Genomic DNA, 138,296 nt, shown 5'->3' on the forward strand with positions numbered 1-138,296 from the left:
TGGTTCTAGCCTCAAGAAGGAACCAGAAATCGGGCGGGGATCCAGGAGGCCTGCAGCATGATTAACTGGAACACCCTTCACCCATATCTTTGCTCCCCAGGGCCTCACAGGTGTAACCCCCTCTCTGCTTCTCTGGCTGGTGTTGTATTAAGATGTGCCCTTTGTCTTTCACAAGATGGGGTAGGTAGGAGCTTGCCGCAGTTCTCAAGGGGCTGCCTTAGAGACCCTGAGTCCCACAGTCTTCCTCCACTGTTACACTCATAAACGTGTGGTAGACCTTTGCCCACTCGGCACTGCCATTCCTGCTTCTCTGATCCTTCTTGTGTTTTATTTTTGTGCCCAAACAGCTTCAATCATGTCCTAGAGTTGGTAGAATGTATACAGGTGGTGGCTTTCAGGCTGAACCATAGGGGAAACATCATTGTTTTTTTTCCTTTAGTGCCATGGTTCTCAACCTTCCTAATGCTGCGACCCTGTAATACAGTTCCTCATGCTGTGGTGACCCCCCAACCAAAAAATTATTTCATTGCTACCTCATAGCTGTAATTTTGCTACTGTTATGAATCATAATGTAAATATCTGATATGAGACCCCCAAGGGGTCATGACCCACAGATTGAGAACCCCTGCTTTAGGGAAAGAGGATAGTGAGTAAGGAGTGAGCCTGTCAGGGCGGCCCGAGAGAGAGAGAGAGAGAGAGAGAGAGAGAGAGAGAGAGAGAGAGAGAGAGAGAGAGAGAGAGAGAGAGAGAGAGAGAGAAGCTGCCATTTCACTTCCCGGGGGGTCGGAGGGCTCCTTTTAGGAGAAGGGATTGTCACTGTTAAGACTGCAGTCTTGCCCATCCCACTGGGACCTCATTCTTATCTATCTTGTGGGTTCTGTTTCTCCAGCCTGTCAGCCTGCTCTGGTTTGCTTTCCTTTCCCCTCACCCCCAAGGCCTTCCATGTAGCTTCCCTGCGGATCCCAACCTGTCCCATTTACGCCACTCTCCTAATCTCCTAAATTCACTGGGAGCCTCAGGAAGCTGAGGCAGGAAAATAGAGAATCCCAGGCTAGCCTGAGCTAGAAAGTAAGCTCCTGCCTTTAAAGGGTAGTGGGGCAGCACTGGGAAGATCAAGTGCTTGCCACTCAAACAGGACTTGATTCATAGCACCAGTAGAAAAGATTGGTATTGTTACCCTACACACACACACACACACACACACACACACACACACACACACACACACCTTTATAAAAGAAACAAAATAAAACCCTAACCCTGAATGATGAAGAACACCACTGTGCGTGGTCTCCAGTGGGTGGAGTCATCATCTGTGCCCAGGAAGCCTGCCCAGTGCCTGCCATCCGTGTTACCAGACTCTTAGCATTTCCTAAAACCTCTAATCTTACCGCCACTCATGCTCATCGACTGCCTCATGTTCTGCTGAAGGGAAAACAGTTCCCTTCATGGAACTCCTTCCATTCCATCCCAACCTACTGACAGACTTCATTTCAGCCTGTGAGGTGTTTTTCTTAGCCAAAAGCCAATGTGTGTGTGTGTGTGTGTGTGTGTGTGTGTGTGTGTGTGTGTGTGTGTGTGTGTGTTCCTGGTAGGCCCTATTGTCTCTTTCCATATAAACAAATAAAAAACCTATAAACAAATTCCAGCCCTTTCCTTTTAAAAACAACCATTAGTACCAGTTTAGAAGCGAGAGGCAGGCACTGATTCCGAAAGCTCACCCAGGTGATTCCTTTGTGCAGTCGGGGCCAAAAATTATAAACAGAGGCTGGGTATGGCTGCCCATGCCTGTAATCCTAGCACTGAGGAGGCTGAGACAGAAGGACCTGGTGTTTGAGAGCCTAGGCTGCATAGTGAGATTGTCTCAAAATGTGTGTGTGTGTGTGTGTGTGTGTGTGTGTGTGTGTGTGTGTGCGCGCGCACGCGCGCGGGGGGGGGGGGGGGGTCAGGGAGGCTTGGATGGCTCTCTGAGCTGGAGCAATACCAAACTACTTAAGGGTTTCCAGTACCTGCCACATGTTTTGCTTCTAGGCCATTACGTGCTTCTCTGTGTCTCAAAGGCTCTCACTGACTGCTAGAAAGTGTTCCCTAGTGCTCAACTCAGGTGTCATTCCTGAGAGGCCTTTAAGGACTCACCCCCACCTTTGATTAAGTCCCCCACTCCCCAGAACTTTCACACACCGCTGGGTCTCTCTCTGGGGGAGATTCACATGCTACTATGTGTTGTTCATTTATATGTATGTCTGCTCTCCTAGGCTAGAGGCTTTGCAGGAATCCATTGGCCAAGGAGATGCCATTTGGTAGACTTGGGCTATATCAGATATTGGAAGATGCTTTCTGTCAGGACCAGGTTAAGAACTGAGTCATTTGTTCATCCATGTAGTCAGCCGGCATTTATCGAGACCTTGCCATAGTCATTTATCAATGTGGCCCAAATGAATAGAGGCATATTTAAAGTTTCCTGCTCGTTTGACTTTGGAAGAGTGTTGTCATCTTTCCAGTGTGCTTTCATAAGGGCTGTGCTGTCCCAAATGTTTTAGTAGAACTTTCAGGAAGTTTATGTATTTGCACATTGTTTAGGAAAGATGTGTTAAAGGAGTTAATTCCTATGCAGACATGTACTTTGTTGCTGTGTTGGACTGCTTCTTACCTTGTCTGTTAATGGTGAGACAGAGAATGCTAAGCACTCTACATGGATGATCTCCTTCAGCCTTCACAGTGTTCTATCAGCTAGGCACTATTTGTTCTCATTTTTAGGAGGTTCTACAATATATACACGATCACACACATATAAACTAAGACATTTAAACTCAGAACTTCAGAGTTAGATGTGGCCTCAGAGCTGTTCGAGTACACACGAAAGACATTAGGACTTCAGTAAGTATTGGTTAGCTCAATAAATACTGCTCTCAAAGGAAATATAAAGATGTGAATTCTTACTGTTCTCCCATTTGACTCTGGATTGCTTGATTCTCCCTCTTTCCTTCCATTGTCCTATTCATTCTCCCATTTCATCAACAAGTTTTGTATAGGGGCAACTATATGACAGGCAATGGGCCCAATTATGGAGAGAGAGATATGACTAAAATATGAGCTTCCCCTGCTGAAAGGAGCTTGGAGTTGGGAGAGGTGCAGAAAATTGCATGATAGTAAGCCAGAGGCAGGAGTGATTTGCTGCCTGGAGAGCTGACTGTATCTTGTGCTGAGCCAAGCGGAGGCTTGAGAGTTGGAGGCAGTCCCATAATCAATATATGTTTGTTTGTATGTGAATTTGTGAACATTCATTTAACACGTCTTTCCTAAACATCCATGCAAAGCATCATTCTGAATGCTCTACTGGGAGGTTTTGGGTAAGTACCCATCATGGATGTTCATTGGGAAGATGCAGACATTATTTGATGGTTGAAGTGCAGGCTGTGGCTTGAGAATGAGAAGGCCGGGGAGATTAGGGGTTAGGGTACAGTGCTAAGGGGCCTGGATTTGGAAGTAAATTCTTTGCTGTTTCTTGTCAAGAGTGGGGACTAGCAGGTAATCTAAGGTATACTCAAAACTGTACCCTGGCTTTCGCCTCTTACCAACCCTGCCTAGGTAGCTACATCCACCAGTTATCATTGTATTATCCCTCTCAGCCACTGCTTCTTCTGAATTCCCCAACTCGCTACATATATGCAGCATCCAGTTGTCCAGGCTGTATTGGATCATTGTAGGCAAAAGAGATAGAGATTTCATGTCACCGAAACCTGGTCTAATAGTTTGGACTACCTGGTGTGTATGTGTGTGTGTGGGGGGGGGCGGGGGCAGGTAGTGTTGAATTGACAGCTAACTAGAAATCCCCTTGTCTGTCTTTCCCAGTCCCATCAGTTTCCTCTTCAGGTCCAAGTTTTCTCTCACCTGATCTCTCTCTGGTACCTTGTACCTGGACTGTAAAATTATGTAAGTGCCAGAACCGGAGCTTAATGTGGTTTTGCACACTGTAGATGGCCAGTAAATGTCTGATGAATGAGATGAGCAGCCTCAAAAATCTTGTTTTCTTCTGCTTTTAGAATAAAAGTCAGCCTCATTTCGCCTCGGAGATCTACTACATTGAACCACAGCCAATTTCCCTTGCTTTCCCCCCCACCTCCACCCCCATCCACTACCTTGAAGGCTAGTTTAGACAGTGATTCACAGTTTTTGCCTGGGGCCACTTGTATTCTCCCATCTCCATTCCAGGAAATCCTTTTAGTGGCTCCTTAAGCTAGGACTCATCTGAGTTTATAGGCTCTGAGAGGCATGGTGGTGGCAAGCTGCTGCTTTCCGCTAAGTCCTCCCGCCACCCCAATCAGCCCTTAGCAGGCACAGCTGGCCCTCCTCTGCCCCTGCTGGATAAGTCTGGAGGGAATGGTTGAACCCTAGAATTTCCCCGAAGTCTTAAGCCGCGCCTGTCGCAGACAGCAGATGAGTGGGTCCTCACGCTGGACTGGACAGAGGACCGCGAATGAGACCATGCAGGCTGGACGTCAAGAAGGAGCTGGGTGCAAGCCAAGCCACAGTCATCAGCGGGGCAGGCTGAGAGATGCGAAGGAAGGGGTGGAGAGCTGGGCCTGGGTGTGCTTCCTGCCCGGGATCTAGCGACCCGCCCCTACTCCCGCCCTGGCGGCCAGGCGGGTGCTGGACGGCCCCTCCTGCCTCGGCCAGCCGCCCAATCAGCAGGCGCCCCCCGCCCGGCCCGCCCCCTCCCCCTCTGGTGACAGAAAGTCGGCCTAGCAGATGAGGAAGTGGCCGGCAGGCGGCCCTGGGGACCTCTCTCCGGCCCTGATCCCTCCGAACCCTCTACTGCTGCCCGCCTGGCTCCCACTGGTGAGTGTGGACCTTCCATGGCCCCCCACGTGCCAGCGCCCCCTGCCTCGCTGGCTGGGCTAGCCCTGCCCTGCCCTGCCCGCCCTGCCCTGCCCAGGCTGTGGGCGAGGCTGTTCTTAGGGCGAGTGGGTGGGAGGTCCCAGCTACTGGGGCTGGGCCAGCCCAGCATGCTCCCTCCCCCCGACACCTTGGCCCCTGACCCCCATTCGCTCTCACCTAGTTCTTTTCCAGCACCTCCTGGCCTTGCCCACTCGGCCCCCTCCTCTCCCTTGCCCTCCTTCCCTTTGCGGTGCCCTTTTTCATTCCCATCCATCTTAAAGGAACTGCCCCTGCCCGTGTCCCACTGCGGGGAACACACCCGGGGTTCCCTCCAGCTTAGGGAGAGATCCTTCCCAGAAGTCTGACTCCCTCCTGCCCTGGAGGGTTCCTGTGTGCTACGGTGTATGTGGTGATGAGGGGGGAGTGAATTGGAGGAGGTGGGTGAGGAAGATAAGGCAAAGCTGGCAAGCTCACGTGTGTCAGAGAGGAACTGTGTGTGAGAGCACATGCCTAAGTGCTAGGCCGTACTCCAACATAAGCCACCAACAAGTGTGACTATGTGTGAAGAAATGATCAGTGTCGCTCACCAGGAGCTCTGTGTGAAGGAGAGACTGTGAGTGAGGCAATGTTCCCTCCATGTTCCTCTCCATGTGTCCATGCCTGGGGAAGTGTGAGTGCCACTGTGGATTAATTCAGTCCCTGCCAGGTGTGAGATTTAGGAGCCTGGCATGTCATAGTCCAGTGGGGAGACCTGTTTTGGTGGTGTGGTCAGCAAGAGACACATGGGCTCCGTATGGAGGTGTGCCAGCCAGCCCTCGGTGTAGTGTCTGTGTCTCGGGGTGGTGGAGAACGGTGTGAGGCAAGTGTGTAGAAGTGTGAGGGTGCAGATGTGAATAGGAGAGTTGGAGCCCTGAGAAAGGCGTGATGGAGGGCACCTGGAGCACTTAGGTGGTTGGGCAATTGCCTGATGCCTCTGGGACAGAGCCCTAGGCTTTCCTGCGTCTAGGCTAAGTTTTTGTATCACTCTAAGCCTTCCTCTGACATTCCTGCCAGCTTTGAGGAGGAAGGGGCCTAGCCCAGGAGGATCCCTCCCAGAGGAGGGAAAGATTCCTGAGACCTCCCCCACTCTCCCACCTCCTCACATACCACTGGTGTCCTTACCCCTCCCTGGAAGGGAAGGGTGATGCCCATTCTGAAGTAGGACAAACTGAGAATTCATAGCTGGTTTGGGAGAGAATGCTGGGTGTGGGTTTTTAGTAATTCCTCTGGCCAAAGTCCTGGCTAGAAGTTTCTGGAGTACCTACATTAGCTTATCTGGCTGGTCTAAGGTGGCCAGTCTGGGTCCTTACTTGGCTTTCTCAATTCCAGTGGGTCCAGCTCCTCTAGGCATTGACCTGTGGCCTGGACCCACCCTCCACCCCATGCCCAATGTAGCGGGGGCGGGCAGAGGGCGGGGCTGCTGCAAGATCTAGTCAGACAGGTGGAGCCGCCAGGGCAGGAGTCTCCAAGAGCCAGGCTCCCGGAGTGGAGAGAGAGGAGAGCTTGCCGCTGAGAAGAGGGGAGGAGAGAGACGAGGTGAGAGCCCGGAAGGCAGAGGGACGCTGGGGAGACTTGCGCTTAGCAGGGTAGAAGTGGAACCCCAGGTCTGTTCAGGTACTGGGACAGAAAAGAAAAGCCCATGGAGGTGGGAGTCCTGGCAGGGGACAGAGGGGAGATGGGAGTCTTGGAAGGAACCAGAAGGAGTTTACTTGGGAGAAGCGGGGAGGAAGAGAGGAGAGGCTGAGGGAGAATTGCTGGAGAGAAGAGTGACCTCTCATGGGGAGATGAGACTGCTTCCCAGGAAGGGTGAAGAGGTTCACTGGGAAGATGAGCTGTGCTGTGAGGATAAAGGATCCAGAAGGAGACCCACCCGGAATTCAGAGTTCTCCCAGAGAGGAAGGGAGGGAGGCCAGGAAGGCGCATTCAGGAGCAGAGAGGAGGAAGGGTGGGACAGCTCTCTCCAGGCAGCAGGATGCTCCGTCCAGACTGCCTTCTTTACTCCCGGGATGTCCCCACCGGCCTCGTGCATGCTAGGAAAGGGCTCTGCCACAGAGCTCCATTGGCAGTCCTACCCTGGCAGCAGTGGGCATCAGCTGTTTGATTCTGTGTCTTGTCTCTGTGGGCCAAGTGTGGGATGCGGACATGCAGCGATCCCTATCTGATGCCCACTCTCCATCCCTTCTCAGAGTCCTTAGCCAGGATGGAGGCTGTCGTGAACTTGTATCAGGAATTGATGAAGCATGCAGGTAAGCTGCTGTCCATAGCCATGCCTGCCCACCTTCCCCGGGACCCCAGGATCTAGGGCTATGTCTTAATGAAGTCCTTATGAACTACTTCACCCTTTTGTGACCTGATCTCATGACTGGACCTAGAAAGGCATATTGAACCCTGTGACCCTAACCCCTTTGACCTCCTATTTACAGATCCCCGGATGCAGAACTACCCTCTGATGGGGTCCCCCTTGCTAATAACATCCATCCTTTTGACCTATGTGTACTTCGTCCTCTCACTTGGGCCTCGAATCATGGCTAATCGGAAGCCCTTCCAACTTCGTGGCTTCATGATTGTCTACAATTTTGCACTGGTGATACTCTCCCTCTACATTGTCTATGAGGTAGGCTGGAATGCCTAGGCTGTAGTTTGTCTGCAGGGTAAGGGGTAGGGCATGGGCCAGTGCATGGCGTGTCTACTTTCTAGAGGTTCATTAAGGAAACGGGAGGGGTTGCTGGGGGAGGGGAACTTTGGTCTAATCCATACTCTTTCTTAGTTCCTAATGTCTGGTTGGCTCAGTACCTACACCTGGCGCTGTGACCCTGTAGACTTTTCCAATAGCCCCGAGGCACTTCGGGTAAGTAGAGCCTTAGGTAAATCCTAAGCAACCTAGATAAGGCAGCATTCAGAGACCTGTGTGTGGGTATTAAGAGCGCCCTAACTTCTTACAGATGGTTCGAGTGGCCTGGCTCTTCATGTTTTCCAAGGTTATTGAGCTGATGGATACAGTGAGTACTTCGAGACACGAGAACTTGGGGGTAGAAAGGCAGGCACTGGCCCTCAACCTTCCCTCCTCTCTTCTCTCAGGTGATATTTATTCTCCGCAAGAAAGATGGGCAGGTGACCTTCCTACATGTCTTCCATCACTCCGTGCTTCCCTGGAGCTGGTGGTGGGGGATAAAGATTGCTCCAGGTGAACAGTCAAGGCCACGAGAGGCGGGTAGCCACTGGGAGTGGAGGCCCATCTCCTGACCCCGTTTTCTTTCCATCTTAGGAGGAATGGGCTCTTTCCATGCCATGATAAATTCCTCTGTACATGTTGTCATGTACCTGTACTACGGATTGTCTGCCCTTGGCCCCGTGGCTCAGCCCTACCTTTGGTGGAAAAAACACATGACAGCCATTCAGCTGGTGAGGGGCCTGGTGGGCGGCCTGGTGGTCCTAGGACCAAACCCCCAATATTCCTCCGTTCAATTCTTTATCCAACCATCCTCACACCATCCTTCCTGAAAGCTTATCTGTGTCTCTTCTCCCTCCCACCCTTTCTGACCCTTGTCTTTCTCTATCCAGATCCAGTTTGTCCTCGTCTCACTGCACATCAGCCAGTACTACTTCATGCCCAGCTGCAACTACCAGTACCCTCTCATTATCCACCTCATCTGGATGTATGGCACCATCTTCTTCGTGCTCTTCTCCAATTTCTGGTATCACTCTTACACTAAGGGAAAGCGGCTGCCCCGTACAGTTCAGCAAAATGGAACTCCAGCTATCACCAAGGTCAAGGCCAACTGAGAAGCATGGCCTAGATATTGCCCACCTAAGTGCCTCAGGACTGCACCTTGGGCAGCATCCAGTGTCCTCTCCACCTACACCTATGACCAGGGCTCATGTGGTCAGGACTGAGGAGGAGGACTGGTTCTCCCCTCCCCACAGCTGGTCTACAGGGACCACTGTTCCCATCCCTTCTCCCAGCCAGCTCCAGGGATGTGGCCTCACTGCTGTCTGCCACCAGAACTGGAGGCTGAAAGGGCTGGACACTTACTTCCCCCCTCCCTGCCTTAAACTTGGGAGAGGAACACTCAGGGCTGGCCCCCACCAGGGTCTTGTGGCCTTTCTCCTCACACTGAAGAGGTCAGCAATAATCTGTCACAATGGACTCAGGCTCCCTTTCTCACTCCACATTGAAGCATGAGCTTCTGGGCCAAAGGTCAGGATGGGCAGCAGGCCTGGCAATACAGGCTGTGTACTCGTTTGTGTCTTAATTAAAGTGACAGAGGAAACCACTGAGATTGTGTGTATGTGTAAATGGAGGAGGGGCACACAGCTTACAGGAGGGAGGGTTCAGGCACTAATTCTAGCTACTGAGGAAGGCTGCTGAAACAGGAACCTCACAAGTTCAATGTTAGCCTAGACCTGGTCTCAAAATAAAATGCTCAGTGGTAAGGCTCTGGGATCAATCTCCAGTTCCACAAGAAAATGTGGCCAAAAGTTCCCACAAGACTTCTTAGCTCTAACTAGAGTATGGGCAGACCCTAGGAAGGACGCTTGGGACACAAGAAAGGAAGATACAACTTTATTAGAAAAATAAAAAAACAACAAAAAAACCAAAAGGGGTCTGTTTTCAACGGATGCCCTGGTGGATAAGGCTACTTTTAGCTATACTGGCTTTCTCCCTCTCCCGCCGCAGGGCAGGGTCCAACTCAAAGCAGCGCCACAGCCGCAGAGTCTCATCGGCTGCTGCTGATGCCACTGTAGCCCCATCTGGACTCATGGTAAGACTCAGGACCCGGGCTGTGTGACCTAGGGTAAGAGCAGTGCATTTGAGTATCGGCACATAGCCCTCTAATTTTGTTAGTCACCTTGAGATAAAATTTGAATACCATAAACTCACCTTCTTCACTAATTCAGTGTTTTACTGTATTTACAAGGCTGTGCATTGCTATAACTAGTACCACAGCACTCTAAGTCATACTTCCCATCCTCTCCAAAGTCACTAGCAAACCATTAATTCTTTACTCTCTCCACATTTATCTATTCTCAACGTTTCACATAAATGAAATGGTACACTGCAGTCTGGCTTCCCTTTCCACCTACCTTTGAGCTCAGCCACCTTGGCCATTGTTGGGTACTTCCAAATAACCAGCTGGTTCTGGGCAAAGCCATGGCCCGAGATAAGCTCCTTATAGTTGGGAGACCAGAGGATGGAACACACCTGTGGAAAAGAGTTGCCATGGGCATGACATACAGCCTGGGCTACTCAGAATCCAGTCCATTCTAGTATTAGCAACCCTATCAGGTGCTATAGATTCAAACAATGGTCACAGTCCTTATGAAGCCCCTTGAGACAAATATCTATTTATGGGAGATATTTGTTCCACCAGTAGGAAGTCCACAAGTTGCCCCAAAGTAACTCCAACTATCTGACATCAGAGCCCATACCCGCAGTGTAGGCTGAGTGTTTGGAAAATGGAGAGGGGAAGCTGGAGTGTTTACAGCAAGGCACAAACCAAGCGAGACCTCAAATGTTCTAATGTATTTGGATCATATGTTTCAGGTTGTGGGAATCACCACAGGTTTAGGGACAGTAAGTACCACTCAGACTGTGAAATAAGACTGGAAGAGAGAATGCTTGGGAGCCTGGGCATGGTGGTGTACACTCAGAATCTCAGAACTTGGGATGCTGAAGCAGGAGGATTGCAAGTCTGAGGCCAGCCAGGGCAAAATTCTGTCTCAAAAAAAAAAAAAAAAGATGATGAGACCCAGTGATGAGGGGACAGATGTGAAGATACTCCAAGATAAAACAATTCTCTTAAGGAACATGAAAGATTCTAGGGGGCTTTCAGATTTCTAAGCCATTCTGAAGCAGTCCAAGAGGAACAACAATCATTTCAGGAAGGCAAGGTGAAGCGACAAGCTTCATTTGGGACACACGGAGGAGGTGATGATACTTTCGAGGACCTATGGTGGAGAGAAGCCAAACTTGGAAGTGGAAACTCAAGAATGAGGGCTGAGTTAGAAGTCAGAAATGATCGGGTATTGAGTTGGAGTGGAATTGGTTTTCAGTAAGCTCACACAGAAGAACACATCTGGAAACAGAATATATTAAAACATGAATTGCCACTAACAATCACAACAAAAACTACCTGGGAATGGGCGTCCACAGCACTCAGACAGGCCCCAGAGCAGACGTTCCAAATTCGGATGTGTCGGTCACTGGTGCCACCTCCTGTTGCCAGAATATTGGACTGCCAGGGACACCATGCAACAGCCTAGGTGGGATGGACAAAGGCTGGGTCAGGTCAGTGGACAGACAGTCGAGCTAGTCAAGAAGCTCTAAGTGTCACAGTTAAACACGGTCTAATGCCACCGTGTCACCTCCCTTCAACAGTCCCCAGTTTATAGCTGAGGGTCTGCAGACCTCAGCCCGAGTGCTTTCTCACCTTGACAGCACCCTGATGTTGAGTGAATGTCTGCAAGGGAGCCCAGCCACTTTCTCCAGGACTACTAGGCCACACGTTGACCACGTTATCGTTGCCACCGCTTGCCAGATGACGTCCATCTGGGGCCCAGCGCAGCCCACATACTTCCTGGCTATGGCCACTCAGTGTGGCCACATGGTGTTCTGCTACCCGTACATCATGGTGGTGGATGTGGCCAGAGCGTGAACCACTGAGAGAAGAAAAGAGATTTAGTTCTGAGGCAGCACAAAATCAAGTCAGAGCCACTTCAGTTCTGGATGTGCCCTCAATGGCAAGAGGCAGGCAGAAACCAAACTGCTACAGCCTAGCAAAGACCACTGACCTGGACAGAATATAGCTGTTCCAACTTAGGGAGCTTACTCGAGCGTTGTGACTGGTCATGTTCCGAAGCCGTTTCTGCTGCTGCACATCCCAGAGCTGAAGAGGCGAGACCAGAGGATCAGAGTGTGGAGCTGGGCATCTACACCTTTCCAGCTGGGCTGGCTCCTCCCTGGGGCTGAGGACAACAGGGCCACCCGTCTGACCTGCACTTCAGCGTTACTGGTGCCCACAGCCAGGTAGTTGCCCTCCTTGATCCAGGCCACGGAGGATATGTAGTCCCCAGGCTGCTCCATTTGCAACAGCTGCAGGATGTCACCAGAACCAGCATTCCATAAGTACACACTGTTGTCCAGTGCCACAGCCAGTACATTTCCAGAGCTCCAATCCACAAGGTTCAGGTCTGCCGGAGGCAGAAAAAAAGGAACACGAGGTCCTTTGTTAGACTGGTCCATCCATGCCCAGGCTATCTTTCTCCATCCGAAAAGACAATGATGCACTTACAGTAGTCATTTCGGATCTCGGGGGCATCAAGTATCCTGTCTGGCAGGGAAGGGATGTATCGGCAAGTCTTCCGGCTGGAGCCAGGCGTGGCTTTCTGGCTGTAGAGTACTTTCAGTCTGTTCTGGTAGCCTGTGGCAACAGGGTGGGTCAAGGCCTTGAAAGTGATACCACCCTTGCCCTCGACTTTGCGTGGGGAAAGCAGGCACATGTCTCCCTTAGGAGGGACTGACACCAACCTTCTGGGGCATTCTGAGGTTTTCCACTGAGCCTGAGGATCTTGGCTTCCTCCACATCAAAACCGTTCAGGTTCAGAGCCCAGGCTTTCTGATGCTCCTGGCACAGAGAGGTGGCCGTGAGGCATAAGTGGTATCATCCAAGGGACACCTAAGGTCTCAGGCATCGTGACCCCCGTGGAATCATACCTTCTTGGTGGGCGTCTCCCCGTCTTCCGGCTGGTTCTCCTTGCTCAAGAGGAAGCTAGCCACCTCCATTTGGGAAGCACTGCGGTGCGGGATATAGCGGTCACCTCCAGGTTTGCTAGGGGTGGTCTGACCCTTGGAATTAGACTTGCCTGGAGCAGGGAGAGAGAAGACAGTCTGTCGAGGCTCCTGGAGGGGGCTCGAAGGCCGACTCTGGGAGATTCTATTTCCCTCCCCGGACCCCCAACTCACCAGGAGTTCGGCCCGGGGTCCGGCCGGCGCTGTGAGATCTGTTGGCAGCCCGCATGGGCGAGGGGGCCGGGCCCGTGGCTTCCTTTGCTTTGCGCTGCCAGCGCGCAATGGGTGCATTGGGGATGGGCGTGTCCAGTTGAAGCAGAGCGTGCAAGTCGCTCTCGAACACGAACTGCGCCATGGCAGTGTCTGCAGGGGCGAGAGGCGACCAAGTTCGGGACCGTGCCGGGCTCCTGGGCTCCTCCGGCCACAGCTCCCACCAGCCCGGCAGCTCCCCCGTACGCGGCCTTCCCAGGCACAGACCCCCGGCTCCTCACAGTTCGTCCGTGCGTCCGCCGAACGCGTTCCTGCCCGGACCAGCTAAAGGCACGCCGGGCTGTTGTTCTTAAAATCTCCGCTGCGAGCACTCATTGGCTCCTTCAAAACCCAACCGTCTTAACCGTCGCCCTCGCCCATTGGTCGCCACACTGGAAAGGGGCGAGTCTTCCGGGAGCAAGTCTCAGATCTCACGAGAGTGTGGCGGCCCCGGCGTTTCGAGTGGAATTCCGAGCCCACCTCCGGGAGCCCTCCCGAGTCCCAGCCCGAATCGGAGCGCGGGGCGGAGTCTGCACCGCCGGTCAGTCCGCCCAGAGCATCCGCTCCCTGGGTGACGCCCCTCCGGGTGGGATGGAGCGGTTGGGGGAATGTGAGAGCCTGAGAAAGGTCACACGGAAGCCTGTGTGTGCGTGGTGCTTAGGTTAGACACACAAGGGTAAACTCGAACCCGGGGACCCGGTGACTTTGGGCAGGTAGCAGCCTGAGTGAGGAGAGCGGGAGCTTACTGGCGTGCAGTCCGTTAGCCAGAAATCCTGCTAGGAAGGAAGTATGCGTGTGTGTGGTGCTTAACTGAGGTTGATGGAGGGAAGGGAAGTGGGGGGTCAAAAAAAAGGATCAGGATTCCTGCTTTCTGTCCTTGAAGATGTTAGGCTGCCTTTGGCGACAGCCTATGATTGACTCTCCTGGGGCTTTAGATTCTTGAGAATCCTAGAGATTCTGTCTTACCTGAGTTACATGCAACCTGCCAGTGAGCAGCAACCATTTTGCTTGTTTGAGACGAGGGTCTCACCATGCAATCCGGGTCTGGAACTCAAGTCTGCTGGGATTTAAGGCGTGTGCCGCCACACCCGGCCCAGAACCAGGTTATGTTGATGTAAAAACTAAAGCCCAATGCAAGGAATTTGCCCAAGGTCGTAAAAAGAAGTTGGTAAGAATCCAGGTCTGGGACCTGGAGAGATGATTTAGGGGTTGAGAGCTGCTTGCTGCTCTTCTTCCATAGGACCAGAATTTGGTTTGTCAGTCAGACACACAACTACCTGTAACTCCAGCTCCAGAGCGGAGCATCCGATTCACTCCACTGGAACCCAGCAGAACAGGTGGCATACACTCAGGCAGACACAGATATTCAGACAGACAGACAGACACACACACAAATAAAATCTTTTAAGGAGAGGGGGGAGGCCCTCGCTGACCCTATGGGATGCTGGAGGTCAGTCTGCTGGGCCTTATTCCTCACTGTGGAAAAAAATGTGCCTATGGTGCCCTGCCCCCACCTCTGCTGCTGACCCATGGCTTGGGTTGGTTCCCCTGTGGCTGCACCCTGACTCACAAGCCCCTTTTCTCCTGTTCTCATTCAGCCTTGGGATTATTTCCCTGTCACTCTTCTTTGCCTTCTCAGGAGAAAGCTTAAGAAATAATTATTTCTATATAAGTCATTCAGGATTATAATCTAGCTGTACTCAAAGATCAGAACTACAGCTACAGGGCCTTAAAAATGGTAATAGAGTCAGATATCACTGCTAACAGCTTAAAAAGTGTCTCTCCTTACTCAAGGTCTATTCGGGTTTAAGAATGTGAACCAAGCCAGGCAGTGGTGGCGCACGCCTTTAATCCCAGCACTCGGATCTCTGTGAGTTCCAGGCCAGCCTGGTCTACAGAGGGAGATCCAGGACATGCACCAAAACTACAGTGAAACTCTGTCTCAAAAGAAACACAAAACAAAACAAAACAAAGCCGGGCAGTGGTGGCACACACGCCTTTAATCCCAGCACTTGGGAGGCAGAGGCAGGTGGATCTCTGTGAGTTCGAGGCCAACCTGGGCTACAGAGTGAGTTCCAGGAAAGGCGCAAAAAAGCTACACAGAGAAACCCTGTCTCGAAAAACCAAAAATAAATAAATAAATAAATAAATAAAAGAATGTGAACCTCCCTGTCCTTGCTAACTTCATTAAGCTGTAACTAACTAGGAAACCTGTATATTCAGATTTAAGTCATATATATACTCTCAAAGTTATAAATACATCTAACAGATTTTGTTCACCCAGTCCTCAAACACCTGTAGATCTGAGAATATGACATTTAATATAAAAGCTTTTTTATGATAGAGAGACATGCCAGCTCCTGGCAGCATCCTGTATCTCCTCAAGAAGACAGATGGCCGCAGAAGAACCTCCACCCAGAAGCTCATGGCAAGGCTGGCCACGCAGTGAAAAGCTGAGATCCTGTCCAGACTGTGAACAAGTGGAACAATGGAGGACCGATTGCCCCACACTGCAAAGTCAAGGTGGGTCAGTCTCTCCAAATTTCTACTCCACAGAAAAAAAATCTGTCAGATCTCCTGGGCTTATGGGGTGAACAGGTGCTGCCTTTGGGGCTTCTGTCCCCCAACGACCACGGAGAGACTTGGGATTGCTGCCTAGGTAGCTGGAAAGCTGTCTCACTTCTTCTTAAATTTATTCTTTTCAGATCTGACGATGTTTGATGACTTGGGTGTATCAGTTTAACAGCCCCAATCCCAAGATTATATATATACTCTCCAATTACAGATAGGTATACCTCATTCACAGACTTCATGGTACAGGATAGACTGGTTTCAGATATAAATCCAGAAGCTCAAAGTTTTAATACTGATAAATACAGCTTTGAAGAGTTCTTAAATGGATTTTTAACCCTTTTGCTATGATGTAAATGCATTCCAGCTGTCTGACAGATTCCTACAGGCTCCTGGGAAAAGTTTTGCTACTGCATCAAGAAATCTGGTCTAAGCCGGGCGGTGGTGGTGCACGCCTTTAATCCCAGCACTCAGGAGGCAGAGGCAGGCGATCTCTGTGAGTTCGAGGTCAGCCTGGACTACCAAGTGAGTCCCAGGAAAGGCGCAAAGCTACACAGAGAAACTCTGTCTCGAAAAAACCAAAAAGAAAGAAAAAAAAAAAAAAAGAAAAATGCTGTGGGATGGTCTGTATGTCAAATTGTTCTGATTGGTCAATAAATAAAACACTGATTGGCCAGTGGCCAGGCAGGAAGTAGGTGGGACAAGGAGAGAGGAGAATTCTGGGAAGCGGAAGGCTGAGGCAGAGAGACACTGCCAGCTGCCGCCAAGACCAGCAGCATGTGAAGACGCCTGTAAGCCACCAGCCACGTGGCAAGGTATAGATTTATGGAAATGGATTAATTTAAGCTATAAGAACAGTTAGCAAGAAATCTGCCACGGCCATACAGTTTGTAAGCAATATCAGTCTCTGTGTTTACTTGGTTGGGTCTGAGCGGCTGTGGGACTGGCGGGTGACAAAGATTTGTCCTGACTGTGGGCAAGGCAGGAAAACTCTAGCTACAGAAAAAGAAATCTGGTCTGATGAAAACTAGCAATCTCCAGAGCCCATTTCTGACCCTACACGTTATTCGAACATACTTTGCAGATTCACTCTTCCCACCTGACCTCCAGAGAAATAGCAGATACCATGGCTTCTCTACTCAGGATTTGGAGTGTCGCTTCCCCCCAAGCTCCTGGAACACCACTGCTGCAGCCTGCCTCCTCAGCTCCCTCAAGGAACGTACCTGAGATCTTCTCCTATGTGTGACTCCTGGTTCCCCACTCCCTACTTCACCCCTTGTCAGCTTGAAGTAGTCTCGAGAATTCAGGGCCATTGTTCCCCTACTTGCTTCCCTAATTCACCTCTTTTTATACTAACTAAAACGGAGGAATGTTAATATTCTGATCTGCCCCTCGAAATCCCACCCCTTGGTGCTGCCCTGAGTCCTGATGTAAAAGCCTCATTCTAAGGAAAAACTCCTCTTCTTCCTCTCGCTCTCTTCCACTACTCCTCCCACGAGGTGCACACCCTCAACTCTCTCTCTCTCTCTCTCTCTCTCTCTCTCTCTCTCTTTCTCTCTCTCTCTCCTTTTCTCTCCTATCTTTCTCTTCATCTCTCTATTATACTGCTCTCCATGTGGATGCAGCATCTGGGTTGTGAATTACTGCCACTGCTGCTGCCATGCCTGCATGGCGTGCATCTGCCCAGCATGTTCCCCTGCATGCGTGGGATACTGTCAGGGGTCCATCCCTCCATCTCCCAGCAATAATTCATAACACAGTTTATGAACTTTTTTTGGAAGCATGTTCTCATGTAGCCCAGGCTGGTCTTGAACTCCATGAAGCTAAGGATGAACTTGAACACGCTCCCCATACCCCCCCCCCCCACACACACACACAAGGTTTCTGTGTAGCCCTGGCTGTCCTGGAACTCACTCTGTAAACCAGGCTGCCCTTGAAATCAGATGTCTCTGCCTCTGGAGTACTGGGAAAGAGGCATGTGCCCCCCACCTCCCACATCTGGTAAATTCACTGAGCTCTTAAGGTAGATAAATCAACTGTCTTCATTTTACATAAAAAGGAAATTAGGTCAGTGAACCAGGCATGGTGGCACACACCTTTTACACGTTAATCCCAACACTTGGAAGAAGAGGTGGGTGGTTCTCTGTGAGTTCCAGGTCAGGTAGAGACCCTGTTTCCAAAAATCAAAGAAATTAGGTGGGGAATGAGGTCAGAGACATCAACAAAGGCACCCCTTTGCAATCCTAACAACATGCTGCCTAAGGAAGGCATCAGAAAAGACCAGAGTTTGGTCCTTAGCCTAACTAAGGTCATCCCAATGATGGCAGAAGAATCTTCAGCTGTTCGTCTAAACTCCTTGCTGTCTCCAACTCTGAAGTACTCATTTTTCTGTTTCTAATTACCATGGAAAACTAGACATTTGGTGCCCTAGAGTTCCTGAACCTCAAAAAATGTAGAAAAAGGTAGCCTAGTGTCAGGCCTACATGTTAAGCTAAGGCGTTTGGCTTTTGTCTGCCAGGAACTTTGGGAACAGTGGAAGTTCCTATGCAGAAAGACTCAGAACACTGAAGCATGATAAGCAGTTTGCTTTGTACGTGTTGGGTTAGGTCACTATTGTAGAGCGGAGAGACAGGAGCACAGTTGCAGTGAGATGCGTGCCTGAAGCCCCGGCACCCTGAGGCAGAGATGTTTAGTGACTGGCTGGGCGGTGGTGGCGCACACCTTCAATCCCAGCTCTCGCGAGGCAGAGCCAGGTGGGTCTCTGTGAGTTCGCAGCCGGCCTGGTCTACAGCGTGAGATCCAGGACAGGCACCAAAACTACATGGAGAAACCCTGTCGTGAAAAACCAAAACCAACCAAACAAATCACATTTGAGGTACTTGGGTTTCAGACCTCAACATCTGGATTTTGGAAACAGAGGACACAATTTACCAATATCCTCCCATAGAAACGAAACAGAAGCTAAAGCTCTAGGAAATCCTCTGATATCCACCCTGTGAATCAACTCTGGATCGACGAAGAGAAGGATAAAGTTGTGGCAAACAATGGAATACAGTATATCCATAATTCATCCCCTGCCATTTGTCTATTCCAAGAGACTCTAAACTGGGCACTTGAACCCTTTATTCCTCGGCTCCCTCCTCCTGAAGGCAGGCCTGTCTGTAGGTGTTCCCTCTAGGTCTCCTGTCTCCCATACTGCTTGATGCCTAAGGTTGGTACCAGCTTTGTTATTAGCCCCATGGTACAAGGGACTAGTCCTTGGTGGTTTTCTAAAAATCTTACCCTCCCCTTTGTAAAAGTGCCTTATAGTAAGCTTGTCAAATTGACTGGGAGCAGTGGCACACGCCTTTAATCCCAGCACTCAGGAGACAGAGGCAGGTGGATCTCTATGAGTTCAAGTCTAGCCTGGTCTACAAAGTGAGTTCCAGTACAGCCAGGGTTGTTACACAGAGAAACCCTGTCTTGAAAAAACAAAATAAAACAAACAAACAAACAAAAAATTAGATTAGCTTGTCAGATTACCCAGTTTGTTCATCTATCCCTGCCAAGACCTTGACTAACAAACTGGGTATATTTGGAACCAGCAAAGACCCAAACATGATAACATTTGATTGAGAAATTCAATGGCTTAGAGGAATCTGTAGCTTGAGTGGTTTAAGTTTATTTACCATTGCATAAGAGTGGCTTGAAATATGAAGGAAGTTGGCATGGAATTAAGGAAACATCATTTAGAAAGATTTTCATTAATTTAGACAGTATTTATTGAAGGTCTATTACCTATCATGCCCCAAATAGTATTCAAGGTGTTGGGGGAAAAGGACAAATCCTCACCCTCATGACTCACTATCCAATAGCAAGAAACACACATGTAAAAAGTCACACAGAGCATCATGGGCACTTTACTAGAAGTCTGGGCTGGAGACAGAAACTTTAAAAAAAATTTTTTTGAGACAGGGTTTCTCTGTAGCTTTGGCGCCTTTCCTGGAACTCACTCTGTAGCCCAGGCTGGCCTCGAACTCACAGAGATCTGCCTACTTCTGCCTCCCGAGTGCTGGGATTAAAGGCGTGCACCACCACTGCCTGTCGAGACAGGAACTTTTTAATGATCATCACATAATAAAGGCCAGAATAGGAGATGGAGAAGAAATAATTAGGACACTAGTTGGGGTACATTAAGTGGTTAACATGTCTTTGCCAATGTGCTCTCAATTGTTTTCGCAGGTCTGTGGGGTTCTAGTTTTGTCGTGCTTTGTAGATGAGAGGGAAAGGCTGGAAGGCTTTCAGCTATTTGCCTAAGTTTGCGCAGCTAGCAGGTGTGAAAGACAGCACGGAACCTGGCTTAGCTCCTGAGCTGGTTCTACCGCTGGTGTGCTCAGTGAGGCAGGAGCAGAACCAGGGTGGAGGAAAATGCTGAGAGATCAAATAAATGGATGACCAACAAGACCCTATTGGATCCCATAACTAAAAGGCTTGACATGAACTTGGCCTGCAGTTTCATTAGCAGTGTGGTAGTAGGGGAACTCACTCTAAAGGGTCAATGGGAGGTGGGGAAATAGAGACTTTGTTCCCCCAAGAGTTTGTTAAGAAGTTACGGGCATGGAACCTTTAGTTACAGCAGGCAGATCTCTGAGTTTCAGGCCAGCCTTCTCGATATAGCTAGTGATAGGTCATCAGGGCTATATAATGAAACCCTGCCTCAAAAAAAAAAAAAAAAAGCCCGAGGAGCCTAATATAGTAGTGGCTGTGGAGAGAGGGCTCTGGATTTGTCAGCAGCAGTATGGAGAGACCAGTGTTATAAAACCCAAGGTGATGGGTAAACAGAATGGATGGTGTTAAGGGTGGAGAAGTTAGTATGTATCTACGGTAGCGAGGGAACCGCTTTCAGGGTTGCTGCCAATAGCTTAGTGGTAGGTAGGAGTGGTTGGCGATGTGGGTAGTGCAGCAGGAGCCCGACTCAGCCATGGGTGGACACACAGACAGGGGCATGGTCCTCAGGCTAGGTTGCAGTCCCCGGTAGTCCATCTGAGGCTGGGAGGAACACAAGGGCAAAGGAGTTCTCTCTGAGGACTTCGGCAGGATTTCCAGGAGGCTGGGCTCCACTTCTTCACAGGTATCGGTAACTGTGGCCTTAGGCTGAGAGAGATGAGCAAAAGGAGCTAGATTAGGCAGGCATGGTGCACACCTTTAATCCCAGTACTTGGGAGGCAGAGGCAGGAGGATCTCTGTGAGTTTGAGGCCAGCCTGGTCTACAGGGCGAGATCCAGGACAGCCAGGACTGTTATATAAAGAAACTTTGTCTTGGGGGGAAAAAAAAAAGCAAAACAAGAGCTGAGCTGAGTTAGAGCTGATCTTAGGGTTTGGGGTGGGCTGGATTATATAATAATAATTAGGCTAGGGAGTAACACCTACGGATAGCACATGTCTAAGCAAAGACCATGAACAAGTTGCATTGTGGGAACAAGAGTCATTGGTGGTGGGGTGACTGGAGGAGGGAGAGTTGGGGCGTACTCACAGGACTTAGGGCTGCAGTGTCTCTAAGGTACTGGCCTAGGACCCGGTGTAGGTCTGGAAGGGAGGGCCACACAGCATGCCTCAGTCTTCTACCAGAGAAGGAAGAGAGAGAAATGTGACTCGGGACTGAGCTGGGAGTGATGAGGAGGTACCAAAGTGGGAAGTAGGGGAGACAGTGAGGCAGAGAGCGAAGTTTGGAGAGACGGGCCATCATCACAGCATGCTGGCCTTCCCCAACACTGCCCACACCAGCACATCTTCCTTCCCCATCACCCTCTCTCTGGCTCATAGTCTGTTGTTTTCTTTTTCTTTTTCTTTCTTTCTTTTTCTTTCTTTCTTTCTTTCTTTCTTCCTTTCTTCCTTTCTTCCTTCCTTCCTTCCTTCCTTCCTTTCTTTCTTTCTTTCTTTCTTTCTTTCTTTCTTTCTTTCTTTCTCTCTCTTTCCTTTCTCTCTCTCTCTCTTTCTTTTTTCTTTCTTTCTTTCTTCCTTTCTTTTTTGGTTGTTTTTTCGAGACAGGGTTTCTCTGTGTAGTTTTGGTGCCTGTCCTGGATCTCGCTCTGTAGACCAGGCTGGCCCTGAACTCACAGAGATCCACCTGGCTCTGCCTCCTGAGTGCTGGGATTAAAGGCGTGCGCCACCATGGCCCGGCCTGTTTTTCTTAACTTACTATATATTGATCGTATTGTTATGGTAGTTTGTTCTTATCTTACTCCTCCAGAACACACGCTCCGTGAGAGCTTGAAGATTGTCTATTTTTCCCCATCTCTACCCCTTGCCTTGAGTCCACAGTAGGTGCCTGAGAAATTGCAAGAGTGAAGGAAGAAAGAGGGGAGCTTCTTGCCATGTTGCCGCAGAAGGTTGTCTGGGAAGAGTACAAATTAAGGAATATTGGGGAAGTTTCCAACTCCTTGCCCAGATTTTCATGTTAAAGGGCTTCCGCCAAAGGTATCTATCCAGCCTCTTCCATGACCTCCACCACCTCTTCCCTTTCTCTGCCCACATTTTTTTTCCCCAGATATGGCTACCTTGAAAAGAGGCTCCATTCTCCTTTGCTCTTACTCAAAGGCAGACTGAAGTTCAAAGAAAGTCAGGCATGATGGCTCATGCCTATAATCCTAGGACTCAGGGTAGGGCAGGGTGGGGTGGGGGTGGGGAGCTGAGGTATAAGGATTGCAATGAGCTTGATGTTATGCTGGACCATACAGTGAGTTCCAGGCCAGCCTGGGATACAAGTAAGATCCTGTTTAAAACAAACAAACAAACAAAAAAACTTCAAACTGAGGTGTGGAGTCCAGGAGAGGGGCACCTAGTCTAGCCTATAACCAAAACACACTCTCCACTTTGACTTCTGAGCTAGGTGTTCAAGAATCAACAGACAGTGCCAACGGAATGATTGAGGCTGTGTGAATTTTTTTTTTAGGTTTATAATTTCTCCTCAGTCCTCACATAAATGAGTCATTCATTATGACATTTATTCAAGGGCCTTCTACTTGGCAGGCACTATACTGAGGATTTAAAAATGACCAAGTAAGGTATGATGGGGAAGACATGTACAGGAATAAATGCTGGGCTGTGAAGTGTAGGACAGTGGCAAAGCACGTGCTTAGCATGCGTGAACCCTGGGTTCAACACGGCTCGCACCAAATAAATCAATTAATGCAGGAAAACACTATGGGAGCACAAAGGAGCAGCCAGTGAGGAGGTCAGGAAAGGTTACGCGTTAGTGAAGAAAGTTGTTTAAAGATGAATGGGTAGTCAGCCAAAGAGGATATTCCAGGCAGCAGGACACTGTGTACAAAGGCACTGAGCAGTAAAACAGCCTACTGTGGATAAAACAGGACTTTGGCAAGGCTGATTATACAGGGTAAAAGAGATTTCTGTAGAGCCTTGTTGGGTTCTATCCTGGGGATCTTCTGAAGGAGTTAGGCAGGTCACCATAGGTTTGTGTGCATTTAGTTTGTGAGGAAGGGGAGTGAGGAGGCACTATTTCAACGAGTCAGGTAGTGTGCGGGGCCAGAGAAAGAAAGCATTGTTTGATCCATTTCCTGAGGTGGAAAGACCAGACCTCAAGGCCAACTAGGTGGGTGGGGATGGGAAGACGCCCGCAAGAACGCTTATTTGGGCCAAGGTTGGACAGTAGCCCTGTCACTAAGTGAGCATCCAGGAGGTGGGGCTGTTGGAGGTATCCACAGAGTGACCAGGCTAGAGTGTAAGAAGGTGCCACTCCCAGAGGCATGCGTGAAGCGGTAGGTGTGGATGTTCCGAGGTCCCGAGAGCGGTGTCATCAAGTGACTCCAGAATACTTGTTCAGAGGCCACTGGCCTTGCAGAGACCACACCCCATCACCCTCTTGGCAAGGGCGGTACCTGTAGTGCGCAGGAAACTGCCACTTCAGCAGCAGCAGACCCAGGAGGACACTGAGGCACAGCACCAGGAGCAGAGCGGTCACCAAGGAGATCCAAGCTAGGCGACAAAAAGCTTCTGACCTCGGCTGATCCTCGGCCCCGCCTGGGGGCGTGCCAGCCCCTGCCTTGGCTCCACCCTCAGCCTCCCCAGCACCCAACACCGCACTGAGACCCAGGGAACTCCGAGCCGGCCCATCGTCCCGCCCATAGTCTAACCACGCCCCCCACGCGGCTTAGACCAGCTTCGGCCCCGCCCATTCTCACCAGTCTCTGATCCGGTGTCCACCCAAGCTGGAGGAGACCAGGCGCTCCAGGGGCCTTGGTAGGTGGGACCGTTGAGCCTGGCGCGCAGCTGTAAGCTATAGCGAGCTCGGGGGCGCAGCTCCAGGGTCCCTCCCCGGGCTCCGAGAGACGGCTCCAGCACCTGAGGGAAGAAGCGTGGAGGGGTCGGGGATCCGCACAAAGAGCCTCATCCACAGAGGCGTGCAGGATCGAAAGCCCTGCCTGAGATCACGCCTGGGAATTCACAGAGCTGTGCATCCTGCCACAAGATGTGGGGACCGGCTACAGGCGCTCACTACCCTCACTGATCAGGCCTTGGACCCTCTTAGAGACATGATCGGACTCTCAGAGCCACACAGACCGTGCCACAAGTTCTATAGCGCAGAGGACACCAGATTTGTGTTAAGTGCTAGGGCCACAAACACTATTTTGTGCAAGCAGGGATACTATTATATACTTAGCAAACATTTGAGTTGCTTAGCGTATGCCAGACATTGAGCTAGGCGCTAGAGACAAAGTTAAGTGAAATACATTTTCATCTGAAGAGGTAGGCAGATCACAGTTAATTAGTGCAAGGCACCATGGGAGCACAATGAAACACTTAATACTAACTAGTGTAGCCGGGCAGTGGTGGCGCACGCCTTTAATCCCAGCACTCGGGAGGCAGAGCCAGGCGGATCTCTGTGAGTTTGAGACCAGCCTGGTCTACAGAGCGAGATCCAGGACAGGCACCAAAACTACACAGAGAAACCCTGTCACGAAAAACAAACAAACAAACAAACAAACAACTAACTAGTTTAGTGTGCCAAGAGTGCAGACGGTCAAAGCGAAAACTAGGAGGAGTGTTTGATACATTATTCAAATTACTGGTTGATAAATAGGAGAGGGGAAGGAGAAAGGAAGAATCAAAGATGCTTCTAGGCTTGGGTAAGAGGTGGCTCCACTGTCAGTGCTGAGAGGAGTAAGTTTAAAAATAAAAATAGCATACAGGTCTACATTATAAAGTTTACAGTCAGAGGAGTTATGCCGAGATAGTGGCCAGCTTTGTTACTGTGCAGGGCAAGTGTAGGAGGCATAAGAATCTAATGAAGTTTTGTATATGTTATATTCTGTAGATCTGGGTAACTGACAAATTGGCTACATGTATGGCATAGACATGAAAAATTAATGCTATATTTAAGGTTTGTATATATTATTGTATATGAGCTATGTCTGGTAAAAACTGGTATTTTGAGATAGTATAGTATCAAACTAGTATAGTATGAGCTATAACTAGTAAAATGTAGTACAACTGCAGAGGACAATGCATTTAGCTTTGGATATATTGCATCTGATCTGTTGGGGATGAAGTACTAGGATTGTCTGGTACAGATACATGTTAACTGAGAATAAAAACAATGTTTGTGTATTGAGTACCTTTCTATATGCCAGGAATTTAGATATTAAGAGTTTTTATATTTACTTTATGTGTATGAATGTTTATGTGTATAGTGTCTGCATATACATATGTGCATAACTATGTATCTGGGGCCCTCAGACTCCCTGAGGAGAAACTGGAGTTATGGGTAAACTACCATGTGGGTGCTGGGAACTGACCCTGGGTTCTCTGCAGAAACAAGTACTGCTAACTGCTGAGCCATCTCTCCAGCCCTTATATTTCATTTTTATCCAACTCCAAGGCAGGTAGCTTTCTCCCCATTTCACTAATGAGGAGACTTCAAAAATTTAGGTAATTTTTATGTGGTGCTTAAATCTCTTTCCACATGGGGTCTAGAATGATAAAATTGGGGTTGTTAAAGTGTAGTTAATGCATAGTCATTAAAACCACAGGGCTGAACCACTCACCTAGGCAGAGGAGACGTATTTATCTAGGAGAGAGCATTTTGGATGGGGTGCTAGAAAGAACAACATTTCCTGAAAGAGTAGACAAGGAGGAGCCAGGGAAGAAGAGATAAAACTCAGTCTGAGAGGTAGGAAGGCGATGGGGGAGGCTGCCATCCCACAGGCAAAGAACTTTTTATTTAATGGTTCTGGGGTGGAACCTGGGGCCTTTGGCATGCTAGGTGAGTGCTCTGCCACTGAGAAACACCTCCAGCACAGGGAGAGAACAGTTCACACGAGGTAGCCCATGGCGCCACATGCCCCAGAGGGATTTAGATACCATTGAATCAGATAAACAGAGATGTACAAGCCCAGATACTGAGACTGAGACGGCGTTGGCATGGGGAATGCCGTGTGCGGTGTTCCACCGGCATCTGTTGCTGCATGGTACCTTCCAGTCCTCATGGCCTTCGCCCGTGTATCGGAGCTGGTAGCAGGTCTCTTGAGCTGCCCAGGATGACTGGTGCTGCCACTCCAATTCCAGCCTCCCGCTTGAGACCTCTCTCCAGCGCAGACTCGGGGTGGGGAGGAGCACTGTAGGGTTCCAAAAGGGACGGCACTAAGCCCTTTTGTTGCATTAGGCATCGTGCCACCAGGGCCATGGGTCAGAAATGTCAGAGCTGGTATAATAATAATAACGATAATAATAGTAATACATGAGCGAAGATGAAAGAATGTAGCTTTAGAGTTCAAGTCTCAGGCCTTCTAGTTGTTTGATGAAGGCGGGAATTATGTGGGGATACGAGAAGGAAGGTTCTTACCAGCCTGGTGGATCCAGAAAGGTGAGCCCAGGTAGCTGTGAATGTCACCTTGGGCTGTGGTCACCTCTACAAGGATGTGAATAACACTGTCATTTTGTGACTTGAAATGGCAGCGGGAGAACAGAGCAGGCTGTGATCCTGGCTCTGTTTCCTCTTCCTCTTCACATTTCTCCCAGGTAGGATCCCTAAGAATCAAGCCGAGAGAGTCGTTGAATCAGACTTGCCCCAGAGACCACTCCCCATCCTCCCTAACACACAGGCCCTGTGTCCTGCATGGATCATAATTGAAGTCCTCTCTATGCGCCTTGGACCTCTAGGGCTCTCTCTGCCATTATGCCGTGAGGTCTAGCCTCTTTCTCTGAGGAAAAGGCAGGCATGATATGTGAAAATAACGTGGTTATATGATGAAATCTGTGACTTTGTGTACTAACCTAATAATAACACCAATAATAACAATAATAATAAGACATGAACAAAGCTAAAAGAACATAGTCTATAGAGTTCAGACCTCAGCCTACTAGTGCATACCTTGGGCCAATTATGGTGTGATTTATCTCTGCTCCAGTTCCCCTCCTTTGAGGCCATATTTTGGTACCTACTTTGCAGGCTGTTTCCGAGATGAAAGAGACTTTATCATTCTAGAAGCAAATATCTTTGTATTTTTAATTTTGTTCTTGTTCCTCTGACATTGCTTCCAGAATTTGCTTCCCAAAACTGCTGATCTGCTAATACCCAGAATGTATCACAATCTATTTTGACATTTGCCATGGCCACATGAAGTAAAGCCACCATTATTGCTTGCCTGGGTTAAAGTAAATTCTGAGGTTGGGGATTTAGCTCAGTGGTAGAGCGTTTGCCTAGCAAGTGCAAGGCCCTGGGTTCAGTCCTCAGCTCCAGAAAAAAAAAGAAAAAAGAAAAAAAAAAGTAAGTTTTAATTGGGGGGCATGTTGCTGCTCTCTCTCTCTCTCTCTCTCTCTCTCTCTCTCTCTCTCTCTCCCTCTCTCTCTTTTTTTCTTTCTTTAAAGACTGGGTCTCCTTATGTAGTTCTGACTGGCCTGGAACTTGCTATGTAGACCAGGCTGGCCTTGAATTTGAGATGCACTTGCCTCTGATTGCTGGGACTAAAGGTGTGCACTTTTGGAGGCAGGGTCTCTCTCACACATAGCTCAGGCCGGTCTCAAATGCCTCCTCTTGATTGTAATCCCTTGGTGACTTACCATTCCTAAAACGGTCATTCTTGTATGACCCTTTTGTATTAACGTCCACCCACTTAATCAACAAACAGTTGATACTCCTGTGCCAAGCAGTGTGCCAGGCCTGGACAGCATATAGATGAAAAATAATCTTGAGGGAGTCCTCATGTCAATGGACAAGTCACAAAAACAAGCAGCCATGTGTTTTTGTGTGGAACACTGGCCGAGGACGGGAGAGATCACAGCAGAACATCTAACTGGGAGGGAGGGTCAAGGAACGCTTCCTGGCTGAGCTAGTGTTTACACCGAGGCTCAGACTATAAATAGGTGAGGTAGGGGGACAATTCCAGGCACATGCTGTGCAGACATAAAGGGAGTATTGTGCTGTGGGGAAAATTCTCTCTCTCTCTCTCTCTCTCTCTCTCTCTCTCTCTCTCTCTCTCTCTCTCTCTCTCTCTCTCTCTCCCCCTCTCTCTGGTTTGATTTTTCAAGACAGGGTTTCACTGTGCAACAGCCTTGAGTGTCCTGGAACTCGTTCTGTAGATCTAGGCTGGCCTAGAACTCACAGAGATCTGCCCGCCTCTGCCTCCTGACTGTGATGGGGGTGGTGTGGTTGGGGTGGGGGATTCTAAATGGTTCAGAATGAGGAATGGTTTTAGGTCCGAGGGCCTGCTAGTAAGTGGTAAACTCGACTGCAGACCCTGCCATGGACTGCCTCTTTAAGGAGCTTGAACTTTTTGAGGGGCGGGGAGGGGTAAGAGAGTCTCACACTACCTAGCTCTGGCGTGCCTGGAGCTAGAGGTGATTCTCCTGCCTCAGCCCCCAAAGTATGGGGATTATTGCAGGAGCCTGAACTTAATCTCATAGTTAGGAAAACTCTCAAATATCTTAAACAGGGAAGGGTCATAATTACACTGTATTTTAGAAGACCCCTCTAATTGCTGTGTGTAGAGAGGATTTGGGAGGAGAGAGGAGAAGCAGAGAAATCCATTAGGGCATTGTTGGGATTTTCATGTGCAAAGTAATAAAGGTGAGAACATGGTGGAGACTGAATGAAAGAAATGATGCAAGAACTTTTTGTTTTAACACGGCTATTTCTGATTAGGCCTGGAGGGTATAGGAAGGAGAAAAGTCCAGGGCAACTTAGGTGTGAAAATTGAGTTCATGATAAAATAGAGCAAGAGAAAATTTGGGTAAAAGAACTGATTGATTTTATTTGTTTTTTTTTTTTTTTTTTTTTTTTTTTTTTGGTTTTTCGAGACAGGGTTTCTCTGTGTAGCTTTGCGCCTTTCCTGGAACTCGCTTTGGAGACCAGGCTGGCCTCGAACTCACAGAGATCCGCCTGCCTCTGCCTCCCGAGTGCTGGGATTAAAGGCGTGCGCCACCACCGCCCGGCTTGTTTTGTTTTTTGAGACAGGGTTTCTCTGTGTAGCCTTGACTGTCCTGGAACTCGCTCTGTAGACCAGGCTAGCCTAGAACTGCAGTTGATTGGCCTATCTCCCCAGTGCTGGGATTAAAGGCTATTCCCGGCTCCAATTTGATTTTGTCGCCTTAAATCCACACATGGATTAGACCTCCACACTATGAAAATCTGTGCAGCCATTTAAAAGAATGAGCCGCTTCTTTTGGACTGAGTTCCAAAAAACATGTAAGTGAAAAGGTAAGCTACCGAACCTTTTAAGGTTGTCAGGGAATAGCGCAGTAGTACAGTATTCACTCAGCCTGTGATCCTGTCCTCAGCATCACAGAAACAAAAATGAGAACAAAGCTGGGCAGAGTTAATCCCACCCCTCCAGAGGCAGAGGCAGATGCAGGTGGGTTTCTGAGAGTTTGAAGCCAGCCTGGTCTACAGAGCAAGTTCCAGGCCAGCCTGAGTTACATAGTGAGATCCTGTCTCAAAATCAATAGTAAGTAAATAAATAAAACAAATTATATGCATGCACACATATATAGTATGATATAATTTATATTTAAAGATTAAACATTGCTTTTTGTTTTGTTCTGTTTTTCAGGACAGGGTTTCTCTGTGTAGCCTTGGCTGTTCTGGAATTCTGTAGACCAGGCTGGCCTTGAGCTCACAGAGATCTTCCTGCCTCTGCCTCCCAAATGCTAGGATTTAAGCTGTGCACTAACACTGTCCACTACCCGGCACAGCAAAGCTCTTAAGAATGACTTTTTCATTATTTATTTATTGAGGGTTTTTTTTTTGCATATGTGTTCTTGTGTATGTGTGTACATGTATGTATGCACATTTGTATGAGTGTGAGTGCACACACGGAGGTCAAAGGACATTGTCATGTGTTGGTCTTCAACGTCCACCTTGTTTGAGACAGGATCTCCTGGCTTTTTTCTCTGCTATGTACAGCAGGCTAGCCCTTGAATGTCCAAGGATCCTTCAGTCTCTCCATCACTGGGATCACAGATGTGTTCGACTGTGCCCAGCTTTGCATGGCTCCTAAAGGTCTGATCCTCAAGCTTGCTCGGCAATGGCTTTATCTGGTCATTCCTCCACCTCCCCCCACTATGGTAGGCAAGAATATACAGGTGAGTAAAAAGGGATGCTGATTTTTGTCATGTCCACATATAGTCAAGGACAGTGTTTTTCAACTGGAGAGCTGAGGGAGAATTTTCTGTGTTACTTTGTTTTGAGACTCAGTCTCACATAGCCCAGGCTGTCCTTAAACTTAGTATGTAGCTAGGGTTGACCTCTGTTCCTCCTGCCTCTACCTCCCTAGTCCTGGGATTATAGGTATGTACCACCATGCTCAGGGTTTTTGATTAAATAATCACATGAAGGGTAAACGTTCAACTGTATCCAAGAGTAGTGTTTAAAAAGGAGAGACTGGGTGGTGGTGTCTCACGCCTTTAATCCCAGTCCTTAGCAGGCAAAGGCAGGCAGACCTCTATGAGTTCAAGACTAGCCTGGTCTACAAATCAAGTCTCGAAACCTGTCTTGAAAAACCAAAACAAAAAACAACAGAAAAAGCAGAGTTATGTAGTACAACAAGCATGTATAAACATGCCAGCAAGATGGCTCAGCGGGTAAGGACACTTGCTGCCAAGTCTGACAACCCAGGTTCAATCCCCAGAACCCACATGGTGGAAGAATAAAACCGATTGATTCCCTCAGGTTGTCTTCTAACCTCCACACTCATGCCATACCACACATGTGCCCTTGACCCCTGTGGCAAAGTAAATAAAAATTTTAATGCATAAATACGCTATTGGATGTAATAGAGAAGGACAGATGAGGTTCCTGAGCTCGGAAGGGTAAGTGAAAGTCAAGAGGAGAGAGACAGATGAGCGGTACATCAAAGGCCAGCAGAACAGAAAAAAGAGGTGAATATGGGGCACAGAACCAGTGCTGGAAGGGAGAGCTCAACTGAGTGTAGCATAGATGAAGCCAAAGTCACATGGAACAGTCAGATAGTCCAAAACATACGGCACTACAGCAGACTTTGTTAAGATCAACAGGAACTTATCAAGGGTTTTAAAGCAGGGGGTGTTCTGTTCGTTTCGGAGCTTCTAAATCTCTCCAGTTCCTATGTGAAGGACTCTTTGTAGTGAACAAGTGGGAAGATAATAATCCCCCACCCCCCAGTACTGGGGATTGAACCCAGGGCCTTATTCAAGTGCTTTACCAATCATCTATCTCCCCAGCCTGATGGACTGTGATAGGGCCATGGCGGTGACAAAACCGTGATCAGATTCTGGGCACACTTAGTTTGCAAAACCAACAACATGGTAACAGATTGATTTTAGCAAGGATGAAGGATCAGGGAGGTTTGGTAGACGTCCTTGAAGGTGAGGTTACTAGATCCCAGATCCCAGATCCCAGGACACTGCAGTACATACTAGAGTAGCAGAGGTGACCAGCAAGTTTCACAAAGATTTGCAGTGTGGCAGGTTAGCATCATGGGGAACAAGCCGAAGGTGGATAGAATTGCCAAGGACGTCTGACTTTTGATATGGTGGGACCACCTTGTTATATATAAAGTTCAAACTTAAGCCCCACCCAGTTGGGTTACAAAAAACCTGCGTGTTTTAAGTAAGTTGACGATTTTGTGTTGGGCCACGGTCATAGTTGTCCTTTGGGCCCTGTGTTGGACTTGCCTGATAGGCTGTCTCAAGAGTCTAGATGAGGTATTTAAGTCTGATGAAACCAAGCCATTCCCAGCGGAAACAAAGAGAGGATGAGACAATAAAAACACTCATTGGAGTATGAGAGAACAGAGAACAGCGCCTGGAGGGGACAAGGTAAGCAAGTGAAGAGGACTCATGTTGACGATGTTGACCTGCAGGTTCAAACTCAGCCGACAGTTCTGGTCTTACCTGTCTGTGGGGCAGCACCGTGTTCTGCTGTGGTGGAAGAAGGCTTGGGAGCGAGTGTGGTCTTGATGCTGCCACTGACAGATAACCTTCTTTAGGTCCAAGGTAAAACACTGAAGTCCAATCGCCGCTGTGGTCAAAGAAGAGGGCCTCGTGTTCTTACTCAGAGTCCCTAAATTGTCTCTACACACATAGCAGAACATTCTTACCTATTCTTTCTTCTCTTACTGAACATAGTTGTCCTGTGCAATGACAGGTTTGAGGTCATCCGGAATGACCGTGGTTCCCAGTCTAAGCCTCCGTGGAGAACTTTCTTAACCCCTTCCCCAGCTCCTCATTCCTTTACTGACCCACCTGCATCTCCTGGAAGGTCCACAGTCACAGGAAAGGACCAGGGGCCCCAGGAGCCACGAAGGGAGACCCCATCCGGTTGACTGCGTAGCTGGAGCCAGTAGGAGCTGCCAGGCTGGAGCCCTGAGATGAGACAGCTTCCACCCTTCACTGTCAGAGACGGAGCCTGGGGAGGAAAATCCCAGGCTTGCTTCTCAGCTGAGATAGCCCACAGACCTAGGACTTGAACCACAGTGCAAAACGGGGCTCCTTGTTGCAAAGATATGCACACAGGGCAGGGGCTGGGATGACAAAATTTGAGTTGTGTTTAGGGATTTTTATGAAGTCTCAATTTGGAGGTCTGAAAGCCTCCAATTATGGTAGTGTGAATGATCCAAAGTGGGAGAGCCCTAGACAGGGTTCCTGAAAGCTAGTCAGAGTCTACACTGGCTCCTCAAAGACCAACCCAGTCCAGGATCCCCTAACTGTGACCTTTCTTTTCCAGGGGACACATTGGGGTAGGAAATAGGAGGAGGAGGAGAAAGTTAAACTACTTCTCCAGTTGGGGAGGTCCTCATCGGTCCATGCTGCTGGGGCACTGTAGGCTGAACGCATGGAGGCTGGCCATGAACAGGAACCGGATTCAGCATCCACAGAGCGGGGCAGCAGGTTTCTGTGGAGAGCAGCTGCATAACTGAGGGGCCAGTGGAGTTGCTGGGGTCCGTGGGGCCATAGCGGAGTTCATGCCTCAAGAAATCACTGATTTCAGGAGCAGGGGCCTTCCAATGGATCTGAAGTTCCCCTGGTTGGCTCCCGCCCCTAGCCTTGATGATACTGGGAGGAGCTGGCAGGCCTGAGGGCAAGACAAGGCACATCGAATCACTGAGTGCCAGTCTATGGTTCAACCCATGGACTGCAGAGAGGGGTCTGAAGGCTGAATAGAACTACTCTGAATTTAAAAAGACACCGGTTCTCATTTCCATGGAGGGGAGGAAGGAGCGGGGAGCTGCCTGTCCTGTTCTCCATTCTCTTGAGAATAATGAGTTCGATATGGTGTAAAGGTTTGTTAGATTTGGGCTTCTTAAAGCAGGGACCTCCTTTCATCCCTGTCTCCTTGTCGGCTGGCACACATCAGCGATCTGGCGGTTGAATAGGTAAGTAAATGTATATGTTAACGAGAGGAGCAAGGTATCTTTGCTGTGAAGTGCTTTATGGGAGAAGTCTAATTCTGGGTGCCAAGGCTGGGAGGAATAATAAGGGGGGAGTCCTGAGATACCTCTGGGAATCTGATAGAGAAGGGTACCCACATTGTCCTGGCAGACTACAGGCAAGTCTGATTCTGGGAGCTTTAGCAGGCAGAAAATGGAGGGGCAGCGTGGCAGAGATGCTCTTACCTACACTATCCACAAAGAGCACCCGCTGGGTCAGAGTCTGGTTGAGGAACACATTCTTCAGCCAGAGGTGCAGAGGAAAGAAGAGGCGCACTTCATCCTGGGCTGGAAACCGGCACACGTATCGGGTCCCCAAGGTGGGCACACTCTGGGAATGCAGGGGACACGCACGGGGCTTCTCTCTGTCGGCACAGGAGAGGTTCCACCTACACAGTCATCACGCTCATCCCCGAGGACTCAGGTCGAACCCATGCCCAATTCCCGTCTCCAGTATTGCCGTTTTCTTCTTGCTGCTTGCAGTAAGTGTGATTCGGGGCTCTGTGGGGGCTTGAGCTGGGCCATTTGTAGAGTGGTTATGTATTGGGCATGCATTTGGTGTAATCCTCTGATAGGGCCAGAGACAGGGACGCCAAGAGTGTGACTCAGCTAAATACAGGGACAGATAAATGGGCACTGGGGGGGGGGACAGTCCAGAACCTACCCTGGGTAGGCATACAGCAGCTGGTATGTCCCACTGGGTGCTGCCTCTTCCTCATCCCAGAAGCAAGTGAGGTCCTCAAATGTTTGGGAGAAGCAGTTCAGGGGCTCTGTGCCCAAGGCCAGCAAGAAGACATCTGAGAAACAGTTGGGGGGTTGGGCTCTGGATTTTTCCCGTCATGTTTGTGGGTAAGAGTGGGGGACCAGTGGGAGTCTCTTGCTCTATGTCCCCTCCCAGGGCTCTTCATCCCCTCCCAGGGCTCCTTTTGCCTGAGCATGGATGATCTCCACCCTCTATACACCTCACCTTGGCTGGTGACTTGTGCCTGGTTTGGAGGGGCCAAGAGGAGGCAGGAGGTGACCATGAAGAGGGCCCAAGAGGGCATCTTCTCCGGCACTGTGTGCCTGCCTTAGCCCATCCTCCCTTCAGGAAGCTGGGCCCCAATCCCCTCCCGGGCCAGCCCCTCAGGTTCCTGTCAGATACAGCCCCACGTCCTGCCCCTGTCTCTGCCCCTCTGGGGCCCATCCAGACCACACGCCAGGGGCCAGGGGCCAGGGGAGGGGGAGTGGGCAGGAGGGTAAGAGGAATTCGAAAGAGAAGACAGGAGCCTTCTTTTGGTAGGGACATGGTGGTATATAATTGCCTGTGTGGGTGCGTGAACTACTGTGGAAGAGCATACAGCCGTCAAAACAGTGTTAACCATGCTGTATGTGTCGACTCAACGTCCATACAGTACTTTTATTTCCATCAGGAAGACGAGAGAGCTGGGACATAGTGAGGTTAAAAGGTTACTCAAGGTCACGTACCCAGCAAGATGGAAGATGCAGGAGATGACACTTCAGAACCTGCGTGCCCAACCGTCATGCCGTGCTCCTGGAACAATCTGCCATGAAGTGCCTGTTTCCCTCACAGACGTGCCTGGTGGTGGCTGTTTCCAGCTTAACAGGTTCTGGGGCTCTGTGTATGAACAAGCCATGCTCCTGGATGGAAATGGCCTGTCCATCATAGGTGGTATCCTCAGCAACCTTAGTGTGTGCTCTACAGAGAGCAGTGACAGAGGTACTGGGAATGTGTCAGGAATGCAGAATCCCAGGCCCTCCCCAGACCTGCTCACACAAACCCTCCATTTACCAAAATTCCCAGATGATTCAGTACACAGTAACGTGTATGTATGAAAACATGCATGAAAGCATGGCCTTCCGTATTTCTGTCTGGCTTGCTCAGAATGAGGAATACTTGGGCTCAGTTCTTTGGCTGTGCCTGCCTCGTGTCATAGTGTGTGTGTGTGTGTGTGTGTGTGTGTGTGTGTGTGTGTGTGTGTGTGTTGGGGATATATGATCTCTTCATGGGGGCCGGGTCTTCTCCTGGCTGTGCTGGACCAGTGGGTGGTTCCTGTACTGGCTCTGAAAGCTCTGACTCCTGGCTGAGCGGTCAGATGGCCTGGAGGGAAGGAGCATACGGGACCCTGTTGACACCCATGTTCATCTCTTCAGCATCACTGGGACTCCCAGTGGTGCCTCTGCAAACCAAGTGTTCTCCAAAGCGTCCCCTCCTTTCCTCCTCCTTGTGAATGAATTTCACCGAACGGTTTTAGGAGCTGGGCAGGGGAAGGATGGGAGTCTTTTAGAGTTCCTCTACAGACTTCATTTTTTTTTTCTGGCACTATTTCCTCGTCAGTTGTACTGAGTCTGGCCCTTAGTCCGATTAGCTCCCAGATTACAAAGGTCAGAGGTCGTCACGCTTTAAATGCCCTCCATCCTCTTCCCAAACATAGAGCTACCCAAGCTCAGTCAAGTCACATGAGAGGGGACACACACAATTTCCGTGTTCACTTTTGGTGACTTTTGGTATGAGGTGGATGCTGATGTTAGCTGTGACTTCATTCCTGGGCTCCAGAGTTGGGTAGCTACCTGCTGAGCTGGCTTCTCCTCTACTTGTGTGTCTACCATATTTAATATGTCCAAGCTGCACCGCATGCCCATCAGCCCAGCTCACAGAGGGTGGAATTAGGAGGACTGTGAGTCAGAGGCCAGCCTAGACTGCATAAGCAATTCCAGATCAGTCTTGGCTGCATGGCGAGACCCTGTCTTTAAAAGCCAAACACAGAAACAAATGGCCAGGCTCCGTGTGCTTGCTTGCCCAAAACCCCAGCTACTCGGGAGGCCGAAGAGGGAGGATCACTTGAGTCCATGAGTTTAAGACTAGCCTTGGCAACGCAGTGAAAGAACCCTTATCGAGGGTATGTGTGTGTGTGTGTGTGTGTGTGTGTGTGTGTGTTGTGGGGGTTGTGGGGGTTGGAGGGGGAAGCCTGGTATAGTAGAGCATGCCTTTAATCCCAGAACTTGGGAGAGAGAGGCAGGTGGATATTTGTGAGTTCAAGACCAGCCTGTTCTACAAGTATGTTTCTGGCCAGTCAGGGCTACATAGAGAGACTCTGTCTTGAAAGGAAGGAAGGGAGGGAGGGAGGGAGGGAGGCAGGCAGGCAGAAAGGCAGGCCTGGATTCTGGCTCCTATCCCTAAACCTGTACCTTTTATTTGTTTGTTTATTTTTTAATTACACTCATGCTATTCATTAATTACATTCATGATATTAATTACATTTGTGGTATTCACTGATTACATTTGTAGTATTTATTCAATAATCATATTTATGATAAACCTGTACCTTTGTTTCCCTATCTTGCCATCTTTGTGAGTGACGTTTCCACCTATGCAGTGTTCAAGCCTTAAATATTAGTACTTGATTCTTTCCCACATCCAGTTGATGAGCACATGTTGTGGCCTGAGTCTGCACACTTTTAGCCCTCTCCAACCCTCCTCCTCTATCCTGTGTTTGGCTCACTGCACCCGCTCCCACTAACTTCCCTCTACTACCCTCTGAGCTGGAGATCCTGCACAACGGGCAGATGCTGCCCTAAAAATCACCCCTGGGTGATTAAAAAAAGGAATTTTTACTTGTTTTATTTATTATTAGCATGAGTGTGAAATGTGTGTGTCATAGCACGTGTGTGGAGGTCAGAGGACACCTTTTGAGAGTTGGTTCTCTCCTTCTACCATGGATCTGGCGTTTGAAGTCAGGTCATCGAGTTTCCAAGGCAGGTGCTCTTACCTGCTGGACCATCTCACTGGCCCCAGTTTGGTATGTTTAACGTGCCTATCCTGTGTTCTCACTCGAGTAGTAAATTCCCCGGACAAGTTCCCATAGCATTGAGAACACACCTCAAGTGCCCCCTGATGGCCCACGAGGTCCTGACGGCATGGGCACATGCAGACTTGAACTTCACCTCCCTCCATTTCCTTCTTCAATCCCACCAGCTGTCAGGACCTTGTGGTGGCTCTCCCCTCGACCCCATTCTGTCTCAAGCTGTTCGCAGCACTCGGCATCCCTCCTTCTGCTCTACAGCATGGACTTCTCTTGGTTTCCTCCCGCCTCCCGTAGCATTCTCTCTGCATTCTCCTGGATCTTCTTCCTCCTGGGAGTTGCTGTTCCCTTGTATCCTTGCTTAGCTCTTTGTGTTGTCTGAGTGGGCATACCGCTTCAACTCTTTCTATAAACCAGTAACTCCTTAGACCTCATCGATTGTAGTTGCTATTAAACATCTCTGTTTGCTCTTCCTTGGAACTTCAAACCCATCAGGTCCCAAGCAGAACTATTGCCCTCATATGCCCTGTGGATCCTCATTTCTTACGTTCTACATCTCACATGGGCTACCTAGGCATCTAAGCCTGAAACCCAAGGGTGAGTCTCAAATCTTCCTTCTCCCTCGACCGCATCTAAGTCCTTACCAGGTTCTATAACTTCTAGGGGAGGCAGTACAATTGTGTCACAGGGACGCTATGACTGTCAGAGGGCTGACATATGGGGGCCTCTGCTCCCGCATGGGAGGAGGTTCAACTACCTGTCCGTGTCATTCTCCTATTTTCTCTGCGTTTGTGAAACTAGGAAGAGCCACTGTCCCCAGTCCTTCATTTCTGTAGAAAATCAAGCAGGAACTGGCATGGGCCTAGGACACAGGAAGCTATGTAGTTCTGCTTTCTTTGGTTAAAAAGTCCTGCAGGCTCCAAGGTCCAGGACAGAGCAGCAGACTTGGCTTATAGCAGCCGGTCTTTGGGTTAGGGAGATAGTTCAGGAAGTAAAGCTTACCACGCGAGCATGAACACCTGAGCTTGTTCATTAGACTCCCTGTGAGAAGAGCTGGGTGAGCCAGGTATAGTGGAACACACCTTTAATCCCAGCACTCGGAAGGCAGAGGCAGGAAGATCTCTGTGAGTTCAAGGCTAGCCTGGTCTACAGAGCGAGTTTCAGGACATCCAGGGCTACATAGAGAGAGCCTTGAAAGAGTCGGGTGAGATGGTGTATGTGCATGCTTGTAAATCCAGTACCAGAGATGTATTGAGGGCAGATCCCTGGGCTGATAGTCTAATTTACTTGGCAAGTTCCAGGACAGTGATAGACCAGGTCTCAACAAAAAAGCTGAGAGCATGTGAGGAGGGACACTCAGTTTTGTCCCCTGGCCTCCAAGTGCACACACAGCTGGTATTGGATGTCTGGGTAGCTATTGCTTGGGGGAATCCTGCAGTTGCTGGTTGTGGATTGACCGAGGTAGCAGCGTGCTTTTAAACCAGACATGAGAGAGGAGGGAGTCCTGTTCGGACCACTTGCTACTTTTTTTGTGGCACAAATCCTTCCGCCACAGACAGTGTGAGGTTCCGAAATAAGAAGCCGCTGAGCAGAAGGTGGGGAAGAGAGCTGGCACTTGCGACCCTGAACCTGTGCTCTTTATCTCCCTATTGGTTCAGATCTCCCAACCTCTGCCAGTTTTATCAAATCAGAAAGTCTGACTTCAGGTAGCTCTAGGCTCTGGGATTCTCTATCTCTCTCCCAACATTGTCCAGCATCCTTCTGAAATGATTCCATTCATATTAGCATATCAGAGCACTTTGTTTTCCCTCTCCTTGGTCAATGTCATTTTATTTACTTAAAATTGTTGTTTCCCAGGTGTGTGTGCCTTGCGTGCATATGTGTATACATGTTTCTATATGTATGGTTACGTATGTGTGTGTGTGTGTGTGTGTGTAGAGAGGCTCAAACTTGATGTTGGGTGTGTCTGCCTTGCTCACCCTCCATTTTATTTATTGAGGCAGGATCTCTAGATGAACCCAGCATGCCAATTCCAGCTAGTCCAGCATGCCAGCTTTCTCCAGGGATCCTTGTTTCTGTTTCTTAAGTGCTCTGGGACTACAATAGCCACACTTGCCCAGGCTCTTATTTGGGTTCTGGAGATCCGAACTCCGGTCCTCGGCAAGGGTTTTATCCACTGAGCCATCTCCCTGACCCCGTCAACGTCATTTTAAGTTTGCTCTTCTGACAATCTACAAATGGTATCTCCTTACACCGTGTCTTTTCTGAGGTTCAAATATCCTTAGATTCTCTGTTTCCTTAAAATCTTTTCAGAGCTCCCCGTGGTCTTTCGGCTTGTCCTTCCCTGCTGGAACCAGGGGCCCTTCCCACCTTTGCCTCTCCCATAATTGGACTCTCTTCCTCCTAATGTGCTGTTTTCTAGCCCCTAAACCCAGTCCAGACTGAGGACTCCCTGCATTGTCCTGGCTCTCCCAGGCACAGAACCTCCCCAACGTCTTTGTGTTTCTAGACCTGTTCTCAAGTCCTACCTCTTGGTGTCTTTTCTTATCTTCCACCAACTAGTAATAAGGGAACAGCCTAACTAAAAAAGAGGAAGAGTCAGAGTTAAAGGCACTCGTCACAAGCCTGGGGACCTGAATTAGATCCCTAGGCCTCACATGGTGGAAAGAGAGAACCGGACTCTCACAGATTGTCTCTGACGTCTACATGCCTGCTGTGACTCACAAAAGCGCACACACACACAAATGTTTTTTTTTTCTTTTTTTAAAAGGATGTGTGTTTGTAGAGGTGGCCCAACAGTTAAGAGCACTTGTTGCTCTTGCAGAGGACTAGAGTTCGGATTCTACCACCCACATGGTAGGTAACAACCATGGGATTGTTCCAGGGGATCTGGTATTCTCTTTTGGCCTGAGAACAACCCTCCTACATACAAATAATAAAAAAGAATCTTTAAAAAACAGAAATGCAAGCTCACACTCCTTTCAGAGACACCCCTCCCCCCCCTTTTCTGTGTGGTCTGAGCAATGTGATGGGTCTTGTTTTAAAAGGAGGAGGGCATGGTTTTGATAGGAGGCAATAAGAGAGATAAATTTACCAAACCGGGGAACAGAGGGGAGGGAGAGCCCGGCTGAGGAGGAAGACCAGCATTGAGACATTCCAGGGCAAGCTCCACCCTTCAGAACAGTGGTGTCCACTCCTCAGATTTTAGTTCACTCTCTATTCTGTGAATGCTAGCTTCCCTACAGCATGTCCAGCGAGAGTATCTCATGCCCAAAATCTTATATCCTCAGCAGCTTGGGAATAACAGAAAAGACAGCATGGCACCTGTGGAGCTGAGAGGAGATGGCAGCCATAGCAACTTGAGGAAGAGAGTGAGTTCAGATTGAGGATGTGAACCCGGGGTGGGGTGGGGGGGGCTCTGGTAAAAGGGAGGGAGGGGCAGGGAGTGCTTCCTCACACAGGCCATCCCAAGTGCTCAGGAGAGCCAAGCAGGAACATTTTGAGTTTGGAGGCCAGTCTGAATTACATAGTGTTGTTTTTAAAAATGATAAGTGGTGCTGTTACCAAGTGAAAAGGTCATGAGACATGACAAAACCCAGTATCAGTGCTTTATTAGGAAGGTGTGTGTGTGGGACAAAAGAACCAGGCCTGGGAAAGAAACGTGCAGAGAGAGAGAGAGAGAGAGAGAGAGAGACAGAGAGAGAGACAGAGAGAGAGAGAGAGAGAGAGAGAGAGAGAGAGAGAGAGAGAGAGAGAGAGAGAGAAGAGAGCGGAGAAGAGAGAGGAGGAGTCTGTGTCTGGCTTTTTAAGGATTCCTGTGGACATGCGCAAGTAGGCTTATGGAGCTACACCATGCATGCCCTGATCACTCAGTGCACTGATGATACAAGACGTAAGACCCAAGGCTTAGCTGCTGAACTGCGCATGTATGGTCATGCAGCTGGAGTGGCAGAATCCTAACACATAGCATGTTTGAGGTAGCCTGTTTATATAATGAGATTTAAAATAATTTCTACAAGTTTTATTTGTGTGTGTGTGTGTGTGTGTGTGTGTGTGTGTGTGTGTATCTGCCCATGAAGTCCAGAAGAGCAATGTCAGAGCCCATGGAACTAGAGTTATAGGCAGTTGAAAGCCATCTGATGTGGGAGCTGGAAACCAAACTTGGGTCCTCTATAAGAGCAGCAAGTGCTCTTAACCACTGAGCCATCGCTACAGCCCTGGATATAATTTTGGAGGTGATCTGAAAGAACTGCAAACTTTGAGAACACATCTTTCCCTTTTCTGTCCCCCTTGAACTTTGTGCCTTTGTGGGGAAGGGGAGCGTGTGCTCCGTGCCGCTCCATTCTGATTTCAGTCCTTTGTTGTAGCAACTAATTCTAATGGGTCTTGATAATAAAAACCCAGGGATAAATGCTGAAAGATCAGAGAAGCAAAGGAGCCAGCTGCTAGAGAGTCTTCTTACCTCGCCAGCTCCTCAGACCGAAGGAGAAGAAGGCTTGAGCTCCTGTCTCTGCCCAGTCATATCACTTCCTGTTTCCTCCTCCCCAGTGCTGCGATTAAAGGTGTGTGCCACCACTGCCTGGCCTCTATGCTTAACTAGTAGCTAGCTCCGCCCTCTGATCTCCAGGCAAGCTTTATTTATTAGAGCACAAACAAAGTATTATCACAATTTGCCATTAAGATTTGGTGTTCCCTGACTTCCAACCCATTGGATCTTTGCCTGTTGGGATGTTTTTATATGTGGGTAGCCATACTGTCACTACCCTAGCTAGGGGATGTCCCGAGAAGGGACTCTCCCAGGGTTGGAGTGGGTGGGAGTGTGCCCTTCCTGGTGACTCCCTCTTTTATCCTTATCTTTCAGCTTCCAGAAACAAACGCTTGCTCCCTGACAGCACTATACCATAGCTCTACTGTGGCACCCTTGTCCTTCTCTTTCCAGAAGAGAAGCCAGCCTCAGAAGGAGTAAAGGAGTCATCTAGCGTCCCTGTGAAAGCGGAGGACTGAGACTTGAATTGAGACCTGTTTGTCTCTAAAGGCTATTTTTTTAAACAAGCATTATTTTTAATTACATGTAGATGTGTGTGTGTGTGCATGTAGATATATACATGTGGATGTAGGTGCCCACAGAGGCCGGAGGCATGGAATCCCCTTGAACTGGAATTGCCAGCTGCCTGACAGGGATGCTGGGAACAGAATTCTGGTCCTCTGGAAGTGCAGCAAGTGCTCTTAACCGCTGAGCTCTCTTTCCAGCCCCCAGAGGCTATTTTTAAAACTCCTACACAGGACTGGAGAGATGGCTCAGCAGCTAAGAGCACTGGCAGCTCTTCCAGAAGTCCTGAGTTCAGTTCCCAGCACCCACATGGTGGCTCACAACCATCTATAATGGGAGCTGATGGCCTCTTCTGGCATGCAGGTGCAGTGCAGATAGAACACTGTATACATAAAATAAATAAATCTTAAAAAACAAACAAATGAACGAACTCCTACACAGATACCTTGGCCAAAGACCACCTTGGAGGGCTTCCCTTCGCTCTACTTACTATCTAGAATTGCAAGCTGGGCACGGGGGCTTCTTGAAGTTGGAGGTTGAGTCTAAGACCCACCTCAGAAGGGGTGTGACGCTAGTAAGTGGAAAAAGGACCAGCAGTCTCCCAGAAGTATCTCCAAGGGAGATGGCTGAAGGGCTGCAACCGGAACAGTGCCCTGTGCGCTGTCTCCTGTCCTCCACAAGACACCCTGGCTCCTGAGCTGCCCTACTTATCTGTCACCTCTGAATCGAAGGCCCAAATCCAAAGAAAGAGGAGACTGTCCCATTACAGCAGCTTCGGGTTGCCAATGGAAGAAGGCCGGGCTGAGATAAGAGATACACAGCCCTGCGGAAGGAGCCTGTGCTGCCCAGAAGGCCTTGCAGGAAATCACCCCCTTCCTTGAGGGCTAGAGGGAGGGAATGACTCAGGGCAAAGTGGTGTGACTTCTGTATTTTACAGCCAGGCCTGTGGTGAGACCCCTCGACCAGGAGCCCCTGCTTCGCCTTCCCCAGGGGTCTGTCTAATAAGACTTTTCTTCTGGCTTTTTCCACTGGGTCTCTGGACTCAAGTCAGCATGACTGGCCTGGTCTCTTGTTCCAACTCCTGCCCAGGCCATGACCTGTGAGAACAGGGCCAGAAGTGAAGCAGAGGGAAATGAAGCTGGAGTGGGTGTGGCAGGTGACACTGAGGATTTATGGCTGTCCTCTGCTCAGAGTGCACAGTGGGGGGGCTGTGGTCCTTAGAGTCCATAGTGGGAATGTGGGGCTCTCCCGTGGGAGAAACGTCTTCTTGACACCTTAACATGTACTACAAGGCCCAATTGTTGAATTTGTAAATGTACTGGGCCCAGATCAGTTCTCTCCCGCTATGCCAGAGGAGAAACATTGCCCCATGGCTGAGGGATCCTCTGGAGCCAGGGCCTCCTGTTTGGAATGCTAGCCTCACCACTTACTGTCAGGTTTTAAGTCAAGTCGCTTAACCTCTCAGAACCTTCTCTTCAATACGGTAAGGGTAATGATAACGCCCGCCCAGTAGGCGTGTTGAAGATTGGAAGACTAATGTGAGCTAAGTGCTCGGCACAGCACTGGAAACACCGAAGCATCAGGTAACCGTTATCTGTTTTTTGTTTTTTGTTTTGTTTTGTTTTTTGTTTTTTTGAGACAGGGTTTCTCTGTGTAGCTTTGCTCCTTTTCCTGGAACTCACTTGGTAGCCCAGGCTGGCCTCGAACTCACAGGGATCCCCCTGGCTCTGCCTCCCGAGTGCTGGGATTAAAGGCGTGCGCCACCACTGCCTGGCCCGTTATCTTTTTTTATTCTTTTAGTGAAAGACATTGATCCAGTCCTAGCTCCTCCCCCTGCTCCTAGTCTTCTGTCCGGTCCCCGCCACCCTCCTCCGTAAGTGCTTCTTCTGGCTCATCACCACCACCACCCCATCATGTCATCTGCACTCTTGGTGTATGCGTTCACTGATGTCATTGCTGTCACTCTTTATATTTTTTTTTGTAATTACAGTCATTTATGTGTTTGTTTGTGCACTTATGCACGCACATGGGCCACGGTGTAGGTACAGAGGTCAGAGGACGACTTTGGGGAGTCGTTTTTTCTCCACCATGTGAGAGCCAGGAATGGATCTCAGGTTGCCAGGCTTCGGTGGCAAGTGGCTTTATTCACTGAGCCATCTTACTGGTCCCCTCTACTTTTTGAGACAGGCTCTCTAACTGGACCTAGTGCTCACCAACGAGGCTAGCCTGGCGGGGCCCCAGGGACCATCCTGTCCCTGCCTCTCCAGCAGTGGGACAGGACAGTGGTGTGCACTGCTACATCCGGGCTTTTACGTGGGTGCTGAGTAGTGTACTCAGGTCCTCATGTTTGTGCTTCCAGCCCCCCCCCCCCCCGGCTCTTAGCTGTGTACCTTGCCTGTCCTTATATCCATACCACAGTGTCTCAGTCTTTATTGCTTTATGGTAAGTTTCGAAATCTGAAATTGTGAGCCTTCTGATTTTGATCCTTCTTGTTTTGGCTATTCTGGACTTCTTGCAATTTCATGGGGATTCTAGGATCCGTCTGTTTATTTCTATGAAGAAAGCAACCAAAATTCAGATAGAGGGATGTTGAGTCTCTAGATCACCTGGGAAGTGTCATCAGACACCAATATTACCTACATCCTCCAGTTTTTGAATCATCAGTACTTGGTTCTTTACCTAGGTTTTTTCAAATGGTGCTGGGGATGCTGGAAATCCATCACTAATTAAATCCCATCACTTGCTCTAAGTCTGTGGTTTATCTCTTCCTGGGAAGTCCCCCATTAAGTCTAGCAGGCAAGTGCTTCACCTTTACTCCTTTTCCTGTATAACCCATGTTCCATGGTGCAGCCAGAGTGATGCTTCAAAAAAATTCAAAAATTCAAAAATGCCCATCTTGGACCAGCTGGATGGCTCAGCGGGCAAATGCACTTCTTATGCAACCCTGGCAACCCAGGTTTCATTCCCCAGGACCCATGCAAGGTGGAAGGAGAGAACGGACTCCATAAAATTGCCCTCTGACTTTCACACACTTGCTGTGGCACCCCTGCCCACACACATACCATGCACACACAATAGTAATAAAAATGAATAAAATACAGATCTGATCCAGACACACCTTTACTGACAGCTCTTAAAGGTTTATTTTTTAATTTTATGCGTGTGTGTGTGTGTGTGTGTGTGTGTGTGTGTGTGTGTGTGTGTGTGTAAGCCATGTGTGCGGGTCAGAGGCTATAAGAGGGCATCGAATTCCCGGGAACTGGAATCCCTGTAGCTTTGAGCTGCCTTGTGGGTGTTGGGAATCTGAATTTGGTCCTCTGAGCCGTCTCTCCAGCTCCTCTTTTTCCCTTTTCTTTCAGCATTAATTCGTCTCTTGTTTTTGCACTGGCCGCTCTTACTAACGACCCACGTCCTTGAGGCTGCCGCGGGAACTCAGGATGGCCTGGCCTTTGTCACGACGATGTTCATGGAAGAATGCTCTCTTTGTTCCAGCTCTGTGAAACTATGCTCCGATGCTGAACACACCACCCTCCACTGGTGTTCTTTCTGTGCTAGGAACTCTTTCTCCAAGGAACTCCTGCTTCATCTCTGTGTCCAAATTAAAACGTCACTCTTGCTGGAAAAGCTTTCCTGATCCCACCTCTGCCCCACGTGCCCCGGGTCCTCTCTTACAGCATGGACCACTCACCTCTGTATTTTATTGTGTGTTTACACAATCTGCCACATGTCAAGGGCGTCCTCATCTATGGGTACTTTAAAATGATTTTATTTTTGTTTATTTTAAAATGATTTTATTTGTTCATTTGTTTTTACAACCCAACCATGTTTAACCAGGGTTTCATGAAGCTCAGGCTGACCTCTGGCCAGAATGACCTGGAACTTCTTTTTTTTTTTTTTTTTGTTTTTTTTTGGTTTTTTCGAGACAGGGTTTCTCTGTGTAGCTTTGCGCCTTTCCTGGAACTCACTTGGTAGCCCAAGCTGGCCTCGAACTCACAAAGATCCACCTGGCTCTGCCTCCCGAGTGCTGGGATTAAAGGCGTGCGCCACCACCGCCCGGCGACCTGGAACTTCTGATTCTCCTGCCTCTACCTCCCAGTGCTCAGATGGCAGGCTTATAATACCATGCCCAATTTCTATAGTGCTGGAAATTGCACCCAGGGCTTTGTGTACGCTGGGCTAGTACTATTAACTGAACTACATCCCCAGCCTTGAACAACTTTTTTTTTTTTTTTTTAAAAAAGATATATTTTATTTAAAAAATTATGTATATGTGTGTGTCTGGGGTGGGGGTGGGGTGTGTCATGTGAGTGCAGGTGCCTGTGGGGGCCAGAAGAGGGTGTTGCATCCTCTAGAGTGGGAGTTATAGACAGTGGTGAAGGGTCTGATGTGGGTGCTGGGATCCAAACTCAGGTCCTCTGGAAAAGGAGAACATGTTCTTAATCATTGAGCTATCTCTCCAACCCTCAGACTGCTCTTTAAGATCCTCACCTCTGGACTACATCTCTGCAGTGAATATAGTTCTGAAGTTTCATTCTAGCACATTCCATCTCTCCTACATTACCTTCCCATTTACTACAATGAATTTCTTCCTCTTAATCCATCTCAGGCTCCAAACATTCATCTCTGTTCACTACAGATCTTGCTGTCTTTGTATATGACACTATCAGCTGCCAGCACTTAACTACGGACAAGACCCATCACTAGTCCCGCCGAAAATCTCATTTAATGCCAGCAACAGTGAGGTATCTAAAATCAGCCCCACTTCGCAAAGGAGAAAAACAAGTTCAGAGAGGGTAAATGATGTGATGAAGGCCACACAGATAATATGTGGCATGCAACCACTTGAGCCCAGGCTTGCGATTCTAGCATCTGTGTTGTTAACTACACTGTCATTCCAGGTTTATGTCTTTTGGGGGGAGGAAGGGGGATGTTCATCTGATTCATTGAAAAAGAATTCCATTTGTTTCCAAAGAACCAGAGGGAGAGAGACATCTGTGGACAGTCATGAGTAGTCAGAGGAAAAGCCAGTCACCCTGTCGGTGGGGGTGGGGGATGGGACTCCTTTCAGTTAGGAGAGGAACACCTCCCCCAGCACCAGTCCGAAGGAATCCACCTCAATTGGCTGAAGTTGGAGGGGCCTCTGCCTCCCTCCTTTTAGACCAATTAGCTGCCTGTAAGCTGGTGACCTTCCAGGGAAGGTGGCCCAGAAGCTAAGAGAGAGGGGAACACAAAGACCCCCAAGTCCAGCCACCATCTCTTTGGAGTAGAATGTCACTTCAGGCTGAGCCGGGACTTCAGCCAGCCCTGCCATGGTCTGTGTCTGGGCAGAGCAAAGACTCTGAGGCTGGGGTGACTGCCCAGAGATGCAGGGAGACACGCTGGTGTGGAGGCTGGGAAGCAGGAGGAAACAGGAAATTGTAATGTGATGGGGGCAGAGGTGGGGACTGGTGGTGTATGTGGTCCATGGGTCCTCCAGAGCACCCAGCACCACTTCCGAAGGGCAGCACTATCGGACGGTGCTTCATTTCCTCCCAAGGCCAGTTTTTGCCCTTGGGATTAACTCTCCCCACCTTGGACCAAACACCTGTAAAATGTAGACACACAGGGCTACTCAGCATATTTACTTTTTCTGAGTTCAAGCAGAGGGGGCGGGGCGGTGTTAGTAGCATGCATCCTGCTTTGGGTGGAGGATCAGAAGTGGGGTTTGGGTGTAGAGAGCAGAAGAGTGGGGGGCACATATGTGGAGGAACAGAACGAGCTGGAAGGAAGAATAAAGAGTGGCTGCCGTGAATGGGGACCCCTGTTTCCCTCAGCCCCTGTGTGTTGGATCTTCTCCTTTGAGTTCAGAGACTTTCTTGAGACAGCTTGGGTTCGAGGTTAGAAGGGCCTGAAGTCACAGATGGGAGCGGTTTGCTCCGGCCAGCAGAGCCAGGTTCTCGTGGGGGTCGCTCAGGCCTCCTCAGCTGTGGCATCGATGCCCGCGTAGGTGAAGTTCTCAAACAGGGACATGTTCACGTAAGCCTGTGGGAAGAACAAGTCTCAATGGAGCAGAAGCAGGCAGAACTCCGTGAGTTCAAGGTTAGCCTGGTCAGTCCAACAAGCTCCAGGACAACCAAGGCTACTGAAACACTCCAAAAAAAAGAAAAAAAAAATCACTGATTTATCACTCATAAGGCTGTTGTTGATGATTTGATCATTTGTATATATGATTAGTTGATTCTTCCTTCTCCTTTTTTTTCTCCTTCCTTCCCTTCGCCTCTTCTCCCCATAGCCCCTTCCTTTCCCTGCTTTTGAGACAGTCTAAGCCAGGCTGTCCTTGAACTCACTTTGTAGGAAAGGATGACCTTGAATTTGAACTTCCAATCTTGCTTCTGTGCTGAGATTACAGGTATGTGCCACCATGTCCTACCCAGGGCCTCGTGCATGATAAGCAAGCACTAGCAACTGAGCCTAGGCCATATTTGTTTTGTTTTTGAGATAAGGTCTCTCTATGTGGCCCTGGCTGTCTTGGGACTTGCTATGCAGACCAGGCTGTCCTTGAACTCACAGAGATCCTCCTGCCTCTGCTTCTGAAATTGAAGGCTTGTACCACAACACTCAGCCTGCTTTTTGAGAGACAAGAGTATTTTTATGTAGCTCAGGCTGACTTTGAACTCAGTCCATCTCTCAAGAGCTGGGATTATAGATGTACATCATAGACACCTAGCTTCCTTTCTTCTTATGGTATCTATTAATTAACTCATTATTTTCTTTTTGGTTTTTCAAGACAGGATTTCTCTGTGTAGTCTTGATGCCTGTCCTAGATCTCTCTCTGTAGACCAGGCTGGCCTCAAACTCACAGAGATCCATCTGGCTCTGCTGGGATTAAAGGCGTGTGCCACCAGCACCTAGCTTCAACTCATTATTTTCATAGGCAGGTGGTGGTGGTGACACTTTTAATCCCAACACTAGGGAGGCAGAGGCAAGAGGATCTCTGAGTTCAAGGCCAGTCTGGTCCACAGAACTAGTTCACAAAGAAACCGTGTCTTGAAACACACAAACAAACAAATCCCACCCAAAAACCTGTTTTCATATTTACACATTTTGCTGTATTTTTTCTTTCATTTTTATTTGATAATTCATCTATTCACATGGTTATTTGATTCAGTGATTGGATTGTGTTTATTCATATGATTATGCACTACTCACTAATTACATTTATTTATTCAGCCCTTCCTATATCATTCAGCCACCTCTCCATTTTGGGTGACCCTTCATGCATTTTCTCTGGCCCTGGACCGGGTGGGAAGAGGGGTCCCAGGAGGGAATGGGTTGATGGCTTGGAGGAAGACAGACTAGCTGTCTGGAATTTAGGGGAGGGATTTGCTGTTGAGACTAAGCAATGAAAGCTTTGGAAAGAGTGTATATGGGCCTAGTGTCTAAACCCTGCATGGGCTGAATCCTAAATCCAACCCAACTGTGGTGACAGCCTCAGCTGAGGGAGTTTGGGTCATGTGTGAGGGTGAGAGACACAGTGGCCTCGTATGTGGTATCTATGAGATGGTGCTCCTGTGAACTTGGGGGTGCCCATCCCGCCTTGTCCAACCTCTTACCTTCCTGGCTTCTAGCATTCGGCCCAACTGTAGCGCGATCTGGGCAAAGGGGGGGCGCTCATAAGGTCGATCCCGCCAGCACTGCCTCATCAGCTCGTACCTGTGGATGGAAGTGGGGGTGTTGTGAGGTGAGGGACTGTCGGGGGGCCGGGGCCACTCATCTCAGAGTTGAGTTCGCAGAGCTCAGGGGGTAGGGAACTCACACTTCATCATCACAGTTTCGAGGCTGCTCCATGCGATAGCCCTGGGGCAACTTCTCGTAGAGTTCAGCACAGGTCATACCACAGTAGGGCGTGCCTCCTGCAGAGGGTACAAGCCTCCCTCAGTCCAGGGCCCCGCGGTAAGGTGGGGTGCTCTGGAGAACAGGGTGTCAGCTTACCAAGGCTCACTATCTCCCAGAGGAGGACCCCAAAGGACCAGCTGAAATGAGAAAGATGGACATAATCACTTGTGGGAGACACATAGTTTAATCTCTATGTAACCAAGCTGTGTCACCATACCAGGTCCTGCATGTGTCTTCTCTGCTGGCATCTGGCTTTGGCCAGCTACTGTCCCTATTCCAGGGAAGGGCTTTCATAGGCCCTGATCCCCAGACTCAACTAATTAGAGTAACATTTTGTCTCTCTCTCTCTCTCTCTCTCTCTCTCTCTCTCTCTCTCTCTCTCTCTCAGTGTGAGTGTATGTAGTGTGTGGTGTGTGTGTTCACGGGTGGACACTGGGCCTCTTTAATTGATCTCCGCCTTAGTCTTTGGATGGTTTCCTCTCACTGAACCTGGAGTTTGCTGATTCTGATAGACTGGCCAGCAAGCCCCAGGAATCCTCCTGCCTCTGCCTCCCTAGTGCTGGGATCGCAGTACACGCTGCCTGCAGTCCCGTTTTCTTACCCCCCTCCCCCCATGTGAGTGCGGAGAATCTCAACTTCAGTCATCGGGTTTACACATCAGGCACTTTACCAGCTCAGCCAGCTCCACAGTCCTTACGGCTAACATTTTAAAGATTTTTTCTTTCTTTCTTTCTTCTTCTTCTTCTTTTTTTTTGTAATGATTTTTAGATTTAGTTTTGTGAATGAAGGTCTTGCCTGTGTGTATGTATATGCACAATATGTACGTCCCTGGTACACACAGGATTCAGAAAAGGTTGTTGGGTCCATTGGAATTTGAGTTATAGATGGTTGTGAGCCACCATGTGGGTTCTTAGAATTAAAGCCCAGTCCCCCGGAAAAGCATCCACTGCTCTTAACTATGGAACCATCTCTCCAGCTCCAAACTGAGAATATTTTTAACTGACATTTTTATTGAGCACTAACTATGGTCTGAGTACTGATTAATTAACATACATGCCAATTATGGAACTCACGACAGCCCTGTGATTCAGGCTTTACTATCCTCATTTTACAGATGAAAACACTGAGGTCTGAACAGGATCTGAATCCTGACTCTAAAGTCCTCATTCTTCAGTGCATCTTGCCTGGTAAGAAGTTCTGTGCAGGTGCATGGCAGGCCTAAGCCAGGGCAGGGAGTCCTAGTGTGGAGAACTCTAGAGAGTCTTGGGGCAGAAGCAGGAAGTAGGTAGTGGTCAGAGGGGCAGTCGGTGAGGTCAGTTCAGTCCAAAGGGCTCAGGGCCAGGACAGAGCCGCTCAGAAGATAGGGCTGAAAGGTCAGCGGGTCAGGTTCAGACTGAGATGTACATACCTGGAGATAGGGGATGTGAGCCAAGATGGTCATGGTGTGTAGGAAGTGTGCCAAGATGGTCATGGTGTGTGCATGTGCATGCCTGTGTGCATGTGTGCACCTATGTGCATCTGTGTGTGTGTGTGTGAGTGTGTGTGGCACAGAGGGTCTGAAGGGTCATGTACTGGTAAGAGCCTCAGGTGGCCCTGATCTTACCCTTCAGACAGAAAGGTGGGCATGCTCCTTGAGTATTGAAGGCTATGAAGGTCCAGCCCCTCGATAGCTTTCCCCAGCGTTCCAGAAGAGATGCTACTGGTGGCAAATAAATCTGAGGGATACTCTAGTCAATCTACACACACGAAACTCTTTAGTCCATACACTTTATTCTTCTGAGTCAGTTCTCTCTTTACAAGCTTCTATTCTGCTCTCATGCCTAGTTCCTTTCTTGCCTAATTTCTCTCTACATTTATCTGCTGTCCCCTCTAAGTTCTATCTTAATTCTCTCATGTTAGTTCCGCCCCATCTAGGTTTGCATCCATCTAGTTCCTTCCCATCTTAGCTCCTCTCCCATCTCCTTCTTTCTCATCTTGTTCTTTCCCATCTGTCTCTTCCTCATCTTTCATCTCATTCCTCTAGTCCTCTCTTCTAGCCCTTCAATCTAGTTCTTCCCCATCTCAGTTCATTACCCTCCAGTTCTTACCCATCTAATCCTTCCATTCTCTTTTCTCTTCTCCGTCTTGTCCTATACTCTCTGAGGTTTACAGTTATATACCCGTGCAATAGCAATGTTCTGGCAAGACAAGTCACCAGGCTTGAATTCCCTCAGAGTCAAAAGGAGAGGCAATAAGATCCACACAAAAGAGCAGTAATTGCCAGCCATCATCTGCAACCCAAAAGGGAAGTGACTAATGGGGAATAGAGTCAACTGAGGACTAAATTCGGTTAATATCTGAGCAAAGGGGATTTTATGTGCTCAACTATATTCTTAGACGTGGTTAAAGTGTTAGGAGTCTATCAGTGACGAGTGAAAATAAAACTGCCTTATTTTCCTTTGGCCCCTTATCTGTCCAAGCAGCCTGAGTCAGCTTGATGTACCTGTTAAGTAGAGACCCTTTAGTTCTGAGTTAATAGTTAAAGATAGATCTAAAACTAGAGATAAGACTTTGGAAAGGGTAAAGTTAAGCTTAATTCGCACATCCGCCAGGCCTTCTCAAACAGATAGTCTGGATGTTTAAGTGTGTTCTTAGAGAGCACAGAGGTACCTCTGATAAGATACTTTCATCTGTCTGGGGATGGTCCTGGCCGGATGCTGCCAATGACGATAATTACAGGGAGGCTTGAATTGGGGTTCTGGCTGTGTATAGCTGTCAGCGTAGAAGGTTATCTAAATATTCCACTAGTAGAGGGGAAATGGTGCCCAATGAATGATGGAAAATCTGCAATAGCACACGAGAAATTCATAGCAGGAAACCAAGACTCCTTAAGCCTCAGCTTTACCTCTGGAAAGACTTTTGGCTTCTTCCAGGTATGAGCTTGTCATAATCAGCTGATATCCTACTTCATGTATTTCTGCAGTCTATAGTACTTGAGTGTTCTCTCTTGCTACCCTAGTGACTGCCCAGTTTTTCTGGATCTCATTGAAGAATTCCTTGGACTCTTACACAAAGAAAATCCTAAACACTCCCTAACCTAGTCTTACCACTAAAGTCACTTCCAAGATCAAAATCCTTCCAGGCATTAGGAAGCCTCCTAGCTTCCCTCTAAGATGCAGAAACTTCTAGAGCATTCTCAGAACTCACTGTTGCACACCTGGATTCTACCTGTTGATACCCATGTCATGCCTTCAATAACCCAAGACATTGTTGCGGTGTATCTAGGCTATGCCTGAGTATTCTCGGGGGCCAAGCCCTCTGCCCCTTCCCACCTCTCCCCACACTCACACATCACTCTTGGTGGTGTAGACACTGTAGTTGAGAGACTCAATGGCCATCCAACGCACAGGGAGACGGCCCTGTGAAGTAAAGGGTCAGAGGGCCAGGATGGAAGAAAAGGCTATTTGAGGGGCTTGCAGGGGGAGGTCCGGGAATGGGTCCTAAGTGGGAAAGGCTGAATGAGACTTACCATCGTCTTCTTCACATATACTTCCTCCCCCCGAGAAAGGCCAAAGTCTGCGATCTTGGAGGCCAGGTTCTCTCCAACCAGCACATTCCGGGCAGCCAGGTCCCTGTGGATGAACTGCAGGCAATGTCAGAAGTCAGGGAAGGGATGGGGCCCAGGAGCATGGGGCCGGTTGGAGCTCCTGTGTCTTCCTACCCACATATCCCTTAGCTGACCAGCTGACCAGGGATCAGAGGAAAGTCAGTACTGGTTCTCATGCATCCCTTCTGGACTTGGGCCACAGTCAAGTGCAGCTAGTGTCCCTCTTTCTGGTACAGGGGTGATTGATTTACCGCCCTCTCCTCCATCCCCTCCCTCTCCTCCTGTTCTTCTTTTTCTCTTCTTCCACCCCTTCCCCTCATCTTTTGAAACAGAGTCTTGCTATGTGGTCTTGGTTGGTCTGGTACTTATTATGTAGCCCATAATATCTCCCACCGCTGTCTTCCAAGAACTGGGATCCCAGGCATTACCTCATCCTACCTCTCCTCTTTCAATGCCTTCTGTCCCATTTCCCCCACTGTCTTGTCCCCTCTCCCTTACTGCTCAAAGTCCATAAGTGACCTCCATGTTCCAGGTTCTCCCCTTAGCCCTACATCCTCCTTAGACGTGTTTTCCATCAGCTTCTCCCTGATGCCCCTCTCCTTTCAAAGACTCAAAATTTTGCTGCCTGTACAATGCCTCCGCTCAGGCTGGAGTGGCCCCTCTGGCAGTTGTCCCCTCTCTCATCTCATTTGGGAGCCCACCCCACCCTCTTCAGTGGCTCTCCACCCACTCCCTGCTGGAGTGGGCGCTGAAATGGCAGCCCCGACACTGTCCAGCCCAGGCCAGTCTCTTGGGTGCTAGTTTGGTATCTACAACTTGCCCGCTCAACACCTCTGCCCAGGATGTCTCTCAGGGACTCCAAATCCAGCACCTTCTCCCTATATGCCTCCTGTCCTCTTCTCCATCCATGTAACGTTTACAATCACTCGGCTCCAGGGCCTGAGCCTAGGCCTGTGTCCTTCCTTCTCACTGTTCATACTTCCCATGCCCAATTAGAACCTGCTGATTGACCACCCGACCAGGTCTGCTCAGTGGCCTCCTCTCTCCCTACTGTGGCCCACCTCACTCGCTCACTCACACACACCTGCTTCTCACTCAGGTACTGCATGCCATTGGCTGCATCGCTGGCGAAGCGCAGCAGCTGCCGGGAGCTGAGGGTGGAGGCTGTTCCATGCTCTCGAGCAAATGCTGGATCAGTCTCCAGGACCCTGCTCTTCCTCAGGAAATCTAGCAGGTTTCCATAGGGGGCATATTCGATAGCAATATATAAGTAACCTGGGAGGTAAGGAGACACATGGTGATGGTTTAGGTACAGGTCATGTGTTGTTATGAGCATCACCCGATTGTAAGAGGCAGTCTGCAGCATGCAGGAAAATCCCGTGATGAGCACGGAACCTAGGGATCCCCACAAGCTACTAGTGTGGTACAGGTGATGGCTGATGACAGAGGTCTGGAAGGAATAGGCCATGAACTAGGGGCTCACCTCGGTTCTCACAGGCCCCCAAGAGGTTGATGATATTAGGGTGGTGCCCTAGTTTGCACAGAACTTCCAGTTCGCCTGCAAAGTCTCGATGGTCATTTTCAGAAGCATACTCTGTGTAAAGAAATCAGTGTCAATTTTTGCCATGGATAACTCTGGGAGGGCATCAGTTGCTGGTGGGAGTTGTAGGTAGAGCCTGATGTTTGTGGGATAAAGGAAGAGAAAGAGGCTGGGGTCTGGAGTCACGTCCAAGGACCTTTGAGCATCTTGATGGCGGCGTTCATCTTGAGCCCGTCCTTCTTGATCATGGCCCGGATGACTTGGCCGAAGTTGCCCTCCCCGATGAGGTCCTCAAAGGTGATGTCCTCCCACTCCAGCACAGGGTAACTCAGGGGCTCAGGCTGTGGCTTTGGCCGCCGGGTCAATGTCAGGGTCCCTGAGCTGAACTGCAGGATGGTCTCTTCACCCTTCATGGGATGGGATGAATAGCAGCCAGTCCACACAAGAGATGTGAGGACAAAAGGGGGATCAGAGAGGCATACAGAGAGAGGGTTCAACGGTTAGACAGACGGACAGAGCCAGACAGAGGATGCCCTGGTGGTCAACCTGGGCCACACCTACAGAGATGGACAGTGCACAGAATCACAGGTGACAGAGTCACAGGTGGGTTCTGGGTCACAGGTGTCTAAGAAGACAAGTATAGAGGCATTATCTTGTAAGTCTAGTATATGGGCTTTGCTACAAGGTGGAACCCAGGGCTTGTGGGTAAGTTGCCAAATCATGGATAGGTCAAATGGACCAAAAACATTCTAATATTTAAATAGAGAATTGGAATGAGATGTAATGGGGAAAAAGGAAGCTTCCCATTATTGTGCAAACCCCACAACTAGGCTTTATTTATTCATTTACTTATGCCATCTTGGGTGAATTTCTTGAGTGTTTATTACATGCTAAGCCCTGAGCTGTAGGGGGCGGGTGGACAGATTTTCTTCTTCACGGTAGAAGAAGCAGAGACGATCTTTGTCCCTCCTCTTGGTGTCTAGACATAGTTCCAATGCCAGGCCAGGACTCAAGGACCATAACAAAGAGGACTGCCCAGCTCCCTCTACTAAGCAGGGCTGTGCTGGTCAGAGTCGATGACAGGAAAAGGCAGCCGCTGATTGGGAGTAAGGGACTGCAATATGAGAACCTGAAGCAAGGTCCAGGTGGACCATGCAGGCAGGGGATTTCCTAAGTGAATTGATGGCAAGCTTGCTGGGGAAGTGCTGGGGACACAGGTCACATGGATTCATATGAAGCTTGTGCAGCTGAGGCATGCATCAGAATAAACATGTAAGGTCTGTGGCTACATCATATTCGGGTGCATCCATTCAGACATACATGTACACGTGAGAACCTACAGGTGTACCAGCACAGGAACACATGCATATGTACATGGGATGCACAAGTGCACCACTACATGGCACACGCATGAGCATGAATGTCTGTGTGCAGGCACACACAGCAGACATCTATACTGATAAGTGTAATGATCACATGTACACTAAAGGCTGCGTTCTCACTGCCTGGCCTCGGCATCTGGCCCTGCTACCCTCTCCCCGCCTCCCACGGCAGTGATAGCTTTCTGTGCACACTGACCTCAGAGGCAAGGTCAACACAGCTCAGACAAAGAAGCCAGTTGAATCTCTGGACTCTGATGGGATTTTTAAAGGCACTGCAGACACCAGTGTTGAACACTGGACTTTCTATACAAGAGTTAGCCCGAGAGGAGAGAGAGAAGTGTTTCTTCCTTTTCTTTCTGCCATTCTTGGTGATGCTCTGAGTTTCTTTTAAACCACTCTAAATAGCAAGAGCCCATGCAGAAAGGGCCAAGGCTAGCGTTCTGATTCTGAGTGGGACAACAGTGGGAAGTTCTCAGAGGGGGTGGGACCACCAGGATGGGTGGACATGACAAGATAGGGTGAGATGCCGGCAGCCCTCCCCATCCCATGTCTGTACGGGCGCGAGGGCCAGAGGGCACGTAAGAGGACTAACAACCCAGGAGTGTTTGAAGAGTGAGCCTCTCTCCTCCAGGAGCACAGGTGAGGCTGAGGCTGTAGGCCTGGCACACTTCTGGAGGGTCAAAGGCTAGCTATGTGAAGGGCATGGCCACACATCACTGCCCTTCAGGGGGTCTGGAGAAGCACAAGTGAACAGTTTCCCAAAGGAGCTCATGGAGCTTCCAAGAATAAGGGCTGGGGCCGGTGTAGTGATGCACACCTTTAATCCCAGCACTTGGAGGCAGAGGCAGGCCATCTCTGTGAGTTGAGGCCAGCCTGGTCTACATAGAGAGGCCCTGTCTCAAAAAAAGAAAAGAAAAAAGAAAGGAACAATAAAAGAGTGGAGGCTGGGCTGGGTGGTGGTGGTGGCAGCAGCGCTGAGTGGATCTCTGTGAGTCCGAGGCCAGCCTAGTCTACAGAGCGAGATCCAAGACAGGCACCAAAACTACATGGAGAAACCCTGTCTCGAAAAACCAAAAAACCAAAACAAAAAACAAAAAACAAAACAAAATAGTGGGGCTGGGATGAGAGCTCACAGCAAGCAGGATTCCGAACACTGACCACAGAAGTGTATAGATAGAGGCTGGCTCCCAAGTAAGGAAGTGCCTGTGAGGCCAGCATGGGCCCTAGCTGCCCCTCCAGGATATCGCCATGTGATCCAGGCTGATAGCACCCTCAAGGGGTGGTAAGTGTAGAAGACAATTCCAAATGGTGTCTTCCAAGCCTGGAATAAGACCTGATGAAATATGAACGAACTGTCTTCTTTTTAACTGAGACTGCTAATTATTCAGCCATTAATATGAATGGGCTCATGAGCTGAATTCAGTTCTAGAAAAAAAAAAAAGTTCTATTTTGTACCCTAGAGGGTCACTGGATGTAGCTTTAGACTTGTGGCATGAACAGGCATGTGCATACCCATATGTACTTGCATGCATGTGGGTACAAACACACACACTAGACAGTATCATGTACCCAGTGGGCACGGGACACTGACCGATCCTGACTGGTAGGTGAAGGTGCGTCTCCGATGCAGGCAGCTTCTTCGGATGCACACCAGGGCTAAAAGGGCAGCCAGGATGGTGAGGCAGGTGGCAGAGATGGAGCCTACGACAGCCAGGACCAGCTGCTGGTCAAGGCCCTCTTCAGCCGCCCGGCTCTCTTGAGCTGGGCCCTCGCTCTGCAGCCCTAGACACAAAGAAGGACAGACTGTGGAGATAGCCTGGGTCAGGGAACCCAGAGGCCACCATGGGATCCCACAGAGGGAGAGATTGGAGATCCTGGTACCACGCTGTGAGGAGGCATCATGGATGACTGGAGTTCAGGGCTTGGGGAAGCAACTAGAATAGTTTCCCAGATAGGAAAGTCAGGGCTTGCGATGCCTTTGCTCCAAGTTTGGAGGTGAGGTGGAGGGGTGCATGCAGTCTCGGGGGGCCTTAGAGAGAGTGCAAGGGTCTGTTCTCTCACCGTTGCCCAGAGTGGACTCCTCCACGGTGTTGCTCCAGTCGCCGAGACCCTGCACACTGGCCCGCACACGGAAGAGGTAGCGTGTGCTGGCATTGAGGCCACGGACGATGGTGCTTGTCTCCTCCGGCCTGTCTACATCCATCCACTTGGGGTCTCCTGAGCCCCCAGCCACCTGAATCTCCACAATGTACTTGGATATAGGACCCGATGGAGCCTCAGGATGCTGCCATGTGAGCTGGATCTCAGAGTCTGAGAGGGCCTGGGCATGGAGTTTCCGGGGAGCTGGAGGCCCTGGGGAGGGAAGAGAGGGAAGGAAGGAATAGATTGAACGGCGATGTTTAGCTGTGCGGAACGATGCATTTGTTCTAACGTGTGCTCTTCTTTGTGGATCCCGGCACAGGAGCCACAGGCTACCTTCCCCTGGCTGGGCTCATTTCCATCCCCAGGTCACCTCCATCTCCAAGCTGCTTCTTCCCTTGCATCCCAAGTCCTCTCCATGTCCTCAGTAGCTTAGGCTCCCTCCACCCTCACCCACGGCCCTGTTCTTCACACGAGTCATCATTTCCTCACAAATCCCCCCCCCCCCCCCCGCCCCACATGCTCCTGGTTCTTCTATCTCCCCCACGCCTCCTGGGTTCGCTCCATGTCCGTCCGGTCTCTTGTAACCTCCCTTCTCCCTAGCCCATCATTCCCGCAGTGGGCCTACCGCTGGGGGGCAGAAGCACGTGTGCAGGGGGGGAGGCGGGGCCCAGGAGAGTGCAATGATACAGTTGCACATCCAGCTGGTAGTGGGTGCCCGGCGTGAGTCCAGTCAGGAGGGCGGTGCGGGCCTGGGGGGATGAGATGTTCTCCCGCCTCTCCTGTCCCCGGGCCGCGTCCCACAGGCGCAGCAGGAAGCCGTCACCCAACAGTGGCACCGAGGGTAGGGACCAGCTCACTCGTAGCCTGTCGGGACCCTCCACGTGCCAGCCCTCTAGCCACGGCTGCAGCAAAGGCTCTGTGGCCAGAGGTTAGGAGGGGTCAGAATCATTCAACGGGTCCTTGGGGGCTAAAGGGGATAATAATCCCCAGTGGGGCAGGGCTGGGACGACCTCCAGTGGGAAAGGCGGGGGTCTTTGGGGGTAGACATGGACATATTCTGAGTGGGCACGGCCGTAAACCCCGGGGGAACAGGAAGGAAAGACTCTGGGCTTCTTACCAGGACAGTCAGTGGTCATTAGGGTAGAAGGCCCCCAGGGTCCCTCTCCTCCTTCCCCTGGCCGGCTCAGCTGCACCCGAACACTGTATCCTGTCTTCGGCTTCAGGTTCATCAACGTCACGTTTTCACTGGGATCCACTGGGGGTGGGGTGTGCCACACACATCACTAGGTCCCAGCCGTGTCCCGGGGCCACCGTTCCCCCTTAGCCCCCTCTTCTTTTTGTATGACCTCCTCCCTCCCTTTCTGTTTCCACCCTATCCCCTCACTATTACACATCCCTCCACCCCCTAACTCAGACCCCACTCACCCACAATTGCAGACCAGGCGATCATGCTGTCCTGGGGCCGATAGTGTAGGCGGACGGAGGAGATGGGTCCATCCCCACCAAAGGAGACCAACGGGGAGACCACGAGCTGACGGCTCTGCCTGGCCAGGAGCCGAGGAGCAGTGAGAGGCACTGGGGGTACTGCCAAAAAACTGGGAGGAGTCAGGGTCCGGGAGGAAGGGAGCGCTCTGGGATCTGGAGATTATCTAGTCTGGTGGGAGGAGACCAAGTTCAGCCGATGACTGGGATGGCCAAGGCTCAGAGAAAGCGGTTCTGGTCTCTGGGAAGCTTGGACCACAAGGACTGGACCATAAGGATGGAGGCATCTCAAAAGATGCCAGGGGAGGGTGTGATGTGACCATGTGGAGGCTGGGAAGCAGCTCTCTGTCCTTGCAATCCTGGGTAGAGAGAGGCTGGGATGCGGAGGCAGGGACCACCAAGGTGTCTGTCATGTGCTCCCTTCCCTCCCCTTCAGCATTCAATCTATTGATTTGTTTGAAAGACAGAACATGCCAGTGATGAGGTACCTGCTCCACACTTGATGCTTGTTATGTATAACCAGTAATTCTCACAGCCCCTGGGTCACGAACAAAGAAATTGGGGCTCAGAGACATCGCACGGCTTGCCTGAGGACACGCAGCTAGGGGAATTTGAACTAGGTCTGTCTGATCAGGCTACCTCAGATCAATCAGTCCTACCCTAAAGCAGTATTTGTGTTTCTGCCTGGCTTCCTCCACCGTCACTGCCCCTGTTCCGGCCTGTTTTTCTCTCTAGATTATTGTATTAATGCCTAAACAGGTTCCTTGGCTTCTTGCAGACTGACTTTCCCAGAAAGCATAAAAGGAAAGAAAGGAGAAGGGGAGGGAGGGAGGGAGTAAGGGAGGGAGGTGGAGGAGTGTGGAGGACGCAGCGTGGTCAGGTGGTAGCAGTGTGTCAGGGGCAGGTACAGATCTGGGGGAGATGAATGTCCAGTTTGGATCCTAAGGAGGCCCCAGTGCCTATGGCTCGTGCAGGGGATCAGAGTCCAGGCGAAGTGGCTGGTATACAATGGGCTCCTGAATCACACACACACACACACACACACACACACACACACACACACACACAAACACACACACACGAACTTCCACATTGCCTTCGAGACCAGAACTTGATGCTCACCTCAGGGAGGTCCACTACTCGGGGCTGGCATCAGGAGAGGGGTCCTGACTACAGGACACAGTGGCACTGCCAGAGAAGGGCTGGCACCTTGGCACTGGATGCCACTTTTAGATAACAGCAGTTGTCCTCTGTATCGAGTGGCTTCTGCCAGCCACTGTGCTAACTACTTACACGTATCACCTAGTTTAGTCTTCCCGAGCAGCCTGGCCGCTTTTACACGGTAAGAAACTGGCAGAAGGCTCTAACTTGCTTAGGTGAGAGAACTTGTAGAGAGCGGCTTGGAATCCAAGTCAGAGCGGAGGGCTGAAGCCAAAGATCTGATAAAAGACTGAGAAGAGAAAAGTGGGGCCTGGTGGATGAGGTAGTAGGAGGGAGGTGACGAGGGATTGGAAAGCAGAAGAAAAAGAGGAGAGGGAAGGAGAAGGGAGATGAAAACAGACATGGGGTGTGGGGGGGCAGAAGGAATGTAGAGCTTGGGGTACGAGACTGCCCAGGCTTATAGTGCGGAAGTGAAAAAATGCCAAGTCCATGGAGAGGGTGCTCTGCGCTTTGCTCTGAGTGCCTGGTAGTTCCCTTCTTATTCATCCAACAGAATCCTGTGTACGTGTCCCTTTTGAGGAGCCGAACAGGTTTGCCTGTCCGCTGTCCCTGTGTGTCCATGTGAGGTGACTCAGGTAAAAGGGCAGCACCCCGAGGTGGAGTTAAAGGGACCCTGGGTGCGGTGGTGAACAGCGCATGCAATGCAGGAGGCAGGGCAAGGCTGGAGGATGTCCTGTTCCTCATGTCTTTTCCAGGTGGGACCAAGTTGTGTTTCAGCCTTGACACTGATTGGCCACCAGCCTTCTCTGCCTGGGGCTGAGCTTGGCCCTTCGAAGCCCTTGACTTTCCTGCTAGGATCCCCAGCCTGAGCAGCATCAAGTAGTGCCTACTCAGACTACCATCCGTCCTCCAGAGCCTTAGAACACCGCTAACCTTTGACATTGACTTTGAAGCGCCGGCTGTCTTGGCCACCGGACGTGGATACACGGCATTCCCAGAACCCGCTGTCCCCAAGAGTCAAACGGGGCACCTCAAACTCAGCTGTGGTCCTGTCGAGCTCAACAATGGCCTTTGTAGACTAAGAGACAAGAGGAGACAGGCAATGGAGAATGCATGCTTCCTGAGGCAGATGGGAGTCAGTACTGACTGTTGCTGGAACACAGACCCAGCAACATCCCCTCACGGGTTCGCCCACCCCATTTAAGTCATGGCCAGGCAAGTGGGCAGAGCCTACAAGTTCTCCTGGGGTTAGGGGTCTAAGGAATGAGCTGTCAAGCTGGTGAGGTGGGGGAGCAGACAGTAGGTGGGGGTGACAGGGGCTGACCAGGAGCATGGTGCCATCTGGCTTGCGGAGTTCCATGCTGCCCCGTACTGGGAAGGGATTCCCTGCAGCGGCACAGTTGATCCGAGGTGTTGTCCCTAAGTTGAATTCCAGCTCGGTGGCCACATTGAGGATCTGGGGGATCCGGTCTAGAGAAAGAGAGAGAGAGAGAGAAAAGCCATCCCGAACAATCCTGAGGCAGCCATGCGACCACCAATGTGCTCCTTGTCCCATGCTCTGCATCTCAGAGAGGGTCCTACGGTCTGCCCTGCCACTTACAACTGAAATCCGCAAGGTCTTGTGTGGTTCCTTCAGGCCCTGGTTCCCCACATCCAGTCAGGTGTAGGGCTCACCTCCCCCGTCTCTCCCATCACATTTCCTACGATCTTCTAAGTCTCAGAGGCAGGCCCCTTATCACTCGCCCAGCTCAAACAGTTCAGGCTGAATTCCCTCTCTCTCTCTCTCTCTCTCTCTCTCTCTCTCTCTCTCTCTCTCTCTCTCTCTCTCTTCCTCTCTCCCTCTTCTTCCTTAGTCCCTCTCTCTTTCTCACTGTCTTATGCTGTAGCCTAGGCTGGCCTGACACTCACTTTGTAGCACAGGCTGGCCTTGAACTCCAGACAGTTCTCTTGTCTCAGCCTCCCGAGTGCTAAGATTATAGGTATGAGCCATTACACCTGCCAACTCCTTCATTTCTGGCCCTTGGCTTCTGTGCTCCGCCCACAATGAGAGGCTCTTCCTCACCTACAAGTCTGACCATCATACACCCTTCAACAATTTCTGTCCAGCTCTTCACATTAAGTAGCCACCCTTTGGCTTATATTCAAAGGCTCCATCACTTGGCCCATCCTGACCGCTCCCCTAACCCCTACTTCAACTCCCTGGGCTTTCTTCACATCCTTCCCCAATCATCTCTCTTTGTCTTTCACATTCAATTCCAGATCTTGGCTCCTCCCCCAAAAGACACTCACACTGGTCAGGGTCTCCCCTAGATCCTGTGCACCCGAGGCAGCCATCCTTCACAATGTGGGTGCCTGAATGGTGAGAATACCTACCACACCTGAACTCCCTGAGGGAAGGACTTGGGCACCACCAATGACAGAAAGAGCAGAGAGATGCCTTTGATAAAGGATCACCTGTCTTGAGGGGTCCCAGGGGCATATACCTGACTTCTCACAGTGTACTCCATGCCATCCAGAGGGGCAGACACAGCCACTGAACCGGTCACAAGTGCCACCGTTTTGGCACTGGCACTGGAGGCGACAATCAGCCCCAAAATGACCAGGGGCACATGCTAGGAACAGAGGAGGTAATAGTTAAAATGGGCCAGTCAGGCCCAGCAGGGTACAGCTGGGCACAAGCTATTCAGCAGGCTGGTGTGGTGGTGGTGGTGGGGGCACCGAGAAGGGAGTGGAGGGCCTGGTGTTTAGGTCAGGGTCATAGTGAAGGGTCTGGCACACTTATGCCCAGAGGAAGTGGCTTAGTCCTTACCTTCCTGGCACTGGCTTCCCCTCCAGCCAGATCCACAAGAACATCCATAGGGATCCGGGAGGCAGAAAGTGAGACCCCGACAGCCTGCTGTGCCTGGGCACTGTTCCTGGCAGCTCTGTCCAAAACAGCCCTCTCTGCAGGCTGAAAACAAGGTGTGTGGTGTGTAGACTCTGTTGGGTCTCATACTCAAAGCTCCGTCTCCGTGGTTTCAGAACCTTCTCCCAGTCAGTGCTAGCTCTCCTACTTACCTTGCTCGCAACGGGTACCAGTGAATCCTGGGGGGCACACACATTCGCCATCATGGTCATGACAGACACCTCCATGCAGGCAGCCTGGGCAATCCTTGACACACCCTGGCCCCCAGCGTCCAGCCCCACAGCCTGGAGGAAAGTGTTTTCAGTAGCTGACCTTCCCCCAGCTGTCCACAGCTGCTGAGGACTAGGGTAGCTCTGGGGACCCTCATGGATCCCGAGACCCCAAGGAAGTACGTATAAGGCTCACAGCTCCCCCACACCACCCACGACCTCTGTCTTCTGTTCCTTACCCCGCACGATGAGCCGAAAGAAGGCACTGCCCAGGGGGCTGGCTTCGAGGTAGGTGGCACTGTAGATGCCACTAGATGGTGGCTGCACGTTCTGGAGATGCAGCTGAAACCGCCCATCATGGGCCTCGTGCCAGTCAAGGGTGTGGAAGTAGGATCCTGGGGGACACAATTAGGTCGGGACCTCCAGAATCACACGAGAGACTGGTGTTACCTCCCTCTGCCCTGGTCACACCAATGTGGCCTGTGTGCATGGATCAGACTTGGGGGAAAGGCAACCACCAGATACTAGTACCCAAGCCAGGAAGCCGGAGAACATCCTCTTCATGCTTTCTGAGCCTCCCAATAAATCAAGTCCTCCCTCTCTCTCCTCTTCATTTAATAATTCAGTCCTTTTCTCATGACTCTTTTTTTTTCCCCCGGAGCTGAGGACCGAACCCAGGGCCTTGTGCTTGCTAGGCAAGCACTCAACCACTGAGCTAAATCCCCAACCCCTTCTTATGACTTTTATAGGAGCTCTCTGCTTCCACGCTAGCCCTATCTGCCCACCCTCCGCTGGACAGCCACCGGGATGCTTTTATAATAGACTTGTCTGTCCCCTATTACGCTTGGGGCTCTCTCTCAGAGCTCTCCATTGCACCAGGATGGAAACCAGTCCTTTAGCCATTGTTTTCCACAGTTTGGCTCTGCTCAGCCCTCGAGTCCCACACCTCACCACACCCTGCCTGACCCCTAACATTCTTGAATTCCTAAATGCTTCTTGGCTTTCTAGAAACATCTGGTATTTCAGGCCTTTGCTCTAGCCTGCCCTGCCTCCTAGAAGGTCCTTTCTTTCTCTGTCTCTTTTGCTTTTCAGGGCTCTCTCCCGGCCTCTTCATCTAGGACCCAAACTGTTAGACAAGGATTCAACCCCCTCTTGTTTTTGCTCAGAACTCTAAACAGACTGCAGAGATTCAGGTTTCCTTGTCCACTTCTACATTTCTTGTTGGTTCAAAGCCTTTTCTACCCAATGAAAACGATCTTCTCTCTTAGGAGCCAAGTACCCAAGAGTCAGCCAGAAGATTATGGGGCTGAGGCAGGCATTTTGGGGACTACTCAGGAAAAAAAGAGTCCTTCCATGGAGTGGATAAGGACAGGGCAGTGGGCAGGCAGGGCACAGAGCTGAGACCCACATATCTGTGTGGACTCCAGCACATAGCCTGCCTTGGGTATCAAGGATCCAAACTGGGCACGTCTTAGAGGGGTCAGACGTCCCTTGTGGGCACTTGTTATCAGCTGTCTTCTTTCCCACGGGGACCGCTGCTCTTCTTAGGAGGGCCATGTGACATCACCTGCTCACTCCCAGGGGAGAGTTGAAGATGAAGGCTTAACATAGTACGTAAGAGGTAGCTGGCCACAGGCTCCTGGACCTCTTAGTACAGGAGGTGAGTGACTCAGAGCTGGAGATGAAATGGGGACAGGTGCATCCCATGGAAGGACCCTGGAGGTTGTCCAGGAGGATGACGGGTGTATCATAGCCATTGGCTGAGTATATGGAGGGCAATGGAGGCCCTGGGGTGTCAGAACCACGCATGGGTCTACCTGTCCAACCAAATGCCCCTCACCATTGTTCTTCCATATCACGTCCGTCTGTTTTGCCTTGTGCACACGTGCGGAAAGCACAGCTGTGTCTCCTTTGTTCACGGTGTGCGTGACCTTGTCTGGAAACAGGTGGGCTGTGGACGAAAGGTCAAGTCAGTGATCCAGGATAGCAGCCCTCCCTCCGTCCCTCCACCTCTGGCAGGCTCACCTCCCGGGCTGTTGTGCACGTAGAGGACTCGAGTGCGCCGCGTGCTGGCGCCGCCCACGCAGGAGAAGACGCCTACCAAGTCTGAGGGCTTGGAGAAGCCCCGCAGCGTGACCTGGTGGGAGCCGTTGCGCGCCAGGTTCAGGGGCTGCCCGGGTGGGAAGGTGCGCACTATGCGGTCATCCTTCTCCAGCAGCAGGGGCGGGCCCCAGGCGTCTGCGCCCCTCCCTGCCCCGGCCTCGCCAGACACGCAAGTCAGGAAGAAATGCTGCGGGTCGGTGATGCGCAGGTTGGCCAACAGGGTTAAATCCACAGCTGCACCTGGGACCAGACAACAGTGACTCCGTGGTAGACCCTGCCAAGAGCCCCATGAAGCCTGCAACTCCGACAGTAACTCGGGTGTCAATGTTTCACTGTGCCCTCTGAAGACTTCACTTTATCAAGGATTTCCACCCCATTCTCTTCCCTTCTACACGTGCTTGCCCTTTGCCCTTCTGTCTCTTCATCCTATAACACAAACAAAAGCACACGTCCTTCTCTGGCTGCAGACAGATGCAGCCCTTGACAGCAGGGCTTTCACAGGGAATGATCTATGTTTCTGTCTCCTTACTTTGTCCCTGTCCGGTCCCTGCCCTGACTCCTTTCTGAACCGTCTCCACCATGACTATCCCTAAGCCACTGGTCCCTGCCCCGCCATGGAGGTGCAGGTTAGAAGAGCCACTCAGACTGGAGTGTCGTGCAGACACCCTCCTTGTTGCTTAAACAATTGAGAGCGATCTGATTGGCTGGGATTGAAGGTAGGCTAGGGGCAGAAATGAAGTTGCTAGCCCTGCCTGGCCCAGAGGGACATAGACACAGTCCAGGTCCTGCCTTGGGAAGCTGGAGAACCAGACGTAGATATCCTCCCAGCTGCAGGTGTTGGGACAGAGGGAGGAACACCTAACCAGTGTGGGGGAGGGGAGGGAGGAGGACAGGGGGCGAATGCAGAGAGGGTCTTCCTCAGAGAAAAAACACCAAAGGGCCTTTGAAGCTTAGGCAGGTTACCTGGGTGAGGAGAAGCAGGAGGAGAAAGGTCAGGGGCAGGGAGAGGCCACCCTGCATGCAAACAGCTTGAGAAACGCACAGAATGAGAAATGTTGTCATGTGGGGAGACGGGCTGCCCAGGGCTAGTGGGACTGGAGCATAAAATTTGTACCCCACAGTGGGCCAGACCGAGGGGAAGAGCCTGACTAGCCTGCCTCAGATCTGTGACCCCAGCCCTTCCCAGACCCCTTCTTCCCTGCCCCTTTCCTGCCTGTTAACGTCAATGGAACTTAAATGCCACTTAGAATACCAGCTCATGGTCTTCGGCGGTCTAGCACAAGTACAAGAAGCTGCCATTTACTGGCCGATGGCAGGCAGGTACCCAATGCCCTTTCTCTTTGGCATCCTCGCGGCCTCCAGTGAAGTTGATTTTCTTTGCTGTCATCATCATTATTCTCGGGCTCCCTTGAGCACGTTCACCTACTCCCAGAGCTTTAACTGTCACCTCTGAGTCAGTGCCTCTGGTGTGGCCTTTCAGCTCCAAAGGCATTTCCATCCGTGTTTCCTAAAGCCTCACCTCTCCCAAGTTCCCTGACTCAGAGGACAACGCCCATTACCTGAGACACCGACTTCAGAGTCATCTATATTTCCACTGTCATAATAATTAATGTTTATTGGACGTCAATTATGCATCGGGCTCTTTAGTGACGTCTCTTACTTTCCCGGTCTGACTGTCCTGGGAGGTGGGTGTTATTATTCCCATTTTATTACCAGGAAACAAAAGCTTAGAACTTGCCCGAGGTCATACAGTTAGAAACTAGCAGAGCCAGGCTGTCCAAGTCTTAAATCCTCATTGCTTAGCTCTCAGGCTGGCACACGTTTCCACAGTTTTTCTTCCTAAACCTTGCTGGCCATCCCTGTCTTCCATACCACCTTTGTCCAGCCCGCGTCTTTACCTACTCAGACCATTTCAGAAGCCACCGCTTCTTTCCCAATTCATTCTCCAAAGTGATGCCACCAAGACTCAAAAACACCCTGTGACTCATTTGCCTACAATGTCCCATGGCTCCCAGGTACCTTCAGGATGATGCGTACAATCCTGAGCATCCGTGGCTTTCCCTTGGCCCCTCCAGCTTTCTCTGCAGAGCCCGCTCTTCCTATGGACTTTCATTCCCCGCCCCCCCATCTCGAACTTATTATTCTGGCAGCTTACCCCTCTTAAGGACATCCTTCCTGTTTTCTTGGCTTACTGCTGGAGGCAGAGTAAACAGTGCTCCTCAAGAACTCTCTGTCTGTCTCTGTTTGGCCTTCATGCCTGGCCTGTGCCCCCTGCTAGACTGTGCATCACTCAAAGGCAGCCTCTGACTTCTAGGCCTCTAGTCAGCAGGCTGCAAGAATTTGTAGCCCATTTTCAGAAACCTTCTCCAAGCCTTCTGTACACAACCCCATTTAAACACAAACATATCCACCCAGGGGGCCAGCACCATTTGATTTCTACCAAATAGGTTTGGGAGTCTCCAGATACTCAGCCAATAGAATGCTATTGGTGCTAAATAAATGTTTGATGTTATTATTATTATTATTATTATTATTATTATTATTATTATTATTTTGAGACAGGGTCTCTCTATGTAGACCAGGCTGTCATTCAACCCACAGAGATCCACCTGCCTTTGCCTCCTGAGTGCTGTGATCAAAGCCACCGTGCCCAGTGGTCCAATGACTTATTAAATACGCCCAACACAGTTACTCCCGAGGTACAAAACAATGGCTGTCTTCTGCCCTCCCCCATAGACAGGCAGTGGTTTCTGGCACCTGCCTGAGTTTTCTCCACCTTGATCTCATTTTTTGATGGAACAAAATGATGATGATGATGATGATGATGATGATGGTGGCACAGTTTCTATTTTTCCCTCTAATTTTTAAATTGTGTTAAAATACACATGCCCTAGAATTTACCCTCAGAACAATTTGTAAACATTCAATTCGGTGTTAATAAATACATTCATGGTATTGTATAAACATCACCACCCATTTCCACAGCTCTTTTTGTTTTTGTTTTTGCCACAAGGTCTCACTACGTCTCTATGTGACTAACATGGAGTTCACTATGGAATCCAGGCTGGGCTCTCAAGTGCTGGGATTAAAGGAGTACACTACCACACCCGACTCTGTAACTTCTTTCATCTCCACAAACTGAAATGCTACACCCCTTAAACAATACCTCTCACTTCCCCTCCCCCAACCCATGGCAGCCTCCATATTGTGAGGGCCACTGCCACGCTATATTAGGGTTTCTTGGGGGAGGGCTGGGATTAAGACTTGGAAACCAGGGGTTTTGGGAGGCACCCAGGGTAGACTTACCAACACGAGAGGCCAAGAAGAGAATGGGGAACAGGAAAGGGGACCCCCACCAGACCATACTCCGGAGGCTGACCTGGACCAGCCAAGGCCAGCTGGGCCTGGGGTCAGTTGCCGTGGGTCTGTATGCTCAGCCTGTTCTGCTTAGTGTGCCTTGGTGCTGGGGAGGAAGAGGAAATGAGGGCTGGTGTGGGAGGGGTGGCAGGGGAGAAGGGTGGGAAGACTCACCCTGCTTCCCAGCCTGTAGTCCTCCCAAGTCCAGCGCCCCCACAAGCCTGGGGATGGGTGTGGCTTGGAAGTCCCTGGAAGGGGGCCACTTGAGGTGTGTGTGTGTGTGGGGGGGGTTATGACAAGGACAGACCTGGGGATGGTTGGACTGACTTCTCCCATCCCCTCTGTCTCTTCCATCTGTTTTGCTGGAGCACAGGAGACAGGAAAGGGAGGAAGCCAGTGGCTTCCGCCTATTGAGGTGTTTGGAGGCAGGACATTGTTCTGGGGCCTCCCCTCCTCCCAGGACACACACACACACACACACACACACACACACACACACTGAGGCTCACGTGACTCTTCACGCATGTGCTCCAGGATACAGACAGTTACCCCTGATCCCAGAGAGCAGGTTGCAGAAGCACAAGCCTGAAGGACGCAAAGGGCTTAGGAACATGAAGACCCTGCCAGCCTATCTTACGTTCCTTTCTCATTTTACAGGTGGGAAAATGGAGGCCTGTGGTGCTTAGGGAACCCCGAGGCTGTGACAAGGCTGGGACTTAAACTTCTGGTCTGGTCGTTGGTTTCTTGGTGCTGGTTGCTCCCCAGGAGACACACTGGAACACAGGGGGACACACGGGCAATGGTCTCTGGCACAGCTGTTCCTCATCCACAGCGGCCCGTAGGCTTCAGCTCCACATCTGTCTGCTGTTACTAACCATGCCTGTTTCTGGACACCGAGGGAACAGAAGTCTACCCAGGGATGGGCCCCCACTTTTTCTTGTTTCAAGATTGAGACATAGTCCTATGATGTTGTTCAGGTTAGCGTGGAATTCACTTTATAGTCCAGGGTGGCATGAACTCTTTATGTGGCCCAGAGTGGCCTCAAACTCCTGGTCTGCCTACTTTCCCTTCCTGAGTCCTGGCATTATAGGCATGTGTGCATGCCATAGTACATATTCTCTAGTCAGAGGACAACTTGTGGGAGTCACCTCTCTCCTTCCTGTCATTTGGTTCCAGGGATCGAATTTGGGTCATCAGGCTTGGTGCCAGGTGCCCTTTTCTGCTGAGACATCCCATAAACTCAAAGACTTGGAGGCTGACCACACCTGGGAGTAGTCCCTGCCCCTTGGTCTGCCTTACAAAGTCCCGCTGCTGCATTTCTTAGGCTGTCTCAGCATTTTAATGCCCATGTGCCCACTGCCAGTTCCCAGGTAGAACATGCCCCATAGAACAACAGGGAGGTGCTTTCATGGAGCAGGAGAAGCTACGGGGTAGCTCACTGGTTAAATCTGTGTCCTCCTCACCACTAACAATGAATGAATGGGGTTGAGAGCTGGTACCAGCTCAAGCGACTTGGAGGTTTTAAACTCTCCCCCTGGGGCCGGGACTTTGTTCCCAAGTCACTTCTGGTGAAGTCTATGTTCTTTTCTGATCCAGCCAGCACAAAAACCACTTTTCTGGGGGTAGCTGGATCCCTGGGAGGTTTGCTTCTCTGGTTAGCCCTCTTCTGAAGGTGTCTGAAAGAGCCCTGGATTGGCTTGACTCCTAGAATAGAGTGAGAAAGAATCGAGGAAGGTAACCAAAGCTCTTGCTGGGCCTGAGGCTGGGAAGATTTTCTGGACAGACTGGGAGAGGGGAGAAATGGTTGATGCCTTTAAAAAAATTTTTTTAAATGATTTATTTACTTTTACTTTATATGCACTGGTGTTTTGCCTGCCTGCGTGTCTGTGTGAGGGTGTCAGGTCCCCTGGAACTAGAATTACAGAACAGGTGTGAGCTGCCATGTAGGTGCTGGGAATTGAACCCAGGTCCTTTGGAAGAGCAGCCAGTGCTCTTAACCACTGAGCCATCTCTCTAGCCCCTAGTTGATGGCTTAAACTCCAGCCCACCTTTGAATCTGGGTTGAGCTAGCAGTTGGAGTATGCATTTGTCCAGCAGAATGTTGGCTCAGGATGCTTTTATGGAACTTGCCCTTACTTTTGGAGAAACTTTTAGGAGTTTGGATGTCATTGTGGAGAAGTACGGAGAACACTTTTCTTTTTAAATTATTATCTTTATGTAATGTGTATGGGTGTTTTACCTGCACATATGTCTGTGCACCATGTGTGTGCAGTGCCTGTGGAGGCCAGAAGAGGCGGTCAGATGCCCCTCGCATTGGAGTTACAGACGGCCGAGGCCATTATGTGGGTGCTGGCGATCAAACCCAGGTCCTCTGGAAGGGCAACCAGTGCTCTTAACCACCGAACCATCTCTCCAGCCCTGAGAACACTTAGTTCTTGAAAACGTCTTTTCTGGATGGGCAAGTTTGAGAAATTGTGACATAAGCCTTTTGTCTTCCTCATTTTCAACTGGAAAAAACCACGGTCGTAATTGTCTGTACATCAACAAAAGGCAAATGTTGCAGAGTTTGTACACAAGCATTTGCATTATAAAACAGTGCCCTGTAAGTGTGAGCACATTTTTACATATGTTGAAAGTAACTTAAATACCATCAGTTTACAAACAGCAAGTGCCGAGTGAAATACCATCCCACAAATAAATGTTGAGTGGGTTGTGAATACATCTGCTCTTACAATAGGAATATTGAAACCGCAAGGCATAGCTTAAATTTTCATCCCCTGGAAAATTAGAGGCCCAAAATAATGTGAATATAAACAGACGTTCTACATATTGTCAGGTTAACTCCATAACCCTAGCAAGGTAAACTATCGAGAGAGCAAAACTAAACATCATTTCCCAACAGCAAGGCATGGTCAACTCCACACCAGGCAGATAATTCACTTCTAATAAAGCTGTTTTTCCCCATTGTGGAAATTCTGAAAGCTGTGGGCACAGAGACACTTTTGGGGGGTTTTGATGTCATTGTGGAGATGTATGGGCTTTTCTGGGTTGCAGGGATCCAGGGCAGCTGGGCTTCCTGGCTGAACACTGACGTGGGGTTTTTGGCACACTCTCCTTACAGGGACTAGGTCTTCCTTGAAGATGAATTTGTTTCCACAATTTCAGGAAGAGATGTGCCTCCTCCTCCAGGATCCAGCATGGCTTGGCAGCCTGAAATAGAAATGGACTTTTTCCAGGTAGAGACTGTCTGTGAAGGTTCTAGCTGGAGAGCCAGGAAGGTCATGAGACCAGAGCAGGGTGGTGGAAGCCAGCACTTGGAAGTATTTATCTTGGAGACTTTTTTTCTCCATGACTGGCTAATGGGGAAGCAAGAAACACCCTCTTAAGGTTGAACAGTTTAACACAGGTTCTCAGTTTACACTGACCAAGCTGTGGTCCTACCATGCATCCTGAATAGGCAGTTTCTGCCACATATTACTTCTTCTGTGAATTCTTTTATTATTATTATTATTATGTGTGTGTGTGTGTGTGTGTGTGTGTGTGTGTGTGTGTGTGCACCAGTATATACTCGAGCCAGAGGCCAGAGGGTATAAGGTGTCCTGATATATCACTCTCCACCTTATTGAGACTGAACCTAGAGATGGGCTGGTTGGTGGCCAGCAAGCCCAGCCATGCTCCTGTCTCCTCTATCTCTCACGGTGCTTGGGTTACAAGCACATGTGCAGGTACACTGGCCTCATGTGGGCACTGTGGGTAGATCAAAGGTTCCTCATGTTGTGCAATAATTGCTAGCCACCGAGCCTTCTCTCTCTCTAGCCCTCTCCTGTGATTCCTTTCTTTTTTTTTTTTTAAGAATAAAGTTCTTTTTTTTTAATTTTATTCTTTTTTTTTGTTATTATTATGTATACAGTGTTCTGCCTGCACTTATGTCTGTAGGCCAGAAGAGGGTGCCAGATCTCGTCACAGATGGTTGTGAGCCACCATGTGGCTGCTGGGAATTGAACTCAGGACCCCTGGAAGAACAGCCAGTGCTCCCAACCGCTGAGCCATCTCTCCAACCCGATTCCTTTCTTCTTAAATTAAAAAAAAATTTGACTTTATGCCATAATGTCAGAAGAGGCCTCAGATCCCCTGAAGTGGTAGTTAACAGATAGACATGAATGGCCACGTGGGTGCTGGGAATTGAACCTGGATCCTCTAGAAGAGCAATTGGTACTCTTAATCACGGAATCATCTCTCCAGTCACACTGTGACTGATTTTGATTCTGGGTTGTGACAAAACCTTCTTTCTAGCCCTGCGATTGTTGATTGATTGATGATTGATTTATAAGTAGAATAAACATAGTTATTAAGAAAAAGCCAGGAAGAACTCCTTAGAGTGGGAGGGGGCTTCAGAGGATGAATACCTTCTCATTTGAACCCCACCCCTGCTCCCCTGAGCTTTGGAGACAGGATTTCTCTGTGTAACTCTGGCTGTCTTAGAACTCACTCTGTAAACCAGGCCAGGCTTGAACTCACAGAGATCTGCCTGCTTCTGCCTTGCAAGTGCTGGGATTAAAGGTGTGTGCCACCACCACGTCCAGCCAGATTCGAATTCTTAAATATCTGGTCTGGTCTAAACATTTGCTGTGTATGCATTTTGCTGGTCATGATTTGTATAATTCTGATGACCATGCATTTGAATGTTGCAACAGAGTCAAATCTTTACATAAGCTTCTCGGAGCTTATTCTCAGCCCATCTTTGTAAGTTCCCAGGCTGGAGCAGGACCACAGATGACCTTTTGGGTGGCTTTTGTCTCGCAGGGTTACAGTCAGAGGATTGTGGGGTAGATGACTGAAGTCACAGTTGAGGTTTAAATTGCTTTTGGAGAGTCTCTATTGTGTTGTGAACGTGTCTGTGTTGTAGAGCAAGTGGAATCAAAGATCATAGAGATGACATCTCTGTTTTTACATAGAGCTTATGGCATAGAGGGAAGAGACGCATGGGCAATTCCAACAGGCCCTCCTGACGTGTACCAGTGTCCATAGCAACACAGAGAGATTCTTCGACCCTCGGGATGGAGTTATGTGCTTCCTATGGACTGATTTCAAATTTTAGGTGGTGATAGGAAAGACAGACATTCCAGAAATGCTAAGGTTGTAGTTTTGGCTTCCTTTGTTGCATGTGACTGTTTTCTGTCCTGGACTCCAGAGTACTTGGAAGGCCCAGATCATGGGACATCTGTCATATGCTTGTTCATTTGGGTCTGGGTCTACTTTTCTTCATGTTAGACCATCCTCCACCTTCAATCTGGTCACCTTTATCCTCCTTTCTCAGCAACTTGTGACTGGGAAGAAGGAGGACCAGAAGAACACACTGTGGCTGGGGAGGAGCTCATGCTGGAGGGATGAGGGATGAGGGATGAGGGATGAGGGATGTTTGACAAAGGCCTATTGAGTTTGTATGTCAGACGGAGGGGAGAGAGGGCCTCTCAGGTTAACCTAGCCTTTATTCTTATATTTGTGGAGATGTCCAGGATGAGGCTGACAGTTCCTGGCTGGGTTTCCTCAGTCCCAGGGCAATGGGGCCAATGAAAAGTAGCAATGGCTGGCACTCCTAATGGCCACAACCTACCAGCTTCTGTGAATTTCATTCTTAGCTGGAAGAAATTGCACATTAAGAAAAGATTTTATAGCCGGGCGGTGGTGGCGCATGCCTTTAATCCCAGCACTCGGGAGGCAGAGCCAGGCGGATCTCTGAGTTCGAGGCCAGCCTGGGCTACCAAGTGAGTTCCAGGAAAGGCGCAAAGCTACACGGAGAAATCCTGTCTCGAAAAACCAAAAAAAAAAAGAAAAAAAAAAAAAAGAAAAAGAAACAGAAAAAAGATTTTATTTGGGGTGAAAGAGATGACTGAGTGGTAAGACTACTTACTGCTCTTTCAGAGGACCTGGGTTCAGTTCCCAGCACCCATAGAGTGGCTCACAACTGCTTGTAACTCCAATTCTAGGATACCCAATGCCCTCTGGCCTCTGCAGGCTCCTGCACATACATGGTGCACATATACTCATGCAGGCACATACATGGTGCACATATTCTCATGCAGGCACATACATGGTGCACATATACTCATGCAGGCCCATACACAGACGCACAAAAAAACCTTTTCAGCCGGGCGGTGGTGGCGCACACCTTTAATCCTAGCACTTGGGAGGCAGAGGCAGGTGGATCTCTGTGAGTTCGAGGCCAGAGTGAGTTCCAGGATGTCCAGGACTGTTTCACAGAGAAACCCTGTCCTGAAAAAAAAAAGAAAAGAAAAGAAAAGAAAGAAAAAGAAAACATCTTTTCGGCCTAGAGAGATGGCTCAATGGTTAAGAGCACTGGTTGCTCTTCCAGAGGTCCTGAGTTCAATTCCCAGCAACCACATGGTGACTCACAACCATCTATAATGACATCTGATGCCCTCTTCTGGCGTACAAGCATACATGCAGACAGAACACTGTATACGTAATAAAATAAATGTTAAGAAAAAATAAAATAAAATAATCAAAAAGATGACATTAAAAAACCCATCTTTTCAAAAAGGAAAACAAGATTTATTTTAAAAATAGTTTTGGATGGTACAGAGAGTTCCCATCTATCCTACACCCAGGTATCCAATTGGTTTCACTAATATTAATATGGCACAGTTCCCGAAACTTAGGAACCACTGTTGGCACGCCATTATTAAAGAGCATCGTTTAATTCGGAGTTCATCTGACTTCCCTGTGTCTCTTTCCACAGAACTCCACACTGCATTTAGCTGTCATGTTCCTTTGGGCTCCTCTTAGCCAAAGTTCCTCAGGATTTCCTTGCTCAGGTGACCTTGGCAAGTTTCAGGAGCACTGCTCGAGTACTTTATAGGATGTCTCTCTACTGGAATTTTCCTGGTTATTTTGGTCATGTTTAGACCGGATCTGAGTTTCTGGGAGTGAAGTGGTCATGTCATATCAGAGGCGCACAGTATCAACACAGTGCTCGTCACTGATTTTGGTCTTTTGGTTGAGGTAGTATTTGTCGGTGGTTTTTTCCACTGTAAAACAGCATTTCTTCTTTCCTACCGTACTGTACTTATCAAGGAGTGGGGATTTGTGCATTTCCTCCTGGAGGCTGAAGTATTTACATAAATTATTTAGAATTCTTTAATTATTACTTTATTTATTGGCATGTGTGTGTGACACACACACACACACACACACACACACACACACACACACACACACACACTTCCATGAGAGAGAGCATGCCAGGTCCATGTGTGTAGGTCAGATGGTAACTTTTTTTCTGTTTTTTTTTTTTTTTTTCAAGACAGAGTTTCTCTGTGAAACAGTCCTGGCTGTCCTGGAACTCACTCTGTAGACCAGGCTGGCCTCAAACTCAAAAAGATCTGCCTGGCTCTGCCTTCCAAGTACTGGGATTAAAGGCGTGCACCACCGCTGCCCTGCTCAGATGGTAACTTTTTAAAATTTATTTATTATACATACAGTGTTCTGTCTGCATGTGTCCTTGCAGGCCAGAAGAGGGCACCAGATCTCATTACAGGTGGTTGTGAGCCACCATGTGGTTGTTGGGAATTGAACGCAGGACCTCTGGAAGAGCAGTCAGTACTCTTAACCACTGAGCCATCTCTCCAGCCCTCAGATGGTAACTTTTTAAGAGCCAGTTCCGTCCTCCGTCCGAGTGGGTCCTGGGGATGAAACTCGGGTCATCAGGCTTAGCGGCAAACACCTTTGCCCGTGCAAGTACCTCCCCAGTCTTGGGATTGTTTCTATCTACTCAAGGACTTAATATATCGTTTATTTACAGCACTGTGAACTTACAGGTATTTATTTCATATTTTGGACTCCAGTCCATCACTATGTGATTTAGTTTATCACTCGGATTCTTCTGGTGTCAGCCTTTGGGTGCTCTTTCAGGTGGCTCCTCTGTCCTTTTGACATTCTCACACAAATGTAGAGTTTGCTATTGTTTGCTCATTCTTTAGTAACAAGGCACTCCAGGGTCATCTATGGTGCTCCTGTCGCAGTCCTGGAATCAGCCCCACACAGAGGGTGGAGTAGAGGACCAGTGAAAGAAAGAGGAAGCCCGGACCATGTGTGCGGCTTCAGGTCCAACCCCTGGAACTTAGAACTAATCATGCCTTATGAAAATAAGAAAAGGTTGGCATATAATATCAGCGGGTCTCCTCAAAAAGCATCAACTTTTGAGAAAGGCTACTTAAAAGTCAAGTTTCTCCCGAGGAGACTAGCCAGGAAGGGGAGAGATGGCTTAGAGGTTGGATGCATGTTCTTCTGGGCTCGAGAGGCAGGTGGTTTAGAGTTTGGTTCCCAGCACACTTATTGGGTTGTTGTGAACTGGTAACTCCAGTTCCAGGGTGTCCAGCGCCCTTCTCTGGCCTCTATGGGCACCTGTAGTCACACACACACACACACACACACACACACACACACACACTCACATAGACAACACACATATACACATGATCTTTTAAAATAGTAAAAAAAAAGAACAAAAAGATTAGCCAGAAAACTCTGCGAGAGCAGTATATGATGTGTTCCATCACTATCAGAAAGTAAGATGGAGCAGATCTTACTTGCCTGACAAATGTTCCTTTTACAACATAATCTTGACCTTTGTCCCACTGACATTCGGAGTCGTGTCTCTTTTGGGGCTTGGAGGCGATTATGACTCACTTATAGTCAGAAGAATGTAAACAGTGGCTAGGAGAAGGCTTCTCTGGTAAAGCACTTGCTACAAAGGCGTGGGGACCTGAGTTAGGCTCTCCATCACCCGTGGGAAGCCTTGGGAAGACGTGTCTGTGATTCCAGCACTGAAAAGGTGGAAGCAGGCAGAGCCCTGGTGCCCACTGGCCAGATAGCCTAGCCAAATCGGTAGGCACCAGGTTCGGTGAGAGACCCTGCCTCAAAAAATAAGATGAAAGGGCTGGAGAGATGGCTCCGGAGTTGAGTCCTTACTGTTCTTGCACGCGACTTGGGGTTGAGGTTCCCAGCACCCACATGGTGGCTCATAATCACCTGTAACTCTAGCTCCAGGGGATCCTATTCCTTCTTCTGGCCTTTGAGAGCACCAGGCATGAATGTGGTGCCCATGTAAGCAAAATGTATATACACATAAAATAAAGTAAATAAATCCTTTTTTAAAAAAAAATCAGTGACAATCTCAAAAGGCACTTAAAAAATAAGGTGGGAAGCTTCTAAGAAAGATACACGATGCCCGCTCTAGCCTTCATGTGCCCTGCATGAACATGTGCACACACACAAACCACAAACATGTACACACACACATCAATGGGGACAGTATGATATGTCAGAAAAGGTAAGGCATCTTCATTCATGGAAGTCCTCCGCTGTAACCTGAAACTGCTGTGTAAATAAACAGTCTGAAGCCACCATGCTGTGAGAAAGCCCAGAGAGAGGGGGTGAAGGGGGTGGGGGGATGGGGGGTGGGGAGGGTGGGGGGGTGGGGGGGGATGCCTGGCCAGTCCCTGCTCTAGCACCTCCCAATACTGTTTAACTCTGAGTTGTTCTCTGACAATGGCCACCTGATAGTGGTACTGAATGAACCATCCAAGACCTTCCAAATTCCTGATACTAAGATACTATTAGATAATTGCTAGAGTGAGGTTGGTGGCACAGACCCACATATAGTCCCAATACTTGGGAGACTGAGCTTCATAAATCCAAGACCTTCCCGAGCTGTGGAAAGAGCTGAAGGTCAGCCTGGGTGATGTAAAGGGACCCTGTATCAATTTGAAAGTTTTTTGTTTGTTTGTTTTGAGACAGGGTTTCTCTGTGTAGCCCTGGCTGTCCTGGAACTCACTCTGTAGACCAGACTGGCCTCAAACTCAGAGATCTGCCTGCTTCTGCCTCCTGAGTGCTGGGATTAAAGGCATGCGCTGCATCCTCAACCAGACGGGAAAACCAGACCTTTTAACAAAGGTGCCATACACCCTGGCAACTCTCTAAAAAGAAAAAAAAAAGTCTTTATATCACCTAGCAAGATAAAGCCCACGTGTGTTGGAAATTTAAACATATAAAAGTAAATCTGGCAAAAGAGCTAGAAGAAAACATGGGTCAATTCTCTTATGACTTTAGGCTGGGTGGATCTTTCTAAGTAAAATTTACAATTTGCCAATCTTCAATTTACTACAAATTGTTGCGGAATATTTGTTTAATCATGTAAAGATATGTTGCATTTGTTTACCTTGCCTGCCTAAGACACCTGATTGGTCTAATAAAAATCTAAACAACCAATAGCTAGAGGCAAGAGGTATAGGAGGGACTTCTGGGCAGAGAGAGAAAGTAAAAGGAGGAATTTAGGCTGGAAAAAAGAAAGAAGAAAGAAAAAGAGATGCCACGGAGACACCAGAGAGATGCCAGCAGCCAGTCAGCCAGACATGGAGGAAGCAGGAAAGTAGGACATACAGAATGAAAGGTAAGTGACAGGTGAATGAAGGTCCCAAGGCAAAACATAGATGAATAGAAACGGGTTAAATTAAGTTAAAAGAGCTAGTGGGACAAGCCTAAGCTGGGGCTGAGCATTCCTAATTAATAATAAGTCTCTGTGTCTTTATTTGGGAGCTGGTTGGCAACCCAAAGAAAATTCCAACTACAACAAATTTAAAAACATGAAAGGCAAAAAATAAGAGATAAATGTCTATATATGTACACACACATACACATACATACCTTATATTTTCTGCTTGATGATCTATTTTACCTACGTGAGAATAAAGTAAACATTAGCATAACGATAGCTCCACTTTCCATGTTTTCTTGAGAAGAAAGGCAAGAAGTATTCGCTCTATAGGAGAACATTGAGGCACGCTGACTGTAGGATTTAGTTTAACCTTGAAGCATTATTTTCTTGATTTTTTTTCCTTTTAGTTTAGAAAAGCAAAAGGCCATTGGCTGGGTCCATTGTTTCTCAAGTGACTGAGTTCATAGGACCAGAGGACACCCAAAGCCAGAATTCCACTCATCCCTGTGAACAGGCACTGAGTGGTACAGCATGGTCTTTTGTGAGGCTTCTTCTTGTTGTTGTCTTTAGAATTGTTTTAATTTTTAAAATTCGTGTATGTGTGTGTGTGTGTGTGTGTGTGTGTGTGTGATGTGTGTGCAGGTGACTATGGAGTCAGATGAGAGTGTCAGATCCCTTGTAGCTGGAGCCACCAGATGTGGGTGCTGGGAACTGAACTCTGGCCCCATGGAAGAGTAACAAGAGCGCTTAACCTCTGGGCCATCTCTCCAGAGCATTGTGTGCCTTCTTGGACTGTCCTTAGGACCTTAACCTGCTTGTAAGCATACAAGGAATGTTTTCCATGTAGAAAAGGCACCCAGTTTTCCTAGTGGTTGAACCGAGAGCCCTTTGGGTGAAGTTGTGATGCAAATCATGCAGAAGAAAAAGACTATTGGATTTGGGGCTGGAGACTGTCAGGGAGAAAGAACGGTTCTCTCCAAATTACCATCCCAAACTGGCATCCAAGGGCTTGTGGATGTGGTTCAGCATGAGCTCAGATGGGGTGAGGGCCTGGGTCCCATCCTGAGCACCCCCAAAACAAAGCAAGATTGACAGTGATGCCTCTTCTGAACTGGGGCCAGATTGGTTCTCTTCTGTGTTACTGGAGACTCCGCCTAGGCAAACCTGCCTGGCATCTGTGCCATTCATTTGAATAAGAAATGGAGCAAGTGTCACGTCTCCACTTCCGGGAGAAGCTGAGGTGCACTGACTCTGTAAAGTCCACATGGGAAGCCGAATGCTGCTCTCTTCTGCCCCATGATTTTAAAGGAAATGGGTAGCTCCCCTGGGGTCCTCCTCTCCCCAATTACATGGCCACAACTGGTGTGGTGTGTGTGTGTGTGTGTGTGTGTGTGTGTGTGTGTGTGTGTGTGTGTGTGTGTGTTTGGTGTAGGGAAGGAGGCTGTGCTGGGGATTGAACCCAGTACTTCATGCATACTATGTAGTGCTCTATCTCCATGCTACATCCCCAGTCCCACAATTGCTTTTTTTTTTTTTTTTTTTTTTTTTTTTTTTTGGTTTTTCGAGACAGGGTTTCTCTGTGTAGCTTTGTGCCTTTCCTGGATCTCTCTCTCTAGACCAGGCTGGCCTCGAACTCACAGAGATCCGCCTGCCTCTGCCTCCTGAGTGCTGGGATTAAAGGCGTGTGCCACCACCGCCCGGCCCACAATTGCTTTTTGAGACAGGGTTTCTTCATGTGGCTCTGGCTGTCCTGGAACTTGATATGTAGACCAGACTGGCTTTGAATTCACAGGAATCCATCTGCCTCTGCCTCCCGAGTGCTAGGATTAAAGGCCACCAATGCCTGGCCCACAAACGCATTTTGAAAAGCCAGGTAAATGTTGCCTAAACAACTTTATGAAATTAACTTTACAGTTACAATTAGCAACATGTTAACCAGATGCTTAGGTGATGTCCTGGCCTGAACAATCTACTTTATCAATAAGGTACTTTTCATTGTTGATCAGCAAAGAAAGGGGAAAACATGCTTGTGAGAAGAGAAGAAAAAGAAAGTAATTCCCAAGTTCTTTTGTTTTTTGGTTAATAATTAGTAACAGTGAGACTTTCCCTTAACCTCAAGAAGCAACTGAAAATATAACACCATTGGAAAATGAGTTTTGTTTGTCTTCCAGGAAATAACTATATAGAGAGAGGAAGTTTGTCAGCAAATGTTCTTGGGACACCAGGCTAAGGCTGTGTCCTGAGGTTAGCAAGGGAGTGAGTGTGGACTGAGTGTGTGTGTGTGTGTGTGTGAGTGTGTGTGTGTGTGTGTGTGTTCATTCTGGTCTGAAAAGACGAGGCAGGTGTTTATGACAAGCTGTGATGAGGACGTTAGACTACTTGAATCCGTTGTGTGTTTTTCCTTGGGTGGGGCGGGGGGAGAAAGCAAGCAAGCTAAAAACAAGCCTTTATTTGAAGGAAGCCCTAGTTAACTCAACAAGGCATTGAATGAAGTCCCTATTCTACAAAGTGCTTGACAAAGGCTGTTTGGCTCTGGGAGTCTTCTGAGGCCAGAGGCTGAAATCAACACCCACAACAGGATTCTACTGGTTTGCCTGTCAGAACCGATTCACAGTGCTGGGGGTTAAACCTGAGGCTTGTGCCTAGGAAGCACACACTCCATGTCGGAGCTTCATCCTTAGCCTTTGAGCTCTTTGGGACAGAATCTCTGTAAGTGCACCAGGCTGGCCTCAAACTTTGGGATCTTCCTGACTTGTCTGCCTGAGAGCTGGGATTATATCAGCCCAATATAAAGCATAATATGCTTTTATTGACCTTGGTTGGAATAAAGTTTACCCAGTAATACAAACAGTCTGATGCTAGAAGACCAACAGACCTTGGTGCCACAGCTAACAGGCCCTGGGTGTTTACAGGGTCAGCATGACCTCCTGGCAGGATAGGAGGCATTCCAAAGAGATTTTTCTCCTCCCTTTGGCTACCTGTCTACTGAAATTTTCCTCTAGGAATCCCATGCTAGTGGGAGAGGAAGGCTAGAGCCGTGGTAGAAGCCAGAGGAGGACCTTGCCTCCCAGAGACTTCACACATCTTATTTTTTTTCTCTTTTTAATTGAGGTTAGAGAGTTGGCTCAGTGGTTAAGAGCACTGACTTTTCTTTCAGAGGACCTGGGTTCAATTCCCAGCATCCACATGGCAGCTCACAACTGTCTATGACCCCAGTTCCAGGGGACCCAAAACCTTCTTCTGACCTCCGAAGGCACCAGGCATGCATACGTGCAGGTAAAACACCAATACACACAAAATTAAAATAAAAATGGAAAACGTGTATTTAATTTATTATTATTAGTGGGGGGGCGGCATGGCACATGTGTGTAGGTCAGAGGGTAAATTTTGGGAGTCGGTTCTCTCCTTCCACTGTGGGTTCTGGGGATGGAACTCAGGTTGTCAGACTCACAGGGCAGATGCATTTACTACTCCCTGAGCTGTTTCACTGGGCCCAAGAACTCACACAGATCTCACAACTTGCTGCACCACCTTGTAGGACAGACTGGAGCTGAGATAATGACAATGTCAGACCACACCTTGACCAGACTCCTTAATTCTATGTACCTCTTTCCTCTGCTCAAACCTAACCCTCCTATCAGCGCCCACACACAGGACTCCTTTCTTTTTCTTTTCAATGTGGCCTCCTAGGATAAAACTTCCCCTGCTTTTACTATTATCTCCTTAATGGAGTGTTAGGGACTGGTGTGTGTGGCTAGCTCATTGGGACTGCCAAAGCTCAGACTCGGGCCTTAAAACTCCAGTGACGCTGGAAGAGGTGGAGTTTACACCTCGAGGACTCTTGGTGATCTGAGGTGGGGTTCATTTTTTATTTCTCAGATGAGGAAACAGATGGTCCTCAGTTTATATGTAGTGAAACAGCTTTGACCCCAGGGCTTAAATCACCTGCTGAGAGTATAAGTAACTGTGCAGTAGGCCTGTTAGATGCCGCTCCGTCCACAGGAAGCGGGTTAGAAGTCCGCCAGCATTCACAGGAAGGCTGCTACCTTCTGTACAGGTCACCCCCCCACCTCAGCTCATAAGGATTTCAGAAGACCAGTTCCTATAAACCCAGAAAGCATGGGAAATTTTAGTCTTAAAACAACAACAACAAAACAATGAATTCAGCTCTGGTAGGGCAGAGTGAGGCCCCCAAGAAGGCAAAAGGCAGACCAGGAGAGACGGACTGGCAAGAACTTGAAGGGCATCCTGCCTCTAAGTTATACCAGGTCACTCTGAAAACTTGGAAGCAATAGCACCCCATGGCACATGACACAAGTGACCTATTGTCCTTTTATCTCAAACAACAGCAAGCCTACTTAGCATGCAAAGCACATTTGGTGAGGGAATACTGCCACCAGGCCCACAGTGGCCATGTCCCTTGCAGGATCTGTACGCTGGAGTGCTTTCTGGTCATTCACTCTTACTTGATCTTGATATGTTGTTGGTTTACGGCAAGAGGTAGCGGCAAGACCACTGGGGTTCACGGCGGTGGTGCAGGGAGATCCAGAGCGCTTTGGAGGCAGCTCCCCAGGTCTATCCTTCCCTTGCTCCCCTTTCCCTGTAGGCACGGCGATGCTTTGTCAGCCATCTGGCCTCTGCTCCTATCCTGCAGAAGGGACACTTGCTCAAAGTGTGCAACCTCCTGTGCGCGCGCGGTTGCAACCTGCAACAGCATGGGCTTCCTGCGCTCCTGGGGACACCACCTCCTTCCAGGTGTAAGTGGCGCCTGCCACCAGAGGATTTCTGCCTATGAGCTGTCCCAATACTAGTGGGGCTTCAGGTAGACATCCCCTTCCCTCCTTTCCTAATGGGCTGCCATGATTACAAGAATGTGGCAGACATAACTGGTCCCACTGCCTAGGAGCCGGGAGGCGGGCCTTGGGCGGGGTGACATGCTGGCAGCTATGACTAGCTGGTTTACCAACTGTGGCCACCGATATGGGTTCTTCCCTCAGGGATGCAGGGGGCGGTTCCTGTCAGGATGGCTGAATTCTTCTGTTTCCACTAGGCCTGACTATTGTAAAGGTAACTAGCCAAGGGGAAGCAGTGATGTCAAGAAATGCTATACCAGCCGGGCGTTGGTGGCGCACGCCTTTAATCCCAGCACTCGGGAGGCAGAGCCAGGCGGATCGCTGTGAGTTCGAGGCCAGCCTGGGCTACCAAGTGAGCTCCAGGAAAGGCGCAAAGCTACACAGAGAAACCCTGTCTCGAAAAACCAAAAAAAAAAAAAAAAAAAAAAAAAAAAAAAGAAATGCTATACCAGCCAGGCGGTGGTGGCGGCGGCGGTGGCGCATGCCTTTAATCCCAGCACTCGGGAGGCAGAGCCAGGTGATCTCTGTGAGTTTGAGGCTAGCCTGGATACAGAGTGAGATCCAGGAAAGGTGCAAAGCTACACAGAGAACCCTGTCTTGAAAAACCAAAAAAAAGAAAGAAAGGAAGGAAGGAAGGAAGGAAGGAAGAGAAAAAGAAGAAAGAAAGAAAGAAAGAAAGAAAGAAAGAAAGAAAGAAAGAAAGAAATGCTATACAGTTGCACTGTGCACATTAAAGGTTGATGGTGAATCTCATTTATCAATCACCATGGAAACAAACCTCTGAGTTTATCTGTGAAGACCCACATTAACTCTGGGTGGCACTATTCCCTAGGCTGGGGGTCCTGGACTGAATAAAGAGGAGAATGAACTGTATGTAAGTGTACATTATGCTCTGCTTTCGGACTAGATACAATGTGATCAGCCACCTCCTCTTCCCTGCCAGGAGGGACAGAACTCCCCAGAAATGTAAGCCAAGAGTCCCTCCTTCCTTAAGTTGCTTCTGTCGGGGATATTTTGTAGCATCAAACCATGTCACTAGTACCATCAGTGCTGTTTAGTTCTTTTCCCATGTCAGAGGTGGTGAGGCGGAGCCAGGAACTCTGGATGGAATTGTCTCAGGAACCTGGGTAATGAATCTGATGTGGCAACTCCATGAGATAATTTTACTGGAGTTTCAGGGTTGTGTGGCTGGGGACTTCCGAGGCTTAGCCAACCCTTCCTCAGAGCTTCCTGGAACAATAAGATCTTGGGCTTTGAGTGAGGAAGAAAGTCCCAAAAGCTGTGGTCTTGAAATGTTGCTCTGGACTTGGGTCTCTTGGGGGCTTCACTGGGGAAAGATCCTTTCAGTTACCCCAGGCTTTGATTTCTTAGTGATAACCCAGTCGGAGGGCTTCTGGCTTGCTTTCTTCTTTTAAGACGAGGATGGGACTCTGGCTGGTTGACCTGGAACTCTCGGAGATCCCCCTGCCTCATCTTCCCAAGTGCTCTCTGACATGGCAGGAGCCTCATTTTTGCTCAGCTTCAAGCTCAGTCCTCAGTGGGACTTCAGCAACACTGTGAATGCTGGGACATGCACGGAATGTTGGCCAGGGCAGATCAGAATAGGAGTGAGGAAAGGCCAGCCTCCTCAGAACCCTGTGTCATCTTAAAGTTGTTCCCAAGTCCCGGGAAGGCTGGACGTGACTGGACGCATGGGAGCAGACAGCTGCCCTTCCGACAGCTTCATCCACCATTCCAAAGCAGCATTACTTAAAAGCAGATCAGCGATCCCTACAAATAGAGTGGAAACTGTGAGTACCAGTTTGGTTTGGTTTTGTTTTGACCTGGTGCCAGCACGTGAGCCCTTTGGAATCCTAGCCATGCATTCATCCGACAGGTTAACCCTGAGCATCGGCCGCGGTGCCAGGCTGATGTGTATGCCTCTGGCGGGACATACATGTTCACTATTTTGCTTTTACCACCTCCTTAAAGCACCCTGCCAGCAGGGCAAGGTGGTTCAAACCTGTATTACCTGCACTTGGTTGGTGGAGGCAGGAGGATCAGAAATTCAAGGTCAGCCTTGGCTACATAGTGAATTTGAGGCCAGCCTGCATGGGACCCTGCTTCCAAAAAAACAAAAAACAAAACAAAACAAAAACCCCAAAAAACAAAAAACAACCTCCAAAACAAAAAAAACAACAACAAACCCAGAAACAAGCAAGGGCCTGTCCAGATACTACAGGCCTATGACTCCCAGATAAGAAGTCGTGGCTGCTGCAAGGAGGGAGGGGTGAGGTCTAAGGAGAAGGGAGCCAGTGTTAAGTAGGGTGCAGGACTTCTCATCTTTTGCGTGCTCAGCATCCATGCTGAGCTTGGAGAGCACTCTGGACTTCCTTTGGGAAATATGATCATGCCTTGGAAAAGAAGCGATTGCTATCTGCCACTCAAAATGGCTGTGTGGAATTGAACACCATGGGACGATGGGATGTCTAACTCATCGGTGCCGAGGGAAGCAGCTGGGATAGCTGGGATGTACCTGGAAAAGGACTGCACAGAGAGCCAGAAGCCTGGGTATGAACTGCAGCTGTTATTGATTAGGGGTGCTTTTAGAAGGCTCTCCTTAGACCCACGGTTCAGAAGGTTAACCACATGCTTCAGATAAGAGTGAAAGCCCCATTGTTCCGCGGGCCCCGCCCCGCCTCAGGACCGAATCATGGTTTATAGCCTAGGGACTGTCAGTGCAATCAATAATTGCATCCCCAGAGTAACCCTAATTTCTGGGTGTTACCATCCGCCCACCTCTTCCTGTCTTCCACATAACTCCTCTCGTACACCAGTGACTGGCCCTGAAGTGTAAAGGATCCCACCGCCTTTTCCGTTTTCCCCACCCTCCTCCCTCTGTCCTGACCAGATCGCCTGCCCACCATGGCCATTCCCCTGCTGCAGCCAGTACCTTTGCCCCATTCTCACTTTGTCACCCTTGCCTGGCAGATCCCCAGCCCCGGCTCAGGCCCCTTCTTCATCTTCTCCCTACCTGCTCTTGGAATGGCTGGAGAACAAAATGCAATCAGCCCGTGGTAACCTTCGCCGTCAACTTGACTGGATGAGAGTCACCTGGGTGAGAACGCTAGGCTAGGCACGTTTTGTGAGGCTAGGGAGGTTTAACTGGGGTGGGGAGACCCACCCAGAAAGTGGGTGGCATGGTCAGGCTGGAGTTCGGGACTAAGAATTCTGGGAAAAGGGAGACGGCAAATGGAACACTAGATTTCACCTCTCTGCTGCATGGTTGTGGACTGTGTGATCAGAACACAGTATAACCATTGGCTTTCATGCTCCCACCACCATGCCTTCCTACCAGGATGGACGGCGTCCCTTTCTTTAAACGATGACCCCCAATTAATTCTTCTTTTGTCAGGTACAGTCAGTCATAGCAGTGAGGGAAACAGTGCAAACAGCAACACCACACCGATCACACAGTGAGCCTGTTCTCTCTCCCTTCCCTGGGATGACCCATTCCCACCCTTCCTTCTCTCCTCCAGTTCAGTCTCCCCTCCCCACCCTTCCTTCACAACGCTTCCCATTGCACTGGGAAAACAGTCACCAGCAAAGAGAGCTGCCTGAAGCATGCACCTCAGCCCTGGTGTATTTACCTACGCAGGTCACCTTCTTCTTGTGACTCAGAGGGACTCTTTCCAAAGCCAGTTCTCTGCGCCTGACTCCGCCTTCTCAGGTGACTCCTCAGGGATGTCCCCCCCCTCCCTTCTGTATCATCAAGTTCCTTCCGGTCTCTCCTGCGCTGTCCTGATCAGCAAACACGCAGGGTCCCACAGCTCTTAGCCTTAGAAAGCCACAGCTTTTCCTCCATCGCCAGCCCCTTGCCTTCCCCAGGGTCTGCTGTGTCTCTGCTCCTGTACAGCAGAATTTCCCGAAGCAGTCTCTGGTTTGCTGTTTGCCTGCACTTGCACCCTCCAGTCAGGCTTTTATTCCCAACACACCAGAAAAGCAGCTCTGGTCAAGGTGTTCGGAGACTCCCACTTGCCCGTTTCAAAGGTCGTAGCGCAGCCCATAACCTAGCTGACTTATTTGCAGCATTTTCCAGAGCTAACCAAACCTTGGCCCTTTAAGTGCTCTGTTCTCTGGCTGGGACACCCCTGTCACAGGTTTGCCTCTTACCCCACCAGCCACTCGATAGCTCCCTAGTCTTCTGGGCTGCTTCTCCTCCCCGCCTTGACCTCTACTCTTCACACATTTTAGTGTTTTCTCTCTCGCCCGCTCCTTGGCTATCTCGCCCAGACATAAGACGTTTTTGCTGGTTCCATGTTTTGTTGGTTCTCAGTCATACATGTTCAGAACTGCTACTTCCAGACGAGTTCTCCTTATCCTGTCCACCACAGTCTTCCTGCCTTGGGTAAATGGCACCTTTAATCTTCAGGATGAAATTCTTTATTTCTGTTATTTTGTCAAATCCAAAATCCAATAGGCAAATCTTATTGACTTTGCCGTTATATCCGTAATGTGAAGATTTCTTTACTTCCTCCTGGCTTCCATGAGGCCATATCTACTCTTTTTTTTTTTCTTCGAGACAGGGTTTCTCTGTGTAGCTTTGCGCCTTTTCTGGATCTCGCTTGGTAGACCAGGCTGGCCTCGAACTCACAAAGATCCTCCTGGCTCTGCCTCCCGAGTGCTGGGATTAAAGGCGTGCGCCACCACTGCCCGCCATATCTACTCTTGCTTAAATGCTCGCATCAGCTTTCTAGCTGGCCTCCCTGTTTCTACCCTGGCCTCCTCAGGCCCAAACTGCAATGAATGGGTCCCTTCAGGAGGAGTAGACCATGTGTCTCTGGGGCAGTGACATTCATTTTTCTCACTTCCTTGCCACACTCCATCCAGCAGCATCCTTCCTGTTGCTTGAGCTAGCCAGCCATGCTCTCTGCTGCTGGGTACCCACCATGGCTGCTTTTTCTTCCCCCAGATATTGACACGATCATGGTCTCATTTTATCCAACCTTCCCTCTACAGTGAACGTTATGGTTTGAACCCGAAATGTCTCCCTCAGTCTCATGTTTTGAATGCTTGCTCGCCTGCTGGTGATAATATTTGGGGGAGTTCTCAAAACTTTGAGGGGGTGGGGCCTGACTGGGAGGTCACTGGGTTACTGGTTCTGGCGAGTGCGTTATCCCCGCCCACTTCCTGTCGTCCTCTCTACTTGTTGGCCTATGTTGTAAATAGCCTCAGCTGCATTGGTCAGCTGCCAAGAACTGTCTCCTGAGACACGCCTTCCCTGCCGTAGTGGGCGGAAACCCTCTCAAACTGCAAGCCCCAATCAGCCCTCCCCTCTTGAAGATGTGTTTGTCAGGTAAAGTGGTCACAGTGGTAGAAAAGTAATTAATTTAAAAAAATTAGAAATTGTGGGCCAGCAAGATGGCTCTCTGGATAAAGGGACCAGCTTCCAAGCCTGATGATCTGAGTTTGATCCTCAGCACCCACTTGGTGGAGGGAGGGAGCTGACTCTATCGGGTTGCCCCCTGACTTTCACAGGCTTGCTGTTGCACGCGTGTGTGTCCATGTGCACAAATTTAAAAATAAATAAATAAACACAATGTAATAATTGTTGTTAAATGTTTTAAAAATTTGTATCAGAAGTGGGGGCACCACTCTCCTTAAATCTAACTATGTGGCTTTAAGGCCTTTGGAACTGGTTTTGGGAAGGAATTTGGAAGGAATTTGGTGGGGTTTCAGAAGCTGGAATCCTGGCGGCAGCGTGGACAATAAAGGCCGTGCTCATGAAATTTCAGATGCGGACAAAGACTCTACCGTGAATTAAACTTAGAGACCTTTCCTGCTACATTCTGGTAAAGGATTTGTCTGTGTTTTCCCTGTATTCTGGAAATTTGAGTGAGACTGAGTTCATAGATAATGAACTAGTTGATTTGGCAGAGAACATTTCAAGGTGGCAAAGCATTCAGGCTGTAGCATGGTTATTGTTGGCTGATTTTAGTTTACAGTGGGAACTGGGGGCAAATAGCAGAGGGTGGGTAGGGAGTGAAAACTTGCACTTTGTCAGAAAGAAAGAGCTTATTTAGAGTTGTGGGTAAGGAAGCTTCTTACAATTATTAGAGAGATCAGCACCATTAGAGAGAAGCTGTGGCCAGGTGTGGCCAGGTATGGTGTTGCACACCTTTAATCCCAGTTGTGGGGGCAGAGGCAAAAGGATCTCTGTGCCTGCTCTACATAGCAAGTCCCAGTATAGCCAAGGAGAGAGAGAGAGAGAGAGAGAGAGAGAGAGAGAGAGAGAGAGAGAGAGAGAGAGCTGTGAATGCATAGGAACAAAGATGCCTTGGGGACCTTTCAGGAACTGGTGAAACCCTACCTTTCCTTTGAAAATACAGTGCCACCATGTGCTCCACTCTAACGGGTCCATCTAAAGAAGTGTTTTTCCAGGCTTACCCACCCAGATACTCTGTTGCAACCACGATCCAATGGGGCATGGGGCATGGGGACTGTTCAGACTGGCAGCAGAATTTGGTATCATCCACGTAGTGCTGTGTTATGGAGTTTGCAATCATTCCTAAAGGTTTCAGAGAAGAGCCTGTGACACCAGGCAATGTGTAGGAGTTGGAGTCCCTACAGCTTTTCTATGAACCTGTGACAGTGAGTTCCAAGTCATAGCAGAGACACTAGGATGTTTGAGATGCCAGGAATGTGGGTGTCTGCTGAGGAGAGGTGTAGGTACCAAATGGAACCAGACCAAGAGAGAGGCCAGTGTGCTATACACAGCAAAGGCCACGGACACAGTACTGTCTAGGTCTGTTGGAGCTCATGTCATGATGCCGTGTCCCTGGATGTTGGACATGGAGCTATAGGGTTCAATGTTTGCCTTACTGGCCTGGCTTTGATCCTACCCTTTTGTCTTACACAAGCATTCCTCAATTTTTGAAATGGAATGTTTACTTCACACCATTGTACATTGGAAATTCATAACCTTCTCTTCTACTTTACAGGGAACTCACAGCTAAGAGACTGCTTTGAGTCTCAGTAGAGATTCCAGAAAGACTTTGGAATAATGTTGGAAATGTTAAGATTGTGTAGACACTTGAAGTCGGACTGAATTTTACATCCTAGGATTTTACACCGTAAGCCTTTAGAGACTAGGGTGGAACATTATGATTTGGATGTGAAATATCTCTCCTAGGCTCATGTTTTGAATGCTTGGTCCCCAACTGCTGGTGTTCGTTAGAGAGGTTCTCCAAAGCTCGGGAGGTGGAGCTTACCTGGAGGAAGGTTTCTAAGGCAGGTCCTTGAGGGTGCATCATTGCTGCCACTTCCTACTTTAATGTCTGCTCCTGGGTCCACCTTGATATGAACAATCTCCACCACCCTGCCCCACTCCCATCATGACTTGAACTACTGGCATATCTTCCCCAACCGTGATCCACTGAAACCATCTGAAACAGTGAGCCGAAGGAAGTCCTTCCTCCTCTGAGTTGCTTCTGTCAGGGTTCTGTGGTGATATTTTATTTGTGCTCTAACAAATAAAGCTTGCCTAGAGATCAGAGGAACAAGCCAGCCATGATATTAAACATAGAGGTCAGGCAGGGGTAGCACACGCCTTTAATCCTAGCATTCGGGAGGCAGAGATTCATCCGGATATCTGTGAGTTCAAGGCCACACTGGGAACAGAGCCAGGCATGGTGGCACACGCCTTTAGTCCCAGCACTAGTTAACCATAGAAGTCTGGAGGTCTGTACAGACAGACAGGAAGTGATAGAGCTGGGTGGAAAGAGGAAGTGATGTAGCTGGGCGGAGAGAGGAAGTGAGATGACGGGGCACAGAAAGGTATATAAGGCGTGAGTACACAGGAAGTAGCTCTCTTGGGCTGAGGATTTCCTAGCGGTAAGAACTTGTGTCTGGCTTGTTCTATCCTCTGATCTCTCAGTTTTCACCCTGATATCTGGCTCCAGGTTTTTTTTTTTTTTTTTTTTTTTAATTAATAAAACTGTTTAGCAATTTGAGCTACAGGTTCTGGTCACAGCAACAGTAGAGTGACTGTCAGAGTGAGTCAACTCTTCCTGACTTTCTGAAGTCACGGCCTCCTGCCATGTTCCCATGAGGCTGTTGCGTGAAGCTCCTTTCTTTATTTTTTTAAGTATTTACTTTATTGTATGTGTATGGTGTTTTGCCTGCATGTATGCCTGTGTACTAGGTGCATCCCTGGTCCTGTGGAGGTCAGAAGAGGTGTCATCCCCCGGAACTGGAGTTATGGATGGTCGTGAGTTACCGCATGAATGCTGGAATTGAACCCAAGGCCTCTGCAAGCACAAGTGTTCTTAACCACTGAGCCATCTCTCCAGCCCCTGGTTTACTTTCCTCCTAGCACTCACCATGATCTGAAATAATCTTACTTCTTTGCTGGTCTGTTGTCCATCCCTGCTATGAAAATACGATGGTGGCGACATGCACAGAGCTTCCTCCATGCTTGCCAGGCTGTCTGTGGAAGGTTCTACTGCATCAGAGCTCCTGGCTTGAGAGTCAGGGGGGTTGCTGTGAATTTTGCTTATTGGGTGGCTGTGCCTCTGTGGTGTGCATTCAATAAATATTCTTGGAATAAAGGACTGATGTGGACCACTTGCTTATTTCGTCTGCCAGGACCCCATGTCAGTTCTCTTCTCAGAGTCTCATTGTCTTCATTTGGCCAGGGGATGGTTAACATCTGCCTCATAGGACGGTTATGAGAACCAAACGAACTAGCCCTTTCAAAAGCTGGCACAGAGCTAGGTGTGGTGGTAGCATGCACCTTTTATTCCAGCACTCGGGAGGCAGAGGCAGGTGGATCTCTGTGAGTTTGAGGTCAGCCTGGTCTACATATAGTGAGTTCTAGGCCAGCTAGGGCTACACAGTGAGACCCTGTCTAAATAAAGTAAATACATGTATGTGGCACAGATGTTATTACATCTATACAAAATATCCAGAAAAGGCAAGTCCATAGAGATGGAATGACCGGGGTCTACCGGAACCTGGGGCAGGGGACAGGAAGAGCGGCTGCTTAGTAGGTAAAGACGTCCTTTGGTGTGAGAAAAGGACCACGATGACAATAAGCGCTGCGCAGAATTGTGATCTCCAAGGCTGCGGAATTCCATGCTTGTGAACGGCTGACCATTGAGGTCCTGAGAACTGGGTTATGTTACAGAAATATCTCCATTTAAAAACAAGCGCATGGGATGGGGCAGCAAACAACGACAAACAAACAAACATGGAGCCTGGAACATGGCTGGTGTTGATTAGGTGTCAGTGAATGACATTTTTTTTTTTTAAAAATAAAATACAACCCACTTTTCCTGGTGCCTCCTTGTCCCACCTATGATGACAACTATTTCCTTCTTCATTCCTCATCTCAGGCTTTCCATGTTGTTTCTCCCTTTCATGAGATTCCTGCTTTTCCTCAGTCTGCACCCCAGTCTCTGCCCACACCCATCTTCCTCCCAGGCTCCTCACCTGTCAGGTCCCAATTCATTAATTGATTTCAGAAATATTAATTGTTATCATTACAGACATTGGGGATATGCTGATAACAAGATAATAATAAGATACTATATCACAGCTCAGAGCTCACTGAAGGTTTCCAAAAAGAAACCACAGCACTGGGTTGTGGGAGCAAAGGGCCAAGGCAGTAGAGGGGTGTGGAGATATTGTGTCCCCCAGTTTATTGTGCACCCTAATAGTTTTACCTGGGGTCAGAGAACAGAACAGCCACTAGATAGACATAGAGGCCAGAAAATGGTGGCACACACGCCTTTAATCCTATCACTTGGGAGGCAGAAATCCATCAGGATCTCTGTGAGTTCAAGGCCACACTGGGAACAGCTAGGCATGGTGACGCACGCCTTTAATCCCAGCACTTGAGATCTCATGTCTTGCTTGGGAAAGACACATGCCTTTAATCCCAGAAAGTGATGGCAGGAAGCAGAAAGGTGTATAAGGCATGAGGACCACCAGGAACTAGGCGCTTTTAAGCTTTTAGCAGCAGTTCAGTTGAGATCCATTTGGATGAGGACTCAGAAGCTTCCAGTTTGAGGAAACAGGATCAGCTGAGAAGTTGGTGGGTGAGGTTAGCTATGGCTTGTTCTGCTTCTCTAATATTTCAGAATTCACCCCAATACCTGGCTTCCGAGTTTTTTTTTTTTTTTTTATTTAATAAGACTGTTCAGCGATTCTTCTACAGAGGGGAGAAGAGGACGCATCACCCAGATTAGGGAGTGTCAGGGGAGTTTGGTCTAAAGGGCTCCCACGCTGGGACCCTCAAAGTGAAGAGCCTAAGAGGAATAATTTTCTGGGGAGAAGCTGGAGATAGATGTGGGGCAGGAGTTGGAAGTGTCGGTGGGGAAGTCAGGGTCAGAGTGTGTAGAGTGTAAGAAAAGGGTTCACTGCAGGGTCTGGGCATTGGAAGGTGAGCAGAGCTGGAGCACAGTGTTGAGTGGGAAGGGGCAGGGTGATATGGGAAGAGTAACATGGAGTTCCTGGGACTCCAGCCTAAGACACTCCAGGCCCTGCATACAGACGTCTATACTTTAGACAGTTTCACCATGCCCCTGCTAAAACAAAGCAAAACAAAATGAAAACTCTGGAGACAGGCTGAGTGTGGTGGCACATGCCTTTAACCCCAATGCTTAGGAAGCAGAAACAGATGGATCTCTGTGAGTTCAAGGCCAGCCTCCACTCATAACGAGCAGCCTAGGTCACACAGAGAGACCCTGTCTCAAAATAAAATTAAACATACAGGCGTATCCCAAAACAAAGCAACAGCAACCAAAACCTTCTGAGACCAAGACATCTTGGAAAGGAAACAGCTGAGTGATCTGTTGCAGATGCTAGCCCCAAAGGACTTATGACAAGTTGCCACACCCCCTACCAGCCATACTAGGTAGCAGTTGGGGTGGGGATGGGCAGGGGAGAAGAAAAGCCTATGTGAGCTAAAAAGCCACAGCACTTCATAATGAAGATTAAGACAGGCATTTAAAGCCAAGCTATGGAGCTCGCCTTTAATCCCAGCACTTGGGAGGGCAGGAGCAGGCTGATCTCTGTGAGTTCAAGGCCAGCCTGGTCTACAGAGTGAGTTCCAGGACAGCCAGGACTGTTACACAGAGAAACTCTGTGTCAAAAAGCAAAAACAAACAACAACAACAACAAAAAGACAGGCATTTAATTTAAGGCATTGAATCCACACTGACTGTAGGTAAGAGGGGAGGGATATTACTCCCAACTGGGAAAGGCTTTGGGATAGGCAGGTTGTCTGCATGGAGAAGTAACCATTGTATCTGGATAAGCCAAGGGCTGCAAGCAGGATGTCTGCCCCTCGATGTCTTAACATGTATTCCAGAAGGTAAGGCAGATGTTTGCTCTTGTAGGCCTATAGCCTGTAACTTATTAACCCTTCCCACTCCTGCTGTCCTTCCTTCCAGCTCAACCCTGTGCCAGTAAACTGAGGACATCTCAGAACCTTATCATCCACTTTGCAGCGCCTCTGGGAAGCCCTCTCTCCAGCTGTGCCCCACTGGTCCTGGATCCTGGTGCACCTGCTCCCCAGTAACCATTGCACAGGCAATCCTTTCTCCTTAAATTATCTATTGATCCTGTCCAGCTCCGGGTACTATGCTGAGTACAAAAAGCCCAGAGAACCTCAGAGGCTGTCTTCCACCCTGGGAGAACATCCAGGTAGATAGAGGAGACAGCCTAAGCAGGAATAAGGCCAAGATCCTGAGAAACACCGATACTAGGGGTGTCCTAGGCTGTGCTGGACAGCATAGAGGTGACCCCTGGGCTGTATCTTGATGGACAATGGGGCACCAGTCTGAAGGATCAAAGGCAAAGGGAAGCTAAGGGCCGGGGAGGTGGGGTCAAGGGAACCAGGGGACCCAGATGAAGTTTTGGACCCCCTGTGCCAGTACTTGAGTGTACATACACACACACACACACACACACACACACACACACACACACACCATGTGCTAGCACTTTGCAGGGAAGTTTGGAACATGCTTGGTCCCTCAGGCTCTGCCTGGGAAGACAGCTCATTGCTCTCGCCCCATAGAACCATCTGGCTCATTGCAGGCCTGTAAAACTCCCAGCTTCAACTTTGGACTTTGTACCGGCACTAGAAATCCATTTGTTTATCAGGGCTGGTAGCGGTGCCTGCTGAGGTCTGTCTCTGAAGGGACAGGCTGGACCCTTCTGCCCTCCAGTTGCACTAATCCACAATATTGGAGGAGGGAGCAAGCCTGCTCCCCCTCAGTACTCGGTGAGGTGTCAGATTGAGTCTTCCCTGCTGAGGGCGCTGCAAATCCCGGTTGCGGCCCCGCCTTGCCTTCACCTGCACTTCCGCCCCGCCCACCCCGCTACTGTTCCCGGAGAGTCAAGCTTCTGCTCTGGCCCGCCCACCTGTCCAGGTTCAGCAGTCCCAGCCGGAAGCCACCTCCACGGGCTGTGCACAGTGTCTGAAGGTGGGAGCCTAGAGGGGGGAGACCTTGGGGGTGTGGGAACGGGTACTCTGGTCTCTTCTGATCCACAAGGGCTCCTGTGTGCAGCAGAGAAACTAGACCCAGCTGGGGGCGTGTGTGTCTGTGCAGATCAGGAGGGCTGTGTATTGCTGTGTTGTGGGTCAGAAGTGACAGCTGGAGGGGGATGGGCTGTGAGTTCAGGGGCATTTGGAAAGTGACTTCGTGTGTATCTTTGGAAAGTATTTCCAGGGCAGGGCGGGGGAGGAAGGGAGCAGGTGTAAAACCTTTGAAAAGCCCTAACTGAACTCACTGCAAGGTGTGACAAACTCTTGTTTCTTGAGTACTGAGTGCCTAGGGAGAGGTCCACAGAAGGCAACCTAAGACTGCTTGCAAATGAATGAATGAAGCAGGGATGGCTTCTTCCTGAGGCTTGCCCTCCCCCCCCCCCAATCCAGGCACTTCTCTCCTCACCACCTTCATTCACTCCACAAGCTGTGCGCTGAAGCCCAGCTTCTCCCTGCCCCCAGCCGGTCTCCCGGAGTCCTCTGCCTCAGGGAAGTGTGTGGCCGGTGGTGGCCAGTTCTGACTGGATGCTGAGGAGGCAGAGGCCACCTATGGACCCTGGAGTAACCTCACCTGCAGGGAGGGCTGGTTTGGTGATGAAGGATGAAAACTCAGAGAGCTGAGGGGTAGATGAGATGTGTGTGTGTGTGTGTGTGTGTGTGTGTGTGTGTGTGTGTGTGTGTGTGTATGTGTAGGGTGGGGCTCTGTGGCCTCAGGGACCCATGATGGCTTTTGAGTCCCCCAACCAAGAACAGGACATATTTGGCCTATGGGGAGCAGTGAAGGAGTTTCCTCGGGTGATGGGCTCGGAGTTGGCTCTGGGAAGTGGATTGGCGGTGGTTACACACCTGTTAGGAGATCTTGGCTGGGGACTGCGGCTCCAAGGACAAAGTGTCGGTAGCTTGGACAGGGCTGTGGCGGAGGGTGGGAAGGAGGGCTGAGTTACTGGAGAAAGAGGTGGGTACGTCACGAGTGAGAACATCCTTTGGGGTGTCACACAGAGGAGCCAGTGTGGCTGAATACACCCCTAAGCTGGGTGCTTCAGTCCCTCGCCTGGCCACTCTGCCCAGGGACACCTCTGACTCTCGCCGTCCTCCCGAGGACACTGCCCAGCCTCAGCTCTTCCTTCCCCGGCCATGCTTCAGGGTCACGTGCGTCTCCCCATACACTGTTGACCTCCCTCAGAGGTGTCCAAGCCCAATCCTATACATGTGATCTTCTCCAGCTACTCCCTTAGCTCAGATGCTCCTCCCCCAGGGTTTCCCCGCCCTGAGCGCCATGACCCTCCTAGTGAGCTTTTTCTACTCAGGTGGTCGTCTGCAATCGTTCCCTAGTATAAGCCCCACTGTGGTGGCAGAGTGTGGGACCCCTGTGGGTAGGGGTGAGTGGACAGGGCACTGGAAGGACAGGGGTGTATGGTAGGGGGGGATCCTGACACAGGAGAGGAGAGGTAGGGTGCCCTGACTGTCTGAGGACGACCTACTGTTCCCGGGGTCCACTCCAGAGCTGGATAGCACCTCACAGTTGCTATTCAGCGGCTTCTGTCCTGACTCCTATCAGCTTGCCAAGCAATGTACCAGACTACGCTCTGGTGTCAGAGATCTGAGTTCAAACTCGGGGGCCTCGGTTGCGTCATTTTCTATTTGGGGGCCTCTGTGCTCTAATTAATAAGGCAGGGATAGTGTTCATACTTTCATAGTGGGATTTTGTGAGCACAGTGCTAGTACCTAAATCCTAAGGTGTGCTTACTAAGGGCATTAGAACCTCCTGTGCCTGCCCCTTCTAGAGCTGGCCTCATTTCATGGCAGCCCCTGTTCTCTTCCATGGACCAGTGGTGTGGGCAACGGTCCTGTCCTCAGCACCCTAACCCTGACCCCTGCACCTCTGTATTTTTCAGGACTTGTGCCCCAGGGCTGCCTGGAGCCTGGGGTATCCCTGGCTTTTTCTGACAGAGGCCAAGGCTCACCAATGTCCTCAGGCCTCTCCATGACAGGAGCAAACCAAAGTGAGTGGTAGAGAGGCATGGTGGTTGAGGTTGGATCGGGTCCCCTCAGTTTCGCCTGCCCGGGGAGCCCCATCTGGGGACCTTTTGTAACACTGTCTCTTTCCGTGCAGCCGAGTCCTCAGTGTATAACAACACCACATCAACCATGGCCCCTGGACTGGGCACCGGGGGCCGGGCATGGCCCGTGCTGGTGGGGGTTGTGCTGGGGGCGGTGGTCCTCTCCCTACTCATCGCGCTTGCTGCCAAGTGCCACCTCTGCCGCAAGTACCGTGCCAGCTATCAGCACCACCCACTGTCAGGAGCGAGGAGCGGGAACCACCCACAGGTGGGTGAAGACGACGATGACGACGGCTTCATCGAGGACAATTACATTCAGCCTGGGGCCGGCGAGATGGACACAGCGGGCAGCCGGGACCACTTCTCTCTGTGAGCCCCATCTTTGGACACCCCCCGCCCCACTTCCCTCCATGCCCGGCACTTGAAAGACAGTGATGCCTCAAGCCTCAGGGTCAGAAGTGGCTAGTACGGAAAGCTTGACCAGGACTCTGTTTTCCGATACTAGTCGCCAAAGTGACAATTCTGTTTCTCAGTAACTCTTCGCGTGGCTCCCTGCCGTCCCAGGATAAACCCTGACGGTGTATGAATGTGGGGAAAGGCCCCGGGAGCAGGCCTCTTGATTTCCTTGCCTTACCTCTCTCCCCGCTACTTTAAGTTTTTACCGTAGTCACCCCCCTGCCAGGGCCGCTTTGCCCTTCATCACGATGGCAGCCCTGACCTACAAGTCCCCGGATTTCACACACGCCCCAGCAGAAGGCTGTGCCAAATTTCTTACTGAAAAAAGTTTTCATATCAAAATTAAGTATGTGACTTGGTTTTAATATGTCATGTTTTTCACAGGAATTAATAAACCTATTTTCATTTTGGATTAACATAAGAAGTCATTCCTTTTACATTTTCTCTGATTCTAAACGCATTGCTCATAGCTGGAAGACTCTGCCCAGAATCCCTCTCCTCCAGGGTACCGCCAACGAATATCTCGCTGGTCACAGTTTATTTTACTAAAATGATCTGCTTACCCCCCAAGACAGAGTTTTCCTTTGTAGCCCTGCTGTCCGGGTCATTCTGTAGACCCGTCTGGCCTCGAACTCACAGAGATCCACCTGCCTCTGCCTCCCGAGTGCTGGGATTAAAGGCGTGCGCCACCACTGCCCGGCTTAAAATAATTTTTGCTAGGCCAGTGAGATGGCTCAGAAGAGGCTTTGTTGCCAAGGCTGACAACCTGAGTTTCATGCTCAGGAGCCACATGGTAGAAGGGAGAGAACTGACTCCCAAACGTCTTCTGACTTTCATACGCGTGTGGTGGCTCACTTGTGCCCAGGCACAAGATAAATCAATATAAAAGAGCATAAAGATAACTGACAATTTCATACATGTGTGTCATGGATTTTGGTTCTGTTCACCCCACTCCCCTGCTCACCCCCTGCTACCCCCTCTGACACTCTCCCACCATGTCACCTTCCCTTTTTTTTTTTTTTTTTATAACCCAGTGGATTTAATTAGGGTTGTATGTGTGTAGATGTAGGATTAGTACCTGGATCATGGGTGTTGTCATAGTAACTACACCCCTGAAGAAAAATGACTCCCAGCAACTCTCCCTCTCCAGTATCATTTTAATCCTGAGACAGCTAGAGCAGACCATGAGCTCTCGGAGGCTTCAGGTTCTGTTTTATTCTGTCATCTCAGATTCTCACTCAAGGTGATTTTAAATGAACACACTCAGCCCTTCACATCCAAGGGTTTTGCATTCACAGACTCAGCCACCTTGGAGGAAAATATCTGGTGAAGATGTCCACAGAGATCCAAATAATTAAGCTTTGAATTTGCCATGCACTGCTGTTTTGTGCGAGTCCATGAAGATGGAGCGATGTGAAGGCGCTTTCTATTAAGAGTCAAAGTGGAGCTGAAGAGACGGCTCAGGGGTTAAGACTACTTACTGCTCTTCCAGAAGATCCAGGTTCAGTTCTCAGCACTCACATGGCAGCTCACAGCCATGTGTAACTCCGATTCTGGGGGATCCAATACCTGCTTCTGGCCTCTTCTAGAACTGCATGCACTGGAGGTGCACAGACTTATGCAGGTAAAACATCCATACACCCAAAATTAAAATTAAAGCCAGCAATGGTGGTACACGCCTTTAATCCTAGCATTTGGAAGGCAGAAGTAGGCCGATCTTGGAGTTAGAGGCCAGCATGGTCTACAGAGAGTTCTAGGATAGACAGGGCTGCTCAGAGACACCCTGTCTAAAAAAACAAAACAAAACAAAACAAAATTTAAGAATGAGAAATACTTCAGAGATGATTTAAAGTAGATGGGAGGATATGCATGGGGTATATGTGAATATTGTACCATTTTGTATAAGGTGCTTATGTATATGGATTTTGGTTCTGTGGTACAAGGTTCCAAGGGACAGTGGCATTTGTTGAATGACTGAGGAGTGAATGTAGAAAGGTGTGGAAATGGAGGCAAATGTGGAGGAGTTCATCAAGAATCTTAGTGATGGGAAGGCCGGGTGTGGTGGTGGTGCATGCCTTTAATCCCAGAATTTGGGGGTGAAGGCAGGTGGATCTCTGACAGTGAGTTCCAAGACAGCCAGGGCTAATGTAGAAAGACATCGTCTCGAGAAACCAAAAAAAAAAAAAAAGAAAGAAAAAGAAAAAAGAAAAGAAAGAGAGAAAGAAAGAAAGGAAGAGAGAGAGAGAAAGAAAGAAAGAAAGAAAGAAAGAAAGAAAGAAAGAAAGAAAGAAAGAAAGAAAGAAAGAAAGAAAGAAAGAAAGAAAGAAAGAAAGAAGAAAACTGTGAGGCCCACAAGACGGTCCAGAATGGAAAGTGTTTGCTGTGTGAGCCTGACAGGCTGAATTTGAGCCTTGTACAGGTCCTGTGCCGCGGTTCTCAACCTCCCTAATGCTTCAACCCTTTAATACAGTTCCTCATGCTGTGATGACCCCCAACCATAAATTTATTTTGTTGTTATCTCATAACTGTAATTTTGTTGCTGTTACGAATTGTAATGTAGATACCTGATATATGATGCCAAGGGGTAGTAGTGACCTGCATCTTGAGAACCACTGGTCTAACGGAAAAACCGACTCCAAAGAGCAGTCCCCTGACCTGTACACACGCGCAGTGGCACATCTGTAACCAAAACAAAACGAACACAACAAAACAACAAAGTGACTGGGAGGGAAGGATGGCTCATACAGGCTGCCTTGAGAGGGGAGGAGCTTGAATTAAGCTTTCATTATAAGCAGTAGAAAGGAGTCTGGGGGAAAGGATCCTGGCATAGAATCAAAGGGACAGCTGATTTAGGAGGCAGGAAGCAGGTTGTCCTAGCCTTGTGGCTGGTGGCTGGCATTGTATCTGTAATGCTCTGTCATTTAAAGGGATGTTGATGTGACTGACTCTCCTCGAACTTCCAAAACCTTGAGGAGTCTAAGTTCCAAGGAATCAGGCAAGACACTGATCCAACTTGGTCATGAATTCACCACTGATCTAATCAGCTAAGACTTGGGGGATGCAAGGGGCAGGGCCCTGTAGCACACATGAGACTGGGTGTGGGGAGGTGTTGTCTGTTTATCCCAGACAAGGGGCCGTCCTCACAAGTCAGGTAGCTCTCCTGCCTGTGTCCACCCAGTGAGCCTTTGAAGGGAAAGTCCTCAGAGAAGGAAATGGGGGTGGAGGAAGTGGCTGATGCAGGGAGGGGCTTGAGAAAGGCAGGGATTTCAGATGGGCCACAGTGCGAGTCTGAGAGTCCCTCATCAGCCTGAAGCTGGAGTGGACTGTAGCGGTATTTGCTCCGCCCATGACCTTGGGCTATATGGCCTGAAGGAGGTGGTGCTTCTTGCCAGTGTACTCGACTTCTTAAAAGGAAGAGAAGAGGCTTCTGGAGGTCCCAGCTCCCTTCTTTCTGGTGTGATTCAACTGCCAGGTGGATTCGCTCGTGGTCAGATCAACGGACGACTTCAGCTGCCTACTCGGTTCTGTATTTGTGAGTGTATTTCTTCAATTTATAACTTAATAAATTCCCTAATACTCCTTAAGCAGACTCCCATGGATTTCTTGTTTTAGTGGACAATACTGGTTAGGGCCTCAGAAGCGCAGAGAGAGAGAGAGAGAGAGAGAGAGAGAGAGAGAGAGAGAGAGAGAGAGAGAGAGAGCTCTCCAGTTTAGAACAGCTGAGGCTCATCTGTGTCTTTTTTCTTCTTCAAAATGATAGAATTATGATAGACAAGCCCTTGGAAGCCTAGTGAGACAGCTGTTCAAGGCACTTGACTCGTACAAGTAGGACGCAAACCCGATGATGACCTGAGTTCAAACCCTGGAACCCACGTAAAGGAGGAAGGAGAGATCCAGCCCCACAGAGTTGTCCTCTGACCTCCCTACGAGTGCCGTGTCCCAGCACACACACAGACAAACTGGTAAAATCAAGAAATAACGTAAGGCATTGTGATTGCAGAGCAGAGAGGGAGCGGGACGAGAGACCGGTGGTTGATGAGACTTAGGGCCCGGCACAGACTCCAGGAGCAGGAAGGGGCAGAGTTGACCCAAGTCTCTGACACCGAATCTGGGGAGCTGCCCTGGTGTCTGGCGTGGCATCTGGCTACAGTAACAGGAAAGCAGGTTGGGGAAGGGCCATTCCTTGTCAGAGGAAGGATTTCCAGGGGGAATACCCAGGACAGAGGGTTCACCTGAGCGCCGTGCAGCCTGGGGACTCGGGCTTGGAGGCGTCAGCAATGTGGTCCTAGAGAGTAGCAATGTATGAAATTGTGGGAGAGGGCAACGGAGAGGAGGAGCTGAGGAGGAGTGTCTGGCAGGCACGTTGCAGGGGTTGGCCTGGAGGTGGGGAGGAGGAGCTAGAGGGGAGAAGTCCGGCTCATGGGCTCTGAGCTGTCAGCTGTTCCCGAGTTCAGAGATGCTTTGACTCTTAAAGACTTGGGAAGAACACGGGCTTCCGCAGCCTGAGACCCTGAAGGAGGTCTCCCGAAGAGTGGGCCCAAGGGGCTACGGACACATCCCGGCCTCTAACATGCTGTAAGCATGGTTTGACCTCCTCCCTCCCCTCAGCCTCTTTGAGGAGGCACTGCCCTGAGTGTAGTTCTGGGCCTGAGAGTAGGTCAGCTGCCCGCATCCTTACATAGGCGTCAGGACATGGGTTGGAATTCCTGAGGCCCCAGGAGGTGGTAAGTGCCTGATTCAAAATTAGCAGTTGTTTTTCCTGCCCGAAGCTCTCAAGTTCCCCCAGCCTGGCTTCCTCTCAGAACCTGTTGTTGGATGCCAGGCCTGGCTGAGCAAGACCCCTGAAGTCACAGAACCTTGGACCCTGTCCTAGGGCCTCACTGGATTCTCTGGGGGCAATCTGTTCCTGTGTTCCGCACGCTTGGTTCCAGGCGCAGGGGGGAAACTTGACCTGGGTCATAGGCTCCGAGGGACAAAGGTGCTGAACCAGAGAGAGAATCATACCGTTAACCGGACCCCCTCTTTCTCATCCGGCCTCTTCTGGCTTCAGGTCCTGCCCCCAGCTTGCCACTGCCCACTCCTCACCAATGGCCACAACTTGCCATGCCCCAGAGCCTCCAGTTGAGACCTGGTTCTGGAGGAGAACCTAGCTTCTTGGCTGCCTTCAAAGGCATAACCGTGTCTCTTATGCTGTGTGAGGGAGGGGCTGTGAAAGCCGTGGAGGAGAAGTTTAAGAAACTCCCAGGCTGGGGAGAAAGCTTATTCAGTAGAGCTTACTGCAACAACACCAAGACCTCATGTTTAAGTCTGCATCTCAGAAAACATAAAAAGCTGGGCGTGGTGGCACACGCTTGTAATCCCAGCACGGGAGAGGTGGAGACAGGTGGATCCCTGGGAATCGCTGTCCAACCAACCGATTCTACTCGGCAAACATCAGGCCAATAGAGACACTGTCCCAAAACTCATGGTGAATGACTCTTGAGACTGATCTCTGTCCCCCACATAAAGGAGCACACATGTGCACCCATGCATGCATAAACACACACACACACACACACACACACACACACACACACACACACACACACACCCTTCTTAACAGCATCCTAGCAGTGATTTGAGAGCACAGGTTAATTCAAATCCCAGTTCTGACACTGAGATGCTGTGTGACCTTGGGCAAGCTATTGAACCTCTCTGTTCCAATTCTCAGTAAGATGGATATTGTAATGGTATTCACTTCATATTGTTGGTGAGACTGAATTCTATATGTAAAGCTGAGAGTAAGTGCTAAGTAGATCCCTGATGATTGGCACTCCACAATAGTTCCCTACAATAGGTAGCCAGCGTTCATTCTCGGGGAGGAGCTTGCTAAGTCTCTTTGCTTGTCATTCACTTCTTGCTGGAGATTTGAAAGGCGGCTCCCTAGGAAGGACTCAGAAGATCCGGTGAGGACAGCAAAGGTTTGGATGAAAACCTCCAATGCTGTACAAACGTTAAAATGAACAGCAAGAACAGCATCAGTATTGTACTTCTCCCAGCAGCTCTGCTGGACAGACAACCCTGCTGAACAGACCGACAGGCTAAGGCTCAAACATCTTAGCTACTTAGCTACTTGCTGGCTGCATCCAGCAACCCATGCCATGACCCATAATCTCACCTGGAAGGATGAATAACGCAGACTCGGAGAAGAATACTCTTGGTGGGGGCATCCCTACTTGGCCTGAGCTGACTGCCTTCCGCACTTGGCCAGGGCTTGTAGGCCCAGGAGATTCAGGGTATATGCTCCAGGCTGGGAGAACAGGATGGCATGGGAAAACTGGCAAGCCTTACCAGGGCGACTTCCAGGATTACATCCAGGGCACTGAGCCTGAGGGTGTGTGTGGAGGCTTCCTGGTGCCTGAAGGAAGCTCCTCTAGGGCGACCAGGGGGTCTGGGGTCTTGTGTAGGATGTGACTAGACCAGAAGGGGCAGTTTCTAGAGAACATTCTCACAGTGTCCAGATGTCTAGGAAACGTGCATGAGGACGTAGAGCTTGACTGCAGCCTCGGGAGGGAGGGTATCACGTTTCTTTCTTACCTCACCTGCTATGGGTGTTTTGCTCAATACCAGTTTGGATATTTATTTATTTATTTATTTATTTATTTATTTATTTATTTATTTATTTTCTTTCTTTCTTTCTTTCTCTCTCTCCCTCCCTCCTCCCTCTTTCTTTCTTTCTTTCTTTCTTTCTTTCTTTCTTTCTTTCTTTCTTTCTTTCTTTCTTTCTTTCTTTCTTTCTTTATCTGAGACAGGGTCTTACTATGTAGCCTTGACTGGCCTGGAACTTGCTATGTAGATCAAGAGGGCCTTGAACTTACAGAGATCTGCCTGCATCTCCCCGCCCCCCACCCCAACTCCCTTTGGTTCTCTTTGTGCCCAAGTTTGGACTTTGAGATCCGTCAACCTCTCCCCAGCACAGCAGTTTCCCTGTCCATCATCTCACCATCGAATGTCCCAGTGAAACTCCAGCCCACAGCCAACAACCCCTCCCCATGCCTGCAGCCTGGCCTCCAGCCATGCCCGATGAGAACTCAGTCTATTCTATTCTAAAAAGATGTATAAGATGCAAGAATATGTAGAGAGATTTAAGGCTCCCCAAAGTTGAAAAGTTTACTAGGTGAAAAGGTAATAATAGCATTCTGGGCATGCTCTGTTAGCAAGGAAGTCCCTCAGGCTGGAGAGACCAACACCATGTAGTCTTTACATCCTGCTTTAGGGTCTCCGAGCTGGCCCAGCTGGAGGGTCTGTTGTTCTTTATATCCTATTTTGGATCGATGGTCAGTCCCTCCCCTCCTCCATAGCAACCCTTTAAAACGGCCTCCACCTTACAGGGAGAATGGCCATTGGCCAGGGACTCCCCCAGTTTTCTGCTTCAAACCCACAAACTCACCTTCATCACACTCTTCTTTATCTTTACCAAAAGGAGTAACAACGCCCCCTCCCCCATCTATCCACCTTGTGCCCTGGGGCTGCCTGCCTTGGCTGCTCCAAGGCTGACTTCTATCTACCTTGCATCTTGAGGTGATCACTGCTTAGTCAACCACATCTCTCCCATCTGGGCTCCTCTGTGGGTTCTACTTTCCCAGCATCCCTTGCATCCTGCAGCTTTATCCAAGCAGCCCCTAAGTCCCAGTACCTTACATCTGGACTGTGCCTTGATTTCTTAACTAGTTCCCTGGCTCCACTTCTGCCCCTTGCAATCCACTATCTGCAGACATGTGCTCACCTGAACACACAGTTCTGAGCAGGCCATTTCTTCATTTAAAATCATCACTACGGCCCGGGAGACGGCTTCAGTGGAAAGTGTTTGCCATGCAAGGCTAAGCACTAGAGTTTGGATCCCTGGTGCTCAGTGGAGTCAGGGAGTCTCCAAGTCAAGCTGCTGACCAGACTAGCAAAAACAGCAACCTCCAAGCTCAGGGGTGGACCCTGCCTCAATTTATAAGGTGGAGAGAGACGGAGGAAGGCACCCAATGTCAACCTAATATCCCCATGTTCATGTGTACACATGTACACATGCATCCATTCACACATGGATGCAAAACACACATATATATGCATACTACCAAACTTGAAACAGCCCTTCCCTAGCTTCCTCTCAGCCATAAGAAAGTGGCCCATGCCGGGTGGTAGTGGCGCATGCCCTTAATTCCAGCACTTGGGAGGCAGAGGCAGACGGATTTCTGTGAGTTCGAGGCCAGCCTAGGCTACTGAGTGAATTCCAGGAAAGGCGCCAAAGCTACACAGAGAAACCCTGTCTCGAAAAACAAAAAAACAAACAAAAAAGAAAGGAAGAAAGAAAGAAAGAAAGAAAGAGAGGAAGGAAGAAAAAGAGAAAGAGAAAAGCAAGCAAGCAAGCAAGCAAAAAAAAAAAAGTGGCCCACCTGTTAAGAGACCCCTGAAGCCCTTGCCTGGCACCCCCTCTCTGGCCTTCGTCCTCACCTTTCTTCAGCCTCATACACCCTCTCTGCTGTCTCTAAATTGCTAAGGCCCTTTGCTTTCCTGTCTGGGCCCCTCTTCCCAACCCTGGTCCCTCAGGGTCAGCTGAGACCTCAACTCAGCACTTCTGGGATATTTACCCATTTCTTCCTTTCCTCCCCAGGCTAATCTCCACCTCCACAGAGGAGCCAAGCCAGCTAACTAACTGGAGCCACAGTCCCCCTGATTAAAATCTTTTCATGTTTTTCAGTGTCTTGAGGACAAAGTCTAAATTCCTCCCTGGGCTCTCAGAAGGGAGGAAGAGCGAGCGAGCTGCTGCCTCCTGTAATCTCTTGTAGTGTGTTTGTGCAGTGGCAGGGGGCTGAGTCAGCTTGGAGCCTGGGGTGGGAGGTGCATCCAGGGCAGATTTCTCTGCAGGGTGTTGGGTGGGTAGGAGGTAGGGGCAGCGAAGGCAGAGGAAGGGTGGGTTCATCTGCCGAGGAGGTTTGGCTGAAAGCAGGGGTGGAGGAACCTGACAAAGGGCGAGAGTGGACCACAGAGTCTTAACCAAAACTCAAGGGAGGTGAAGACAGTTCCGAGTGTCTTCAAGAAGAGAGAGCTTTGGAGAGAGGAGAGAGGCTAGCCGGGCTGCTGCTGGTGATGCGGCTTAGCAGAGGCTGAGTGAAATGTTTGAAACAAGGCAGTGGCGGGCAAGGATGGGCTGCAGGCCTGCTTTGGTGCTGGAGGCAGTAGATGTACTGCTGGTTGGCTGCATTACTTGCCTCACATCACGGTCGGGTGGGTCGATGGCCTACCTCTACAGCCTTATGGAGCAGGCCATCTGGGGCACGTGCTGTGTTCTCTCCCTCACAGCCTTCCCTGGGAGGCTGACACCATTGCCACAGGCTCAGTGAGATGTCTAAGCTGTGTGCCCCCTTCCAGTTTTCCAAGCCTCTGTGTTTCTGAACCCCTTCAATTTCTTCCCCGCCCCCTACCCGCCCGGAGCTGAGGAACGAACCCAGGGCCTTGAGCTACCACTGAGCTAAATCCCCAACCCTCCTTCAATTTCTTAAAAGAAATATTGAAAAGAGATGAGGCCTGTTTCAGCCAGCAGGAAAAGGGACCCCTCCCTCGCTTATTCCAGGTGGAAGGATGTCCTGTGGTCCCTTGCCTCCCAGGAGTTGGCCTGGGACTGCATCTCTTGGGAACCCAGGAAGATTTCTCAGGGAGAGAGTTGGAGGCCTCAGGAGGGAAGGGCTCTGAGCCAGGTGTGCCCTGGCCCTACTTCCCTGGCTAAGGGTGGGTCTCGCTGACCTTGTGCATACATTGCCATCTGCCCAAGCCGCAGCGCTTCGGTCTCAGCCAAAGCACCTGCTGCACGTCAGGCTGCGTTAGGTCCATGTTGGGGACAGGGATCAGTAGACAACCAAACCAAAACACTCTGCAGGGAGGAGCTTGACCCTGACTGAGTCTCTCCGGGCACATCATGAGTTCTGGGTTAGCATCGGCAGCTGAGGATGCTTTGGGCGTCAAAAAAGAGCAAGTCACCAATTTAAGGGACAGGGTCAGGGAGGGCTCCCTAGAGAACGTGGCTTCCCAGAGAATGGGGTCTTCAAGGATGGGGATGGAAAACAGGACAAACGCTGGGATGGGTGAGAGAATGTTGAAAGTGTATGGAAATAGTTGGGTGGGGCCGGTCCAGGAGGCGGGGAGAACAAGACCACGTGGCATTAGGAAACATTTTAAGTTAAAGATTTTAAGGTAGATTTTTTTTTTCATTTTAGTTTTATGATGATCACTCTGGCTCATATGTGTGTCTGTGACAGAGGTGGACTTGAGGAGTGTGGATAAAGCTACACAACCAGGACAAACACAAAGAGGTCCCTTCTGTAGAGTGTGGAGGTGCGTGTTGTCAAGCAGATGTCTATGAGGGGCTCAGAGGAGATGTATTGTTACTGGTCTTGGGAAAGTGCCTCCAATGTCTGGGACCACGATGAGGTCTCTGCCTGGGATGCAGAGTGATTGGTGGCACCTTCAGACCCGACAGATGTAGAAACCCCCTAGGTAGACCGCAGTGATCCCATTTTGAATGTGCGGAGGGATGAAGCCCCATGGAACATCCAGAAGATGGGTTTCTGTTGTTCTGGCATTCTGGGGCATGTGCTGTCTTCCTCCCCTGGCTCTGCCCACCTTGCCCTTCTCTCCGTTTGCAGCCCCCTTCCCCTTGTCCACCAGCCCTGCATCTCTCCAGGAGACATGGTTTGCCCTGTCTGCTGAAAGCTCCGCTGTTAAAAGTCATTACGAGTTCCATCTTGTCCACTTGGCAGAAGTATGCCTCTCCTGAGAGGGCACAGGGGGCTCAATGGCAGACCAGGCCTGCCTGGCCTGCCCACGTGAGCTGCCCCGAAGAGGCACGTTCTTTGCTATGGGAATGGGTCTAACGGCCGGCTGTCAATCAAGGTTGTCTCCTTCTATTATGGGAATGGAGCCTAATTGTAGGTCAATCTTGGTGAATAAATATTAGCAGAAACTTTCTTAGCAAACCTAAACTTCAAGTGTGATACAGAATTTTCTTTCTTACTGTTTCTAAGAAGCCTGGTTAAAGTACTACTTATCTTCAAATTGTACTACTAAGCTTCATATTGGAGGCAGCGCTCCTTTAGCTAAATTCTACTTTGTGTAACTTAATATTTCCCAAGCGACTTTATTAGCAAATCCTTTATAGCAGTGGTACTCAACCTTCCTAATGCTGCGCCCCTTTAATACAGTTCCTCACGTTGTGGTGACCACCCCCCCCAAAGTTATTTCTTTGCTACTTCATAACCGTAATTTTGCTACTGTTATAAATCATAACGTAAATATCTGACATGCAGCATATCTGATATGTGACCCCTGTGAAAAGTTCGCTCGACCCCAAATGGGTTGCGACCCACAGGTTGAGAAATGCTGCTTTATAGCATCCCTTCTCCTACTTGAAGTTTCTCCTGCATCAGCATCTTTTAGGAGGCAGGTCTCTGGTGTCTTCAAGGAATCTGCACTTTGTGTAGCAGGAAGTGGTAAAAGCAGTAGCCTATGTTCCTGTTACCTGGAAATCCATTCCACAGGAAGAGAGATCCCTTCCACAGTGACTCCAAGCAGGAAGCAACTTACTGCCTGAGAAGGGTTTGAATACCTCTTCCTGCCTGGAACCCAGAAGCGGGCCAACTGGTAAAGCGACCACACGGATTGCAGGCTGTCCTTGTTTCCCAGGTAGGGGAGGAAGACACACCCTCCAAGCCATCCCTCAGGGAATCCACAGAAGGCAGACTATATAGGGTAGGGGGCACATTTCTAGAGAAACGGTCACCAATTCCGGTGGTTAAATCTCCCTTTGACTTAGCAAGTGAACAAATGTGAAGGACTGGGTCCCCCACTCTCCCCGGGTCTTCCCCCACTCCCTGGGTCTTCCCACTCTCCTCGGGTCTTCCCCCACTCCCTGGGTCTTCCCACTCTCCTCGGGTCCCCCACTCTCCCCGGGTCTTCCCAAACCTGTGGAGTTCTCTTGCCCCTTCCCCCTTCTTGCATGAGAAAAGAAGCCCCAGGTCTGGCTAAAGACAACATCCTGGCACCATAGCCTGAAGTGAGTGGGCTGTGGGGGTGGGGAGTGAGGGTCTCTGAGGTGAGCCGGTGAGGTGAAGACAACTGTAGTCACCTTTTTATTGCACATTTGCCAGGACTCCAGTCATCTCATTGAGGATAGCATTTAATCCTAACAAATCAATGGCAACACTGTTGAGGCAAGAGAGGCTAAGTCACCTCACCCAGGCCCCAGCTGCTAGGTTATAAGCTCAAAGGCATTTCCGGTCCAGGTCCATCTCATCAGGGAGCCATTTCCCTCTGCTTTGCCAAAAGTCACTCTCTCTGAAGAACAATCACTGGTCTATTCATGGGTATGCAATGGTCACTTGTGTGGAGACCCTGGATGATGTCATAGGGCAAGGCTGGGGTTGTAGGGTCTTAGAAATACAGGTCAAATCTTCAGGAATTCCAGATGTGCCCAGAGACCCCAGAACGAGGCAGAGAGCATGGCAGTCCTCAGACACAAGCATTCAGTCCCAAGGAGGCATCCATCACTCACCTTCTCATGGTGTGGATGTGTGGGTGCACATGAGCTCCTAATCACATGCTATGCAATCCCACGGCAGGGGGGGCACACATACATGCACGCACCTGTGCTCGTCCCAAGTTCTGGGGACACTGAGTCGGGTTCATGGGAAGAAGGGCTCCATCTCCGTCAGATGAGGCTGGCGATGCTGGAGGTGGTCTCGTGACGCTGGCCAGAGGACAACTGTCCCGAGATGCTAAAGATGCTGCTGCTGTTACCACGGTGGCCATTTTGGGTGGAGGGTGCAGCCGCACAGATCGGGGGGCAGTGTCCACTCACACCCACCTGATACAGCAGCAAACCCAGCAACAAGACTGAGCCTAAGGAAGCCAGGGTGATGCCCACAGACAGCATGGCAGCCAACGGCCGAGCTGGAGCCGGGGCAGCAGCCAGCCCAGCCAGGGTCAGGCCGGTGACCAGCAGCACAAAGCCACTGAGCAATACCACGGCGGCGTCGGCCCCTCCGCCGCTGCGCAGCAGGGCCACGTGCTGGGCCTGGCGTATACAGTTCATATCCTGCACTGCCGAGCTCATCAGCTGCTTCACCAGAACCAGCAGGGCCAGCAGGCAGAGCACGGTGCCCACAGCTAGTCGCCATTCGCCAGAGCGGCTGCTGGTAGAGGACAGCAGTGCCACACCGCCTGCCCCGCAGCCAGCCACAAGGCCCACGGCCACGGAGAAACAGAGCAAGGAGCGCCGGGGCTGCTGGGACCACCATAGCTCCACCTGCTCTGCCAGGACCTCTGGGGGCAGCCCCCTGTCCACCGAGACTTCTTGGGGCATGGCTTAGTCAGGCAAGGTCAGGTTAGAAGATCAATGTTAGGGCTCCGAGGATGTTTATCGTGGCCCGGTGTCTCCATCCCCTGGTTGGCGGCTAGAGGCCCAGTCTCCTCCTCTCAGTCCGGGCTATGGTTACCATCACCTGCAGGACAGGAAGGACCACATGGTATTTCCCACCCATCTGGCCCTTACTCACAGTCTCACCTGGATGTCTTAGGGAAGAGCCCCGAGAATCTTTGCTCCTGAAGGCGGCAACCCCAGCACTGCACCTTGGGAAAGCACCTCCCCTGCACCTCCCCTGACCCCAGCAGAGTTCACGCCATCATCACGGAGTTTCCCCCCTCCCCTTCAAGGAACCCCCTTGCCCAGCCCCTGACCTCTCTAGCTCTGGCTGTCTCCATCCAGGCTGTCGGAGGGAGCTGGTGCCACAGTGGATGATGGGCCGGACAGTCAGAGATAAAGCCTCATTCAGGATCCCACACTCACATGGCCTCAGCTGTCACTGCTGGGTCCTGGATGGGAGGAGTTGTGAGGAGGGGAGGCTGGTGACTTAACCCTTCTGGAACCAGCAGGCTGACCCTGACCTTTCTCTCCTAGGGCTGTATCCTTCCTTCTCTGTGGGTTAGCACCTGACCCCTAACACACTTCTTCCTCTAATCCGACTCCATCTCGGTCTGGCAATAAAAAAAATGCAGGCTGCAGACCTTTCTTTCCCGTGCTGATCTTCCTGCTGGGCCAAAGTCATCTCTGATGCAACAGGGCCCAACCCGAGTTCCTCATCTTACCCTAACCTGTTTCTCCTGTGTGGCTTCCTCAAGATGATACAACCATCCCTCAGCCCACCCAGGGCTCCTCAACTCCCTCGGCTGTTCCCATCCGTGCCCTCAGGGGCTGCCTCTCGCCTCTAAGCATGTCTCTATCCGGTCGGTCCTCAGTGCTCGCCCAGAACCGGCTTCCCCCTCCCTCACTGACCTGATTGCTCCGCACTGGTCTACCCCGGCTATACCCTCCACATGTTCGCTAAGGCAGCAAAGGAGGGCTCTGGATTTGAACCTCAGCCTAGTCCTTCCCACCGTGGGAATGTGGGGAGGGATCTAACAGTGTTACTCATTTAACCTGTTCCCTAGAGGACAGACAGCATGACTCACACCAGGTAAAAATAAAGCTCGCGCTGCCGGCCAGGAGCCCAGCTTCCTGCAGCAGGAGAGACCGATCCTGTAGGAGCCAGCTGCGAGTCCAGCGGGGCCTGGAGTGGGACAGGGAAGCCCCAGTTCACGTCTTAGAGCCCTTATCTGAAAAGCGAGGAGAGAGGAGTTTATTCTGAGGAGGGGGAGAGCCATCTGACATCTTCCTTTCAGATTTTTCCATGGGGCAAAAGGGGTAAAGAGATTCTCGGGGTGAATCAGAGGGGCCTAAGTCCTGGAGACCACATGGACCACACAGCCGAGGACGGGATTTTACTCCAAGGAGACGGAGCTGTCTTCCACTACCCCTCGGTCCTCCGCAGGGGTTGCGCAGCACGCAAAGTGGGCGTGGCAGATGCCCACGCCCCCCACGGGTGGTCGGGGAGGGGGCCATGGGCGGAGTCGGTCCCGTCGTTTCCCAGCACCGTGGCTTGCTGGCCTGCAGGTGCTGGCACAGGCCTACCCGGGAACGACCCCAAGGTGGGTGGAGGTTCCCAGTAGCAGAACCAGTGGAAAGGTGGGGGTGGGGCGGGTGGGGAGGTGTGGGGGCACTCACGAGAAGCCTGGGCCGTGCTGGATCCGATTTGGGCAGGCAGGGCCCAGCAGGTGGGGCGCTCAAGCTCCGTTTCCGGGGAGACGCTTCACCTGCCTAACCTGCATCCAGGTGAGCTGGAAGGAGGGGGATTAACAGGTGCTGTTTCCAGGGCAGGGCCAGAGCCAATTGGCTGACGTGGCCCGGCGCCTTCTGTGGGGCTGAGACATTCCTGGAAAGGGAGGGCCCCTTGTCTGCTGCTGTTGGGTCTGGAACACAATATGCAGACGCGGTCGGCAGGAGAGAAGAATGCTGTCCCTCTGCCCCGGTCTGAGCCCCAACCCACCTCCCCCAAATCCAACCGCACTTTATCTTTAGCCCCTCCCTGAATACCTACCGTCAAGCCTGCACGTAATTACAGTCCAGGCCTGCCCAGTAAACTTTGCACTTTGAGAGGCTGAGGCAGGAGTATAGCCCGAGGGAAGCACCACACCTAGCCTGAAACCTCAGCTCCAACTCCTCACTCACTCCAGCGGATTCTGGACTTTAGCTCTAAATCCCAACTGTACCCTCTCAGCCCCAGTCTTGACTTCTATCCTTGAGTCTAGCCCCTCAAAATCCAGCTCTGCTTCAAAGTCAGCCTCAGCACCATAGTCCAACATCAGTGATACCCCAAACCCTGCTCCATATCTCCATCTTGAGCTCCCCCGAAGAAGACCTTGGTTTCTTTTCCTTGAGGCCTCAAGTGGGTGCCAGGGTCAGCCTGCCCCATGGGTGGGGAGAAACCTTTCTGGTGGACTGCTGGAGCTCCCAGAGTAAACACTTCTTGGATCAGTTCCACATCCCTTTCAAGGCACAGGAAGCCCTTGCCCTCCAGCCAGGGTGTCCTTCGGTTTTATGAACTGTCCTCTGCCTGCCCCCCTTTGACCTGGCTGCTTCCGCTGCACTCCCGGCCTGTGCTTCCCCTACAGTTATCCACGATTGCTCTTCCTTGTTCTTAATTGCCCCTTAGTTAGTTAGCTTTCACCCACCCCCACCCCAGTTGTGTATCCCAAGCCAGTTCAGGGATAGCAACCAGTTTACTGACGACCGTGACCTCAGCAGCCAGCACTCTGTAGCCTGTGCATGCAGGGTGATCGATAAACGTTTGTTGAGTAGTTGGTGAAATAATAGTGTGAACTGGTGAGAACACCACCTGCTTTTTCAGAGGACCCGGGTTCAAGCCCCAGCACCCACATGGCGACCCACAACCGTCTGTAACTCCAGTTCCAGGGGACCTGACACTCTCACACAGACATACATGCAGGCAAAACACCAATGCACAGAAAAAAAAAAATTAAAAACAAAAACAAAAACAAAAAAACCTGCTGAGGGGTAGTGGCAGGCAGATCTGAGTTTGAGGCCAGCCTGGTCTACAGAGTGAGTTCCAGGACAGCCAGAGCTACACAGAAAAAACCTGTCTTGAAAAACCAAGGTGTGTGTGTGTACCAACAGGTGCCTATTTTGAGCCTTGAGTATTTGGGAGGAAACCAGAAAGACAAGTTGGGCCCCGGCTGTATGGGCCTGGAATGCCTCAGGGATGCATCTGGACAATGCAGGATATCACAAAGTGTTCTGAAGTGGAACAGGGACATGGTTCAGGCTCTGCTTCTAATTGGCAAATCTGGTTCTCAAATACCATGCCCCGAGTTGCCAGAGGGTGGCTGGCTGCAGGGTGTTGGACTGTCACCTGTGTCCTCTCTACTCTAAATATGTGTTAGTGTGTTCTTCTCTCTTCTTTTGATGTGTATGAAATAAAGGAAAAAAACTCAAGACAAACAAACAAACAGACAAACTGAAACCAAAAGGAAATTCAAGTTATCTCTTCCCATGATCTGTTTGTAGAATAACTGCCTGGCCTGGCTTCCTCTTCGTTTTGTCCTGTGCAGAACCCGGAGCCTCATAACTCCAGAACAGCATGCTTTGTGTGTATATGTATGAGGTTATTTATGTGATTTGAGCCTTTCTGATAGACTGTTTCAAAAGACACAGGTAAAATTAACACATTAAGATGAATGTATTTGGGGCTGGAGAGATAGCTCAGAGGTTAAGAGCACTGGCTGCTCTTCCTGAGGTCCTGAGTTCAGTTCCCAGCACCCACATGGTGGCTCACAACCATCCGAAATGAGATCAGTTGCCCTCTTCTGGACTGCAGACAGAACACTGTACATAATAAATAAATCTAGAAAAAAATGAACGTATTTGCTGGGCTGTGGACATGACCCAGTGGCTGCTCAGCATTAGGTTCCATCCCTAGTGTTGCAAAAATATGTGTATTTGAATTCTAAAATATATTTTATTATGGAAGGTATTAATGCAGTCTTTGATAGTCTTTTATTGTACATACAAAGTGTATCTCAGTTCAAATTAGCTACACACCAAGTACCCAGGAACCACCTCTGCCTGGGGCTGTGTCTTCAGTGGGGAGCACAACTCTGGCTGGCTTTCCCCTGAAGAAAAATTTAGGACTGGCTGACTACTGCAGGGCAGGCTGAAAATGGGGGACATTGTATGGCATTGTGGGAGTTAATCCTGCCACTTTGCAAAGCTTTGTAAATATGCCCCCTTTATAAGAAACAGGCTGGGGAGAGCAGAGCTTGCCAGCCTGGATTTGCTCTGAACAGTTGGAATATCCTGGTCCCTAGGAAAGTCCAGTCTCATGCTGACCCGATGTCCAGCTGTCCTAGACGGAGCTGGTGCAAGGAATCCCTGAGCATCTCCTTCCTCTTCATGTTCCCTTTTGGAGTCTGTAGAGGAGGAAACAGAGCCCAAAGCTTCCTCAGTTCAAACACTGGCGGGTGGGGATGGGGGAGTCGATGGCTCAAGGTTGGTGTTGAATTCTGTTCCTAAAGCAGAGGTTGTGGGAGCAGTTCACAGGGGGCAGGAATGGCAGGTGTGGAGGTAGAGGTGGCAGTGGGCATGCAGGGGGAGGTGTGGGTCTGAGGGGGAGTACAGGGGAAGAACAGACGAGCTGAAGGGCTGTCTCCGTGCCTCTGTGAAGGTCCCACCTTCCCCTGGGCCCAGCCAGAGGCTGAGTGAGCCTGTTATGGTAATGCCACTGCTTCCTTGAGTCCCTCCCGTGGGCAGACTGGGTCCTACTAGGATCTTTGAGGTCTTCTTTGATGGCATCCCCCTGCCTCAGGACCTGTGTGCATTGGTGGCTCCCTCCTTCCCTTCAGGAATGAGCTCAAATGTCACCTTTGGCTGTTAAAATCTGTTCCCAGGGGGAGATGTTAGCTATGACTGCCCCTTCTCCTGAGGTCCCAATGATTCGATTCCAACACAGTTCACTCTAGGAACCAATAAGTTTATTGGGATTACTTCCAGAGCATAGGGAACCAATTAGTTACTAAAATGTGTGTGCTTCCACCAAAAGGCCGCACTGGAACATCTTTACCCAGCAGGGATGATGCCTTTCCTACAGCTGCATAGATGGGATCCCCTGTAATAGGTCCCCAGATCTTAGCACAACTGACTCCATGATAGAAGTACCATTCAGTCTGTAAAACTCAGCAGGTAGACAGCAGCCAAGATGAAAACAGAGACCTAATCCACCAAAGTCCATCGTTCTGGGAAAGTCTCTAAATGTCCTAACCTTCCTTTTTGGCTTCTGTAGTTCTGCTTCTGACTAACTGTTCTTGTTAACTGAAGTAGTACATCACATGGTTTTGTGCTTAAAAGCTCACCCTGAGAAAGGCTCGGGGCTACACTGGGATCCCGAACACCCAGTGTAGTCATTGGCTGGTTAATAAAGACTTTCTATTGGCTCAAACCCTTGTCTGAGCAGTCTCTCTGGTGGATACCCCACAACATCCCCTTCAGTAGTCTTCCTCGGCCTATGTACTTTGCCCTTCCCGAAGGCCACATGTAATTAGGACAGAGATGCACACATACCAGAGTTGGTGTGGAGTGGCTGGTACTCAGGTGAGGGCCCTGTGACTCTCTCTGCTCCCCTATGGGGAGCTGTAAATGGTGAACAAGTCCAGCCGGGTTGATATTTTCCAAGTGGCTCACCTGAACTCCCAAAGAAGTTGGGATCTGAGGATCGTCCTGTACAACCCCATTTCAGAAGAGTTCCCTGGCCACCCTGTCTAAAATCACCATCTCCCCCAGCATTTCTCACCCCATTATTTCCTGCATTCCCCTGTCCTTCCCCTTACCAACCGCCCCCCCCCCTACACACACATTACTGTTAGTTTCCCTTCTAGGTTTCTATGCCTGTTCACAGGTAATGTACCTGTACACTCACACACACAGCTGATAAACCTTTAAAAAAAATGGACTGGAGATTTCATTTCTGCTTGGGGCCTCTAAGGAGCAGTTTAGAAGCCTTTCTGCCAGCTGAGGTTGTGTTGGGATTCCTGTTCGCACAGAGGGTCCTGGATGAGAGGAGATAGGCTCCAGCTGGGTCCCGGGCCCTGGCTCAGGTCCTTCTTGAGGCTTGGGTGCTTATCTGCCAAAAGGAAACCTGTGAGACCCTGGCAGAGCCAGAAAACAAACTCCCCCTCTCTTTGCTTAAGCTATCTGGAGTTGTAGCCAAAGTTCTCCTGGAGCCTTCTGCTGGAACGCATAGACCCAATTTTAACACTACTACATTAATACTCTCAGCATGTCCCTTGGACATTTGTTTGTTTGTTTGTTTGAGACAGGGTTTCTCTGTGTAGCTTTGGAGCCTGTCCTGGAACTCGTTTTGTAGACCAGGCTGGCTTCAAACTCACAGAGATCCACCTGCCTCTGCCTCCCGAGTGCTGGGATTAAAGGTGTGCACCACCACCGCCAGGCCTATGCTTAGGACATTCTTGTTCACTCTTGATGCTCCTGTCCTGTTCTACCACGTGTCACTTAATAGGTGAGCAATAAATACCAGTTCTCGTAAACCTGCCAGGCACAGCAGGTAATCAGTAATGCTGGCCCCTCCTGCTGCCTGGTATGCGACAAGGTTATGTCCTTATAAATATGCCCCCCAGTGGGGATCCACTCATGGCTGCCTTTCAGACATAAAGCATAACTGTCTTGAGTCTCTGATGGTCTTGGGGAGCTCAGGGAGGATGAGCCCCACTCCTGATCCTGAGATAGGTCAGTTCTCTTTCCTTTCTGAATCCAGAGCAATAATTGTCACGAGGTGCTACCTGGTCATACAGCTATTCCCACGCCTGCCTGTGCCCCTCAGTACCTCTTGGGAACAGCTGGTGAGTAATGGCTGATGCACAATGGTTGGCCATGCTTTTTAGAAGCCGTGGGGAAAGGTAGGCACTGACGCCAGCACAGACTGTGGGGTGGAGTCTTTTGTGTTAAGAGGACGGGGTGGCAGAGAAAGCACGTCTGAGCAGTTTCCACTGGCTATAACTGATGCTGAGGTTCTAGAAGAGTGGGGGGCTGGGGGTGCACACTGGCTATCCAAGGCATAGAGAAAAAGAATGATTCTGAAGTCTCTTACATCGGGTGACGAGCTTCTCCCCAAGGCACTAGCTGTCATACTCACTGAATAAGTCCCCAGAGCTCAATGATGGAACTGCAATCAGAAGAGCAAGAGCTGAGTTCATGTGCCAGTGGGTGACTGGCTCGGTCTCTCCAGCTGCTGTGGGGGATGGGGGCGCCTGCAAGGTTCAGTCTCCCAGGGAGGGGTCAGCCAGTGGAAGCGACCTCGAGGAGAGGGTGATTGGCATGAAGGAGGACCTTCTGCCTCCCCATGAAGTCAAGACAGGCAAAATGGAGGGAGGTCTGAGATGTAGCGGCCAGGGGACCAGGGCCACCCAGCAAGTAGGTAGAGGAGCATGGAAGGCAGGAGGTAGAGAGCTAAGAATGAGCCTCTAGCCTCAGACTCTGACGCTATGTTCCTCCCCCTGCAGCTGAGAAAACAAGGCACCGGCTCAGGCTCTAGCTGGGGGTCTTCCTCAGCCTCAGCTGCTGCTCCGGTCTTCCTTCTCTTCGTCTTCTCGGCAGCAGCCACATAAAGCTGCTGCATATGTTAGCTCCTTTGGGGGCATTTCCTGCCCCTTCTTGTTAAGATTTTCTGGGAGTCACATTCCAACACCTCCCAACCACCTGGCCAGTGGGTTTTTACAGGCACAATATATGAATGAACACACAGACTTTGGAGGCCACTGGGCAGCAGGGTCACAATCGTGGCCCCGGCTGTGCGACTCTGTGCCAGCCAGTCTCAAACTGTCTCGTAGGAGGACAGGTGATGTCTTATTAAGGACATTTCCTGGTGACGTGCTTGTCACTGGAATACCAACCTCAGTGAAATTGCTTCTGGTTGCCAGAGCGCCTCTTTCCTCTGCATTTTCCTCCCGTCCAGGCCATGCTTCCTCTCCCTTGGCTAACTCCCACCAGTCCTGAAATCCGAAGAGTTCGTTCCTCTCCCTTCCCTCAGCCATCTTCCTGGACCAAGCGACCAGACTCTCACACTTGTACACCTACAACTTCTCCCTACCCAGGCCACCTGCTTCTACTGTTGGGTCCTCTCCGTCGATGCCACACATCACACCCAAAGGAGCTTTAGATCCAGGGATAGCAGCTCTCACGGAATTCACTCAGCAGGAGAGGCGGACGTGAACAACTAGACATCTGAGGCCTAGTGAGGGCTATGAAAGAAAACAGTATGGCAGGTGTGACTTAGATGGCAGGAGAGGTCAAGGGCTGACTTTCTGAGGAAGTGACATTGAAGCTCAGATTTGAAACTGTGATGGGGACAACAGCATTTCAGGCAGAGGAAGTAGAGTGCAGAAATATGGAGATCCAGGAAGACTGGCCTGTTAGGGAAACCGGAAATAGAGCAGTGTGGAAAGGGCCTGGGAAGCCGAGGGCAGTGACTTCTGGACTCTGGTCACCCTCCTTCATGTGTCGTCAAGGTCAGGCAGGATCTGGCCCTGCTGACCCCTGTCCCTGTTCTATCCCTGTGTCACGTCAAACCACTCTGTCCTGCAAAGGTGTTAGTCTGGGTCAGACAAGCTTGATTTGCAGAGGATTCCAGTGGGCAAGGGACAGGATGGCTGTCACGCTGGTGTGGAGGAACTAGCGAGTGGGAGGGTGACCAGTAGAGGCAGAGCCCCCCAGAGCATGCCCTGGAGTCCTTTACAGGCTTGGCCGGGTAGCTTCCAGCTGGGAACGAGGACAGCGGCGTTTCTGGTCTGGCTCTGAAAACAACCAGGAGCAGTGTCTACAGTGATGGCAAAGCAAGCCTGGGGAAACTGAGGAGCCTGGGAGAGGCAGGCTTCATGCAGCCGGAGGGGCCCACTAGCGGGACTGTGGGCTCATATACCTGTATAGATAACTTCTCTGCAAGCAGACGCCGGGGACGTTTGAGTCACATGCCTTCCCTCATTACCGCATAAAAGGAGTCTCTTTCCTGGTACCTACATGTGGCTAGGCTCCTGGGATGGGACCTGGAGGCATTACTAGAGAGAAAAGTCTGAAGTGTCCCCAGAAATGGAGGAACCACTTAAGGTCACACCAAACACAGATGTGAAGGCAAGAGAAAGAAGGGCAGGACGCCCCTCGTTACATTTCAAGAGGAAGAAGAGAGCGGAGGAGACCCTATTTGGTCCTGACCTGGCTGGGAGAGATGACGGCAACAGGTGAGCTTCCTGAGATGCGAGCAGGTGGTCCTGTCTCAGCTCAGGCCCATGGCGGGAAGCTGGCCCCAGGTCTCGCTCATCTCGGAAGTGCAGGCTGCCCAGTTCCCACAGTCCCCAAACAACAGTCCCCAGTCCTCAGGCTCTCCTCTCCCTTTCCCATGTGCTCCCACCCGAAGCAGAAATTGGACGGGGTCGGGAGCAGACACCTTTATTCTGACCCTGCCCCCAACTCTCCAGGAGGAAAGAGGTTGATGGGACTCAGGTAGAAGTCTGGCTTGGTGACAGACACACGGTGCTTCAGGCTGTGCCTGGAAATAGCTCAGCAGAGGTCACTTGGTGTGCATTTCAAAATCTACTTCTGAGTCGATGAGGGAAGGGAGCCGGACTCCAGCTATGGTGTGGAAGCCGGGGACCTGCTCCTGCTCTTGGATCTGGTCTCGGAGGCGGCGGATTTCCAGGCGCTGCATTTCAATGATTCTCCCGGTTTCCTCCTGTTCATTCAGCCTCATAGTCGGAGTGATGTCGGCTGTGTCCTTGCTGACCGCTGTAAGGGACAAAGCAGGATCACTGTGGCCTCCAAACACCCACGGAGCATCCACAATGGGAGAAATAAACAGACTGCATCCACGTGGTAAGTCTGACCTGCCCATGCCCATGGCCTCACTGAGGCCAAGTGCATTTCCCCTGGGGACAATGCTGGAATCCAAGCCACCAGTTCTCGGGTAAAGATGGTGCTTCTGTATACAGATTCCTCTCCTCCCTTTGTGTGGCCACCTGCTAATGCTTCCTGCACCTTGGATCTTGCCATAGTCCCTCTTCTGGGGTTTGCCACCATCCTGGGCATCTTCAGAGTCTATGGCTTATCTCAGGCCTGGGTCTCAAAGGGCGGGACTCCCCGCAATAATCTTGGCCTCCACACCATGTCACCTTGCCCTTTCTTCACTACCCAGGGTCCTCTCTGCTGTCCATCTCCCATGCCAGTCCACCAATCTCTGACCACAGACTCATTGTTCGTACAGCATTTCCATCCTAGCGGAGACTGTCTTTTCGTAATTCCTTTCTACCCACGAGATGGGCTCCTAAACTCACATTCTTCTCTGGCCACTTAGAGCACCGTGAGTTTCCCCCCACCTCGATTTTCTCAACCCCCCCCCCACCCCCAGCCTTCTAATTGACTCGTTCTTCCATTTCATCTATTGGGCCCCACCCACACCTGAGATAGCCCAACCCATCTGTGTCTGGCCTGCCGTGTGCTACTGAGGAAAGAATCACGTGAGGCTCAACACTTGGGCTCCAGCTGATTGTTTATAGCCTGCAAACTTTCCATTCCCCACAGCAGCACATCTGAACTCTGACCTCCACCCCCTCTCTATCAGTCTTAACAAATGGTACTGCCCATCCCATTTCCTGCTGCCAGTCCTTTCTTGTAGCTCTGGGGGAAAGACTAGAACAGAACAGATGTTGGAGACTAAAGGAGAGACAGTTTTCTCAAGGAACCAGTCAGCAGTAGCCAGTGGTCAGCCTCGTCTTGGCCTCTGATTGGTGTGATGGGGTCCGCATTTAAAGAGCAATTGGTTGATCTTGCCCTTCCTAGGTCTGGTCCTGTCTCCTGCCTTTACGTCTAGACTTCCTTTTCTGCAGTCTCAAGGCTCCCCATCTCTTAGTGTTTTTTCTCCCTAGGTATCAACCCTTCATCTTCCCGATACTGGTTGTTTCTGGTAACTACTGCCCTCAGAGGCATGACCTCTACATCAGCTCCTGTCTCCAGGTTCCTCCCAGTAGCCTTCACGTACAGCTACGTAACCAGTCACCATCTGGCTTCTGGGGGATGGAGGTGCCTGTGAAGCCATAGGCCTGGAGGCTCTTGGTGTCTGCCTGAGAGATCCAGCACTGAGATCTTCTGGCCACCACAGGACTGGCCACACGAGCACATCCTTTCCGAAATGCCCTCTGTGTGTTCTAAGATCCTTGCTCCAAAATGTAACTTTAAGGCCCTCCAGGATGTTTAATCACTGAATGAGGTCACTGGACCTCAGAGGCCGGCAGTGGCAGGCTCTTCACAGAAGCAAGGAAGGGTCACCAGACCCACAGTTGGAGGCTGACCCAGAGTAGTCACCTTCTGAAACATGCCTAGCTTGGGCCATATAGTCCCATGAATATTTCTAGGTGTGCACCATGTAGATGACGGCCCAGTGGACACCACGTGGGGCTTCTGTTACGTCTCCTGCTCTGTCTCCCACTCTGGCTTGTGAGTATCTCTAGGGCCTGGTTTGTGCTTTTCCTGGTTCTTCCCCACACCCCCACTGGTCTCTTTCCATTCTCTCTGACAGCAAATTGCCTGTTTGCCATATTGTGGTTCAGTCCTGCCGGGGCCCCCTTCTTTGGGTATAAACCCCTGCCTCTCCCACAGCTCCAGAGAAGTCAGCTCTCACCACGAGGCTCCATCTACCCTTGTCCCTTTCTCACATCCCCATCTCAGAACCTGTCACCTTCCAGACCTGGTCAGTGTCCCTTCTGCTGCTCCGAGGCTTCCTTCCATAGACAGATAAATTGATTTAAACAATTAACTGATTATTGTAACCCCTATTGTTATCTTCAGGGTTGCAGACTGAACCTGGGAGCCACACACGTATGGCAGAGATTCACCACGGAGCTACATTCTCATCCCAAATCTGACTTGAAAGGATGGAAATTAAGTGGTCAGGGATACAGCAGGACTTCCTCCAACCTCCTCTCTAGACTCTGTATCATGTTTCTTTTCTTTTCTTTTCTTTTCTTTTCTTTTCTTTTCTTTCCTTTTCTTTTCTTTTCTTTTCTTTTCTTTTCTTTTCTTTTCAGATTTGGTCTATTTTCCCTTTATTGGTTTGGAAGGTTTTCTCTTTCTTTCTCCTCAGCCCTCCTTTCTATCACCTGTCTAGTTTCTAAAAAATTTAATGAGCTTATATAACACAGAGAATGCATACCAGGGATGGCTGAGTTAGAATCGCCAGAACCCAGGAAGCACGATATGGGGGGGGGGGAGAGACAGAGAGACAGAGAGACAGAGAGAGACCTCAGAACTACAGGGAGATGAGATGGGACTAGAGACAGCAGAGTCCCTGAGAGCTAGCCTGGCACACACAGTGTCGGGGAGGTGGTGGGGTGGGGGAGCAAGTCTCCGTGTCTCACACAAAGAAGGTGCGAACTGTGAACTGAATTGTCCTCTCACCCCGACGTCTACATGTACTCTGTGGTGCATGTTCACCGGAAGTCACGGACACACAAAATGGTCCTCCTGTTGTGAAACAATCAGAGACATGGGATGGTTCGGTTCCAGACCTGGCTTTGATGCTTCTGCCCAGTATTTCAGCTCTTCTGATTTGCTCTTTGGATCCACAATCCAGCTGTCGTGCTCCCCGTGTTAGGTCATTCCTGGGGGCTCAGAGTCTACATCTTGTCTCTGTTTCCCTGGTGATACATATCTGGGGGATTTTAGCCACCAAGCTTCAGCACTCTGAAAGGACTGTGTCACCATTTCTGGCTCTCACCGTTGCCATTGAGAAGTCACATGTTACCTAGTACTGTTACTCCTGTGTCTCGACCCTTGCTCTTCTCCCTGACTGCATTAACCCCTTGTCTTTGGTGTTCTGTGGTTTTGATGTAGGTTTGCTGTTAATTATCCTTTTGGGAACCATTAGGATTCCTGGAGCTGATGGTCGCCATCTTTCATTGATGCTGAAAAACTCTGTTGCTCCTTTGGTAACACCCATCTTCTAGAGACGCCACTTAGACAGTGCCGGCTTGCTCCCTTCCATCCCTGGCTCTCAGGACTTCTCGTCCGTCCCTCTGGCTGAAACCCGGCCACCATCTTCTTTCTTATATTCTCTCTTCAGATGGGTGTGTCATCTATCATACGGCTCCATTTGTTCATTGAGATTCGAATTATAATAATTATAGTTCTCAGTTCTACTAGTTATTTGTGGTTTTTAAGTATAATTTGACTGTAAAATTTTAGAAGACTCTCGTTTATAAAAAAAAAAAAATCACTGGGTGGTGGTGGTGCACGCCTTTAACCCAGCACCTGGGAGGCAGAGGCAGGTGGATCTCTGAGTTTGAGGTCAGCTTGGTCTATAGAGTGACTACCAGGACAGCCAGGGCTACCCAGAAAAACCCTGTCTCAAAAAACTCAACAACAACAACAACAATAACAACAACAACAATAAATTCCTCTTTCTATTTCCTTAAACATAAGGCATTAAATCTTTTTGTTATATTTTGCTCATCTATTTCTTCATGTGTGTGCACATGTGTGTGCATGTTGAGTCCTTGCACAGCGTCAGTGACTTGGTCTGGTTGGGGTGGCAAGGACTGAAGAAAGGACAGGCAGACAAAGAAAAGCCAGGATGGGGTGGGGACTGGGCTCTCTGCTGAAGAAGCTTGGTGTTTACTCTGCAGTTGAACAGAGAGGCTGAATTATTAGCTACGGCTCAGCAAGGAGCAGTCTCTGGGCCGTGAATATCCGGGTGGGCATGGGGAGAAGAAACTACAGAGGACATTCCTTCTTTTGGAGATTTTTTTTTTTTTTTTTTTTTTTTTTTTGGTTTTTCGAGACAGGGTTTCTCTGTGTAGCTTTGCGCCTTTCCTGGAACTCACTTGGTAGCCCAGGCTGGCCTCGAACTCACAGAGATCTGCCTGCCTCTGCCTCCTGAGTGCTGGGATTAAAGGCGTGCGCCACCACCACCCGGCAGACATTCCTCCTTTGCACACACTGTCAACACTTGCACTTGCACCAGGAGGGAAGCTTTCAACATTTCCCATGGGGCTGAGGCTTTGGGGTTCTGTCCACATGGACACAGCCCTTGACATGGTCTATGACATGTCCATGTCCATATCCACAGCACATATTCATTCAGGACTTCACTTACTCAGGGCTTCCTCCACTCCGTGTGTGTGTGTGTGTGTGTGTGTGTGTGTGTGTGTGTGTGTGTTTCCATGCATGCCACCACACACAATAGAGGTCAGAGGTCAATTCTGTCCTTCCATCATTTGGGTCCTGAAGATCCAGCTCAGGTCAGTCCTTTGACCATCTTGTGGGTCCATTTGAATAGTCTGACTTTTCATCGTCTCCGTTGGTTTTATCCTATAGTTAGCTGTTTTGATAGTTCAGCATATGTTGGTTTTTCTCTGTGGTCTTCATTTTCAGTTTAGGGTTTAGTTTCCTGGGCCTATGAAGTCAGGGACACTCATCCCAGCTTTCCAGTTGTCCCTTACTTCCTTTTGTGCCCCCTCTGTTCACGGCCCATTTATGTCCGTTTACCTGGTTTTTAATAGCTACCTTTAGTTGTAAATTCTAGCGATGTGGGTTTAGCAATCGACAAACAAGCAGGCCTATCTGCTAGATCTGTCAGCTAATTGTCTTGCAAATTTGAAAACAATATAAATGTTGTTAAACCTAAGGTAGTAGTTAGGGAAGAACAAGCTCTCCTGTTCAAAGGATTCTTAAGACACCAGCCGCACCGGCTGACGCCCTAAGCAACTTGAAGAATGTGTATTTTGCTCTGACTTGTCTTGGGAAGGGGGCGGGCGCACATTTCAAAATCCAAGGTCAGACTTAGGTTTTGCACAATCGAGGTCAACAACTGGTATTACTTGTCACCAATTGTCACAAGTGAATGTTCCTTAATGAAGCTGTAGCAGATGAAGGATCTGATTGGCTTGCTTTCCAACAGTTCATGGTGTGAGTGTTGGGTTGGGGTGTGCTGGGGGCGGGCAGGTACTGAAGATACAAGAGAGGCAGGAAACGGTGCTTCCTGGAGTTGGGAAACGGACTCCTGCAAATTCACCAGATTTTGCTCTCAACTTTTTATATGTCTGGAAATCTCCATATTAACGATATAAAGAGCTGCCTGTGGGGGTGGGGGAGTGGGGGAGGTGGGGATGTGGGGGTGGGGGTGGGAGGGTGTCCCAACTAAAGAGTTTTCAGGATGCTTTGGCGAATCTGTAGTATTTTCTCCCCACTCCCCCCCTTCTTCTCTTTAATCCCTTCTCCTGCCCCCGCTTTCTTTCTGTGGTGTTTGCACGGGTGTGCACAGGTGGAGGCCACAGGAAGGACACCCGGTGTCTTCCTCTAATGGATTTCCACCTAGTCCCTTGAGAAAGCTCTCGCTGAACCTGGAGATGGTTGTTCTTTAGCTAGGCTGGTAGCCAGCCATCCCCAGGGATCTTCTTGTCTTCCTGTCTGTGCTCACCTCTCACTGGAGTTAACCCTTCTGCTTCTGCCCCTTCGAGTGCTGGGATTACAGGTGTGCATCCTTAGGCACAGCAACGTTTGTGGTGTTTGTGGTTTCCTTTTTCTTTCTTTCCTTCCTTCCTTCCTTCCTTCCTTCCTTCCTTCCTTCCTTCTTTTCTTTTCTTTTCTTTTTTTTCTTTTTTTTTTTGAGACAGGGTTTCTCCATGTAGTCCTGGCTGTCCTGGAACTCACTTTGTAGACTAGGCTGGCCTTGAACTCACAGAGGTTACCTGCCTCTGCCTCCTGAGTGCTGGAATTAAAGGTGTGTGTCACCACACCAGGCCAGGTTGGTAACATTTTAAAGAGAAGTTTTGCAGTTGTTCACAGGCATATTGAGTTTTATGCCCCCAAAAGAAGGTGGCCTCAGCTTTCAGAAATTGGTATCTCACGCTTTAGGGAGTATGCTGTGTTCTCATGTCCATGTTGAGGACTGAAGAGGACGACTTTGGGTACCACGCAGAGGATTTACTCTGGTCCCAGCTGTTATACTAATTTAAAGGGACCACAACACAATACAATTGTATACATACATATACACATAATGATTAACGACAAGGATACATGTGGTCCAGGAACTGTGAGCCACTAGGCGATCTCAACTTTGTGAGAACGTTGGACAGTACCCTTATACTAAGATGGCCGTGGGGACAAGGCACCCCAATCATCTGTGTAGTTCATCACAGACCTCATGTAGTCGCGTAGCACAGGGCTATTACACAGATCGCAGAAACAGCAGAGGGAGTTCCCGGGGCATCTGCAATCGGAAGGCGTTTGCTCCGGGATGCTTCAGCTCGTCGGGTCTTTATTCCTGACTAGCAACCACCAGAACATGAGGCATGTCCGCTTCACTGGGTTACTCTTCACAGAGATGCCTTCCATTCTTGGTTCGTCCTGATGATCAGGTACGAAGATGACTTCGGGAATATATCTTTACTGCCTGAAAGCCTGTGGAGACTGGAGACTTTTTGTCAACCTTCCTTTCTTAGAGAGCCGTGGGATACCTTTCCATGGAGTCCAGTGCCAGGAAAAAGTTTGTTTCCCCAGGAAAAAAGCAAACCAGCCAACCTCCTTCTTCCTACCATACAGTGAGAGAATTATGTAAACTACATTCCCTTTTGTTTTTTGTTTTTTGTTTGTTTTGTTTTTTGTTTTGGTTTTTCAAGACAGGGTTTCTCTGTGTAGCTTTGCACCTTTCCTGGAACTCACTCTGTAGCCCAGGCTGGCCTCGAACTCACAGAGATCCACTTGCCTCTGCCTCCCGAGTGCTGGGATTAAAGGTATGCGCCATCACCGCCTGACCCCTTTTGTTTTGAGACAGCGTCTGGTACTGTAGCCCAGGCTGACCTTGAGCTCATGGCAATGCTCCTGTCTCAGTCTCTGAAGTGTGGGGATTCACTATCATACTACCTCCCTTTCTGCCTTGGCTACCAGATGGTCAGAGGCCAGTTAACGTGTCATCACGGTCACAACTTATTGAACATTTCTTATGTAATTTCCCTCTCCCTTTAAACAGTTCCTCATCTTTTTGTCTTCATTTTAATTGTACAGGTCCCTTACCCACAATTCTAAAATGTAGAGGGAAAAAAAAAGATTTAAAAATGGAACACTGTTTTAAATTCCTGAAGCTCGGTTTGAATATTCACATGTCACTGCAGAATACTAATGTGTTTGAGTTCAGGGCACTGCCCCAGACCCGGTGGGGATGTTACATAATATACGGCATGTTCTTTCTAAACTCTGCAAGATTCTGAGTTCTGAATTACAGCTAACCCTGAGGATTTGAGGACAGGAACCTGTGGCCCTATGAGTGAGAGCGTAGATCCTCTAGAGAGGTGGTGTGTGCCATGGAGAAGCTCCGGAAAGCCACGGGTGGATGTGACCTCATATTGAAAGAAGTCAAAGGGAGACCTGCTCATGGCCACCCGTGGGCCTTCCTCTCAGCGCCCAAATCCCAGTGGCGTTACCTGTTTCTGGGACTTCTTGTGGTCGCGCTTTCTTGGACAGTTTCAGGGCTGATTCGAGGTCATAGATTTGGGAGCGGGTTAACTTCAGCTCTCGGCGGAGCTCATTAATCTCCTTGATCAGAGAGACATTTTCCTTTAGAAAAGAGAGGAGGCAGTGAGTGTGACGCACAGGTGCTCGGTGGGGGCAGGGTGTGCCCTCCTGGACTTGAGAACCAGGAACCGGGACCTAAGTTCATCTCTGGATCCTGCACCTGCAGCACGTCCCTGCCCTGCTCATTGCCCAGCCTTTCAAGGTCCCAGCTAACTCGATTTCTGTGGACTCAGCACCTTTTCTACCCAGCTGTTTTCTTTTAAACATCCATAGCAATGCTTTCTTGGGCGCTTTGAACATACTTTAATGTGATTAAGCACAGGTAATCCTTATAGATTTTATTACTATCACATGGTGATGGTTCTGGAAATTGAACCCAGGGTCTTAGGAATGTTAAGCATGTGCTCCACCACTGAACTATACCCCCAAGCCCTATAATCACAATTTTACAGAAAAATAAACTGAGGCATCAGAGAGGTTATGTAAGTGGCCTGAACTGTACAGCAAATAGCAGAGCCAGGATGTTCGTCTCAGCAGCACTCGATCTAGCATCCTTAAGTGCTGTGCGAGCCTCTTCTCACACCTGCGTTTATTTGTTGAAACTGAAGGACATCTGTGGTTTTTTGTTTTTTTTCCCCTGAGACAGAGTTTCTCTCTGTAACAGCCATGGCTGTCCTGAAACTCTTTTTGTAGACCAGGTTACCCTTAAACTCACAGAGATCTGCCTGCCTCTGCCTCTCAAGTGCTGGGATTAAAGGCGTGCGCCGCCGCCACCACCGCCCGGCTAGGACATCTATTAAGTCCTTATATGCAGCAAAAGACACTTGTCCCCAGTGCCATGCTGTTAGTGTGCAACACAGAATAGTAAGCAGCTCGTTATCACCTGCTATATCCCCTGGAGATGGACTTATTTATGTTTGACCAATATTCATCTATTTAATAAGTCTGTCCTGAGAACCTGTGCTGGCTAGTTTTATATCAACTTGACGCAGGGTAGGGTCATCGGAAGGGGAACCTCAGTTGAGAAATACTTCCATAAGATCTGGCTGTGGGTCATTTCCTTCACTGGTGATTGATGTGGGAGGGCCCAACCCATTTGTGGGTGGTGTCATCGCTGAGCTGTTGGCCCTGGGTGATATAAGAAAGCAAGCCGAACAAACCATGGTGAGCAAGCCAGTGAGCAGCACTCCACAGCCTGTATATCAGCTCCTGCCTCCAGGTTCCTGCCCTGTTTGAGTTCCTGTCCCGACTTCCTTCAGTGATGAACAGTGAGTGATGTGGAAGTACAAGCCAAACAAACCTCCCTAACTTGCTTTTTGGTCATGGTGTTTCATCACAGCAACAGTAACTCTCACGATTCTATGAACAAGTGAATCAAGATCATGAGGGGGGAACCTGCAGAGACGACCAAACCAAACTAGTGGGGACTCATGAAAGTTGGATCAATGGCTGTGGAGCCTGCGTGGGACTGGACTAGGCCCTCTGCATGGCGAGACAGTTGTGTAGCTTGATCTGCTTGGGGTGGAGGGGAGGGCTGGCGGTAGGATCAGAATCCATCCCTGGTGCATGAGCCAGCTTTTTGGAGCCCACTACCTATGATGGGACACCTCTCACAGCCTTGAGGCAGGGGGAAGGGCTTGGACTTGCCTCTACTGGATGTGCCTCCCCTGGGAGGCCTTGCCTTCTTGTGGGTGGGAGTGGGAGGTGGGTAGGGGGAGAGGCTGGGGGGCAGGAGGAGGGAAGAGGGGGATCTTTGATTGGTGTATAAAATGAATGAAAAAATTTCTTAATAATAATAAAAAAACCCAAAAAACCAGTAACCCTCACTAGGACAGTATCTGTCATGGGCCAGCCATTGAGTTGATGCTGGGGTATATAGAAAGTGGGATCTGCTCCCTACTCCTGACTTTATAGTTTAGTTAGGGTAGGAACATATTTGTGTGGCTCTGACTTGCTGGTGTGGAGGAGTAAGGAACACAGGAAAGACACTTATCTTGTCTGAATGATAGCTGGGCTCTTAGGAGTTGACCCCAGGGCTGAGGCTGAAAGGAGTTAGCAAGTAAGAGGGTAAGGAATGTTCCAGAGAACTGAACAATAGGACAAGGGTATAGAAGTATGGCATTGGCAATAATCAGGGGGACAGTTTCTCTTTTGTCCTTTTCCTGCACCTCAAATCTCTGCCTTCCACTTCATACTTAACACAAGAGTCCTCAGTTATCACTAGGGAGGAGTCCCCATGCCCATGAGTGCAGAGTGACCGGTCACTTTGCTCTGAGTCCACGCCTCAGTGTTCAGCTTGGCTCACACATAGTCCCACACATGCTTGCAAATAAATCACCCCGACATTGTTAAATGGAACTGCTGGGTCAGCGGGGCTGGTGCCGTTCCTGAGAGTCTGTTTCTCTTTTCGTGTGTGTGTGTGTGTGTGTGTGTGTGTGTGTGTGTGTGTGTGTGTGTGTGTGTGTGTAAGCCAGAGAAGGACATCAGGTGTCCCGCTGAGACAGTCTCTCACTGGGCCTTGACTAGGCTCATGCGTAGCAACCCCCAGCTACCGTCCTGCCTCTTCTCCTCACAGCACTGAGGTTACAGACACACACCGTCACACACCAGCATTGTACATGGGTACTGGGGATTTGAACTTGAGGTCTGCACACTTGTGTAACAAGTGCCTCACCTACTGAGCCATTTCCCCAGGCCAAGTCTCTGCTTTCCTAACTGGCTGTGCCTGTCTACAGGCCAAGTCCAGGCAGGATGGCGCTGTTTGGAAACGCTGGAGCACCTCTGGGTGGGGTTACATCAGGAGGGGTGGGGGTGGGGCTAGAGCTGGAGGATCTCCAGCTTCCTCACAGATCTACCTCTAGAGATGCCCCAAATCAAAAGATAGCTCCAGAGACTCTTAGTCTAAGCACAGATCTAGATCTTTAGAGTTTCAGCATACCACTACATTTCGGCACTCCTCACTTTAAAATTTCCCTCCCTGCAGGAAGCGATGACTAGTGCTTCCTTCAGGGCCTTGCTCTCCAGGCCAGGCTCCGGGCCTGTTTTTCTGAGTTGGCATTGCTTTCTCCATCTAATTCTTTATGTTTTTTCAACCGACCCTGGCTCTGGCGATGGGTCACCATATTTCCTTTCCAGATGCTGTCTAGTAAAATTCCCTGCCAGTCTCCCCTGGAGCGTCCCCATGCCAGCTTTATAGCACGCTGTGATTGCTTCAATACATTTTTATTGGACGCTAAGACCCAGGGCATTGCTTTGCATGTGAGATGTGCTCAATAAAGGCGTGTGGGCTGGAGAAGCCAGTGGTGGACATGGAAACAGAGGGGAGGGGCTTTGAGAGGCACGAAGAACTCCCGGATGCACTCACAGGCCTGGGAGCCAGGAGGCACTTTCTCTACCCCTTAGCTGGCTATGTTTAGCTTTCCTTCCGCCTCATTCTGTTAAGGAAGACTCATAACCAGACAAGACTAGAGACATAGGTGCCCCTTTCCAGTCCTCTCAGGGTCCTCTCCGGGCACTTCCACCGTTTTGTCACCGAGTCCCATCAGTTCTGTGCCTGAGCTAGTTTATGATTTGTCTCAGCTGCCAGCAGCTTGTTCTACGACAGGGATGACTCCAGGCAGAGCCTACGTTCTCCCCACCCCCTCGCCAGCCCCAACCCTATGACTGGGCTTTCTGGATCTGGTACCCTTTGGTATGAGTGTTGGTCTTTGACACCTCCATGATGGGCCCCCAGAGTATGACTCCATCTTTTCCCCCTTCATTTTAATCTTATTTATGTATATGGGTCTTTTTCCCATGTATATATCTATGTACCACATGCATGCTTGGTGCCTGAGGAAGCCAAAAGAGGGCATTGGAGTCCCTGGAGCTGGATCTCCTGGAACTGGAGTTACAGACAGCTGTGAGCTGCCATGTGGGTGCTGGGAATTGAACCCTGGTTCTTTGGAAGAGGAGCCAGTGCTCTTAATCACTGAGCCATCTTTGCAGCCCCGCACCATGCCATCTTTACTGGAGGGTGACTGAGGCCAGAAATCAAATGTAGCCCAGTACCATGCATCTGCTTGTTAAATCCTTCATTTACCCCTGACCTCCAGGGTCACAGTTCCTGATAGCTATCTATGAACATGTCATTGTGCTAAACATGGAAGCCTCTCTTGGCTGTAATGCAGAGATGTCATGAGAGTCGGAAGCATGAGCCTAAGTCTGAGAGGCGGGGAGACGGAGTGGAGACGACTTTTCTTAGCCAGGAGCCCCGAGGGAGCAAGTAGAAAAAAGGCTCTAAAACTTTGATGTTAAAAATGCTGCTAAGAATATTAGTAATGGGGCTGGAGAGATGGCTCAGCGGCTAAGAGCAGGGGCTGCTCTTCCCGAGGTCCTGAGTTCAATTCCCAGCAACCACAAGGTGGCTCACAACCATCTGTAATGAGATCTCATGCCCTCTTCTGGCATAAAGGCATATATGCAGATAGAGCACCATATATATAAAATAAATGAATGAATGAATGAATGAATGAATCAAAAAGAAAGAAAAAGAAGAAAAACTGTGAGATTTGGCTGCAGGCATCATCTTGGCTGCACCCCTGCACGGTCTGCAGGCATCACCTCATCTCACCCTTCAGTATCCCTATGGGGAATGTATTCTCAGATTCACTGGGGTCTGACGTCATTAGGACAGGGATATGGCGCTTTGAGTGCTGCTGTGGCCACCTCCACAGGGCCCGGTTCCCACATGTCTACTGCCTTCCACACTCACCCGCTCACCTCCTTCTTAGGCCCCCCTTGTTCCAGTAGCTCAGATAGAACGATGGCCAACGACAAGCTGAGGTCTTTAAAAACTGTTTTCTAAGGTAGCCTATGTTCTGAGAAACCCAAAGGTCACAGTGAGGTCAACTGTGTGTGACTTCGTAAATTAAAAAAAAAAAAAAAAAAGAAGAGAAAAGAAAGAAAAGTGCACTCAACAAGCTTGCTAAGCCGTCTCTTCCTCCTGGCATCCTGGCCAAGATGGTCTACAAAACCCCTTCCAGTCTTCCAGACTTTCCCCAGCCAGCTTACCAGGCCACGGAAACGATCTGACCAGTTCTAAGTTTGGAGAATCCTAGAGCAGTCTGCAGACACTAAGGTCTTTATGACAAGGTAACAAGGGCTGCCTTAGGTCCTTGGAACAGAATGATGATGCCCTGGCTGAACTTTCTGATCTTGATGGTAAGCCGAGAAGGGAAAGGGAATGCCCATAGCTCCCCCTACTGGCTGCTCTGCGTCAACACCTTTAAGGGTAGGCTGTTGCCTCAGTGTGGGAGAAGCTGGCCACAGTGATCTTGGAAGTCTCCTATCTGTTAGTGGGATCACCTAACTGCACAGATAAGCCAGCCTGTTATCTCCCCTGCTTTTCCTACTTTCCTCTTGTGCCTGACCCGGCATTTCAATTCCTCACTTCTGCTCTGAAATGCCTTTGGCATCTCCACATCCCCCTCCCAAGCTCTTCATTTTTTTACCCCTAACCTGACAGCCGTCTAACAGGATCCCCGTCACTGCTTCTTTCTTCTGGATACTCTGGAGACAAAGGCAAGTGTATCTGAGAGGCACTCTGACCTGTGGAGAGGAGGAACCTCACAGTTCTTGGCAGAGGGTCCTTTCCAACATGCCCCCAGGCTAAGCGCTGCTGTTCAGGCGGACTCTGGCTGCTTCGGATGCCCTGCAAAAGTGTGGACTCTGGATTCCTGAGTGCCCACCCTCAACCCCACCTCTTCCTCTGCTTTTTCTCAAGCTGTTGTCTCTGCCTGGAAGGAAGGCCCTTCTCCCAGCTGATCCCCAGTCACCCTCCACACCCCTGAGGCCAAACTCAATGGCCTCACTCCTTTGAGTCTTCAAGGAGCATGTTTCCTCTGCAGGCCCACACCACGGCATAAATGCAATAGTCCATGCTCCCCCGGCTCTCTGGGCGCAGGAATGCTTTGTCTATCTTGGAATCCTCCACAGCTGACACACAGCTTGTTGTGTAAGACCTTGAAAAATGTGAAGGGGGTGAATAAAATGTGTGTCCGAGGTGTTTGTATTGCATAGCAACTCTTATTTCTATATTTGCATAAGCATGCCAGGGAACAGTGTGGGGAGGCCCTGGACTCCTATCTGAATACACAAATGAGATGCTGGCCCCATTTTTCCCCCAGTTGTTTTCCAATGAGTTGCTCAGCCACTGTGCCTGCCCTGGCTTTACTTCGCCATTTTGGAATAAAGTATCAGGGCCCTGGTAGCCACACAGGAGTTCCAGCAGCTCCAAACCACCACGTACTGAGGCATTCAGGGCTCCTAGCCACCTTGTGTGTGTGTGTGTGTGTGTGTGTGTGTGTGTGTGTGTGTGTATGTGTGAATGTGTATGTATGTGTGTGCATGTGTGAATGTGTATGTATGTATGTGTGTGTATATGTGTGAATGTGTATGTATGTGTGTGCATGTGTGTATGTATGTGTGCATGTGTGTGTATATGTATGTATGTGTGTGTATATTTGTGTGCATGTGTGTATGTGTATATGTGTGTGTGTGCATGTGTTTTGTGTGTCTGGAATCAGTTGTGCTTTTCTTTCCCACCTTCAGGCTACAGGCTTCTCTGGCGCATGCAAGATGGACTTTTAGACTCATTCATTTATTTCCACCGTAGCTCTTGAATAATTTCTTTGCTGGGAGAAAGGAAAAGAAATGGTATTTTCTGAGCCCTAATTCTGCACCAGGCAGGTGGCTGCTGTTTGTCCTGGCCAAGCCTACAGTAGCACCACGGTTGGCGTCTTTTGCCCCATGTTGCAGATAAACAGAGTGGTCTCT

The 138,296-nt window shown here is 49.7% G+C and overlaps 7 protein-coding genes and 1 long non-coding RNA gene across 17 annotated transcripts in view; 3 read left to right on the forward strand and 5 right to left on the reverse strand.

Annotated features, from left to right (window-relative positions):
• Positions 1 to 4,702: 4,702 nt before the first annotated feature.
• Positions 4,703 to 9,195, forward strand: Elovl1 (ELOVL fatty acid elongase 1). 2 transcript variants are annotated; one of them, XM_028893160.2, is made up of 8 exons: positions 4,703 to 4,839; positions 7,104 to 7,163; positions 7,341 to 7,531; positions 7,685 to 7,765; positions 7,860 to 7,916; positions 7,996 to 8,101; positions 8,183 to 8,319; positions 8,479 to 9,195. In XM_028893160.2, exons 2-8 carry the CDS (start codon positions 7,118 to 7,120, stop codon positions 8,698 to 8,700), a joined length of 840 nt encoding a protein of 279 aa, XP_028748993.1. In that variant the 5' UTR covers positions 4,703 to 4,839; positions 7,104 to 7,117; the 3' UTR covers positions 8,701 to 9,195. The 2 variants fall into 2 exon arrangements, with proteins under 2 accessions (XP_028748993.1, XP_037058774.1); XM_037202879.1 differs by lacking the exon at positions 4,703 to 4,839 and adding an exon at positions 5,222 to 6,453.
• Positions 9,196 to 9,464: 269 nt separating this feature from the next.
• Positions 9,465 to 13,368, reverse strand: Cdc20 (cell division cycle 20). Of its 2 annotated transcripts, none has more exons than XM_028893151.2 (11): positions 13,184 to 13,368; positions 12,881 to 13,069; positions 12,632 to 12,780; positions 12,446 to 12,542; positions 12,210 to 12,338; positions 11,912 to 12,108; positions 11,710 to 11,804; positions 11,349 to 11,577; positions 11,052 to 11,177; positions 10,003 to 10,120; positions 9,465 to 9,708 (listed from the first exon to the last, which is right to left on the reverse strand). In XM_028893151.2, exons 2-11 carry the CDS (start codon positions 13,059 to 13,061, stop codon positions 9,530 to 9,532), a joined length of 1,500 nt encoding a protein of 499 aa, XP_028748984.1. In that variant the 5' UTR covers positions 13,062 to 13,069; positions 13,184 to 13,368; the 3' UTR covers positions 9,465 to 9,529. The 2 variants fall into 2 exon arrangements, with proteins under 2 accessions (XP_028748984.1, XP_028748983.1); XM_028893150.2 differs by having other exon boundaries at positions 13,198 to 13,366.
• A 6,166-nt stretch (positions 13,369 to 19,534) lies between these two features.
• Positions 19,535 to 34,529, reverse strand: Mpl (MPL proto-oncogene, thrombopoietin receptor). 2 transcript variants are annotated; one of them, XM_028893232.2, is made up of 12 exons: positions 34,394 to 34,529; positions 34,091 to 34,223; positions 33,613 to 33,791; positions 32,773 to 33,071; positions 32,243 to 32,405; positions 31,892 to 32,018; positions 26,367 to 26,551; positions 25,997 to 26,139; positions 23,707 to 23,866; positions 23,404 to 23,500; positions 21,039 to 21,126; positions 19,535 to 20,659 (listed from the first exon to the last, which is right to left on the reverse strand). In XM_028893232.2, exons 1-12 carry the CDS (start codon positions 34,470 to 34,472, stop codon positions 20,408 to 20,410), a joined length of 1,905 nt encoding a protein of 634 aa, XP_028749065.1. In that variant the 5' UTR covers positions 34,473 to 34,529; the 3' UTR covers positions 19,535 to 20,407. The 2 variants fall into 2 exon arrangements, with proteins under 2 accessions (XP_028749065.1, XP_028749066.1); XM_028893233.2 differs by having other exon boundaries at positions 32,773 to 32,891; positions 34,394 to 34,528.
• Positions 34,530 to 40,435: 5,906 nt separating this feature from the next.
• On the forward strand, positions 40,436 to 46,191 carry LOC119087354. The gene is made up of 3 exons (XR_005090764.1): positions 40,436 to 40,600; positions 43,768 to 43,862; positions 45,639 to 46,191. It is a non-coding gene; the product is annotated as an uncharacterized LOC119087354 (long non-coding RNA).
• A 1,680-nt stretch (positions 46,192 to 47,871) lies between these two features.
• On the reverse strand, positions 47,872 to 70,139 carry Tie1 (tyrosine kinase with immunoglobulin like and EGF like domains 1). Of its 2 annotated transcripts, XM_028893177.2 has the most exons (23): positions 69,971 to 70,139; positions 66,587 to 66,904; positions 66,402 to 66,512; positions 64,801 to 64,956; positions 64,505 to 64,636; positions 64,257 to 64,397; positions 63,931 to 64,059; positions 62,772 to 62,917; positions 62,381 to 62,525; positions 60,230 to 60,388; positions 59,922 to 60,059; positions 59,430 to 59,720; positions 58,724 to 59,014; positions 58,254 to 58,444; positions 55,477 to 55,687; positions 55,224 to 55,334; positions 54,825 to 55,015; positions 53,663 to 53,776; positions 53,482 to 53,552; positions 50,251 to 50,291; positions 50,075 to 50,171; positions 49,872 to 49,971; positions 47,872 to 48,300 (listed from the first exon to the last, which is right to left on the reverse strand). In XM_028893177.2, exons 1-23 carry the CDS (start codon positions 70,026 to 70,028, stop codon positions 48,229 to 48,231), a joined length of 3,414 nt encoding a protein of 1,137 aa, XP_028749010.1. In that variant the 5' UTR covers positions 70,029 to 70,139; the 3' UTR covers positions 47,872 to 48,228. The 2 variants fall into 2 exon arrangements, with proteins under 2 accessions (XP_028749010.1, XP_037058775.1); XM_037202880.1 differs by lacking the exon at positions 59,430 to 59,720 and having other exon boundaries at positions 69,971 to 70,127.
• A 17,715-nt stretch (positions 70,140 to 87,854) lies between these two features.
• C2H1orf210 (chromosome 2 C1orf210 homolog) lies at positions 87,855 to 100,860 on the forward strand. The gene is made up of 5 exons (XM_037203338.1): positions 87,855 to 87,940; positions 88,361 to 88,487; positions 97,578 to 97,863; positions 99,821 to 99,928; positions 100,039 to 100,860. Exons 1-5 carry the CDS (start codon positions 87,855 to 87,857, stop codon positions 100,356 to 100,358), a joined length of 927 nt encoding a protein of 308 aa, XP_037059233.1. The 3' UTR covers positions 100,359 to 100,860.
• Positions 100,861 to 112,570: 11,710 nt separating this feature from the next.
• Positions 112,571 to 115,887, reverse strand: Tmem125 (transmembrane protein 125). Of its 2 annotated transcripts, XM_037202881.1 has the most exons (4): positions 115,563 to 115,887; positions 114,971 to 115,114; positions 114,200 to 114,334; positions 112,571 to 113,964 (listed from the first exon to the last, which is right to left on the reverse strand). In XM_037202881.1, the coding sequence occupies exon 4, from the start codon at positions 113,823 to 113,825 to the stop codon at positions 113,172 to 113,174; it is 654 nt and encodes a 217-aa protein (XP_037058776.1). In that variant the 5' UTR covers positions 113,826 to 113,964; positions 114,200 to 114,334; positions 114,971 to 115,114; positions 115,563 to 115,887; the 3' UTR covers positions 112,571 to 113,171. The 2 variants fall into 2 exon arrangements, with proteins under 2 accessions (XP_037058776.1, XP_028749041.1); XM_028893208.2 differs by lacking the exons at positions 114,971 to 115,114; positions 115,563 to 115,887 and adding an exon at positions 114,795 to 114,947.
• Positions 115,888 to 123,349: 7,462 nt separating this feature from the next.
• The window catches only part of Cfap57 (cilia and flagella associated protein 57), a 75,544-nt gene continuing 60,597 nt past the window's right edge, over positions 123,350 to 138,296 (reverse strand). For all 5 annotated transcript variants that reach the window (XM_028893188.2, XM_037202883.1, XM_037202884.1 and 2 more), the window contains 2 exons: positions 131,390 to 131,522; positions 123,350 to 123,701 (listed from right to left, as the gene is read on the reverse strand). In XM_028893188.2, coding sequence (XP_028749021.1) covers positions 123,487 to 123,701; positions 131,390 to 131,522 — 348 coding nt within the window. In that variant the 3' untranslated portion in view covers positions 123,350 to 123,486. The remainder of the gene's footprint in view (positions 123,702 to 131,389; positions 131,523 to 138,296) is intronic.

Source organism: Peromyscus leucopus, chromosome 2 (assembly GCF_004664715.2).
Source record: "Peromyscus leucopus breed LL Stock chromosome 2, UCI_PerLeu_2.1, whole genome shotgun sequence".
In the NCBI taxonomy this organism is placed as follows: Eukaryota; Metazoa; Chordata; class Mammalia; order Rodentia; family Cricetidae; genus Peromyscus; species Peromyscus leucopus.

Excerpts from the sequence above, each read along its gene's own strand:
- Elovl1 (XM_028893160.2), top strand. The coding sequence starts at position 7,118 with ATGGAGGCTGTCGTGAACTTGTATCAGGAATTGATGAAGCATGCAG. Across the intron at positions 7,532-7,684 it reads CCCTCTACATTGTCTATGAG|TTCCTAATGTCTGGTTGGCT; the intron begins GTAGGCTGGAAT and ends ACTCTTTCTTAG. Across the intron at positions 7,766-7,859 it reads ATAGCCCCGAGGCACTTCGG|ATGGTTCGAGTGGCCTGGCT; the intron begins GTAAGTAGAGCC and ends AACTTCTTACAG.
- Cdc20 (XM_028893151.2), bottom strand. The coding sequence starts at position 13,061 with ATGGCGCAGTTCGTGTTCGAGAGCGACTTGCACGCTCTGCTTCAACTG. Across the intron at positions 12,109-12,209 it reads CGAGATCCGAAATGACTACT|ACCTGAACCTTGTGGATTGG; the intron begins GTAAGTGCATCA and ends TGCCTCCGGCAG. Across the intron at positions 11,178-11,348 it reads AACATCAGGGTGCTGTCAAG|GCTGTTGCATGGTGTCCCTG; the intron begins GTGAGAAAGCAC and ends CATCCCACCTAG.
- Mpl (XM_028893232.2), bottom strand. The coding sequence starts at position 34,472 with ATGCCCTCTTGGGCCCTCTTCATGGTCACCTCCTGCCTCCTCTTGGCC. Across the intron at positions 34,224-34,393 it reads GGCACAAGTCACCAGCCAAG|ATGTCTTCTTGCTGGCCTTG; the intron begins GTGAGGTGTATA and ends ACTGTTTCTCAG. Across the intron at positions 26,140-26,366 it reads TTTCTGGATCCACCAGGCTG|TGCTCCTCCCCACCCCGAGT; the intron begins GTAAGAACCTTC and ends GGAACCCTACAG.
- Tie1 (XM_028893177.2), bottom strand. The coding sequence starts at position 70,028 with ATGGTCTGGTGGGGGTCCCCTTTCCTGTTCCCCATTCTCTTCTTGGCC. Across the intron at positions 64,398-64,504 it reads TGGTACCCGTTGCGAGCAAG|CCTGCAGAGAGGGCTGTTTT; the intron begins GTAAGTAGGAGA and ends CCTTGTTTTCAG. Across the intron at positions 59,721-59,921 it reads AATGACCACTGACTGTCCTG|AGCCTTTGCTGCAGCCGTGG; the intron begins GTAAGAAGCCCA and ends CTCTGGCCACAG.
- C2H1orf210 (XM_037203338.1), top strand. The coding sequence starts at position 87,855 with ATGTCTAACTCATCGGTGCCGAGGGAAGCAGCTGGGATAGCTGGGATG. Across the intron at positions 87,941-88,360 it reads ACAGAGAGCCAGAAGCCTGG|ATCCCCAGCCCCGGCTCAGG; the intron begins GTATGAACTGCA and ends CTTGCCTGGCAG. Across the intron at positions 99,929-100,038 it reads CATGACAGGAGCAAACCAAA|CCGAGTCCTCAGTGTATAAC; the intron begins GTGAGTGGTAGA and ends CTTTCCGTGCAG.
- Tmem125 (XM_037202881.1), bottom strand. The coding sequence starts at position 113,825 with ATGCCCCAAGAAGTCTCGGTGGACAGGGGGCTGCCCCCAGAGGTCCTG.